The 121,896-nt window shown below is 35.7% G+C and overlaps 16 protein-coding genes across 21 annotated transcripts in view; 7 read left to right on the forward strand and 9 right to left on the reverse strand.

Moving 5' to 3' along the window:
• LOC141596155 (general transcription and DNA repair factor IIH helicase/translocase subunit XPB1-like) overlaps nt 1-4,273 on the reverse strand; it is a 9,721-nt gene extending 5,448 nt beyond the window's left edge. Inside the window, exons 1-9 of the mRNA XM_074416241.1 lie at nt 4,085-4,273; nt 3,937-3,980; nt 3,689-3,761; nt 2,903-3,065; nt 2,554-2,776; nt 2,419-2,475; nt 1,988-2,131; nt 615-695; nt 389-476 (exon numbers count right to left, since the gene is read on the reverse strand). Of these exons, the coding sequence (XP_074272342.1) occupies nt 389-476; nt 615-695; nt 1,988-2,131; nt 2,419-2,475; nt 2,554-2,776; nt 2,903-3,065; nt 3,689-3,761; nt 3,937-3,980; nt 4,085-4,097 (886 nt within the window). The 5' untranslated portion in view covers nt 4,098-4,273. The remainder of the gene's footprint in view (nt 1-388; nt 477-614; nt 696-1,987; nt 2,132-2,418; nt 2,476-2,553; nt 2,777-2,902; nt 3,066-3,688; nt 3,762-3,936; nt 3,981-4,084) is intronic.
• A 20,295-nt stretch (nt 4,274-24,568) lies between these two features.
• LOC141594020 (senescence-specific cysteine protease SAG12-like) lies at nt 24,569-27,489 on the reverse strand. The gene is made up of 2 exons (XM_074414238.1): nt 26,947-27,489; nt 24,569-25,249 (listed from the first exon to the last, which is right to left on the reverse strand). The coding sequence occupies exons 1-2, from the start codon at nt 27,401-27,403 to the stop codon at nt 24,657-24,659; spliced, it is 1,050 nt and encodes a 349-aa protein (XP_074270339.1). The 5' UTR covers nt 27,404-27,489; the 3' UTR covers nt 24,569-24,656.
• Nucleotides 27,490-44,800: 17,311 nt separating this feature from the next.
• LOC141596156 (pentatricopeptide repeat-containing protein At1g71490) lies at nt 44,801-59,161 on the forward strand. 6 transcript variants are annotated; one of them, XM_074416245.1, is made up of 7 exons: nt 44,801-47,804; nt 48,329-48,395; nt 48,774-48,864; nt 55,003-55,162; nt 55,538-55,983; nt 56,325-56,488; nt 57,295-59,161. In XM_074416245.1, the coding sequence occupies exon 1, from the start codon at nt 45,668-45,670 to the stop codon at nt 47,717-47,719; it is 2,052 nt and encodes a 683-aa protein (XP_074272346.1). In that variant the 5' UTR covers nt 44,801-45,667; the 3' UTR covers nt 47,720-47,804; nt 48,329-48,395; nt 48,774-48,864; nt 55,003-55,162; nt 55,538-55,983; nt 56,325-56,488; nt 57,295-59,161. The 6 variants fall into 6 exon arrangements, with proteins under 6 accessions (XP_074272346.1, XP_074272344.1, XP_074272345.1 ...); XM_074416243.1 differs by lacking the exon at nt 48,774-48,864 and having other exon boundaries at nt 44,801-45,170; nt 45,318-47,804; XM_074416244.1 differs by lacking the exon at nt 48,774-48,864 and having other exon boundaries at nt 55,538-55,945.
• Nucleotides 57,337-58,617, forward strand: LOC141594493 (F-box/kelch-repeat protein At3g23880-like). The gene has a single exon (XM_074414509.1). It carries the CDS (start codon nt 57,337-57,339, stop codon nt 58,615-58,617), a length of 1,281 nt encoding a protein of 426 aa, XP_074270610.1.
• Nucleotides 59,162-64,536: 5,375 nt separating the features above from the next.
• Nucleotides 64,537-65,268, reverse strand: LOC141594494 (NDR1/HIN1-like protein 13). Its single transcript, XM_074414510.1, has one exon. It carries the CDS (start codon nt 65,266-65,268, stop codon nt 64,537-64,539), a length of 732 nt encoding a protein of 243 aa, XP_074270611.1.
• A 6,176-nt stretch (nt 65,269-71,444) lies between these two features.
• On the forward strand, nt 71,445-72,548 carry LOC141594495 (F-box protein At4g11590-like). The gene has a single exon (XM_074414511.1). It carries the CDS (start codon nt 71,445-71,447, stop codon nt 72,546-72,548), a length of 1,104 nt encoding a protein of 367 aa, XP_074270612.1.
• A 1,263-nt stretch (nt 72,549-73,811) lies between these two features.
• On the forward strand, nt 73,812-74,942 carry LOC141594496 (putative F-box protein At1g32420). The gene has a single exon (XM_074414512.1). It carries the CDS (start codon nt 73,812-73,814, stop codon nt 74,940-74,942), a length of 1,131 nt encoding a protein of 376 aa, XP_074270613.1.
• Nucleotides 74,943-76,087: 1,145 nt separating this feature from the next.
• LOC141594497 (putative F-box protein At1g53550) lies at nt 76,088-77,260 on the forward strand. The gene has a single exon (XM_074414513.1). The coding sequence runs from the start codon at nt 76,088-76,090 to the stop codon at nt 77,258-77,260; it is 1,173 nt and encodes a 390-aa protein (XP_074270614.1).
• Nucleotides 77,261-83,743: 6,483 nt separating this feature from the next.
• Nucleotides 83,744-84,907, reverse strand: LOC141594498 (putative F-box protein At3g52320). The gene has a single exon (XM_074414514.1). It carries the CDS (start codon nt 84,905-84,907, stop codon nt 83,744-83,746), a length of 1,164 nt encoding a protein of 387 aa, XP_074270615.1.
• A 7,162-nt stretch (nt 84,908-92,069) lies between these two features.
• LOC141594499 (putative F-box protein At1g32420) lies at nt 92,070-93,245 on the reverse strand. Its single transcript, XM_074414515.1, has one exon. The coding sequence runs from the start codon at nt 93,243-93,245 to the stop codon at nt 92,070-92,072; it is 1,176 nt and encodes a 391-aa protein (XP_074270616.1).
• Nucleotides 93,246-95,044: 1,799 nt separating this feature from the next.
• LOC141594501 (putative F-box protein At2g02030) lies at nt 95,045-96,256 on the reverse strand. Its single transcript, XM_074414516.1, has one exon. It carries the CDS (start codon nt 96,254-96,256, stop codon nt 95,045-95,047), a length of 1,212 nt encoding a protein of 403 aa, XP_074270617.1.
• Nucleotides 96,257-99,030: 2,774 nt separating this feature from the next.
• LOC141594502 (putative F-box protein At1g53550) lies at nt 99,031-100,203 on the reverse strand. The gene has a single exon (XM_074414517.1). It carries the CDS (start codon nt 100,201-100,203, stop codon nt 99,031-99,033), a length of 1,173 nt encoding a protein of 390 aa, XP_074270618.1.
• Nucleotides 100,204-101,613: 1,410 nt separating this feature from the next.
• On the reverse strand, nt 101,614-102,750 carry LOC141594503 (F-box/kelch-repeat protein At3g04660-like). The gene has a single exon (XM_074414518.1). It carries the CDS (start codon nt 102,748-102,750, stop codon nt 101,614-101,616), a length of 1,137 nt encoding a protein of 378 aa, XP_074270619.1.
• Nucleotides 102,751-104,782: 2,032 nt separating this feature from the next.
• Nucleotides 104,783-105,775, reverse strand: LOC141594504 (putative F-box protein At1g30930). Its single transcript, XM_074414520.1, has one exon. It carries the CDS (start codon nt 105,773-105,775, stop codon nt 104,783-104,785), a length of 993 nt encoding a protein of 330 aa, XP_074270621.1.
• A 5,662-nt stretch (nt 105,776-111,437) lies between these two features.
• LOC141594505 (uncharacterized) lies at nt 111,438-112,727 on the forward strand. The gene has a single exon (XM_074414521.1). The coding sequence runs from the start codon at nt 111,438-111,440 to the stop codon at nt 112,725-112,727; it is 1,290 nt and encodes a 429-aa protein (XP_074270622.1).
• A 3,891-nt stretch (nt 112,728-116,618) lies between these two features.
• On the forward strand, nt 116,619-120,960 carry LOC141594507 (uncharacterized). The gene is made up of 5 exons (XM_074414522.1): nt 116,619-117,741; nt 117,856-117,932; nt 118,038-118,455; nt 119,063-119,841; nt 120,061-120,960. The coding sequence occupies exons 1-5, from the start codon at nt 116,619-116,621 to the stop codon at nt 120,958-120,960; spliced, it is 3,297 nt and encodes a 1,098-aa protein (XP_074270623.1).
• Nucleotides 120,961-121,896: the final 936 nt, after the last annotated feature.

Below are 121,896 nucleotides of genomic sequence, written 5' to 3' on the forward strand. Positions count from 1 at the left end.
AAAAAAATGCTAAAAAGGTGCTAATTTTAATTAAAACTAAAAGGTAAGAAGTTACAGGAGTTACAAATACACGGTACAAGTAGAAATTAAAAAACTTTCCTAAAAATTATGCATCTTTAGGAGGACCTCATCATCAATTTCTTTAGTACAAGCATAAGAATCACAAGAGCTTTACCATCTCAAAACATTTCACAAATAATCTTTTCATGGTATAATAAAAAAAATGCTAAAAAGGTGGTAATTTTTGATAAAAATTAAAAGGTAAGAAACAGGAATTAGATATACAAGGTACAAGTAGCAATTAACAAATTTCCTAAAATTATGCATCTTTAAGAGGACATCATCATCAATTTCTACATTACAGGCATAAGAATCACTAGAGCTTTACCATTTCCAAACATTTTACTAAGACTCTTTTCCTGGTACGGTCGTGGTTGCGCATGAGGCTTCAACTCCATATCAAGATCGGGATTGACCTGAAATATCAAAACAGCATCATTTAGTTGTCCCAAAATAAGTTAGAATCTCTGAACCAGCATAACATGCCAATGTTTTCCGTGAATGCTTATTAACTTTTCAGCAGAAACATTTTGCATATGTCATAAATGACTCACTGTATCATTTCTGAAATCATATTCCTCCAACATAGGATAATTTAAAGCATTTGGTAAACACCGTTGTTTTACATTCTCAACCTGCAAAAATGCAAAATACAGAGATAAGATAACCCCGAGAACCAAAGATATCAAGATAGCTACATATTAATGCTTGTGCAATTAACAAATAGGAGCATGTATAACAAACACAGTATCGCTAGTCATAGGAGTTTTGCTAACTTGGCTTGATATTAAGCACGAACAAATTTGCAACCCGTAGGGGGCGTAAGCGTATCTAGTGATCCGGATTATCACGTGCACAAGGGAATAAACTTTACTGGAGGCAACATACGAGAGGCTAAAGACAGCCAAGTAATCTTGCATACGTTGGCCTATGAGAGCTCCTCTAAAGGGGAAGGGGATATCACATACATGTATTCTCTAATCAAGTTAAAGAAAAATAGCCTCTGCCTCTTTCTTCAGCATCACAAGACTCATCAGTTATAACAACAGTGTCTTGCACATTTACACTTTATCCATTTTAAAATATTTCCACCATCGATACAAAACAAACTGGAACAGTTATAGCAATCATCTGCAGAATAACACCAGGCTCATACATTGGCTTTAACTCTTTAAGGCACTACACAGATTTATCAATACCATTTCACCGTGAAATGAAAAGAGCAAATAAATCAGGTTCAAGCATAAATTTTCATATCAGAATGCCTCATGCAATTTAAAAAAATTATCCTTTCAAAGTTCTAGCATTATCCAATAATAAAAGTTCTTGTTCAACAGTTCACAGTCCAAGATGAAAAACTTCAAAGCATACTTGCTGTACATCGCATACATATCAACATATGTCTACTCATCTTGCTGTCTTATTTATATTTGTCATTCTCCCTGGTCCCCCCAATATAGTGGCAATATGTATTCAACCCACATATTAATCTTCCACATGTATCAACTAACACCTAGAAAAATTAAAATGGAACCTTCTGGACCAAGACCAATTTGACTTGATTTTTAATGGCAACATCATATTTCTTTTGTTTTAAAAAACTAGAAGAGTTACGATGCACAAGACATGAAAATAAACTAAATAAACACAAAGTGAAAGTAATGGTGTACAATGAAATGATGATAAACCTCCTTCCTCTACACAAAAGGTATAGAATTAGGGCTCGCTTAGGATGGGGATAACTATTACTAGAGTAATACAGGGTTAAGAGAGAAAACACCGAACGAGATTGGTGGTATCGGAGGGTTGCAATAGGAAGTGGGGGGCTAGTAACAATTCCTACCATCCCAAGTACTCTAAAGTGAGACAATATTTCAAGCACTAGCTTTACCACAACACATGAATCAAACAAGGACAACAAACAAACCTGGGCGGGATCAATTTCAAATGCATGAGTTTCTTTCTCCTCGGCTATGGCAGCCAATTCAGCTTCACTAAGCAAATCACCATGGCCACTCGTCATCTCACCCAACCCTTTGCTAATGACAAATCCATCTGCTCCATGAGCAGTCTGCAAATGAAAAACCGTTGAAGAGGGCAACTGAGTGAAGCAGAACATTAATAAAGAAAGACAGTGTTTGCCACAAGTTCATCTCTTGAAAATAGATTTCAATGGAAAACATTGGATTGGAGTAAGTTATTATAATACATAATGCGCGCACTTCAGCCAGAACAGTCAGGATAACCATCACCAACGTTAACCATAAGATTCATAAAAATTAATTAAATCAAGAATCTAAATGAATTTTGACCTAAATCCTACTAACTACATGAAGTCATGAAGCATGAATTTCATACCTCCTGGGCAATCCTGGCCTTGCCGATTACATCATCTCTAAGTAGCTTTTGTAAGACCTACATAAACCGTAAAAGCAATATAAGAAATCATTAAAGAAATCATTTAATAAATAGTGAATTTGTTGAAAGTATCACCTCTGGGAAAGGAGATTCAATGTAATACCGGTTCTTCTTAAGCACAAGCTTCACTTTACCATAATTTGCAGTTGACGCATAAATAAACTCGATCATTTCTTTCGGGAGTTTTGTCTTGGATAACTTATTTAAGACGCTTATGATCGTTTCTGTGTCGAGCCCAACAGACACAGCAGCATATAGCGAGTGCGGGGTCAGGTTATACTCGTGCATTGACTCCGGCCTTACAACAATCAAAATCAGTAACAGGTCAGATCACACAGTTGCCTATCTCAAGGAATATCATTCAAAACCATAAATAATTACTGTAAATATTATGCTAATAATCGCCGAATGAACAGATGGGTACCTGCAAACAGGTTCTGCAATTGCTATGAGAAAGTCATAAGCTTGCTTGTATAAAGGAGAGAAAGTCTCGAGAAATATCCGACCATCCGCGCAAGCCCACAAAGGACGATTTGCGTGATCCTCCTTAAGTTCCAACTTGGTGAAATCTCTCTTTTTAGTTTCACCTTCATGGAAATTTAATCAAAGATCACAACTTTCAGTCAAAATCAGAACACGGCCCCTAATGGACACAAAACTCAGTAAAATCACTACCCAACACCAAAGGTAATATTAATTTCAACTTGCTCAAATCTTCCACATAACAACGTAATATTGGCGCGGCCAAGAAACTTGGGGAGTGGGATCGCAATGGAAAATCCAAATACCTTACCACCCATAAAAACTAGTAGGGTTATATATAACAAAATCCATCAAAATTTATACATGTTCAAATCTTACGCGGTAAAACTGCTAAAACCTGTGGTGGGGATTGAGATTTAAGACCCCATCACCCAAAACCCCCTACCTCGCAACAACATTACCCCGGTAACCCAATTCATCAAGGGCTCCAGCAAATGACGGACGGAGTAAGCAAGATTCACATGTACACAGCCTACCCCACCCCATTATCAGCATAAAGAGGCGGTTTCCAAATGACCCAAAACGCCCTCAAACCCAAATCATACAATCACTCCACAATCAAATCAAACCCTACAATACCCTCCTAAACTAAACAAGCAGTAGGGAAATTAAATTGAAACCCATATCATTAATCCTAAAATCATTCCAAAATAATCAAAACACACACCTTCACGATTACTATCATCGAAATCTTCGGGCCGATAATAAGCTTCATCTTCATTCACATTATGATGATCATCCTAATCCACCAAAAAAAAAACCCCCATTTTCAATCTCAGCAAAATTCCTTCAGTCCCATTCATTTATTTACCTCCGATTAAAATACCCGTCACAAAGATATAAAAGGTAAACAAATGAACAAGACGGAAACTAAACTTACAATCAAAAACATAAAATTAAGTGTAAAGATGATACCTTTGATGATTTAAACTTCTTGTTAGGTCGATTACTTTTATCACCTGGGAAAAAACACACAAAATTGGATGAAATAATTAATTGTCAATTAAAATCAGGAAATTAATTGTAATTGTTTAAAATGATTGTGTTTAACTAATATAATTACCATGGATTCCCATATTTGTTAATCAAAATTAGGAAATGAAAGGGAGGTTAATGGAGGGTGCAAGAAGAACAACAAAAGTGTAGAACTGTAGATGAACAAATTGTAGTTAGAGACGGTGCACAGGTTTCCTAATAACGGGGTTTGAATCTTCGAGACTTTGTGTAATTGTGTCACGGTGTTTTTTGAGTTGGACATTTTGTTGAAATACCCAATTATTTTATTTGAAAAATTTTAAGAGGCCGTAACTCACATTTACGAGTTCAAAAAGTGATAATTTCTTTTTTTTCTTTAAATTGATTATCTTTCCGAAAATTACGATTTGAAAAAAAAAATCTCGTATTTGGGTCCCATGGCTAGAAGTTTTTATATATCGGTTTTTTTCACCCAACAAACTTTAATTGACCATGTCTCTTGGTCATGAATTCCAAAGTCGTCAATTCCAAAATCGTCAGTTTTTTTCACCCCCAGAGTAAAACTGAAAGTCAAACCCGCTTTCCTCAATCCCCACCGATACATGTTGGTTAGTCGCGACCTTGAGGAGGGCGTCCTCGTCGTTCTGATGGACGTCCTCCTACTTGAAATCGAGGACACGGGGTCAAATGCTTGGTTTTTGCTACATGTGTCATCGGCTACCTTGTAGAGGTAATTGGACTCGGTGGTTAGGCCGTCGTTTTGGTGGATGAAGTTGAAGGCGAAGTCCATTAGACCGCCTTCACAACTTGTGTCGTATTCTGTGTCGCAGCCGACGAATTCTTGCTCGGAGAGTGAGATTAATGCGGAAGAGGTGGCGAAGGTAGATTGTTTCCAGGTTGCAAACGGCCGCAAAGGTAAAATTCCTGCTTGTAGGAAGGAGAACAAGAGGTTTCTCTCCTAAATCAACTAACGTCATTGACTAGCCGGGTTTAGGCTGTACATGGTGCATTGGCCGTGATAGTGAGTTAGGGTGAGGACCGCATGCTAACTCGGGGTGTGCAGCTGGTAATTTTATAAGGCCAATGGTTGATTCCTCGTTTATGTTTTCTTGTGTTGGATGGGGGATTTGTTGGGTGAAAACTTCCACCACAAGATATTAAAGTCGCTAAATGTTACATGTACAATATTGATGATGTACATGTAACTTTAGGTGTTAAATGAATGAAACATTTATTTGTTTTTACAAGTACGTAAAACATATATATGAATGTGATTAATTCTCTCATGGATAACATGGGAATTTATTTTATTATTATAAAATCTAACGTATTTTTCATGGCTATATAAAGGATGTAATTCCTTTGGAAAAAATATCTCACAACAAATATCAAACAAGGTGTAGTTTGGTAAATAGCAAGTCGAGGTTTGAAGGTGAGAGGCAGTATGACGGGGTGATAATACAATAATTTATGAGATTACTCTAGGCGTGATATTAGTGACATTTGCCAGTATTACTGGAGGTCTAGAGGGTTGTTATCTTATATTATTGTGGGTGTAATACTACGGATTTTATAGGCTGGTACTCGACCGAGTATGACCTACTCGGTCGAGTAGAGTGTGTCGTGTAGCCTGTTTGGCTATTGCCAAGGAACACTCGGCCGAGTATGCTGAATACTCGACCGAGTAGAGGGTACTCGGCCGAGTATACTCTATACTCGACTGAGTATCCGGTCTGACGGGTAATATTTCAGCGGTTTGATTTGAGAATGATTAGGGCGTTATATATTTCATTAATCAGTTTCTAATTACGTTTTACAAAACCTAAAACATCATACGACGCTCTAATAACCTCTGAATATCTCCTCTGTGTGTGGGCAATCATAAGCAATCGTATTCATTCCTTTAATTCTTCGTCGGTAAGTCCTTATTCTCATGTTTAATGGTTGATGTTTCTAGGGTTTGTCTTTAATTATGAATTGGGGGAAATGAGGTTTTGCAATTAGTGATTGTGTTATGTGATTGTTGTTTAGGCGGAGACTTCGTAGAGGATCCGTTCTAGTTTGCTTACTCTCATTCCTTGCTGTTGTGCTAAGGTAGGGTTTCCCTACTCAGTTTACTATTAATTGATTTAAGATTGTGATTGTATTGTGTATGATTGTTGTCTGCTGATCATCGGAGTGTTGGTGTGGTGGTGGTTGTTGTGATGTTGTGATGGTTGTGGTGGAGTCACTTGCGGGAGTGGCTTCACGCCCTAGTTCGCCCTCCGTGGAACCCGTCACGATAGGGGATGTGCACATTAAGGGACATGGTTGTCGCTCATTGATGAGCAGGATTTTGGTAGGGATTGGCTGCGGTCCCCCACTGGCGGCGTGGGCAACCTGTTGCGATGGGTAGTTTGGCAGGGCTACACACCTCGGTCTGTAGTCGGTTACTGTGTGAGATCGGGAGACCGGGGATGGAGGATGATCAACTGGTTACTTGATGCACTTGTTTTACTTTAATTATGTAGTAACTGACCCCGTGTTGTGTTTTGTAAAATCTGTGGTGATCCATTCGGGGATGGTGAGCAGATTGTGACAGGTGATGCGCTTATTGAGCTTGGGGCAGTCATGGGAGAGTCACCACGCTCGATTAGTTGTCACCATCACGAGTCTTAGTAGTTGTTTGGTAGTTGTTAGCATTTGGATAATTCTTTTATTGGTTTTTGGAGACAATGTAACTTTTATAATTACCGTACCTTAATAAATGTGTTTGGACTGTTGCTTTTGATATGTACTAACCTCGGGCAACCGAGATGGTAACAGCCTTTCATGTTGGGGTAGTCCTGGTAAGGTACCTTGGTATGAGGGGGTGTTACAAAGTGGTATCAGAGCTGACGATTCCGGCACCTAAAACTAATGAACCCAATGAACTTAGGGAGTATAAATAAAATGAACCCGGGGAGAGTTGTTTGGAGCTACCACAAGGACTTAGGAAACGTCCCGAAGTCGCACTATGGCCCTCACAATCTCAAGCCGGTCACCGGAGGGAATTTATTGTGTGTTTATTCGATGCATGTGTGTGGTATGTAGAAATTGAGTGGTTGGAACATGTGGTAGAAGGTGTAAAGTGTGGAAATATGTGTAAGACATGGTGAAATTGGTTGAAACGGATTTGACATGAAAATTATTGGCATGTTACGTGTTTACTATGTGGCTTTAAAATTTGTGACGTAATATGCTTAACTTTGGGTAGAAAGGCATGATAGGATCTATCCTTGTACTGTTTTTAGCTCGTTTTTGCATGACTCAGCCGAGCAGGGCAGGTACTCGATCGAGTAGGGGGTACTCGGCCGAGTAACCAAGCACTCCACCGAGTGTTGTTTGGCAGTGAGTAGCAGTAGCTACTGAAAGTGTTTACTCGACCGAGTATTTAGGTATACTCGATCGAGTAGGACATACTCGACCGAGTATGGTTTATACTCGACCGAGTATGTTTCTTGTGATTTTGACGTTGGATACTGGAGTGGATTACTCGACCGAGTATCAGTGATGCTCGACCGAGTAGTCCTTACTCGACCGAGTATTGCTGTATACTCGGCCGAGTGCTTCTTTGGCGGAGGGTCGTTTACATTTTGAGCTGTAGGCTTTTGTGCTTACATTTCTTTACTTCTTATCAGCTCAAAATGCCGTCAAAGAGGACCGCCGCGCAAATTCAAGCATCCGAGATGACTATCGATGAGATAGCTCGCATGATCGAGCAACAGGAGGCTCTTCTTGAGGCTCTTAAGAACGTGGGTAAGGGTGCGGAGAAACCTATGGATGCTACCCAACTTAGCATCATCATCGCTCTCTTTAACCCACCTACTTATGAGGGCGTCGGGGAACCCAAGTTGCTCGAGAACTGGCATCGTGAGATGGAAAGTCTCATGGAGATTGTTAAGTGTCCACCAGAGATGATAGTTGAGCAGGTAGTGTACTACCTGAGGGGCGAGGCCGTTGTATGGTGGCAGAACGTCAAGGAGGACGTCGGAGCTTACTACCAGGCTGAAGGTCTTGGGGCTATACCATGGTCGGGTTTGAAGAGTGCTATGAGGGAGCAGTTTGTGCCGGAGCATATCCGTCACAAGTTGAGATCTGAGTTCGATTCCTTCACTATGACCGATGATATGGCAGTCACCGAGTACTATCACCGGTTTCTTGAGTTGTCTCGCTATGCAGAGGACATGCAGCTAGGGCAGAGGGGTTTGGCTCTTCGCTTTGAGAGGGGTTTGTCAGCTAAGATCATGAACCGTTTACCAGTTGGAGTCATCACTGATCTCAAGGATGTGTATCTGAGGGCCGGTCAAGATGAGAGGATGGTAGACCTCTCAAAGGAAGCTACCGAGAGAACTGCTGCTGAGAAGAGAAAAACTGATAGTGTGAACAACAATCAGTCGGGTAACAAGAAGGGCAACTTCAATCAGGTCAAGGCTTTTTCCGGGGGAGCTGGTTTCTATGGAGGATCTCGAGGATGGGGTAGAGGTGGTGGTCGGAGTGTGAGTGACAACTCCAACCTGTCATGCTACAACCGTGGTGGCATAGGCCACAAGAGACGTGACTGCACGAGTGCCAGGACTGGAGTTGGCTCGGGAAGTTTTCAGGGAAACTTCTCACAGGGTCCGAGTCAGAGCTTTGCTAGCAACCGGCAAGGTGGGTAATGGGGTAACCGTGGTGGACATAGCAACAATGGTGGTTTTAACCGCAACAGTGGAGGATCTTACCAGCGCCAGAACAACAGTGCTACCCAAGATTCGGCAGCTAAGCCGAGTACTTCTAATGCCTCAGTCCAGGGAGGAGGTCATAAAAGCAGTGGGAAGCTCTTTTTGATGGACAAGCAAGAAGCTCAGAACGATGCACATGTAGTTACCGATACCTTTCTTGTTCATAATACACCGTCTTTTGTTTTGTTTGACTCGGGGGCAACACACTCTTTTATGTCTAGGAGTCATGCTTTGTCTATGGGCTTGGGGGAGTTTGAACTTGTAAAGGATGATGTATTTATACCTTTTGGGGAGTTAGTGTCATGTGTTAAGTTGTATAGGGGAGTGTCTATGTTGGTTGGAGGGGTAGATTTACCGGTAGACTTGCTAGAGTTTCCTATGGATGGGTTTGAGGTTATTGTCGGGATGGATTGGTTGGGTAAGTATGATGCCAATATAGATTGTCGGCAAAAGAAAGTGTCTTTAAAGGGTACCAAGGGTATAAGGGTTTCTTATAAGGGGTTTGTTGTGAGACCTAAGTGTAAGTTCATTGCGGTAATGATCTTAAAGTCGCGCTTGAGGAAGAAGTGTCCCTTGATTCTTTGTCAAGTGAGGGATCTTCGAGTAGAGCCGCATATAGCTTCTGATATACCTGTGGTGGGAGAGTTTGAGGATGTCTTTCCTGAGGAGATACCGGGGTTGCCGCCAAAGAGAGATGTTGACTTCAACGTGGAGCTTAAACCGGGAATATGTCCTATATCTAAAGCACCATACCGTATGGCACCTAAGGAGTACTTAGCAGAGTTGAATAAACAGTTACATGAGCTGCTTGAGAAGGGGTACATCCGGCCATGTGTGTCACCGTAGGGAGCTCTAGTTTTGTTTGTAAAGAAGAAAGATGGGAGTATGAGGCTATGTATCGACTACGGAGAGCTTAACCGTGTTATAGTTAAGAATAAGTATTCGTTGCCAAGGATTGACGACTTGTTTGATCAGCTTACTGGAGCAGGTGTGTTCTCTAAGATCGATTTGAGGTCAGGTTATCATCAGTTGAGGATAGCAGATGAGGATATTCCAAAGACAGCTTTCCGATCCCGTTATGGTCATTATGAGTATGTGGTGATGCCTTTTGGTTTGACCAATGCACCAGCAACTTTCATGGATTTGATGAATCAGATCTTTACTCTGTTCTTGGATAGGTTTGTGTTTGTTTTCATCGACGACATCTTAGTCTACTGATGTATCACTTTTATATATACTTTTATAACTCCTTTTATACCATTTTATATACTGTTTTCGTGCCTTTATATCACCTATATGCCTTATTTCAATGAATTGTCGATACTGCCGCTATTTTGTTTTTCAATGCAGAAATGACGCATTACGAGGATAATCAAGCTAAGATGAGCGTAGCGGAGATGGTATAGTAGAATACACGAAGCATGGCACGAGGAACGGGGTAGCATGAAGGCTAGAAGTGAAAGAAATGAAGAAACCGTATGTGAAGTTGGTTCCTCGATCGAGCAATCGTCCTCGATCGAGTCACCTCAGGCTCGATCGAGGAACCTCTCTGGCAGATGACTTTCTGGATTTTCCTAAAACAGTTATTTGTATTATAAATTAGAAACTCGTACGTTTTTATTGGGTTACGCTTTATTTTACTTTCATACGGCTGAATTCTCTCTCTGGCTTTAATCTTTCCTTGCTACGGTACTAATCTTTCTTTAATAATTAATCATTCAAGTTTATGTTATTCAATTATTGTTCTTATTTCATGTTCTTAATTATGTCTTCAATTATCGTTATTGTTGTTATTGCTTTAGTCATGAGTAGCTAATTTCCTCATCTGGGATGAAGGGGATCTAGGTTAATTGAAAAGGGGAAATTGATTAATTGCTAGTGAAATCGTATAAGTTGTCGTTTGATTATTGTTCTTATTCTAGTTAATTAACTTAGGCCTGAGTTGTTAATTAGTGTAGCGAATTAATCCTTTCACCGACCGGGTTAGAATTAATATAGGCTGCGATAATCAAATAGATTGTATCTAATTATAGCGACCGCATGTTAGAATCGATCTAAAGGGCATAATAGAGTCGACCGATCTTATGATCTTAGACAATTTGGTAGATTTAGCAATTGATTAATAGACCACATATAATTGACCTAGTGAACCGAAAATCCTAGACTTTTAATATCATTGTTATTTGTCTTTTTATTACTCGCAATTAGTTGGTTAGATAACAAACAAAACAAACCCCCAGAAAACGGTTACTTTTAGACAATTTAAATATTTACAGACTTAACCTTTACCGCCTCCATGTGGATTCGATACCTGTCTTACTGCTAGCTATTCTTGTTAGTCTTGAGATAGTTTTACTTTGATTTGGTGATACGACTTTAGCCTTATCAAATTTGGCGCCGTTGCCGGGGAGGCAACAATTGTTTAAGTTTGTTTCTGTTTATTTTGTCTCTTTGTCTCAGGGAACCTAGTTCCTTGAGACCGTTCTCACACTTTTCTTGTTAGTTCCGTGTATGCCCAGGTCTAATAGGTCCGAGATTATTCCTTTTGATCCTGAACCAGAGAAGACTTTTCGCTATAGACGGAAATTTAATCAAGAAGTGGGTCAAGTAGAAGACTCGAGTATACTTGACATCGAGACGGAGAGCCTAGAACATTCGGCCGATCAGTCCTACACAGAGGACGAAAATTCCGAGGCCGAAATCCCAGTCGAAACTCCTATTCCCGAGACTACCATCATGCATACTCTAGCCAGTCACTCCGAACCAACCTTAGCTTCTATCCCACAAGGATTTAAGCTGCCCAGTACTGACAATGGAACTTTCGAGATTCGGCCATCTTACATCAATTTGGTGGAATGAAACTTATTTGGAGGGGCAGCTGCTGAGGATCCTGCGACACATATGGAGAAATTTGTCTCCTATTGCTGTTCTATTCCTTTAACAGCTGGGGTGACACAAGATCAGATAAAAGCAGGTGCTTTTTCCTTTCTCTCTGAAAGATGGAGCAGCTGAGTGGCTGAGAGACTTGGATATGGAGGGTGAAGGAATTACAGACTGGAACACCCTTGCTCTTGCTTTCTACAAGAGGTACTTCCCGCCTCAAAAGACTAATGTACTACGAAGTCAGATTACTAGTTTCAAGCAAGGAGCTACTGAAGATTTGAATGAATCTTGGATTCGCTTCAAACGTTTGGTCCGATTAGTCCCCCATCACGGTTTCCCTAAGTGGTTTCTTTGCAACCAGTTTTATAACGGGTTGTACGACGATCATCGTGCCCTTTTGGATTCTTCTGCTAATGGGAGGTTTCAGGACAACACCAATGATGATACCGCGTGGAAATTAACTGATCAGATTGCCACCCATACTGCCAAGTATGGAAATCCTAGGGGAAGCACGCGAGGAACCGGTGTTGATAGTGCTCTTGCGGCACAATTAGAGGCTATTAATGCCCAACTTACTGAGATGAAGACTACCCAATCATTGGGTAATAAAGAAAGAGTTCATGCTATGAGTCAGCAAGTAGAGGAGTCTTGTGCTAGATGTGGTTTAGACGGTCACTGTGCAGCTGATTGCTTGAGCACATTGGAGCAGGTTAATGCCTTTCAGGCCTACGGATATTTTTTGTGGTAAATATTTTTTTGCCACGATTTATGTTATGTCCATGCCAACATTTTTTCTTAGTCGCGAATTAATGGACACCCATGACTATGATTTCCTAAATTACAATATGTCGAATATCTCGACAATATTCCGACAAATCCTGTAACAATTAACAACCAAAAAGAAAGTCTCTATGGGTTGTTTTTAATAACCACAGGCTCGGTTGGATCGAATATAATTGTTATGAGGGCAATGCAGCTAAAAACAAAGGAGAATATGAGGAAAATGATAAGGGGATACCACATAAGCAGAAACAGCAGTAGGCAATCATGTAAAGACAAACATAAAGAGAAAAATAACTGGAATGAGAGGAACTAGAAGTAACCTCAAATGAAAACGAATTAGCATGAACCCTAACCAGCAACCAAGTAACGAGTAGAACTATAATCAGAACCGAGGCCATTTCGATCGCGACACCCAACTTCCGTGGCGACAAAGGTTTTGGAGAGCGACTCGATTCCGAATCCAAGTCAAAATCATAGACTAGAATAGAAGAAACTTCAGTCTCCGTCTCCGAAGCCTGCGCCTGCGGTGTCTCTGACTCGGATTGTTCGTCTTCCAAAGAACCACGATTCTTCTCCCCGAGGAGTTCCTTCATCGTAGTTTCGATTATCTTGAGCTTCTCTACTGCCTCCTCACTCCAGCCTCCTTTCTTCGCCTCTTGTCACCATTCCTTATTCCTTAAGTTCATCCTGCCAGAGTTTTAACTCCGAATTCCATTTATCTAACTGTTCAGGAATCTTCAACATCGCTTCCCCAGTTTTCTCCATATAAAACTTCTCAACCTCGTCTTTTGCTACCTTCGCTAATTCCCCCAGCTCTTCCTTAGCTATCTTAGACAACTTCTCTAATTCTTCCTTTCTTAAATTTTCCAAAGGATTTCTTCAACTCCGGATGATTACGAACTTCATTGTATACATGTTCGACTCCCTTAATCAGTAAATTTTTTCTTATCCCCATTTTATTGATTTCTGCACTCTGTCGGAGGTTTCGAAGAAAGAGGAGAGAGAATGTGACTGATTTATCGCTTATTCTTTAAATCTTGAATCTCCGGCGAATTTGCGTAATTTTCCGGCAAGTCGCTGGGTTTTCTAATATTTTCCCCAAATAGTTGAGCGATAATTTTAATTCGTCAAATATTTCAATTTTTTTTTGTTGTATTTTTATTGTCTTTTATACTACCTCCATTCAACTCTACTCTCCACTTTACTTTATCACATTTGTCAACACGTGTTTTACGCGGTAAATATCGTTGGTTACCTATTTGTACAAATTATAAAAGTTAGATATTTTTAATGTATTCGTAAAGACGAATTAAACAAGATCTCACATAAATATAATGTTTATTTGTGAATAGTGTAGAAAACTGAAGGTGGTAGAGTGAGGTTGAATGAATGAAGTATTAAATTATTAGTGTAACTACTTTTGTTGTCTTTTGATGGTTTGTTTTTTTGAAATAATCCCGAAAGGTTTAATTAATTAAGTATCAGTAACTCTCTTATAAGATCATCGGACCCAAAATAGGAAATTTGCCCACTAAAGAAAAGAGAGTGTTAACAGGAAGCCTATAACTCTCCCAGGAACAAAAACTACCTTCTATGTCTTCTATTAGCCTTTACCACGAAGCCACAATCCTTGTTTCTGCCACCTCCATAGTCCCCTTATCAACACTTTGCAACCAACAAATACACCATCTCTACGGCCAATCAATTCCCAAATCGAAGAAGAACATGGACAATCACAATGATCGACAACAAGAAGGTTTGGATTCGATTTTAGAATTGCCAACTTTTTAGATGAAAATTCAGTTTTATAACTTTTAATAACTCATTATTTTAATTTGAGTATTCAATTTTGTACTTTTAAATTGAAAATTTTGAGCTTCTAAGTTAAAGTTATGAGATTTAAATTAAAATGAAGTATTCAACATATACCTTGTGATTTGTATTTTCAACCTAGTTTGATAAATTTTAGTTATATTTTCAAAACTTGCAATTTTAATTTGAAAACTCCCTATATTGTGATGAAAAATTCGAAAAATATTTTTGCAAAGTAGGATTTTTAATTTGACGACTACTTATTTTAGTTTGACAAAGTGATGTTTTAAAAGTTTCACTTAAGTCGAAATTCTTATTTATGATAGGTAGTTTATTGGAAGGTGTTTTTATAATTTAGAGTTTTAAGTTCAAAACTCACGAGTTTAAGATAAATATACGTTATTATTTGACATGTTGAATAATATAACATTACCCTAGAACCTCACAAAGGTCTGCAAGAATCTGAGTGTAGAATAGCGGCCAAAAGTTGACCAACCAGCAAACTATCCACACCGAACCCTTATAGTTATAGCCATTAACTTCAATTCACTACATTTGCTTTTGGAACAAAGTTTTGTAGTAACAACCAAAAAGAAAGTCTCTTTGGGTTATTTTTAATAACTACAGGCTCGGTTGGATCGAAAATAATTGTTATGAGGGCAATACAGCTAAAAACAAAGGAGAATATGAGGAAAATGATAAGGGGATACCACAGATGCAGTAACAGCAGTAGCCAATCATGTAAAGACAAACATAAAGAGAAAGAGCGGGGGATCCGGGAAGTAAAAATGAGAGGAACTAGAAGTAACTTGCCTTCTTCTCCAGGTCACCCAAAAGGCTTGTCAGTGTTTCAATCTCCGCGGACTTGCCAACCCTAATGTCAGTTGCAGTGGCTCCTGTATATTTGATACACGTTCAATGAGCTATAAAGTATTAAAGATTTCAAATAAAAAAAACAAGAGAACAAACTTTTCACAGTCTAGTTAGTACAGCATTGTCAGCTCAAATGTTGAACCTAAAAAAGAGAAACAATCCGCTTAAACAGTTCCAATAAATATAGCACCTCTAGTTCTATAAAATAATATACCGTACTTAACAAAAGTAAGACGGGTAAAATCCTTTTTCAAGAACCAAATGACGACAAAAAATACATTAACCAAATGACGACAGAAAATACATTAACCAAATAATATACAGTACTTGCGAAAAGTGAGAAGTTATCATTGAATGCATCCATAAGTTCATCCCTTGCTCTCTCTTGCAGATTAACGACTCCAGCTTCCAAAAAGTCGTTGAATTTCTTCAAAGGAGTGCGGAATAGCATCTTAGAGCCGATCAGAGACTTGATAATGTTAGTTAGTCAAAGATTGTATATATTAGTTACCTTAGTTAGCTCCTAGAATCTCTCTATATTAGTTGACAATATCTTGTAAATATGAGAAAGATATGATGTACATGATATATATACGTAGACAATATGAATCTCCCATTTAAGGGATTATAATTACTGACATGGTATCAGTAACTAGGGTAGGATCTCGATCTATCCTCGTATCCTGACCTATGCCCCCCTTTTGCACGATTTTTCGAAATCTGTATCGTCTTTGCCTGCCTCACGCACCAAAGCCTCACGCACAAAATTCACCATGACAAAAGACTCTGAAAGCTCCTCCAAAACCGGCCTGCATCCCGTGTTCACTGTTTCCAACATTCAACACAAAGTGCGTGTCCTAGATGGCACGAAAGTCACTTACGCATCGTGGGTTCGCCTTTTTCAACTCCATGCTCGTGGTCACAAGGTCTTGTCTCACATAGACGGCACTCCTGCCCCTGCCAAGACCGACGCGACATACGAGTCGTGGTCTGAAACGATGCTCATGTGTTGCAATGGATTTATGGGACACTTAGCGACGAACTTCTTCCCCGTGTTTTTGAAGATGAATCCACAGCCCGTCAAGCATGGGTTCGTGTCGAAAACATATTCAACAACAATAAGGGAGCCCGTACCGCTGCTCTCGAGCAGGAATTTAATACCCTTCGTCTCGCTAATATGCCCTCCCTCGAGGCGTACTGCCAACGTCTCCGTGAACTCGCCGGTATGCTTAAGGATGTCGACGCCGCCGTCACTGACCGCCGTCTCGATTATTCAATTGGTTCGTGGCCTTCCAAAAGAATACGACACCGTTACTTCCTACATCAATCAAACTACTCCCAATTTTGAGACCGCTCGTAGTATGATCGAGCTTGAACTCCATCGCCAATCTGCCAGCGATAATGCTGCCACTGCTTTGGCGGCTCCGGCCGCACCTCCCGCTGACACTTGGGCTGACTAGAATCTCAAGGCCACCCCCTCTGGCCCCCCTCGTCAGTCGAACAATCGTTCTTATCGTCGAAACAACAACAACAACACCAATAATAATAATAACCGCACCCAACAATCCTCTCGCCATTCCAACCATAATCAACAATCTGCCAATCCACCTACCACTCAACCCATGGCTCAATGGGGCCCACCCCCAGCCTGGCCCTCGCCTTGGACGCCACCACCATGCCCTTACCCAACGTATCCAGGATGGGCTCAACCCTGGCCGACTCAACCCTATCCTCAACGTCCTTTCTACCGTGGTGGTCAACAGTCCCGTGCTCAAGGACAAGCGTTCGTCATGGATAACGAACCACCTTAACCAACTGATTTGAGCCAACAATTTCAAGCCCTCTCTCTTCAAGCTTCCGACGACCCGTGGTATATGGATACGGGTGCATCCTCCCACCTCACCTCCGACCCAGGTATGATTACTGCCCCGTTTAATACGAGTAATATTCGTTCTATCTATGTTAGAAACGGTAGTAGTATTCCAGTTACGAGTTCAGGCACGTCCATTATTCCCACCAATTCCCGATCCTTACACCTCCGTCATGTCCTTCACACGCCTAAACTTAAACACAACTAATGTTAAAAATTTAAAATATACACAAGTATTATTTATTAAAAAAAAAGAATTTTATTTCGTTTAATTCATGGTTAGCCAAAAAAAAGCAACAACTATCCTGAGAACAAAGATATTAAAAAAAACACCACATTTACAACATTATTTTAAGATCACAAAATCTCATTTGTGACGGCACGTATCCGTCACTTTGGAGTGACGGATACCATTTTCTCTCACAAATGACCCAAATAGAGGAGAGAGGGAAGCACATGGGGGTGCCCTCACCTTGTCCCCTTATTCGTTTTGTGAGTGGCATTACCCGTCACTTGTTCCGACCCGTCTTCAGCAAGACTAATTGTTTTAAAATACAAACATTTATTAATTGTAATTAAAAAAACTCATTAGATCTCTAAAATTCAATAATTTTCTAAAATAATAACAATAACGTGAGATTAAGGGTATTTATTTATACTAGTTTTAATCCCGTGCAAAAAAAATGCACGGAGTTAATTTTTTACTATGACATAAGAAATATGTTAGTTAGTACGATAATTAGACGTATTTAAAATTTCATTTTCATTAATTTTAAGCAAAATACTACGTATTATAAATGTATTATTATTTTGAGATTATGTTAGACCCGTGCATGCAATTTGCACGGGTTTCTTTATTAAATTTGTTATAATAAAAAAAAAAGGCATAAACTGTTTACTTTCTAATTCTAAACAATATAAATCGATCAACAAAATTAGAAAATTATGAATAATAAAAAAATATCTAATATAATTATAAATATTTGAAATAAAAAAAGTCATACATACATATACATAAAGTCAAATAACATGAAATCATTCGCTCAATAATACACTCATTGGACCATGCAAAACGGTCGACAAAACTTTTCTCATAAGGTTGAATCCACAACTCATACAATTGATCTTAATTAAAATCGTCTTAACTTAAAACGTCTTGCATAGGTTGTTTTATTTAAATTAGTTGTAATATAGTCCCGCCCACCCTCGTAAACTGAATGTCCATCCTAATCTTATTTCTCATCAATCCATATATTTTTCATGTCCTCAAATTTGAATTGTGGTCAACTTGTTAATTTGTCCACCCCACCCCGAAAGCCCAAATATTCATGATCAAATATGGGTTATCCAAATATTTAGTTACCCATATATATAAATAACAACCTTAACCCTATTTTTATTTTTATTATCCACCTCTCAACCCCAGGCTCTCACCCACCCACTCTATTACTCTTATTTTTGTTAGTCGGACGCCTCACATCTCAACTCATAGCCACCAAAAAAAATCATCTCAACTCATCATCTCTTTTTAAAATTCTTCATTTTCACTCCTGCCTTTCCTTAATAACAAAAAGAGAATATGAAAAGTTATGAAAATTAGGAGATCGTAAGTGTTGAAAATGAAGCGATTGAAAGATGAAGGCAAAAGAGTGAGAGCGGTAAAATTGGGAATTTAATTTATTTTTTTCTTGTATTATAAATGTATTTATTCAATTATTTGACTCATTATTGTTTTTGTTGCATACGAAGTAGTATTATATTTTTCTTTCACAATATTATATTTTTCTCATATTTTTAAATATTTTACTGTATTTTATTTTTTTTGGGGTATAACAATGATATTTTTGTAGAAAGTGTGTAATTAATTGCTATTCATAGAACGTGGGATCTCTTTGAAATAAAAGAATTTTTCATCCCTAAAAATCAGGGACCAATAGGAGCATTCTAAATGCTTCAGCTTTTATAATAAGGGGATTCAAAAAAATATTTAGGAAACATAGCAGAATTGATGAATGATGTTAAAGAAACCGAGATTTTCAAATGCATGGAAGAAATTTGAAGAGAAAATTCAAAAATAAAAATAAAAACATAAACATAAACTAAACCACATATTACATGTAAAACTAGTTTTAAACCTGTGTAAAAATGCATGGATTGTAATAACATATGCTATTATTGGATACATGAACATATAAATGAGTGTTATTAAATGTGCAATGATATGAGTTTGTGACATTATAAAATAAGTCTATAATTGAAGATTCAACGTACATATAATGTAAGTAATGATTTTCATTCTGATGACATAATACAGTCATTACGGGCTGCTCTTTAAATTTTGATATTCAAAACTATGTAACTCCGCCACTTCACTTAGTTGTCGTGTCGCGTGTCTGACACGATACAGAATTAAAAAATTCGCACAAAATAGTCATATCCACCACTCGACAGTCGACAATAACCCTCACAACGCCCGTGCCAGAGACTCAGGGTAACCCAAATTATAAAGATGTTAATTAATACTAATATAATTAGACGAGCGAACTATTCTCAAGTAACAAAATAATACGATATTTATTTTTATAAATTAAATAATGTCGGGTGACTTTAAGAAATGTTAACAAAATTGAAAAGACAATTGATTCGTAATGTAAATACTTACCAAATTTTAAAAGTAGACAATTATTATGGGATAAATTTTATAGTAAAGCGGACAATAAAATTGAAATGGGGGGAGTAATTGAGTATTACCCCCCCAAAAAAAATTGGGCTAAGCCTCACTAAACTAATCAGCCCGGGACCCAGGTGTATCAAATTAATTTGACTTTCCATATATTTCAACCCTAATTTTATTAAATGCACCTCACCCTCTTCCTAAAATCTTTCACTCTTCTACTTCCTTCAAGCTCTATTGCTCTCCCTCACTGTAACAGTGTAAAGTGTAAATCTCAAATTATTTACATGATTATTTTAATCAACTTGTCATGACTCTCCAATCTCCATTTTATTATCCCTCCTAATCTCATGCTCTCCCTCAACGGAAAAATAAGGCCAAGAACAATGAGATTCCGTTTATCTTTTCTCTACCTTCTCAGTCTTATTCAACTTGAACTAAAATTTTGGATTTCAATTCATCCTTCTTGAAATACTTTTCACGTGTTTTGTGTGTGATATGATAAATCTTAACCACCCGCATCTATCTTATGAGGTTTGATTATATTATCAATTTTCTAATCATTTTTGGCAGTTTTGTACCCTTTTAGGCGTCTTTTTTCTGCACTTAATACAAAAATATGAATTTCTTAATCACTCAGATTAATTTATTTTCTTAATTATGATTGTTTTTTACATTAATTAAATAGCTTTTGAATACTTTTATTATGGGAATATTCTTATACCTTAATTAAATGAACCATGAATAAAATCTGAATGAAATCATGAAATGAATGAGATGGAAGGGGCTCTCATCGATTATCAATCGATCAATGGTAAGCCCTAAAATTATTTTAAATTTCAATCAATAGTATGCATATCTATTTTCTATTCAATAAAAGTCTCCCTTTTGGTGAGAATCGTTTTTCCGTCCCTTATTTCGGGGTTTTTCCATTTATTCATGGGGTTAGTTTCATTAGTAATATAGTCAAGAGTAGTTCCTTGATGGTTTGCAGCGTGTTCTTTCAAAGGGTAAAAGTAATTTGTCAACGATCTTTGGAACCAGTCAGAGGTAAATTTTATCTCATAAATCAAACGTAGGATCCCCTCAAAAGCTACATGAAGATAGCGATAATAGGACGAGCCGAATTGTCAAATGCTGTTTTGAGATCCCTAGTTTATAAGAAAATTATTTTTCTTTGGTTTCCATTAGATTTGTTTCCGATTATAATTATTCTTTGTAAGTGCCGTATGACTTTCTATTAATGAATTGTTCTTTTCTCTAAAAAAAAAAATTAAGTGAGAGAGTAATTAAATCAGTGGAATGTACATGGGGTCCCTACCAAAAGAATATTTGTTTTCAATCCTAAAATCTAGGGACCAATAAAATTTCTTGAAAAAAACCTATCTTTTATACTATGTAGACATGAAAGTAAAATAAAAACAGAAACAAGAATAAATGTTGGGTATATACCCGTGTAAATTCCTCCATATGTATGCAATATATGCATAACTGATGTAGATATATAAACGGAAAAGAAAAACACGATTCACACATTCAGGATAAAGAAGGAGTTTGAGATTAAGTTAGAAAGAAGATTAACGCATGGGGGATGACTTTATACTTTGTAGTGAAAGCCTATTATTTACATGTTGACTCTAAATTACTGATAAGTAAGAGTAGAAAAGTGAATGAATGCACTGAGGTGAGATAAACAATTGTACAGTCTTGATGAATACGGAGTAATCCGTATAATATAAGGATTTTTCTATCATGTGCCCAATGCCAATATCTCATGATATTTTGAATTATGATGTGATAATTACCACATCCCCCTACTACTAAAAGAATAAAAATTTTGCTTAATTTTCCCTCCAAAAAACATCTAACTAAATAAGGTAATAAATAAAATTTTCTTTCATTACATTATTATCTTTTCATTGAATATATTCTTATAAATAAACTCTAAATTTTTAAATAAATTTATAATTATGAATTTTTCATTAAAATAAAATAAAAATTGATATTAAATTATAAAATAGAAGTTGCTAAATTTTTCAGTAATGCGATAATTATTACGATAGGGAATAACTTGACACATGCTTACTATTAGTTTCGTGACAAAAAATATTCACTAAAAAAAATTCACAGCTTAAATAATTTTTTTTATTAGTTTTCCATTTCATTTTTTTTGTTTCATATCAAAATACAATTGAGTGAACTGATAAATAATTAATAAGGTTCAAATTTAAAAAGTATATAAATCCTCCTATATACTAAAATAATACAACTTCTCTAAAAATTTTCCTCCAAAGTGCTCAAACTTATGTATGGAAACAAATTAGGTTTTTATTTATTAAACTAATTTTCCATTTAAAATAATATATACATAAAAACTATATCTCCTATTATTAACTTAGTGACGAAAAAATATTTTTTTTAAAATAAGTTGATGTAATTAAAATATTTTCATAAAAAACACAATTCATGGAATTATTCAATTCTTTTGATTAATTTTAGTATTAGCTACTTTATATAAAAATTTATGAGATCTAAATCTAAAATCTATAACTAATACACTAAAAATTAAAAGGCCTATATTTACCGCGCATTTGCGCGGGATCTACACTAGTTTAGAGGATTAATGGTGTAATTCTTTCCTTAAATGACTCCTTAACATGTGTCCATTGGGCACATGATAGAAAAACCCATAATATAATGGTGTAGTTAAGGTTTAGTTTGTTAGAAATTAGAGGAGTAGGAGACTAGGAGATGTCAATTTGAAGTTCAATCCTAGTAAAATTCTAAAAACAGAGATTTTTTTTTCTTACTAGATTTATGGAGATGTCATATAAATAGTGTTAACTAATTAGGAAATGAATATGTTCACAATATATTTTTATAAATGTGCATTTTACATATATGTTCGGCTCACAGTTCGTTTGATATGGTTTAATATCGAACCAAAGTAGAATAAATAGATGGACCATGGGTATGGTCCGCTCCTGTTCGAGCCAAATTGCACTTTGTGGTCCGGTTTTCGCTTCAGATCATTAAATGAATGCCCCTAGATAATTGTAATGAGAGTGTAGGGTGTGAGTATATATTGTATTATGGTTCTTATGAGATGGATTAATTAAGAACGAAATAAAAAATGAGTCCGGGAATAAGCGTTCGGACCAACCCATAAAAGAGGGTAACTGGGTGAGGGAGAGTATTTATATAAGCTTGCATGACTAAATAAAAAAGGGGTCAATGATGAGTCTATTAAATCGGACAATAATATAATATTTTATTTATTGCTTGCATGACAATTTATATAATTTCAGCAATGAGCGTCTTGGTGAATTGTTATCTATTTTTATTTTAAGGCGTACTATATATTATTCATTTGTTATCTATTTTTCATTTTGTGCAAGTATTAGTGAGTGGTTAATGTGTGCAAGTGAATAAAGTGATCATTACATTCTTATTTTAATGGTTTATTTCACAAATGTTTGTTACATTAAATTTATTAATAACTCTATTAGAATTTATAAACACACACATTATTATATTACCTTTAATTTTATTACTTTATTTTCGAGTATTTGTAACGTTCTAAATTACTTTTACACTTGGTACCATTGTTTGCATCAGATGATATTGATTAGTAACTTAAATTATTTTGGTACATTGAATATCCTATTATAAACTTACTTAAATTTTCATGACATTGAAATTTAGTAACACTCATTTATATGCTCATGTATCCAATAAAAGCGCATATTATTACGACCCGTGCATTTTTTTGCACGGGTTTAAAACTAGTTTTTTGTAAGGATGCCCTTTCTTGCTTGTATTTGTCGGGTTTATGCCCTTTGTTTTCGGGGTCTCATTGTATCACCCCATGATTCTTTTGGGTTGACATTTTTTTGTCTCCCTTGTTTGATTTCGGGTTAGCCTCATGTGCTACCCTCCCTGGTTTAATTTCGGGTTAGCCTCTTGTGCTACCCTTCTTTTTTTACGTGCTGAGAAGAGTATTGTTTGATGTGTGGGAAGCAAATAATTTTTTTGTGTGTGATTTTTTTTCCATGGGAGGAGATAGGATTAATTTGTTATTTGTTATTTTGATGTAATAGCATTGCCCAGATTTAACAGCCATGAGCTCTGATACCATTTGTTGGTGTATGAGAGAGTATAAGAAATAAAGTGGAGATTAGTTGTTATTTTGTTTAGTTGAAGGAATTTGTTGTGTATTGATTGTTTGTAAAAAATTTGGATACTTTAAGGTACGTAGGAGGGGAGGTCCTCTATTTATAGAGCTCATCCTCCTTCTCTTACATCCTAAGAATTCTCTAGATTAGGATATTCTAGAATGACCTAGACTGGGTTTTTCTAACCTATGCCCACTAGGCATAGGATAAGAAACTAAAATAGGAAAGAATTAAATGTTATTTTTATGGGAAATTGCAATATCGGGGGGAGTGGAGCATCCCATGGATAGTGTCAGTGTCACTTGCATATTGTGAGAGATGTACTATCCGTCTTCAGCTTTTATGTACTAATAAAAAGAAATTAATCCATTCACACAGGCCCTAAGGGCACACATTAAAAAGCCATAAAAGGATAGATTCTCAGGATAATTTCATTAAAAATGGTAACAATGAGTTCATCTCTAAATTTATCATGAAATTATATTGAGAATCTTTCCTTTTATGACTTCTTAATGTGTGAGGCACACGTTAGAAAAACCCTAATATTATAAAAACAAAGGTGAATTTAGTAGAAACAAATAAAAATACATAATTCTTCAAAAACATAAACTATATTTGTACACAATTAAAGTATCAATTGTACTTATGTACATCTTTCATTCTTTCCAGACATAAATATGTACGTACATGAATATCTTATATTCCTATGTACAAGAACTAATAAGAACACAATAACACAATTGACACATACGATACCAATTAAACAAGACCACATCCAAGCATTATATACAATTTAATGACCTAAGTATGTATATCAATAATTCACGGGGAGCAAAGGGAGTATGTGATCAAGCAATTGGATAAGAAGGCATCATAGCAATCCCACATAAACCTTCACTTTTACCCTTAACACCCCTCATAATCCTCATGTACCCTTTCTCACCCCACATAGTTCCCCATGAATTTTTCACTAACCAATAATTACTCCCATCCTGAGCGACCCCGTATCCAATAACCGTCACAGCATGATCTAACTCGTTTCCACACTCGCCCTTAAAAACACCCCCAGAGTAAAATTGAAAGTCAAACCCGCTTCCCTCAATCCCAACAGATATAGGTTGGTTAGTCGCGGCCTTGAGGAGGGCGTCCTCGTCGTTCTGAGGGACGTCCTCGTATCCGGAAATCGAGGCCACAGGGTCAGATGCTTGGTTTTTGTTACATGTGCCATCGGCTGCCTTGTAGGGGTAGTTGGACTCGGTGGTTAGGCCGCCGTTTTGGTGGATGAAGTCAAAAGCGAAGTCCATTAGACCGCCTTCACAACCTGTGTCGTATTCCGTGTCGCAGTCGACGAGCTCTTGCTCGGAGAGTGAGATTAACGCGCCTGTTTTTAGCTTGTGTAGGCTCTCTGTTGCTGCCACTGCTGAAAATGCCCAGCAACAACCTGTGGCATTAAGCAAGCATGCATACACCTCAGTCATTTATTTACTTTAGATATTCACTATGAGGAATTGTTACTTAAAGAGTTAAAGGTAAACAAATAATTAAAACGGAGGAAGGAATTAACTAGTAACTACGTAAAATCTAAATAATGTTCTTACTACAGTTGACTTGCCAAATAAATTTTCACGATTAAATATTCTTACTACCATCTCCCTTAAGACAAAGATATCCATCTTAACTAGTTTTATACCCGTGCAAAAAATGCACGGGTCGTAATAGCAGGCGTTTTCATTAGATACACGAACATATAATTGAGCGTGATTAAGTGGTCAATACCGTGACAATATAAATAGTCCATATTTGGAGATTCGAATATTTGATAAATATTATATTAATTAGATTTGAATATTAGATAATGTACAACCGTATTTTATTAGAATTAAATTAAAGGTATTTGACATGTTAGACCCGTTGAATGTATGTAATTGCAATATTTTATGTAAATTGTGACATTTTAACCTATGTTTTAACATAAGTAATTAAAATAAGAATAAGAGATATGAATAAGAATTGTGTTGAGAAAGAGGGTAATTAAATAAAATAAGAAAATATGGGGGACCCACATGTAAAAACTCAGCAGCCAATCAGAAGTCAAGAAAAAACTCAGCTTTTATACTATGTAGATGTTAAAACAACTTAAATATCACCTTTTATGAGCATACAAAGCCCTTTGCTTTACTCTATGCCGCTAGCTATGCGTTCTGTTTTGTGTTTTTCATTCCACATAGACATATTTAACGCATCTTAAACTTAAATCGTATCATTATATCCGTTTTGAATAAGAATTCCCGTTCTGAAAAAAATTCTGTCCTAAGAGATATATTTGACTTTGGTCTTTTACGGATATAAATCTGTCCTAACCATATATGCTTTTGGTATTAAATATAAAATAAAATAATAAAAGATAGAATTACTGCTCCCTCTTCGTCAGTGAATAGTTTACACTTGCTTACTTACTTTATTTTGGGAGGGAAAATAAAGTAAGTGTAAACTATAACTGTTCATGGGTCATCCCGCCCATTAGGCCCGCCCGTCCAGCCCGCTTATTACGTGGGCTTGGACAAGTATTTTTTACCCGAAAAATTAACAGGGCGGGCCAAGCCCAGCCCACCAAGTTAAATGGGCGAGTATGGACAACAAGAAAATCCCGTGGGTCGGCCCATTAGGCCCGTTTATTATTTAAATCCTTTACTTTTACTCTTAAAAAAAGACATTTTCAAAGAAAATTGTATCAATTTTATATGGATGTGGAACGCTAAAATAATAGGTAAACTATAACGGTTCAAATATAACGAAAATATTTATATATTGGGTAGCCTTATATATTTTAATTAATAAAACATCTAAATTGAAGTTTCGTGGTACGGCCCATTAGCCCATGGGCCGCCCGACTTTTGACTAAAGGGCGGGCAAGGGCAAGAATATTTGGCCCATAATTAAGGTCCGACCCGCCCACTAAGGTCTTAGGGCAACTTTTTCCTTCATAGCCCGGCCCATATCCGGCCCAAGCCTGCATTTGAACAGCTCTAGACTGTACTATTACCTAGGTCGGACGGAGCATAAGAGTGTTAGTACTAAATATCGTCTGAAAATAACGGTCGATGATTAAGGAAGGGGTTAGCACGTAGTAATTCTTACCGCATTGGCCTTGGTCTTTTACGGGAGTAACAACACCTTCCATCCTCCAATCCATTGTTGATGAACTAACGGTAAAATTTTCGTATTTAAATGACTTGGATTTTGATTTTGACATAATTTGTTTAGATAATAAGTCTTTATTAAAACCGGTACGAGAAGCTTTAAACTCCTCGTTGGTTAAATCAGCAAATGCATTAACCCCTAGGGTAAAACCTCTATTGAGGCTATTCAATTCCTCGATACGTTTCACATTTTCACTGAAAATTGTGAAACGGTTCGATTTCTCGACAACATCTTTATAAACACGTCCATGGAGGGTCATCCATTGTTCGTGTCTCTCAATCATGGACCGAGTCTCGTCGTTTAGGACACGAGACTCGGCTATTTGAGAAACCGAAAGAACTACCATAATCGTGAAAGCAACTAAAAACCATGATTTTTGATGTAGAAAAGCCATTAATGGATTACTAATTTACTAATTGAACTTAAATTGTTGTTATTAGTAAATGTTACGTATGTTGTTGCATGCATGCATAAATTTGGTACAAAGTAGTGAGGTTTTTATATGCAAAGTTTGATGTTACCGTTGATTAATAAAACAAATTAGTTAAGCTTGATATACTTAGTAGTTCACAAATTATACTCCACGGCCGTCGTACAATACGACTGTAAATACAAAAGTGATCATTTTATGATAAAAGATAACCACTATACATTTTTATAACATACTCCCTCACATCCACTCTTTTCTTCCTCTTTAAAGGGGCACGGAGATTAAGGGTGAGGAGTATAATATTGATAAAGATATGAGTGAGGTTTGGTAATTGGAGAGAGTTATGAATAATTAGGATTAAATATTAATAAAGGAGATGTGTGGGGTTTGATTATTGGAGAGAGGTATGAATAATTAGAATTAAATATTAATAATGGTTATGGTGGGGTTTGATGAGTGGAGAGAGGTAGGAGTATAATATTAATAAAAAATTTCTCAAAAAAGAAAGAAGAAGAAAACCTGAATAATCCGTTTTAGGAAATAGGGAAGAAAAGAGTGGATGGGAGGGAGTATGATACTATTGGTCAAAATGGTTACAAAGTACTTCTCCCCACAAAATGATCAGATTTTGTCGTAAAATGATCACTTTTCATCGGTCGCATACTGTTAGTAGTTTTCCTGAATCTACATGCCTTATAGAACTCTCTGACTTAGAGACTTGACCTTTTACGTAAGTTGATTATTCCATTAGGGTATTTTTCATGCAAATAGAGAATGATGGATTGTATAAATGTACTGTATATAATATGTAGAATGTCGTACAAGTAACTAATTAATTAGGACTTATATATAAGGTCTAATCACTAATGTGTCAATAAAATGAATGCGTTTTGTTTACTCAAACTTTTTTGATTATTGAGATCGAATTCGCTGTATGTTAGCCTTCAAATGATACACGCTATTGCTTGATGAGGCGTGGCCTTGATCACATGTATCTTTTTTTTTTTTTTTTTTTTTTTGGCAAATGATAATAAAGGGGTCCTACATTCTCATGGCCTGACGAGCGAGGCCATGAGCTATTCTATTTAACCCTCTAGGTACATAACAAAAACATAAACAATGAAAACATGCAAATAAAGGATAGATATCTTCAAGTATCCCTTTGATGAGGTGGTGTTTGCGTTCTATTCCTGCAAGTTGATATACCACTTGAAGACAGTCAGACGAGATATCCAAATGCAGAATACCCCGATCACGTGCCCATGTTGAAGGAATATGTCCTAAGACATTTCTGGCAATTACTAACTATAATATAGGATATTTTATAGAGATAATTATTATGTTATTTTAGTAAATCAGAATTGTTTGCTAGAGAACACTTATGGTAATTAATCACAATAAGATTGGATTAATGACTAAAATAATACAGTATAATCTTATGAGGTCACACATATAAGCACAATCGGGAAATATTAGTCACAGATATGAGGCATCGATTTTAGAAAAGGAATAAGAGTTCTTTCCTTATTCTACCTAAACTATATTATGGTATGCGATACTATATATAAAGGGTTCTAAGGTGATGGAAAAAGATGATGAAGTTTTTCCATAAAAACCACAAGGGAGAAAACATATTGTTCTTCCTATATATCGCTTGCCTCAAGCACCCATAAAAGTAAGAGAGTGATATTGATCCTTCTCTTCCATTCTAGTAGACGTGGGTTTCTGGGTTGTGCTTGTGGACCGAGTAGAGGGCCAACTAGTAGGGCTCTCCGATCTCTCCTATTTATGAGCTATTTGTAGAATTTATGCTTCAAGAGGTAAGTATTCCTTTCGTCTTATATTATGATTCATATTATCATTATGCATGTCATTCTAGGATAGATGTTAGGAAATAATCTCCTGAAATTCCGCTTTCACATCTATATACACATGTCAAAACCTTCATAATGCGTAGTGCCTCAGCTTGTAAAGCGAACTCCGCTCTTGTCTTGGAGCCCCCTTTTAATAAAGTATTGATGGGTGGTTTGATTTAGGTCGTCACGAAATCCTATCAAACAATATTTAACACTCAACAAACAATTTAGCAAGTAGTAACTAGAGGTCGAATCCAAAGGATGGTTAACTTTCAAGTTGAGTAAATTGCAATGTTTAACAAGGTGCTTGTAATAGTGTCAACGGTGTCACAATTGATTGGTATGAGATGAGTGGAACAACTATAACTAAAATAATTGAAATGTAAATTATTGAAAGTAAGAGCAAGTAAAGTAAATAAGGATCGATGAAATCAATAAGAGAAAAGTACTAGGGTGTCATGGGTTCATAGGGATGATCAAATGGTAAATCCAAAGGGTTTGAGTTGGTTTGGTCAGGTCATGGTATAGTAGAGGAGGGACTTTTTGTAATACTCCGTATTTTAGCTGGAGTACTCGGTCGAGTACTTGGTGTAAGGATTATGAAAGATTGAATTTTATTGCATAATTACAATGAATACAAGAGGACCTTATATAGGATTACAATACATTGGAGAACAAGAAAACTATCAACTAATATTTACCCTAAAACTAACCAAAGAAATAAGGTAAGTACAAATATATGGAAAATACAATAAAACGAATATTGGCAATAATTACGAATGCGAATTTACGGAAATATTCCTAATAGGCTCCCGCAAGATGGACGACCCAAAGGCGAGACCGATCTTGGACAGCAAATAAGAAAAGCGCGGTTTTGGAAGAGGTTTGGTGAGAGCATCAGCAAGTTGATCATCACCGGAAATATGTTGAACGCGAAGCTGACCTTGTTGGACCTGTTCACGAACAAAGTGAAATGCAAGAGCCAAGTGTTTCATCCGAGAATGAAATACAGGATTAGCAGAATAATGAGTAGCACTGAGATTATCACAGTAGATAACCGTTGGTGTAGAAAATGGAACACGGAGTTCAGTAAGTAGAGAACGTAACCAAGTGAGTTCAGCGAAAGTAGTAGCAACAGCCCGGAATTCGGCCTCAGTAGAAGAGCAAGCTGTTTCTTGGATGCGCAAGAGATAGCATTGCGACCCAGATAAGTGACGAAACCAGCCGTAGAAACAAGAGAGTCACGGTCACCAGCAAAATCAGCATCACAATAAGCATGAAGACGAGGAGGAGAGGAGCGATATAGTTGAAGGCCAACATGAAACGTGCCATTCAAGTAGCGAAGTAAGCGTTTCAAAGAACCCCAATGGAGCTCGGTTGGTCGTTGCATGTATTGCGCAAGCTTATTAACAGAGAAAGCAATATCGGGACGAGTAAATGAGAGATATTGAAGACTGCCCAATAGAGCTCGGTACTTAGTAACATCAGACAGTGCAGGACTCCCATCGTGGTGAAGGGGGGGGTACGGCCAGTGGTGTAGAAGCCGACTTTGACTCAAGCATATTGTGAGCGTGCAATAAGTCGTGTATATATTTTGATTGTGTCAGAAGGAGACCCGTGGGGTTGGGAGTGACTTCGACGCCTAAAAATACGACAAGGTGCCCAAATCTTTGAGTGAAAACCGTGTAGCGAGAGACGCAATGAAGGACGACACATGTGTCGGGTTGGAGCCAGTGACATAATGTCATCGACATACACAAGAAGATAAATGGTGTGCAACGGCGTCGTGTATATAAATAAGGACGGGTCAGCGAGTGATGTCGTGAACCCGAGACCCAGCAAGTGTTGTTTAAGTGTCGTGTACCAGGCATGTGGGGTCTGTTTAAAACCGTATATGGCTTTAGTGAGCTTACATACGTAGGTGGGGTGTTCAGGATTTATAAAACCCGGTGGTTGTGACATGTAAACATGATCAGAAAGAGCACCTTGTAAAAAAGCATTATTAATGTCGAGTTGGCGTAAACACCAACCCTTTGTAAGAGCAATGGCCAGTAAAGTGCATACCGTGGCGGGTTTTACAACGGGGCTAAACGTTTCTGAGTAATCAACGCCCGGACGCTGCAAAAAACCTTTCGCAACTAAGCGAGCTTTGTATTTGTCAATGGAGTTATCGGGTTTGTACTTGATACGATAAATCCATTTACAACCAATAGTATTGTAGGATGGGTGAGGTCGGACAAGGGTCCATATTTTGTTGGTTTGTAAGGCATTGTATTCCGCAATCATAGCATCACGCCACAAAGTATCGACCAAGGCTTGCTTGGTGGTATTAGGTAAACGAGATGGGGGAAGCATGGTGGCGAGTTTTGCATACTTTGGATTGGGTTTTCGGATGTTGTTAGATAGGCGAGTGACAACTCGCGGAGGAGGATGAGGTGGTAGGGGGTGGTGTCGTTTGTGGTGTGGTAGGGGTGGTATGGACAGGGGTTGAGGCTGTCGAGGGGGTGGTAGGGGTAGTAGTGGGAGGAGAGGAAACAGAGGAAGGAGATGCGGGAGGTGATGGTGTCTTGTGTCGAGGAGAGGTGGGGTTCGATGGAGGTGTGGATTCAGGGTGTGGGGGTTAGGTGGCAGCGGAGGGTTCGTGGAGTTGTTCATGGAACCAGGAGGAGGTGGTGAGGGACACGGTGGAGGTGGGGTCGATTCATTGTGAAAGGTCAGGGTAAGGGTAGCAGTTTTCGACAAATTTGACATGACGAGACACACAAAAGTTTTGTTGAATTGGTTGTGGGATCGAGACAATAAAAGGCACTTTGTGTGGGTGAATATCCAACAAACACACATGGTTTTGAGCGAGGTTCTAATTTATGAGATGTGTAAGGACGAAGCCACGGATAACATAAGCATCCGAAGCTACGTAGTTTGGCATAGTTAGGGTGATGACTGAATAAATTGAAGTATGGAGTCGAATTGTTTAACGTAGCCGTGGGTAGACGGTTGATGAGATAGATGCCAGTGGAGAACGCATGAGGCCAAAAAGTGGGTGGAAGCCGAGAGTGTGTCAGGAGGGACATACCGGTTTCTACAATGTGACTGTGATGGCGGTCGGCGAACCCATTTAATTCGGGTGTATGTGGCAGGGTGGTGAGATGACCAATACCTTGGTTATTAAGAGTATGTGCCATTTTGATATACTCACCGCCATTGTCAGAGAAAATTTGCAAAATAGGTCGTTTGAAATATTTTTCAACGAGTTTTTGAAAATGAATGAAAATGGTGGTTGCATCGGATTTCTTTTTAAGAGGATATAACCAAATATACTTGGTAAAGTGATCAACAAAGATAATGTAATACTTGAAATTATCATAAGAAATAATAGGAGATGACCATACATCGGTGAAAAGCAAATCTAAAGGGGCCTTAGATACTAAAGTAGAAGTAGAAAAATCTAGTTTATTGCTCTTGTGAACATGACAAGAGTTACAAAAATCAATTAACGAGCTAGGAGTAGTAATAGATAGTTTAGATATTAAAAAACGTAATATTTTAGCTGAAGGGTGTCCAAGGCGATGATGCCATCCACAGTCCTTGGAAATTCGGCTAGTGTACGCGGTTGGTTGAGGAGGGTGTCATTCATAGACTCCACCATTAGACGTTCCGCTTAAGAGAATCCGATGCGTTTGAAGTTCCTTTAAAGAAAAAGAGTTTTGTGAAAATTCAAAATAAGCATTATTATCTTGGCAAAAACGAGATACAGACAATATGTTGCGAGAAATTGCAGGAACGAATAAAACATTTTTAAAAGCAAGAGTAGAATTAGATGTAATTGAGACATGGAACGAACCTATTTGCGAGATGGGTAAGGAGGAGCCGTCACCTATCACGAGTTCATCACTACAATCATAGGGAGCGTGTAAGGCAAGGGTATCTAGATCGTTGGTGATGTGGTGAGTGGCACCACTGTCAACAAGCCACGGTCGATGAGCCGAGGCTATGAGAGAGGGAGTATTGGTGGTGGCGGTGTGAGCTTAGGGTTGTGAGCGAGGCTGACGAGCGGGTGTGAAAGCATGCGAGGGTGGAAACACTACATCCGGATAGTCTCTTTTGAATTTGAAACAATTCGAGATAACATGACTTATAGCTCGACAGTATTGACACTTACCTTTGAAGAGGGCAGGTGTATAGGCTTCGGCCGAGGGTGGTGGGGCAGCGGAGGTGGAGGCACGGTTGGTGTTTGGAGTGTAGGGTCGGGTGGTTGCTCGATTGGCTTGAGCAAGGTGGGCCGATCAGGAAGGGAAAGGTGCGGGTTTGGTGTGTTGTTTTTAAGTGAGGTCAAAATTGATAAGTTTTTCGTGTAAGGCATCAAAGGTTATGGGATCATCGCGAGCATTGATGGCATCGATGATGGGTTTGTAGGTTTCATAGTCAAGGCCACGAATGACCTTGGCGATTATGTCATCAGAATCCATAGGTTTTCCAAGGATGACGAGTTTGTCGGTGCAAGATTTGATAGTGTGCATGTAGTCAGTGACGGTTTGGGTAGAGTTGATGCGTGTATTTTATATAAGGTTTTTACCTCATTTTTACACGCATTTATGTACTATTTACGTGGCATCTAGCTACAAATACCCCTAATATTCTACTTTGGTTCGTTTTATGTAAATTGCAGGAATAAACCAAAGAGGAGCTAAATCGAGCCTAAACTCGTCCCATTTGCATGCATTATTGGAGAACAAGGAGCCGGAGATTGGAATCTATCACTTTGAGGACGCGTGAGCTGGTTTCGGAAGGTGTCATAGTGTCTAACGTGCCAAAACAGCTCGATCGACTACTTTTCTAGTCGATCGAATGCTTTATATACTGAAGGTTACTCGATCGAGCAGCTCGAGTATTCAATCGAGAAGACATTGCAAGGAGTTACTCGATCGAGTGGTTTATTTCCACTCGATCGAAAGGTTTGACGCTTAGTTGCTCGATCGAGTGGTTTATTTCCACTCGATCGAGTGGTTTTACCCGGATAGGAGTTGTTCCGCCCAATTTCGTATGGGCTTTTGTAATTAAGCTATGGATTAGGTTTAGAGGAGGATTTTCGTATACTATTAATACAGTAGACTGCGTAACTCTTCCTCAGGCTATTCACTTCTACTTGATCGACTTCTACTGCTTATTGATTTTTACCTTTCTTCTATACTTTGCTATTGAGATTCGGATTTGTAATTGGTATTATTTCTCCTTTTATTTCTTAATCGTATTTATCATTTTATTTCTATCATCTTCTCACTGCTTCCGTTATTGTTTTATTTAGTCTTTCATTCTTATTATCATTATGTTTAATTCTTATTATCTATATATTGTTATTGTTGATTCGGTAGTAATGTGTAGCTAATTTCCCTCGCTGAGACTAGGGGATCCATGATTATGAAGGGATAATAATTGCAATTTTAGGGTTTGTGCGTGTGTGGTCTTTGCTGTTAATCGCTACATTTAACTGTTTCTGCCTAATTGAATCGACGCAATTAGCCGTTTTATCGTAGTAAACCTTGACCTAGACCGAAAGGTTGGAAAGGGTGAGGCTCGTAGCGAACTTTAGGGCACCGTAGTGAGGGCGAAAGTTAAGCTACTTGTGCTTTAGGGCGAATTGAGACCGAAAGGAGATATTCACTGCTCCTTAGACCATACTTGCATTGACCTGAGACCTAAATTACTTGACCGTATGATCATGGTGAACTGTCTGTCTTAGTTGTTTTCTTTATCTGCTTGATCCATTTCTCTGCCTTTTTCTCTTTCTCATTCTCATTAGTTTAGAACAACAACCCAATTAAAACCCCCATTTTGATTACAGTGACGAACTTAGACAAAGCTGACATTTTCCCATCTCCCTGTGGAGATCGACCCGACTTCCCTAGCTATATTAGTTAGAGCCAGTTGGTTATTTTTGATAGGTATACGACTGCCCTGACAAGAGTCTTTGGAAAGGGATTCAAGGCGGTCCTTGACTTGGAGTATGTGACCGCGGGTTGATTTGGCATATGTGTTTGAAAGGATGGTCCAAACGGCATGAGAGGTGGGAGCACGCATGACTAGAGCGTGGGTTTCAGGGGTTAAGGTACCCAAAAGAGCACCTTTAATGAGTTGGTCTTGTCGGGTCCAAGTTTGGAAGGTCGGGTTGGGTGTGGTCTTAGTTTTGTCAGTGTCGGTGGAGGCGTCTAGGGTGGCGGCCGGGCAGGGGTAAGTACCATCGAGGTACTTGAGAAGGTCGTAACCAATGAGAAACGATGCTACTTGATCTTGCCCTTGCATAAAGGTTAAATGTTGTAGTTTATTAACCATGGATAAGTTGATAAGGTAGAGCGGAACGCTCGGTTCATGAGGGTTTTTGATGGTGTTGCTCGACATTGTTTCGAGTTGTGTGAGGATTTAGGATCGATGGACTATTGATACCATGTAATGATTATAAAATATTGAATTTTATTGCATAATTACAATGAATACAAGAGGACCTTATATAGAATTACAATGCATTGGAGAACAAGAAAACTATCAACTAATATTTACCCTAAAACTAACCAAGGAAATAAGGTAAGTACAAATATATGGAAAATACAATAAAACGAATATTGGCAGTAATTACGAATGCGAATTTACGGAAATATTCCTAATACTTGGTTGGTACTCGGGCGAGTGTGTGTTACTCGGTCGAGTGCACTTTGCCGAGTAAACCCGTTCAGCAAGATTGACGATTTCTTTTATGTTTTGACCAGGGGTTTTGTTTATAACGCTTAAGTCATTTCTAACGAGAGAAAGAAGAGATGAACGAGCCTTTCATTTGATTGGAGATTTCTCACCTTTTTCAACCTAATTTGATTCTCTTGTTTGTAAGTCGATTTCATTCAATTGTTTATATTGCTTTAAAGTCTTCTTCTTCGAAAAGTTTGAAAATAGAGTCCTGTTTATTTGAAGTCTAGTTTATGCATATCAAATTTCGTAACCAAATTCGCACAATGGTGCAAAAAAAAAATCGTAGCCTAATTCCTTATGGTTTGTTCTATGTGATTTATTTATGAACCTATCGCTGAAAAGTCCGCGAATCTAATTTAGTTGTGAAAAATGGTTTGAAACCCTAATTTATATGTCGATTCAGTTTTAGGGCTTTTTCATATATCATCTTTGTAAAGTCTAAATGACAATAGGATTTGCAATTACCGGAAAATGATGTTTTAAACTTGTTTTATGAAGCGGTACTTTTTATGCGACAGATTCTATCAGCTTTTGGAAATCAGTCTGAAAACCCTTGATAAGTTTGGAATTTGAGAAAACTTTGTTAGATAAAAGTTGTAGCTAAGACTCATGGGGTTCCAGTCCAATTGGCCTTGTATCTATTCGATTTTTCGGGAATTAGTTATGCATTTTATACCGAGTCTGTCATGTGCTGGAAAATCAGGAAAAGTCGTGTTTGTTCTTTAAGTTGAGATTCCTATTAAGTTATGATGAGTCTAGGTTATGTGCATGATTAATTGATTGAGTAGGTGGTAATTATACATAATTATGTTATATAGGTGTTGGATATGTGAAGGATCACAATTGTTTGCTTGTGATCGGAGTATTGCTAAAAGGTAGGGTTTCCTTACTCGGTTTACTGTTTAATTGATTTAAAATTGTATGGTAATTATTTGTACGATTGATATTGTGGTTATCTGCTGTTGTTGGATTGGAGTTTGGTGTTTGCGTTGTTATGGTTGTTGGTGATGTGCACGAGGCGCGTCCTCGGCTGAGTGGAGTCACTTGCGGGAGTGACTTCACACCCTAGTTTCGCCCTCTGTGGAACCCGCCACAGGAGGGGATGTGCATATTAATGAACAGGGTTATCCCTCGTTGATGACCGGGGATTTGGTGGGCAAGGCTGCGGTCCCCCACTGGCAGGGCTACACACTTTAGTGTGTAGTCAGTTACATGATGTGATTGGGAGTTGGAGGTGGATTGTGAACAACTGTTTATCTTTATTGTACTTTGTCTTATTTTGATTATGCAGTGAACTGACCCCGTTATTGTTTTGTAAAATATGTGGTGATCCATTCGGGGATGGTGAGCAGATTGTGACAGGTGATGATGGTATTTAGCTATGGGGACGAGATGGGGAGTCATCACTTCGAGTCTAGTTTCCGCTGTCATGAGATTAACTGTTTTAGATTTCAGTTGTTTTAAGTAGTAGAAAACATTTCTTTGGTTTGGTTTCTGGAACTATGTAAACATTAACTTATATACTTAATTAAACATTTTGGAATGGTAACTTTAATATACTAGTCTCGGGAAACCGAGATGGTAGCAGTCTCACATGCTAGGGTGGTCTTAGTAAGACACCTTGGTATGTGAGGGTGTTACACTTTTGGTCCTGCGGCTCATAGGTCGAATCGGGTTAGCTTTCGGCGTACACCCGGTCTTCCTACTAAATTATTGCATGGTCTAACAATTCCCGAGGCTTCTGATCTTACAGGTTTTGTTGAATAGATCTTACAGGTTCTGGTCTTACAGGGCCAAAGAGATAATAAAAAGAGATCCACCACTTCTGGATCCTGATTTTGATTATCTAAATCAGATTCCACGATTTCCACCACTACTGGATCCTGTTCTTGACTGCCAGAATCAGATTTCACTATTTCCATCACTTTTGAATCTTGATCTACACTAACCTAAACTCTTTATCTTTGTTCTTCGGGTATTCTATTGCATGACACAGTGTTACCTCCACACTCAACCAGCCGACTTATTGGAGGATTCTCTAAAAGCAAAGGCAGAGGTAAAAGTAAATTCTCTTTTTTTCATTTTTTTTTTTTTGGTAAAAGCAACCACTTGTTACGAGTCATTCACAACTCAAATTCTCTCTTTTTCTCTCGGTCACGAAATTACTCAAAACATCTCCCAGACCTTTTACTACAAGTCAAATTCAAGATATAATAAATCGAATAATTCAAAACAACTCTTAAAATTAACGGGCGACTGAACATGAGAATTAATATGCTTGCAGTGAGGGATGACTATAACTTTAACTTGACGGGCGGGGCAAAGGAGTATGGTGTTAACGAACGAGCGGACCTGCCTCGTTAAGGGTTGTTCTCGACCAGCCCAATAACTTAGCCCTAACCCGTAACTTAAACATCATGTGATTGAATCTCTATTTATCAGGATTTAGAAAAACTTGTCAAGAGCATGACCCTTCAACATTGCATTTTTCAGGAGGAAATGCGTCTTATGAAGTTTTTTTATACAAGTTATCAGAGGATCTTGAACCCTGAGGTGCCTAACTTATTTCTGAATGTCAGTTGTGATCAAAACTAATGCAATCCAACTGTTGGGTAAGAAATATTTGATAAGCATCTTGAATATCTGGAACATGGATATAAATTAGGCCTTCCAGATAACAACAATACCTTGTGGGAAACAGCTGCTATACGAGCCTGTTTATTGCTTCTAGCGGATACAATTGACAAAGTTCGGGTCTTTTCCAACTCTAAACATGCCGTCAGTTTTTTTTTCGACGGTTCCGACAAAACACCTGGGACATCAGATTTCACTTATTACAATGAAGCATTGACGGATTTTAATGAATTGAAAGACAATGTGGAGATTATTTTTTGGATCGATAGGTCATCGAACACCATTGGATGAGGAGAATAGAAGGTTGATATTAGATATAAAACAGGCAAGAAATGGCTAAAATGAGAGAAAATTATGTGGCCTAGAATAAATCTTTAAAAGAAAAAAAAAACATCCATTTCTACATTAATATTTTATTACAAAAAATTTTTAAATTGATGTAATATATACAAATTCAGATCCAAAATTTATAGTAAAATTAATATTTTATTTGAAGGTTTTGTAATAAAATATGATAATGAATTGATTAAATTTCTTTATACTTATTTTTAAATTTATAAATAAGATTAAATGTTGGTTGAAAATATTAGTATATTTTTTCCCCGTAAGTTGTTAAACTTGTATATATTAAAAAGACATGATAAATATTACATGTTATCATTTCTTTTTTGAGAGAATTTTAGCAAGTTATATGATTGTGTATTTATAAAAAAAATAGAAGAAATATTGAAAACATTTGTATCATTAAATACAATCATAAAATTTTGGTTTTTCATTCGAATTTGGCTTTTCACTCTGAAAGTAAATTAAACATAAAAACAAATACTAAGTAAATTGTTGATTTTATTGTTAGAATAGATTTTACGGACAAATCATTATTTATTTCTTAAGTGGTTCTTTTAGGTTGAATTAATTATGTAGTTAAAAAAAAATCGAAGACAATAATAATAACAATAATCGTAATAAAACACTAATAAATGTAACAATATTCGTGGCAAAATACACTTTGACGATATATTATGGCAATTTAGGTAGTATTTAATAAAAAAAAAAATCTTACGAGTCTCTTTTATCATCCGGACTCGGTGCGACCGCGAATCCGTATTTGCGGTAACCACGTGAATTGAATTTCGCGGATAATAGAACTAGTTCTTTTAGTAAATAGAGGATGTTTATTAAGTTAAGACGGATATTATTTTCCCCCGTATCTCTTTAACCAGTTGACCCTATCAGACATGCTACATAGCTCTTCGTTCCCTTCCCATTTCCCCCACACCTCCTTGACCTTAATCGCAATTGACGATTATATTTTTGCATAACAGGTAAATTAATTTTTACTATTCCCTCCGTCCCATTCATTTGTTTACTAGTCCTTCGGTCTCATTCATTAAAAATAAACAAATGATGGAAATGGAGAAACTATTCTGTATTAGATAGGTAATCTACATAGTATAAAAGCCAAGTTTTTTCTTAGTTTTGATTGGCTGCTCAATTTTAGGGATAAAAAAATAAATGAACCCCACCATCATTTCTATTGATTAATTACCCTCTCTCCTCTTTCCTTATTCTAATCTGCTTTCTTATTTTTTTTTTTCATCTACATATTCCAATTTTATAGGATATGATTATACACATTTTTATAACCTAAATTATATAAAGTACAAATTAAATTTTACATAGACATAAATTAAATAGCCTAAAAATAAATAAAGAAACAAATAGAAAATTAAAAATAAATTTGGCGGATGATTAGTCATATTTTTTTTTACTGATTTAATTCTGCGATGAATTTTATGAGATTTTTAAAAATTCTTTATAACTACATAAAACTAGAGAATAATTTCAAAGCCATTTACATAGTATAAGAGCCAAGTTTTTTCTTGGTTTTTGATTGGCTGCTCAATTTTAGAGATAAAAAAATAAATGGACCACATCATCATTTATATTGATTAATTACCCTCTCTCCTCCTTCCTTATTCTAATCTGCTTTCTTATTTTTTTTTCATCTACATATTCCATTTTTATAGGATATGATAATACACATTTATATAACCTAAATTATATAAAGTACAAATTAAATTTTACATAGACATAAATTAAATAGCCTAAAAATAAATAAATAAATAAATAAATAGAAAATTAAAAATAAATTTGGTGGATGATTAGTCATATATTTTTATTACTGATTTAATTCTGCGATGAATTTTATGAGATTTTTAAAAATTCTTTATAACTACATTAAACTAGAGAATAATTTCAAAACCATTAAAAATAATATTGAAGACATCAAATTAAATTTAAGACAATAAAAAATTATAAATGATAAAACAAAGAAAAATAAATACAAACAGAACAAAGGTTTTCTACAATTAAACAAAGAAAAACATATTTTTTAACAATATAACTAAACCTCATTATTTTTAAAATAAACCACATATTATTTTTTCATATATTGTTGAATGTGGATGCTTTTGACATATTTCATGGCTACCCAACAATAGTAGTTTGGTAGCATGCCTAAATAGTAAGACACCTTTTGAATATGTGAATAAAAAAGGGGATAATTATAGAAGTGGGGGATGGAGATAAGTTTAAAAGAGAGAAATCTTACGTAGAGTAAATCGAGAGAGTGGAGGAAAGACACTAGAATAGTAGATGGAGATGGATACAAAAAATTGATTAGCTAGAGAAACATATTAGGGTTTGGCAATTGGAAGCAACCGAACATATTATATTTACATAGTCTTTGGGTCAGAATTAATGGAATATATTTAGGGCTCATTGAAATGCAACTAAACATGATGCGAGGTGGTTATGTCGCTGTGATGATATGCAGAGGACGGGTCATGTTGATTGTTGTCGAATTGATGTCGAGGTTGTGTTAACCTTTTGAATTGGGTAATTAATTGGTCTCACTCTTATGCATATGAAGTGCTATCTTGGTGCATTATGCTATTGGATGGTTTTAGAAATGTTTAATGAGTTGCTTAAATGAAAGTTGGAGCCTTTCTTAGACATGCAAATTTTTTTGATATTTTTGAAAATTTTCAATTTTTAGGGATTTTTGTAATTTTCTCAAATTAACAAGCAAGTATATACAAATATAAACAATATGCACAAAGTGGATATTTCCCACAAGTTGACCTTAAAAGAAAATTAGGAATCCTTGATTTAACGGCTCGACATGGGTCGATAAGGTCTCGAAATGGATCATTTTGGGCTTGGGTCAATTCTAAATCACATATTATAATGTATACTTTTTAAAAAACACTACCAATACAATATGAGCAACTAAAAATTACAAATTAAATAATTAAATAAATAAATAAGTATTTCATAATTAGCCTTTAAGATGAATAAAGTACTATGTTTTTTGTTTTTGTTAAACGAATCACGCACTTAATCGTATTGCACTAGAGTCTAGAGGGGAGGGGGAAAATCGAACCTGAGACCTACTGTCAAGGATAGTTTTGTCTTAACCATTATACTATGTACTTAATGAATAAAACAATAATACATATAGCTAAAATAAAATTTTCAAAACCAATAAATCATAAGCACAAAATCTAATCTCAAATTATTATACATTAATGAATTATACAGAAGGAAAATAAGATGGCGTATAACTTAAACCTATATCATCTGCCATTAAAAAACTACATCAGATGGCTTATAACCTAAATCTATGTCATCTGCCATTAAACAACTACACGGTAATAAAAATCAAATTACAAAAATCATATTATCAAAATTTACGGTATACAAGGCTAATATTATTTTGTCTTGAGTTATGCAATTATTTATTATGATATAAAGATGATCATAAGCCGTATGGTCCAATATTTGTAATTTTATTATATTATTTATGTTTTATACCTTGACGTACATTAGATGATTGATTAGTATTTAAAGTTAAAATATGTGGAATTGTGTTTTTAATTTTTATCCGTATTTAGTGTAATCGCTAAATATTCAATCCCGTGCAATTTTTTTGCACAGGTTTAAAACTAGTGGTCGTTAATTACTCTGTAGTCATAAACATGATTATATATACAATTACAGTTTGTATCCGATGTTTGGTGTTTGGTAATTATGGTTTATATTTCATAATTTAATGTTAATGAATTGTTTTATTGATAAGATACATTAATTCGAATTGATAAGATACATTGATTGGAGTTGATACGAGTAGGGCTGAGAATTGGTCCAAGACCGGACCGAACCGGACCAAACCGGACCGGACCAAAGACCGAAATTAAAAATTTAGTGGACCAAAGACCGGACCTAAAACTTTCGGTCTTGGACCGGACCAAACCCGAAATATTTGGTCCGGTCCGGTTTTGGACCGAAATGGACCTAAAATTAGTTTTTTCACTATTTCGTATACGATAATTACATTTTAAATCCGCTAAATAAAATACATTTAAATAATTAGACGACTCTTTTTATGAAAATCATTAAAAAAATAATTTATAATGTCGTTTGAAGATAAAATATTAATTTGATTCATAATATTTTAATATTGCGTCACTAAAAACATGAAATTTGGTCCATTCGGTCCGGACCTAAATTAACCGGTCTTGGACCGGACCGGACCAAAGACCAAACCTTGAAAAAATGAGGACCGAGGACCGGACCAAAATAATTCGGTCCGGGTTTGGTCCAGACCAAATGGTCCGGTCCGGTCCAATTTTCCGGTCCGGACCTAAATTTGCTCACCCCTAGATACGAGTACTAAGCAACAATCAATTGTTTCACACATCCTCAATTCTTTATATATTTTTTATGAAAGACAAAATTTATAAGCCAAAAATTTTCTTATCTCTATCGTCAGTATAACTAAATGTATCATTTTTCCTATTATTCTATTAACATCAAGCCAAGTGTATTAAGGTTTTAAAATTATTAACTAATTTGTTTACTTTTCATGTAAGTTCCATTGGGTTATGAAATGTTCATCACATTTTCAATTTCATCGTTTGTGTTTGTTTTGTTCTCATTTAGGGGATATCAAGATTTGTGGTGTTGAGCTATTCAAAGGTAATATACCTACTCTCTACGACTTCATTCTCATTCCCTTTTTCTTTCACTACTTAAGAGGAAACTTAAGTTAACAACGATAATATTGTATAAAACAAATTTCACTATTTTGTTGATTAATTCAGACTAATTATTGAGTTACTTTTTTTATTATAGGGTCGATTCGTTGGAAAAAGAAGACTATATGAAGAAGTAAAATACTAGGATAGCTTAAATAACTATATATTGGAGACTAACTACAAGATTGACGACACCAACGTGAATGATTAATAGTTTTTTTTTTCTTTTTTTTTCAAATGTATATTTTTATTTTGGTATTTGTTTGTTTTTTTCTCATCATTTTACCTTCGAAAAAATAGCAATATTCACCTACTTTGGCTTATTTAATTTATCAATTTTGATCTTTATGTTAACATGTAAATGCCCGTAATCTTAGTACGCAATCAATGATGAATTATTCATAAGGTGAACTTACTATATGTTTTGATATTTTTATAAAATTTCAATTAATAAACACTAGAAACATCACACTCAAAACAAAACATCCCGTGAATTTCACGGGCTACAAAACTAGTTAAAATGTAAAATGCCTTTCAAAGGAAAAAAAATCAAATTAAGTATTTTTTTTAACTCTCCTATAGGACCGTCCTATAGCATAGGACTGACCCAAAAGGAGAGAAGCCCAAAAATAACACCTAAGTTAATTAGTATTCTATTTTTATTTTAACAACACAATATTTTATGATAAAAACTAACATATTTAAATATACAATTTATTAATATAAAATTTTAGGTTATCAAAATAAATTTTTTTTTTACAAGTATATTAAGGACTTTTGGTTATTTGATTAAAAAAAGGGAGCTTTAAGTAATTGTTTGGGCTTTTGGATTATGGGCTGATCTTATGCTATAAGACAGTCTCATACAATAATTTGTGTTTTTTTATTTTATGAAATGTAAGAATATGTTAAATAAAAAACCCGTCCCAAGTACATGGAAAAGACCAACCGGTGAATTGGGCCAACTGCACGCTAAACATAGGCCTAGCCCAATACAAAAACACAACCAATAAAAAAACAACACCCACAAATAGAGGTGAACCCTTTTTCATTCAACAAAACCAAAATCTCGCTTTTGTTACTGCAGCATTGCCGCTTCATTCTTTCATCATCGGCTAATTGACAAATTGCTAATGCTTACTCATTAATTTTCCATACTTAATTTGGCTAATTGCTTACAATCACTCAACCATCAAACCATTTCAATAATTCTAATTTTCTATCAATCTATTATCCTATGAAGAAAATATCATATTCATTATTCATATTCATATAGTCTAAATCCTCAAAAATTATCAGTATAAAGCATACTTTTTGGAGACGGAAAATTTGAGACGCTGATGACTGATTATTTCTTCTACTCTGCTGCCGCTTGATTGCTTGAAGCTTTGAAATATTGGAAATTAGGTATTACGAATTTTGATAAAATTGAAATAGTGAAAGATATGGGGTTTTAATTTGGTTGCTCTGTAGTCCGGATGTGAGTATCTGTATATTATGTTTTGCAAGTTTTTTTTTTTTTTTTTTTTTTTTTTTTTTTCTGAAAAATAATAGGGTCAGGATTGGAACCGAGTAGCATTGGAACCGGGTAAAACATTGTCTGCTTCTGAAGCGGTTTGTTTTAAAAGTAGCATTGGAATTAATGGTACATCCTTTACTTGTGTGGTTTAAAGGTAGCATTGGAAGCGAGTGAATCTTAGGATAAATTGATGGTATATCCTTTACTTGTGTGGTTTAAAGGTAGCATTGGAAGCGAGTAAATCTTAGGATAAATTGATGGTATATCCTTTACTTGATGGTTTAAAAGTAGCATTGGAAGCGAGTAAATCTTAGGATAAATTGATGGTATATCCTTGTGTGGTTTAAAAGTAGCATTGGAAGCGAGTGAATCTTAGGATAAATTGATGGTATATCCTTTACTTGCATCTTTGAAGGCATTCATTGGCCAAGGTAATCTCCGCAAAGCATTTGAAGCTTTTTCTTCCATCCAGTTTTACTTTACCTCTTTTAGTTATTATGATAGAGTTCTGGAGCCTATCTCTTGTCTACTATTTGGTTGTTCTAAGTTGAAGTTGTTCTCGCAAGGTAAACAGCTTCACGCACAAATTATACACTTGGGTTTGGATCACCATAGTCTTTTGCTTCCAAAGCTTGTTACTTTATACTCTACTTTTAATCAGCTTCCTGAAGCACATTTCATAGTCGCGAATTCAAGTTTTCAGTACCCTTTGCTTTGGAATATCTTATTATCTGCGTATGTTAGAAATGGGTTTTCCGGGAAGGCTTTATCGACTTATAAACAAATGTTGGAGTTTCACGTTATGCCGGATGAATTTACGTATCCATCTATACTTAAGGCTTGTGGTGAGGTGGGAAATCTTGCTTTTGGGAAAGAGATTCATACGCGCATCTTATCTAGCTCTTGTGGAAGGTCGTTGTGTGTGAGTAATGCATTGATTTCCATGTATGGAAAATGTGGGGAAATTGAGGTTGCGAGTGACTTGTTCAACAAGTTGCCTTGTAGAGATTCATTTTCATGGAACTCAATGATTTCTATATATGCTTCAAATGGTCTGTGGAAGGAAGCATTCGTGTTGTTTGACCAGATGCAAATTGAAGGTGCGGAGTTGAATATCATTACATGGAACACGATAATTGGTGGGTGCTTGCATACGGGAAACTATGAAAGAGCATTACATTTGTTGTCTCAAATGAGAGGATTTGCAGTTAAATTGGATCCTGTTTCTGTGGCTAGTGGCCTGAGTGCTTGTTCACATGTTAGGGCTCCGATGGTTGGGAAGGAGATTCATGCTTTTGCTGTGCGTAATGGTTATGAAAAGGTGAATAATGTTCCAAATGCATTGATTACTATGTATGCTAGGTGCGAGGACCTTAGACATGCATACATTGTGTTTCAGCTCATGGAGGAAAAGGACACTGTGTCTTGGAATTCGATCATTTCAGGTTATGCTAATTTTGATAGATACGAAGAATCATCCTTTTTATTTAGAGAGATGTTACTTTGTGGACTCAAACCAAATTATGTGACTGTAATGAGCTTTCTTTCCCTGTGTGCACGCGTAACTAATCTTCAACATGGTAAAGAACTGCATTGCTACATTATCAAGCATCATGGGTTCTTTGAGTATGTGTCATTGTGGAATGCCCTTGTTGATATGTATGCAAGAGTAGGAAATGTTTCAAAAGCCCAAAGTATATTCGATTCATTGATTTCTAAAAATGTGGTGACGTATACTTCCATGATAAGTGGCTATGGGATAATAGGAGAAGGAGAAATTGCTTTGAAACTGTTTGAGGAGATGGAGAGTTTGGGTGTCAAACCCGATCATATAACTATGGTTGCTGTTCTATCAGCATGTAGTCACTCCGGTCTTGTAAGTAAGGGTGAGTTGATCTTTGAAAAGATGTGGTCTGCGTACGGGATAAGACCCTGTTTGGAGCACTATGCTTGCATGGTTGATCTTTTTGGAAGAGCTGGGTTGCTCAAGAAAGCTGAAGATGTTATAAGAAGGATGCCTTATGAACCAAGTGCTGATATGTGGGCTACTTTACTCGGAGCGTGTCAAATCCACCGAAACACAGATCTAGGAGAAGTGGCAGCTGAGAATTTATTGGCAATGAAGCCCGTAAATTCAGGGTACTATGTGTTGATTGCTAACATGTATGCCGCTATAGGTTCATGGAGCAAGCTGGCTGAAGTTAGGAAATCTATGAGGAAGATAGGCATCCTAAAGCCTCCAGGTTGTGCGTGGGTTGACATAGGAAGTGGGTTTGAACCTTTTCTTGTGGGGGATGGATCAAGTGAAGTGTCACATGAGATATATTCCGTGTTAGATGGTCTCACTGAGCAGATGAAAGATGTTGGCTATGCTCCTGAAGATGTCATAGTTTGTGAATATTTTGAGAACTATGGTTTTAACAGAACGGTCACTTAGCTGCAATTTCGTGGCCTACCTTTTGAGGATTCGTAGTCCTTTTCATTCTTGAGGCTGGGGAAAGACGTGAAGTAATTTATCAAAGGTAACTTTATTCACTCTCTGTCTTTGTGTCTTTGCTTTAGCACCCTACTTACTCCAGCCCTCACGAAACAATTCTTACTCCAATACACTAATTTTGTTATGGAAATAAGTAAGTATTATATGAATTGATTAGGTGGGAAATTATAATGACCAAATATTGTGAAATATGTGTAAGTGGGGGCTGTTTGGAGGCATCTTTATGTACAGCATGTATATTTTTAGTTTTCGGAACCACTCATCATGGCCTAATCTCAGTCAATGCAGCATAAATGTTGCTGATATTGCCTTGAGATGCGGTCTTGATAACCTTCAAATCTTTGTTAACTCGACCGGATAAAGGTTGTTGGCCGATATTTTCCATTTTTCATGCCAGGGAAAGACATGCTTATCATCAAAAGACGTGTAATTGTTGTGTATTCCTCATCCTTCCATCTTCAGGATAGTGTATTACACCATGAATTGTAGCCTTTTCAGTCATCATGGTTTTCGTCTTGAAACCGATCAGTAAACTTGCATCTTATGTAGGGGTGCGGCAGATATGATGCTTCTTTCAAAGGTGGACTTACGGCATTCATAATGATCCAACGCTATGGTGAGTGGATATATTAATTCTTGCTTTAGTTGTTTGTAATTTTGTATTATACTTATTCTCCTCTTCCCCTCCCAGTTTTATACTTCGTTTGGTTGCAAATAAAAATATAAATTTTAGCCCGGTGCATGATAGCCTCCCCGCAAGGCGAGAGTCCGGGGAAGGGTCCCACCATAAAAGGTTGATAGGGACAAGCCTTCCCTTGCCTTTTTTAGTATTCAAATAGTTCGAGAAAAATGCACGTCGACCAGAACAAGCAAGAAATTTGTAAAAATAAGCAGAAAAGCAGGTCCTTATCATAGATTTCTATGTTGTATATAAGTAGTGTGGACAGTGAAGCCAGAAGATGGTTTTACAAACACAATAATTACTTACCTGCAGAGACTGCGCCTACTTTGACCATGTTGCTGGATTTGGACTGTTCTGCTAGCACGGTTATGAGCAGTCAGTGGCAGTTTGGAAATTGTTGAGGGTTTGATTTATACTTTCCTTGGATGTGGATGTTTATGTTTGGTATCTATATTGATTTATATGAGTATATTTGAACCATACGAATGCATCACATCCAGTACGTACTACGCTTTTATAAAGTGTGTTATATAGATGTTAAGTTGCCATAACAGAGTATCCTTGAACAGTTGAACTGTTTCGCGATATGCAATTTGCGTTGGCTGAGTGAATCTGACGACTAAATATGTAGCGGGACAGTCAAATAGGGGTTTCTAATAGGTTCTTATATCAGGTTACCCAGATTTTGCCCTGTTGTTATATTTAGCTTTTGTGTGTGTAAAAATCTAGTCTATATATATTTATAAAAGAGGCTTTTTTCGAGCGATTCTAGAGCGTCCACATCATCAAAAATCAATTTAGGAAAGTATCATAAATAATAATTTTTGATATAAAAAATAAAGTGCAAAATCTTTTAATTATTATAATATATATATTTCCTAAATTATATTCAAGTGATATTTTCAATTTGTATATAAAAACTTTTTTATTTCATTTGACAACAAAGTATTGTTAATATCATTTGCACATACTAAAAATAATATAATTAGATTCGTGATAAAAAATGTTATCATTAGAGTATAAATTTTATATCATTTGCACATACTAAAGATAGTGTACCTCTTAGTTCTTAATATATTATATGTCCCACATTGAAAAATAATGTAGATGTGGAGAATATACTACGTATAATTAATAGAATTGTCCCACATCGAAAGATTAACAAAGTGGGTTAATCCTATGATTATAAATAGGAGGCATCCTTGAAACTTAGGTATTAACCCAAATCTTTTGAGTCTCTGAAGTATTGTCTTAAAGAGCTCTTAAAAGTTTGTATCATATCTTCACAATATGATATAAAAAATAAAGTGGATATTTTTTAATTATTATAATATATATTTCCTATATTATATATCCAAGTCATGTTTATAATTTTTATATAAAAATATTTTACATTTCATTTGATAAAAAACTATCGTAAAAAAATTATATAATTAGATTTGGGATAAAAAAAAATGAAATTATTAGAGTATGAATTTCATATCATTTGCACAAAAAAAAAAAAGAAAAAAAAAGTACGATTATTAATAGACAATACAGAATGTCGAACTAGGTGAGAAAAAGAAGACGTTCTTCTTAGTATATTATATGTCACACATTGTAAAATAATAAGATGTGGTGAACATACTACGTATAAATAGTAGAATTGTTCCTACATCAGAAAATTACCATAAGGTGAGGTCATCCTATTATAAATAGTAGAATTGTCCCACATCGAAAGATTAACATAAGGTGTGCTGATCCTATTATTATAAATAGTAGAATTGTCTCACATCGAAAGATTAACATAATGTGGGGTGATTCTATGATTATAAATATGAGTCATCCTTGGAACTTAAATATCAACCTAAAATCTTTTGGGTCTCTTAAATATTGTCTTAGATAGCTCTTATAAGAGTTTGTATTATTACCTCCACAATAGTGAAATTTATTTGTATTATACTTTTGATTTTGGTGGTTTCACATTTATATAATTATATATTGTTATATCATCTCTTTTTCTACTCAAATTTTGTAGCTTAGCAATAAGTTATTTATTTTTTAATTTTTAAGCTAAATTTTTAAATAACGGACATACATCAGTAGTATTCTTATTATATAAGAGACTTTAAAACGTTAGATAATGTTAATTTTTCAAGTTTTAACATTTTTTTTTCATCTAGAGAGTCCAATCCTTAAAAACTACTTAATATTTATAAGAAAAAAATGTTAATTTTATACGTAAGAAAAACTTTGGACTTTAGATAAGATTAGTTTGTTAGCAATAAGATAAAATTGCACAAATGTTACCTATATATGTGCGAAAAAATTTAGACTCTAGATAAGATTAGTTTGTTAGCATTTGCTCATTATTAAATATTAAATATAACTATTAGATATAATGATAGAGCACGATATGAGATTTCTGTGGCTTGAGGAGAGTATGGTGATGGAGAGGGCACAATGGAGGGAAAAGATACATGTGAATTTTTAGTATTTGATGGTTTTTTTGACATATTTAGTGTTTTTATTTAATTTTAAAAAAAAAAATTATCTATTATTCTCTCCTTTATTACACTTTTTACCAACCATTTTCTTATATATTTTACTTAGATTACTTTTAAGGCATTCCGGATCCTTAATTCTATTTCGATTTTCAAAATCGCTTTAATCTTTTCTCTCGATTTAAATTTTAAGTTTTTATAAAAAAAATCCGGAATTCGATTTTAAAACCTCTAAGTTTACCTTGACTTTTCATTATATTTTCGCTATCCCTTTTGTTTTTCATTTTCTCTTTTTTATTCGCATTTTGAGATGTGCGTTTACCCATGAACGGTTCTAACTGATGATTCATGTCAGCCGACCCTGAATCATTTTGGGATTAAGGCTCTGATGTTGTTGTTGTTGTTGTATTAGATATAATGAGTAGGAATTGTCCGTATTTTGGTATTCGGGTTGGATGTCGAGCTAGGTGTGAAAAAGATGGTGTATTTATTAGTATGTTATGTGTCCCACATTGAAAAATAATTGAGGTGTTGTGAATATACTACGTATAAATAGTAGATTTATCCCACATTGAAAGATTAACATGCAAAGGTAGAGTGATCTTATGATTATAAATAGAAGTCATCCTTGAAACTTGGGAATCAACCCAAAATCTTTTGAGTCACTTAACTATTGTGAAAGAGAGCTCTTAAGGGTTTTTATTATTAACGGTTAAAATAATAATTTAACAAACTATAATTTTGTTGTCACTAAATTGTATGTTTGCTTATACTGGCCAAAAACATAGACGGATTTATTTTTTACGCCTTTACGGTGGAATGATAGCAATAAGATGATCATAGGAGTATACATTGCAAGTGCATTGTGAAAGAAAGAACATAAAAATGAACTCTATATATCAGTAATTAAAAGATTAATTATTATTATGTAAGACGGTCATTAATTGAACAAAAAAATTTGAAATGACTAGCTAACTTATAAGAATGACATGTGTAAGTAAATTATCCATATTTGAAAGGTAGGTATATGGTTCAAACAAAATATATACTCCCTCCGTCCAAGTCAATAGTTTACATTTGCTTTATTCTCCCTACTAAAATATAGCAAATGTAAACTATTCATTAATTTCACATCCGTCTTTGTATTAATCATAAGGGTTATCAAAGCGCTCCCATTGGCTTACACTTATGATGATTAGTACTTAATAAATTTTGCTATAATTCGAGATAACAAAGCTTTAGAGGCTACTTAATGCTCAAAATCAAGTACGTATCAAGAGACCATAAGGATTAGGATATTTCATTTTTTTTAGAATTATGTGACACCCGGATTTGAACTTCGAAACACGTATCTTTATATTAATCATAAGGGCTACCAAAGCGTCCCGATTGATTTACACTTATGATGATTAGTATTTAATAATTTTTGTTAGAATTCGAGATAACAAAGCTTTAGAGGCTACTTAATGCTTAGAATCAAGTACGTATCAAGATACCATAAGGGATTAGGATATTTCTTTTTTTATAGAATTATGTGACACCCGGATTTGAACTTCGAAACACCTATTCGATAAAGTTCTAAAACTTAGTTTTAAAATAATCAAGGTCATTAACCCGTACGAAGTACGGGCTTTCAAACTAGTATATCACTATAGCATACTTCATTCTAGTGAAGGCTGTCGTACATTTCAGTGAAATTAAATGCCACATTGAATCCTCTACCTATTGTTTTAGGCAACTATATTAAGACTATTTACGCCGCCTCTATTTTAACTTGTGCACATTACTCCTCAGAGTGACAAGACGGCTTTAGTTTAGAGGAACTAATTTGTAAAAGCCTTCTATAGGTGCTTGTTTCCATTCACTTGGATTCACTATTTGTTTAGATCATTCATATCAATTCAGTACTTTTTCATTTTTTGGTAATTTGTTTACTTGTAAAAAGATAAAAAGTACTCTATACATAGTTTGTTTAGTGGGTTGTATCATCATCCCATTTTCCTCCCCCTCCATTACCTAATGAATGGCTAGGAACTATTTGGCGGAAAAATTAGAGGCTTAGATTTGACTAGATGGTGCAAAAATTGAAGTGGAGATTGTATTGTCAGATGCTCGGACTCTTCACCTGACCCTGAGGATCCGGTGGACAAGATCTGGTCACGGATGCGGACATGGATCCTTGACGGATCCTTCTATGAGAAATCGGTGTGAGAGTGTTTTGTTCTTGCCCTCTGTTTTGTAAAACAGCCCTATATCAGGAGTGATCTTGACATGAATTTAATGCTCTAATAAAGTCTTCATTCATGGTAAACATGAAGAAACTACTTTTCCTTTCTTTTATTTGATTTTTTAACTAATAATCAATTTTTTCAGAAAAAAATAAAAAAATCAAAAATAGCCGAGTCCAAATTTAAATTTGGATTCTCGTATCCGAGTCCTTGTTTTTGAGATTTCAAGGATCCGACACTCGGATCCGTACCCGTGTTGGATCCTCGTATCCAAGTCCGAGCATCACACGACTTCACTATTGTGTGTAACACATATGAATCCCTTTGATAGATAACGGAGTGGGAGAAGGTAGAGAGAATTTTGACTCACCCCTTTCTTAAGACTTTTGCCACTTGATATGTACTGAATCCAATGGAGAGATATTTGCAAGTTTAGGCATTGTATCAATATGGTCGTTGCATGTAACCAAAGTTAAGATTAGAGTGTTGTGTTGGAAGGAGTGTTATCTTGGCATGCTATGTTTACGAAAGTTAAGTGTATTAAGTAACTTGTAACATATTATAAAGGAACAAATCTTAAAGATATTGAATTGAAAAACCTACACTTAGGGATCTCGATTATATTTTAGTATGAATTGTTCTCTCATAATTAGCTGGAGAATAGTAGTGAGAGCTACATTCAGTGAAGTATCAAACTCACTTTTAATCAATGGATGTGTCTCCCCAAAGTACCTGGTTGTAGACGACCACCTGTTGACGACACTAGTCCTACTCTTAAGGATTTCTTTCATAAGTGTTCCATTGCTTTTCTGAACAATTTTTCACTAGTACATAACCATGAGTCCATGACAGTGTACCTTGGCTGGGTTCAAGAGAATGAGTGGTACGAACGCAAAAATCTGAGGTCAGAATTGGTGAAATATTCGCATTTGCCATATTTGGTTCTGATTACTATACTAAACACTAATTTGGAAAGGTTCCACATTCGGTGCTTGATGCATAGAGCCTTTATGCTCTAGGATAATGTCATTGCTTTTGAATTCTATTTCAAGGGGCTTTCCATTAAGTAATGGTTGAGTGAAGTTAACTTGGTAAAATTGTGTAATTATAAAATGCTTATACTTTTATAGTTTTATTTATGGACTCAGGCTTCACGCCTTTGTCGAAACGGTGTTTGGATAGCCTTGTTTAATACTCAGTGATTGTTAACAGATGACGTACTGGAAATTGTGTGGAAAAATGTTCTACTCATATTTTTTCTGAAAAGTAAAGCCTTTGGACATGGAATTTGACCTGTTCAAGTTAAATATTTGGCTCAAGTTAAAGTTGATACGGAATCCACGGAGTAGACAAAGAGGTTATTTCATAGGATTTCTAATGAAAATTTTGGTTGCGCGATGCTTAATTCATACCACTATTTTCTTGCTTGACATGAAAATTTGGCCTCATTGAAGCTGTTGCTAATTTTGGCATTAACCCAGTATTTTTATGGAGAGATTTAGAAGGAAAGTGAGGGGAGTCGGGGGATAATGAAAGGAAGACAATTTTCCTTGTTTTGTTAGCATTTTGGGTTGGAGGGATCGGAAATGAAGGACCTCGTATTTCCCATCTTCAATCCAAATCAAAATCTTCTAATAAAAGAAAGATTTGGACCATTGCTTCATTTCCCCACCTTTCCCCTCCTAATACTTAGTTCTTGCCCCACTTTACACAAGCATGCACACCACTGCTCAAGTATTCTTATGTTCTGCATTCTTTCTACCTATCTCTCAATGCTCTGCCCTCTCTTCTTTGTATTTGTCAAGTTGCTGAAGTTATTGCCATATGCAGGGTGAAGATTTGGTGATCCACTGGGTAATGAATACACAACTTTGGAGAATATTGACTGCTGCATACTCAGATAAGTGAGCACTCTGGAAGCAGTCAGAAATTGTGTCTGTTAGCTCCAAGTTATGCTTGTGTTGGGATCTATGTATGAATTAGCTTACCCGTAAGTTGGACTCTCTTAGTATCATTCTCAATTTTTGTGGTGTACTGTATGATCAGTAGGCCTCCCTGGGTTTAGTAGTATGTGACTGCGTACAATTGTCATAAACGCGACTTGCTAATTATTCTTTTGGTTGTATATGTACAATCGTCTCTCTCACTCGTTATAAATTTTGAGTGAATTAGTGAAACGGGTTTGCTCTGAAGTTGTTCTGTTTATTTCTACTACATGCTCTCTGTCATAGCTATGGACAGTTCTTTTGGTAAGCTGAGGAGTTTTGCTGTACAGTTTGTTACAGTATAAGTTTAATACCATTGCTTTTTCTTATACTACATAACCCTTTTGTATTGCTAATATTACCTCGTCATTTGTGAAAAGCGTTCCGGCAACCGGGAGTAAAGTGTCAACGATTGCAACGCAGCGTATTCTGCGATTTTCAGGAATAACAGGGTGACCGGCGATTGTTACCCTTGATAACGTAGATGCTGATATGGCTGGTGATGTAGTATCGGTCAGAGTGCCTGTGAAACAGATTTCTCCAGCTAATAAAGGAGGAGAAGCAGAGGGAAGGATTTCTTCATGTTCATACTGGTGATTACTAATCACACCCAGACACTGTTCTGGCTTTAAACAACGTCCAGGAATATGATTCTGTTTCCATCCAAACTCCAAAGCCTTATGGGAGTAGAAGAAAATATCATTATGATGGAAAACAAGCACGTGGATGCTCTTATGGCTTGTGCTGAATCTCAGGCTAAAAGGACGAACGTCCAAATCATGCTAATGGTATTGCCTATGGACCTAAAAAGGCATATTTTGTTAAGGTTGGTCTTCATTTGTGCCCCAATTTTTTTTTTTTTTTTTTTTTTTTTCATGTGGTGACCTAGTAGAGGTGAGTCTGCGTACATTTTTGGACATCCTAGATCTTCCTCGAAGTGGTCTTCTTACAGTAGGTTAGGGTGAGGCTGTAAGGTTCCAAACTTACTAGTTGAAAACTTGCCTATCCTACCATTGGGATCGTCTAATCCAAATTATTACCTTGTGCGGAGTTGTGCCCTATTGTTTGTTGCTTTCAGACAGGCTTGCCTATCCTACCATTGGGATCGTCTAATCTTTGGTTTGTACTTCCCTCAATTTCTTACATGTGGAATCCTTAAATTTTCAGATGAAGTACCCTTTATTTTAGAAGATGAGGAGTACCCAACAAAATTCAGAGTTGATTTATAATCCCCGAGGTTTGCTTGATGGTTACAGTATCTGCCTTACAACTCAGGTCCATCATTAAAATGCTATCCGCCATCGTCAGATCTGCTGGTGGCGTTGTAACTTGTAAGTATATTCCTGATTTGATGTTATTTACTCGGTTTTTGTGTGAGCCTTCCGAATTTTGAACGAAAATGCCCCCCTCTCAGTAACTCACTATAAGATCTAGAGTCGTAAAATAAAAATCTTAAAGGCTGTTTGCAATGCGCACTCCAAACTCAGATGTCAGTATATCAGAGCTTTGGAGCTTGGCGTATGGATCTCTTGCTTTATGTATTTCATTAACATGAGATTATATTTTTCGAAAGCTTTTATAATTTAGTATGCTAATCATCAATATATAAGGGCTAGTTTTAACTGATAATTCTCCTGCATCCCAATTTCCCATTTCCCAACACTGCTAACAGTAGGATTTTGTTCGTGTTTGTAGAATCCCTTCTGTCATCCTCTTGTCATTTCCGAATACCGCTTGTAACTTTGTGATGAGAGGTATCGGCTTCACTTCGTATAAATAATGCTTCTTGGCTGCTTGACCCACCCGACTTGCCTTCCTGCCCTACCAATTAGTTTGTTCCCATTACAGTACTTAATGTTGCTACAAAATGAAAATAATTATACTCCTATTATTTTTAAGTATGGTTTTCTTCCTAGACTTAAATTAATTCGAGTATTATCTTTTTTGATATAAAGGTGAGACCAACCCTCTGTTTCAGTCCAAAAGAATAGGTAGGACCTTAGTTGTTTTTATTTCCTAATTTGAGTAATTAATTAGTTTTTTCTTTCTTAGCTGTTTTGGTTTCCAAATTACAGTAGGATATTTATATTTTTTGATATTATAAATAGAGATATAACTACGTTTTTTTTTCTTTCAGTTCGAGAAGCGACACATATTTTCTCTTACAAAGTGAAAAACAATGCATCTCCTACCTCAAGATATAAAATTCGAGATCTTGGCGAGACTCCCTGTCAAGTTACTCCTTAGTTTAAAATCCGTCAACAAAGAATGGTACGCTCTTATCTCCGATCCGGATTTTGCCAAACTCCATCTACAATACCAAAATACTACAAGGAATCCCAATAGCATGTTACAATTGTATATCTCTTCTGAAAACAAACTCGCCACGCTGGAATTTCAACGTGGCAATGTTGATATCATATACAAGGAATGGTTGTCACCTGGAGGTATACACTTGGAAACGACAGTGAAAATGTGGGATAGTGAGTTGGATGTCGAAAGCTACCCAATAGCAGGCTCGTCAAATGGATTGATCTGCTACATTAGCGGGACACAGCAAAAACACTTATGTCTGTGTAACCCTGCAACACGGCAACAACGCCTCATTGCAGGGCCCATCAACGATACGAGTTACATCGCCTTACGATGGGGGTTTGGGTATGACTCCTCTTCTGATGACTATAAGACTGTACTCGTAGGTAAATTTGGCTCCGAGACTCAGAAAGTGGTAGCCCACGTTTTTTCACTCCAAACCAATTGCTGGAGGGAGTTGGATTTGAACAACTTGCCTCCATGCCAGGAAGATATTGGTAATGATAATAATAAAAAGACCCCTCCGGTTCAGGTCGGTAACACTTTGAACTGGCTGGTGGACCCAAAGGGTCGAGTTCCGAGCATATTAGCATTTGACTTGACCAGTGAGCGATTCAACATAGTCCCACCCCCACCCCCGCCTAAGAGCCTTAGCACAGGGGCAAGTGCTGAAAAACCAACCTATTATTTTCTTTCTGAATTCAAGCAATGCTTGTGCGTTTGTTTGTATTACGAAGGAGATTCCGCCTTCTCTATTAAGGGTTGGATGCTGCAAGACCAAGCTGGTGATCAACAAACGTGGAAAACATTCTTAAACCTTAGAGGTTTGACGAGGTACTTCTCTGGAGCTGATCGTGTGTATCCAAAATTGTTCGAGTTGAAAGATGGTAGCAACAAGGTGTTAATCTTCGAAACGTCTGTCTGGTCAGTCCTTGCGGCTGACCCACGAGGAGAAATCTATCTTCCACCAAGACAAGTTTTTCTGAACTTTCGGAGGAGAGCATCTTTCCCGGACTATCTACCAGACTATCTCCTTAGCTATACTGAAAGCCTGGTCTCGCTTTCATTGTGGAAGGAGTGGACAACGGTGAAGAAAGACGCACCCCTGAAACTAGAAAGCAACTGTAAGAAAGCCCGCTACAGGTAAAATGAAAAAACAGCATACATTGGTGTTTCGGCTTTGGAATATCCGGAATTTGGGTTAGTTGTCAGGAATTTAGATGTTCTACTGTAAGTTTGTGTAATCCCATGAATTGTACTATTAGCACATTGGTGTTTTGGCTCATGAAGGTTAATAATGCTGAAAATGTATCGATTACTATGTATGCTAGGCGCGAGGACCCTAGACATGCACACATTGTGTTTTGTCTCATGGAGGAAAAGGACGGCATACCTTGTCTAAGGTAGTGTGTTTTTAGCTTTGCTTATGTGGAGACGAACGCAGGAATCTGAGGTCAGAATTGGTTGAAAAACCTCAAAACCACATGAAACATCAGTTTGGTAGCAAATTCTATTATGCGACGGTCTTGCGAATGGTAAGTGTACGACAGGTCATAATACCCGGTACTTTTTAGTAACACAAATTCTATTATGTGACGGTCTTACGAATAGCAAGTGTAACATAGATACCCGGTACTTTCTAGTTTTACAGCATAGTGATTTTAATTTTACCCAGGTCATAGTTAATTGAAGATTTTAATTTTATAGCATTGTGATTCGTGCCAATATTGATTTAATTTGTATTCCATTTGTGAGTTCAATGATTTGGCTTAGGGATTTGCTTGCGATTTTTTAAAATTAAGCTAGTGGCTAAATCAGTGTAGTTGTCCATGTGCGATGACTTGCTTTATGCAACTAGTTTTATTATGCTAGTAGCGTAAATGAGCCTACCATAAAGAAACAACCAAAAGAATGTTAGTAGCTTGAAATGTGGGTGTAATCAAGTTAGTGAAAAATTAAGTTAAACCATTTGAGTACTTTACTAACTTAAAAATATTATAGCTTAAAATTTGATTTGGCCAACTAGCTTATCATTAGACTTGCTCAGTAGCAAGTTGTAGCTTGAGTTGCCACATCCTTTTCTTAAGCCATAAAACTTTCAACCCTTCAATGGTAAACTACAATACTTTGTAGCTTAAAAAGGTCTGACATAACAATACATCTGAGTTTATTTTCTCTTTTGAGAGTCAAACTCAGGATCCATCGATGGATTTCACAAAAAGGTCCGACATAACAATCTAGGTAGCACCAAAACGGACACGGACACGGGACACGGACACGACACGGACACGTGACACGGCATCCCTTGATATTTAGGACACGGGACACGTTATTTAAATTTAATAAAATATATATTTTATAATTATAAACGGTTGATTTTATTTTTATAAAAGAATTTGATATTAAATTTAAATAAGTGAAGTTAAAATTTGCCCTTGATTATAACTCGTTTTCATTTACCATCCAAACGAATCTTTTAATCAATCTCTTTTGACAGCTCACTTCACGCTTAAAGAACATCATTCAGCCCAAATGATGTCCAAATGTCATGGACACGCGTCGGACACGGCCGAAATACCATGGACACGCGTCGGACACGTGTTCGAATAAATGTAGAAAGTTAGACACGGCTTTGTAGGTGTCCGACACGTTTCGACGTGTGTCCGAGGAGTGTCGGTGTCGGACACGGTGTCGGACACGGGACGGCTGATTAGGAGAAGTGTCCGTGCTACCTAGATAACAATAATAACAATGACCGAGACAGGGAAAATCAGAGCTAAATATTCATAATTAAAAAAAATCACAAATTCTTATTGAAGACGGACACTAAATAATCTGTTCAAAAGCAATTGTTCTAAAGACCGTAGACACAAAGAAGGTGAGTAAACTAATAAATGATCATTGGAAATAACTTGTCTTCTTGTTAAATTAATTATTCGAATATTTATTCTAATTGTCCGGCAATGAGGAATTGTACCATAGAACTTCCGGCCACGGGATATGTTCCTGAGGAAGACGATAGTGGGGATAAGTATACCCGTTGGTTTTGCAGATGGAAGAGCCATAGCGTGTCCTGCGGCCGTCACAGACGAGATTAAAAGTCTCCAGTCCCGTAGCCGCAAGGGCACCGAGTAAGGCGGAACGAAGACCATAATGGGCAAACCCAACGGCTCCACCTATGGCTGCACAATTAAGGGTGTTCATTGGTCCAGGACTAGACCGGACCAAACTCTCTGGACCGAAGACCAAAGAAGGGTTAAGAGGTGGATCGAGGACCGGACCATATTAATATTGGTCCGGTCCAGTCTGGACCATAAAAACGCGTGGACCGGACCGGACTGGACCGGACCGGACCAAATATTATTGTAATTGACATGTTTTAGCATATAAAACTAGAACTCGTAACGATCAAAATAAACAACATTATTTTCTTACTAGATTTAACTACATAATTACACATCTTATAATACGTGTAAACAAAGTAGAAAATAAAATCAATAATATTACAATTTAAAAAATTCTTTTCTTACATAACTTCGGTCCACGGTCCGGTCCGCGGTCTATTCGGTTTGGTCCAGGACCGGACCGAAGACCAAAGTAGAGTAAATAGGTGGACCGTGGACCGGACCAAATAAAATTCGGTCCGGTCTGGTCCGGACCAAATGGCCCGGTCCGGTCTGGTCTTTGGTCCGGACCACTGAGTGAACAGCCCTATGCACAATGGATTTGATACAGAATCATATCCCCGTGATGAGGCTCTCCACTATATTTAAAATAAGCAGCCCGTGAAAGAATGTGGCCTAAAGATAGCAACGCCAAATTCCCACCTAAACAGAGAGATTTGGCGAGGGCATTGCGCAATCTAGACTTGAACCCGCCGCAACTATGATTGCCTTTGATGAAATTGTAGAAAAATCCTATTGTAGTACCTGCTATAACTCCAGTCCCTATATCTTCTACTATCCAAGATATATTATACGGACATTTTATTGTACCATAGGCATCACTATCTGGAGGCCCTCCGTCAAGAACTAGCTTTTCCATGACGCTCTTCAATACTATATATTAAATCCAGAAACCAAGGGACTTCAATGTAAATAAAGAAAGTTATAAATACTATATAGTTTTAAATTAATAGCACCGTGTGATGGACCCGATTAAGGGATCTCAATGCAAATATTATATAGTTTGGGTTAAAATTAAATTATATAGAAGCATGGTGATTTTCCTAAACATTTGTAAGAGACTAAAACATGGTCAATTTCCTTAAAATAAAATAATTAATTAAGATGGTCAATTTCCTTAAAATAAAATAATTAATTAAGATGGTCAATTTTAAGGAGACTAAAAGAAAGAAGATGTTTGGTAATTTTCCTAAATATTTATAGAAGACTAGAAGATGATCAATTTTCTTAAAATAAAATAATTAATTAGTATAAACATGCACACTTATGGTATTAATTATTATCATCATAAAATTATATATTAAAATTAAAATCTATGCAATTTTATTAAACTTTATAGTTTATTAGATGTATAGAGATGTTAATTATTTAACATACGAAAATATAATATAAGTAGGTTATAAATAATTCAAGTTAGATTCCATAATCAATACTATATATTAAATCCAGAAACCAAGGGACTTCAATGTAATTAAAGAAAGTTATACAAATTAATTATACTATATAGTTTTAAATCACTAGCACCGTGTGATGGACCCGATTAAGGGATCACAATGCAAATATTATATAGTTTGGGTTAAAATTAAATTATATAGAAGCTTGGTAATTTTCCTAAATATTTGTAAGAGACTAAAATATGGTCAATTTCCTTAAAATAAAACAATTAATTAAGATGGTCAATTTCCTTAAAATAAAATAATTAATTAAGATGGTCAATTTCAAGGAGACTAAAAGAAAGAACATGTTTGGTAATTTTCCTAAATATTTATAGAATACTAGGAGATGGTTAATTTCCTTAAAATAAAATAATTAATTAGTATAAACATGCACACTTATGGTATTAATTATTATCATCATAAAATTATATATTAAATTTAAAATCTATGCAATTTTATTAAACTTAATAGTTTATTAGATGTAAAGATATGTTAATTATTTAACATACAAAAATATAATATAAGTAGGTTATAAATAATTCAAGTTAGATTCCATAATCAATACTATATATTAAATCCAGAAACCAAGGGACTTCAATGTAATTAAAGAAAGTTATACAAATTAATTATACTATATAGTTTTAAATCACTAGCACCGTGTGATGGACCCGATTAAGGGATCACAATGCAAATATTATATAGTTTGGGTTAAAATTAAATTATATAGAAGCATGGTAATTTTCCTAAACATTTGTAAGAGACTAAAACATGGTCAATTTCCTTAAAATAAAATAATTAATTAAGATGGTCAATTTCCTTAAAATAAAATAATTAATTAAGATGGTCAATTTTAAGGAGACTAAAAGAAAGAAGATGTTTGGTAATTTTCCTAAATATTTATAGAAGACTAGAAGATGATCAATTTTCTTAAAATAAAATAATTAATTAGTATAAACATGCACACTTATGGTATTAATTATTATCATCATAAAATTATATATTAAAATTAAAATCTATGCAATTTTATTAAAACTTTATAGTTTATTAGATGTATAGAGATGTTAATTATTTAACATACGAAAATATAATATAAGTAGGTTATAAATAATTCAAGTTAGATTCCCAATACTATATATTAAATCCAGAAACTAAGGGACTTCAATGTAATTAAAGAAAGTTATACAAATTAATTATACTATATAGTTTTAAATCACTAGCACCGTGTGATGGACCCGATTAAGGGATCACAATGCAAATATTATATAGTTTGGGTTAAACTTAAATTATATAGAAGCTTGGTAATTTTCCTAAATATTTGTAAGAGACTAAAATATGGTCAATTTCCTTAAAATAAAACAATTAATTAAGATGGTCAATTTCTTAAAATAAAATAATTAATTAAGATGGTCAATTTCAAGGAGACTAATAGAAAGAACATGTTTGGTAATTTTCCTAAATATTTATAGAATACTAGGAGATGGTTAATTTCCTTAAAATAAAATAATTAATTAGTATAAACATGCACACTTATGGTATTAATTATTATCATCATAAAATTATATATTAAAATTAAAATCTATGCAATTTTATTAAACTTAATAGTTTATTAGATGTATAGATATGTTAATTATTTAACATACAAAAATATAATATAAGTAGGTTATAAATAGTTCAAGTTAGATTCCATAATATATAATATTGCATAATTCTTTCGATTTGATTTATTGCATATATGTAATATATTTATAAATATATAATCCTCTTAAAATTGCATGCCTAAGTGGTAAAAGTAATTTCTTCAATAAAGAAAAGAATTGTAGTAACATTGGATATAGTTATATGATAGTAATCACTCATTTGAATAGTAAAAGTAACAATATTATCAGCGAGATTAGTGAAAGTGGTAGAAACAACAACGGGAGTAGTGAAATAATCAATATTAATGTGGCAATAGTGAAAGTAACAATAATTACGGCGGGAGTAGTAAAATTATCAATATTAACGCGACAATAGTGACAGTAACAATAACTACGGCGGGAGTAGTGAAAGTAACAATGATTACGGGCAAGTAATGAAATGTTATTACTATTGTTTCATTAATAAGAGTAAAATATTAATAGCGGGAGTAGTGAATTTGTCTCAAAATTTATTTAATCGTAATTTTAGGATATGCCATAGAAAAATATATTAATGATAAATTTATGAGTTATGCAACTTTAAGTAGTTTTATTTAATGAAAAAAAAATTTAATGGTAAGTAGAGGTAGCCCGGGCGAAGCCGGGCACCAATACTAGTATGATACAAAAAGCTTGGCAATCTATTAAAGCTCTTCCTTTAAGCCTACAAATCAACTACAAAAAAGAAACTCTAAATCTAACTTCTATATACATGTTCAAAACACTAAAAAAAAAGAAGCATGGAGCAGAAAACAACAATTCTCATAAGTCATAACCCAAAAGAAAATGTATAATCTGTGGAAATGATTTTAGGTTTCTTGTCAGGTCTTAAGTCATCAACAGTCATACGACAATCAACACGAAATATGAATTGTCTCAAAGGAATGTTATCCAACACAAATGTAACAGGGACCTTAACTTGAACAAGTAATGGAATATTACCCATGTGTTCTCTATCTATAAAATCACTATATACATTTGACCCAACGTCTGTTTTTCCTGTTAATGGGATCTTAATTGATGTTATATTAAGATGTTCTTGATGAAATTCGGGCATTTTTCCACTAGACACTATTTTACCTTGGAATGAAATTGTGATCGAGTTATCAGAGCCATATATGAAACCGATTTTGGTATTCGGGTTCTCGGCATGGATTGTCACTTGAAATTCTGTCTTGAGTGACATATCTGGCTGAAAATTAAATGTTGTAACACTGAAGTCTTCGATTTTGTAATATGGAATTCGTGGCTGGTAGAACGTAAATACAAGAAAGAGAGATGCAAGTAATATAAATATTAACATGAACATGAGGAAATAGATGCAACAAATGCACCGAATGCAACAGTCGAACCCTGATCGACGTCTTTGGTATTGAGGGATGGCACGATGTTGGTGGTAATAAGGTTGTTGCGGATGGTAATATGGTTGTGGGGGTACGCCATATGGGTTTTGTGCCATTGCATAGTTTGGTGGTGGTGCCATATGTTGCCCTGAATACATTATTGCGTGAACAATTCTTGACTTTCTTTATATGTAAAAGTCCTTTTGTTTTTTTTTACAAAATTTTAATTTTGCATTTTTTCAAAGAATTTGTCGATTATGTGGAAATATTGAATTGAAAAATGAAAAAGAAGAAGTTTGATCATTATTCTTCTAACATTCAAGTTTTAGTTTGCCAAAATGATTGGGTAATAAGGTGAAAAAAAATTGAGGCAAATCAACCAACCTTTTTGAAAGGCTATGCAAAAAATGTGCTTGACTTATACGAAAAACTATATTCTTGGTGATGATGTATCTTTTTAGATTCTTGTTCACATTTTTCGGAAAAGTGCTATTTATTCTAAACATCAATACTATATATTAATTCCAGAAATCAAGGGACTTCAATGTAACTAAAGAAATCTATAAAAATTAATTATACTATATAGTTTTAAATCGATAGCACCGTGTGATAGACCTGATAAAGGGACCTCAATGTAAATATTATATATAGTTTTGGTTAAAAGTATAATATAAAGATGCCTTGATGAAGAATATTTATGAAAATTACATTAAATTAAAGTAATTAAATTTAGAAAACACAAGAATATAGTGGTTTTCCTTAAAATTAACAAGCCCCACTTATGTAACTAATTAGTATCATTATAGAATTATAGTATTGTAACACCCCTGATTTTCGGCTAAATTAAAAATTTATAATTATATACAATATTGAGCCAAAATAGAGAGGTATTATAATCAATATACAAAGTCCATCTTACAAATTACAAATTCTTTATACAAAATGAAATGAAACTTTTATAAATCTTTAAATAAAATCTTGTCTTGAAATAAAATCCTTTTGAATAGCCATCAGAAGCAACCTGAAAATAAACCGTCACCATGACAGGTAGCCCAAATGGGACAAACACGAGCTGAGTAAAAGACACTACCTCATTAGTTTACAAATTTAAATATTAGAACTAAATGAAATAAAAACGAGAATTCATTAGTATAATATTTCCAATGATAAAAACACATGAACTAACTTTGTCTCTACAAAATGGTTTATAAAAAGACAATTCGAGTTCTAGCACATGAGAGACTTTTACTTCATCGAGACTAAGAAATTAACAAGATTGGTCATAGCCTTAATGTCCACACCTCTATATCATATTTATATCAGGTCGGCGCCTAATGATTCGCTTAGGTAAGATTCACTTTACCTCATACATCTAGTAAAGGCATTTTTGAATGGCGGCTCGCCACTGCGGGTTATGAGCCGACTATAATTCTTGGCATTTTTGTATGACCGGCTCACCACTGAGGGTTATGAGCCAACTATAATTCTCGGCATTTTAATATGCCCAGCTCGCCACTGCGGGTTAAGAGCCAAACTATAATTCTCCCCGGCTCGCCACTGCGGGTTATGAGCCAACTATAATTTTCTAATGCCATGACTTTGAATTTTAGCAGATTAGCTAAATAAATTGTAAAATTCCGAAACAAGTTGAGTTGTCATATTACGAAGAAAATAGTATAATTACTTAAAAATATCCAAACTACATATTCTCGCACAAATCATGCAGTTTTATTAACATTAATTTAAAATAAAGAATTATCTCCTTATAATAAAGGGAAATGCATCCTTTCTTATCGGGATATACGTCCGTTGTACTGCTTACCCACAAGTGAAAGCCAAATGGAAATGACAATGTGCACACAATACCAAAAATTAAACTACATGTACAATAAAACTTTGGTTAACTATTCCTAAGTGAAAATATAGTCACCATGCCAACAAAACCACCAATAACGGGTATAGCCATATAGGCACCATTCTTTATGCATACTTTGATATACTGTAATTACCATGATTGAAATATAACTCAGAACTGGGATAATTAAACCACTAAATCAAACTTAGTCATAAACTCCATCAATTAATAACTCAACCTACAACTCTCATCCATATACTTCCTTCAGCTAGTCTTGCTTAAGACGATACTATCTGTCTCAACAAGACTTTGTATACTTCCTTAATATATATTCAATTCTTACCCCTTAAATCATTAATCCCATCATACCAAAATGGATATAATAAGAACAACTAAATGAATAACTATTGTTGCTACTATATGTATAACGATATCGGAATTCATAATATAGCAAACTTTTCCCCACATAATCATATAATTAGCACTTAAACAAACAACTTCAATTAATAAATAGGGTCAAATTGTCTTAAGGTCGAGATGAAATCATCTTTCAATTTTCAAACTAAAAATCTTAATCCCTTGAATTAGTCTCCAATAAATAATGATAAATCAAAATCACTAATAAACTAATTTGATTATGGATTCCTTTACAAACCAATTCATTCTTCCCACCATTATTCTAATCGTATACGAACAAATAATATCTTCCATGAGAAGACCTTATCACGCCCCTCAAATAGAATCATGTACTAATATCGTCATTGACTACTCTGTAAAATATCCAACAACCTTCATCTACTCAAAGATAAATAAAAATTAACTCTTGAAATTAATTTGTAACTAGTTGTTAAGATCTCTTTTTGTTGGAGTTAAATCCACTTGTGAGTCCCACATTCAGTGAAAAAGAGAGATTGTCTATCTTATAAGGCCTAGGGGTGTTTCTCCCATAGCCAATTGGTTTTAGAGTGGAACCATCTTGGGCCTACGTTGTGGACTCTTTCTCCTCAGTTTGGGTGCGGCACAGGCCCGTTGTTGAATTTAACATGGTATCAGAGCCCAAGGCAAAAAAAAAAAAAGACCTGGGTCTCGTGTTTAAAACTGAGCCTTTATGTGCACCGACCCGCCGTGAGGATGTCCAGTCCCTCCGGTTTCAGCATGAGGAAGTCCAGTCCCTCGGGTCGAGTGAGCACTGTGACGGCTGTGAGGATGTCCAGTCCCTCCAGACCGATCTTTAAGTGGGCTCACAAGTGAGGGGGTGTGTTGGAGTTAAATCCACTTGTGAGTCCCACATTCAGTGAAAAAGAGAGATTGTCTATCTTATAAGGCCTAGGGGTGTTTCTCCCATAGCCAATTGGTTTTAGAGTGGAACCATCTTGGGCCTACGTTGTGGACTCTTTCTCCTCAGTTTGGGTGCGGCACAGGCCCGTTGTTGAATTTAACACTTTTCTTTATACCTTTGTCTAATCCTCCCTTTTTAGGTTAAATTCCCCTTATGTTAACCTAATAAGCTCTAATTTGTAAAGATTAAACAAAGATATTAAGATTAGATTAAAAGTTTAAGGTTTACTTACAGAAATTTGATGAATTATGGTGGTGGATTAGGATGAATAAGCTGGATTTTCCTCTTGTTTCTTCTTCTTTCTATCCTGCCGTTTCCTCTGCTTCCACACCCTTCTTTTCCTTTTTGTTTCTTTTTCTTTTTTTTCTTTTTGAGGTCAATCCCACGGGGAAAATAAAAACAAAGGTTGAAAAGGAGAGTTTGGGTATGTATAATAAGTTAGGTTTAATTGTATTCGGGCCAGTTTTAGTTACGATACGATACTAACGTTAAATTAGTATAACTTAATTCCCGAGTACTTTATCTTGACGTAATGTTTTAAATACGGTTTAGTATGTGCTTTTAACTATAGTTATCGCACGCCCTTTCCTTTTCTTTCCCTTAAACCAAATCGATGCACGATTTTCTTTACTATTCAAATTTAAATTTTGCATTACAAATATTTTTTTTTTCTTTTCTAAAATTCTATTCTAGCGAAAATATTTTCAACGTATTTCTAAACTGACTCAAATTTTTGGGGTGTTACAAGTATAGTATTGCTTAAATGTAGTAAAAGTAATAGTAGCAGCAACGAGATCAATAAAATTAACGGTATTAATGTGGGAGTAGTGACAGTTATAGTAATGATAGTGGGAATAGTGAAAGTAACTACGAATGTAGTGAAAGTAATAGTGGTAATAATGAGAAAAAGTATGAACAATTAAATAACCAATCGACTCAAGGAAATATTTTATTTATTTAAATATAGGCTGGATAAAATTAACGGGAATAATGAATTTAACAGAAAAAAATAGAGGAATTAGTAAAAGAAACAACAGTAACCACGGGAGTAGTGAACGTAATGATATTAAGAAAGAATGTCGTGAAAGTAATAATATTAATAGCGGGGTAGTGTGTCTCATAATTTGAAAATAAAATTTACATTTCATCATAATTACAAGATATGCCGTAGAAAAATATATTACAAATAGTAAACGTGTGGGTTAGACAACTCCAACATAGTTTATTTCATTGAAAATAAAATTTAACGGTAAATAGAGGTAGCCCGGGCGAAGCCAGGCACCAAACCTAGTTTAGTCGTAAAGCGATATCTATGTATATGCTCCCCCCAAAGCTCTTGCGACCTGAATCAATCAATATGAGGATGGTAAGATTCGTGTTTCATTGATTGATATTGATATGATGCCTTATATATATATATATATATATATATATATATATATATATATATAAAAGATTAGGAAATACAATATCGAGTTACCTAATCTTATTCTGTATGTCTTTTTTTTTTTTGGATCAAAAGAACATTAATTAAAGAGAAGTCCAGTTCAAGAAAAATACATCAAGGGGGCGGGTCGGGGGGAAGCGGCTCAATGGCCGAAACAAAGTCTATAGTACACAAATTACTAACAAAAGAAGGGGCTAGGTCCCAAATAAAACATCCATTACAAGAGGTGGTATCATTTAAAGAAAACTTGGCAAGAGAATCCGCAACTTCATTAGCCGACCTCTTCTCAAACATTAGCTTCAAATGGGGAGAGCCTTCCAAAAGATCCCTACACTCAAGGACAATGTTAGTAAAAGGACCACACGGAGGGGTACTACTCAAGATGTTAGTGACCGCAATAAGACAATCAGAGGCAATAATACACTTATCCAAAGATTGAGCGCAAAACCGGAGTCCCTCCCGAATGGCAAGGATCTCACAAACAAAAGGGTTAGGGCCAAACAAACGAGACGACCAACCCTTAACCCAAGACCCAAAATCATTCCTAACAACACACCCAATACCAGCTAAGGAAGAGGAAGGGGAGAAGGCCGCATCCACGTTGACCTTAAGCCAACTATGCGGAGGGAGAGCCCAGCTACACGGGTAGCAAAAGGCGGAAGGGGGGGCACAAACAGGGACAGGCGGGCCAGAGTTGGCCACGGTCCAGGCAGCAGATAGGGCGGAAGTGGATCCACAGAAAACGTGGCAAGGGGTGGGCGAGGGGGTCGAGAACAGGAAATCACATCTTCTGGTCCAAAGACGCCAAAGAAGGAAAGAAAAGTTTGTGGGCCAGGAGGGGTTAGAAGAAGTACAGTTCGAATGAATCCAAGGCTGGAGGTCAAGGGAGAAGAAGGAGGGTAAGACATCAAACTGAGCCCAAACTACAATCTTATTCTGTATGTCAATACCTAATCTTATTTGTATGTCAATACCAAAATAAATACTCCCTCTTCTTCTACATAACCTTTCCCTTTCCAAAAGTTTGGACTACACCCGCTTGAGAGAGCTACATATTTTGTACACCAATGGTGAGAACATAGCGTTTGACAATTTACACTAATTGCAAGCAGATACCTAAATACAAGCATTGGAGTTGTATTGCACTTCTTCTGTCATTCAATTTTCATTATGTTTAATTCAAAAACCGAGTGGCTTGTTAACACATAGAAAAGTGTGTACATCCGATTCCCTACTTCACAATTGCTCGTAAATTGATGTTAATCTACCTCCTCCATCAATGTCATCCATTATCTGAACATGTAAAAATGTTTTATCGTGCCCTAATAATATTTTGTTTGTTCGGACAAAGTAGGCACCAACACTATAGTAATAATAACAATAACAATAACAATAACAATAACAAGAAAATAATAATAATAATAATAATTATTGATTTGACCTCAATAAAAATTTTGGTTTAAAAAAGAATAAAAAATAAAAATAATATTAGATAACCCTAAATTGTGTTTTGTGCCCATACGGCCATACCATACCCAGTACAAATACCCTTTCTGGCTTTGGCTTAATTGTTTGAGTATGTTTCTACATATTTCAAAAAGGTTTGAGTATTGTCCCTTTCATCTTCTTTCGCCGTCTTGATCTTAATAGCACCCGTCTTAGTCGGGTAGCCTTGCGAGTTTTAACGTTCAATATGAGCGATGCATCATTCGAAGACATTCCTAAAGAAATTCAGATCGAAATCCTATCAAGGCTGCCGCCATTCAAGTCATTGTCAAGATGCAAGCGTGTTTCGAAACACTGGAATGATACATTAACTATACAAGCATTCTTGGTTAGCCACTCTCGTTCATATTATAAACATTCAAAACTTGGGTTTGCGTTACTCTCGAGTATTTGGGGAGAAAAATCGGTTATCTCATTCGAGCTCAATGACGACAATACCCCCAAAACGGAGACGACTTCGTCTCTGATCAGAGGGGAGGATGTGTATTTCACTGATTTTCCTAAGAGTAATTCTTTTCACATGTCGAATATATGCAACGACCTAATTTGTCTCTTTAATCCATCTTCAACGAGTGTTGGTCTTTTAAACTTAAAAACCCGGGATTTTATCCAACTTCCTGCAATAACTAAGAATTGTATAAGTGCTTTCATATTATCTTGGTATGCATTAGGGTTTGATCCTGTACATAAGGTATTCAAAGTTCTGAGTATTTGTTTCCGAAGCTCAAGCAAAGAGCGTACAACTAATTCCAAGGTTGCGATATTGACTGTTGGATCAAAATATTGGAGACCGATAGACAATAAAAGTTTACCGCTTTCAGTGGCCGAGAAGCTGCCTTCATCGGTTACCACCAATAGCCTTTGTCTCGATGGGGTGATTTATTACGTCCATAAAAATATGATAAATACTAAGGTTTGTGTGCTAATCGTTTTTGCTTTTGATTTGAATCGAGAGGCGTTCAGATATAACAAGCTTGTCACGTCACCCATGAAAGACGGGACATTCAGATACTATTTGACATCTTTGAAAGAGTGCCCAATTACTTTGTTGATTTGGAAGACGAAAAGTGATGACACAGAAGAGTTAGAACGATGGACATTATTTAACCATAAAAATCCGAATGCCACTTGGAAGAGGAGGAATTTTACTAATCGTAATTTTCCCGTAACGGTACCTCATAGCTCGTATGGGATACCTGTTGCGGGAGGTAGCACTCTTCTACATTATTCGGAATGGATTAATTCTCATTGCGATTACTTATCGTATGATCTTGAGAATTTCGTCATATAGTGTAAGTGTGTAACATGTTATAGTTTTCATGTATACGGACTATCGATGATTTTATAGTGTTCCCGTTTTTATCTTGTGAGAATTTAAATTTTGCACTCATAATGCTCAGATAACAATTGCTGGTTAATTTAAAGAATCAGATCGAAGTTTTTAATTTGATAGAATCGTGATTTGTGCCAGTAATGATTTACGGAGTATCTTATTAGATTGAACTGTGTTACACACTTAGTGCTCTTCTTTTTAATGTGAGACAACAATCATTCAATGCAATTCTCGATTCAACTCTCGTTATCTTTTATTCAGAAATCGGTTGTTTGTGTCCTTGACACACGGGAAAGGTGTGTACATCCGATTCCTTACCTCACACTTGCTCGTAAATTAATGTTAATCTACCTCTTTTTAATATTTGAGGTGTGATGTGTCCAGATATTAAGGCGATGAAGAATAAGATGAGACATAAAAGTGAAACAGATGATCTCAACTCGTTTTACTATCCCTATTAGAGTAGGCTAATCGAGCTAGTGACTGGCTGGCTAATCAAGGCGTTAATTCATCTACCGATTCCATTATTTTGGATCCTCCTCAATCGATCCTAGGATTATCTTAACTCTTAAGGGAAGACATTCAAACGGTTTCTATCTCTCGTTCTTCAGCTACCTAGTTATTTATTCGGGGTTCGTCCCCTCTATTGCACCAAATAAAATAAAATAAAATATTTAGTTCTCTATTAATTACTCCCTCCGTCCCGATCAATTGGTGTCCTTTCGTTTTGGCACAAAGACCAAGGAAAGAGAATAAAGCCAATAACAAAATGACAAGTGGAACAAATTGAATGAGAATGATCAAATTACTCATCAAGTTCATTCTTAAAATAGAAAGGACAACAAATGACTGAGACACCCTAAAATAGAAAAGGACAACAAATGACCGGGACGGAGGGAGTACTTCATAAGAAAGTATACTACTATTATTTTGCGATATATAGGATAAAAACAGAAATATCGGTTTCCGAGTTGTGATAAAAACAGAATTATCGGTTTCCGAGTTGTAGTAGTATAAAGAAGGGAAGTGGAATAGAATCCTTATAGGACTAGGACAGGGCATTAGGAATTATATTCAATTACTTGTTGCGTTTTCTTCCAATTACGTTCCCTGTTCTTTTTTGTGTTTCGTCGCGGTTTTGATCGAATAAGAACCGTCTTAGTTAAGTGATCTTGTCATCTTGTGAGTTTAATTGTGGGTACTTGCATAATTGATAGTTCCATGGAGATGAATGTCGAGCAAAAGATTGAAGGCAGAGTTAAAAGACGAAACTGCAATGCGAGCAATGCATCAAATGCAGACGTTCCTGAAGAAATACAGATTGAAATCCTGTCGAGGCTGCCACCGAAGTCATTGTCAAGATGCAAGTGTGTTTCGAAACACTGGAATGATACATTAACCATACAAGCATTCTGGCTTAGATACTCTCGTTCATATGATAAACATCCAAAACTTGCGTTTGTGCTACATTCGAGTGTTTGGGGAAAAGAATCGGTTATCTCATTCGAGCTCAATGATGACAACACCCCCAAAGCGGAGACTACTTCCTCTCTGATCAGAGGGAAGGATGAATATTTCACTGATTTTATTCCCCTAAGTAATTATTTTTACATGTCGAATATATGCAACGACCTAATTTGTCTCTTTATTCCATCTTCAACGTGTGTCGGTCTTTTAAACATAAAAACCCGAGATTTTATCCGTCTTCCTGCTATAACTATCAAGCCAGTGAATCAGTTATTTTGGTATGCATTAGGGTTTGATCCTGTACAGCAAGTATTCAAAGTTCTGAATATTAGTTACAAAAGCGGAAACAAAGAGTGTTCTACTGCTACTACCAAAGCCGCGATATTGACGGTTGGATCGAAATATTGGAACTCGATAGACTATGAAAGTTTACCTAGTTCAGTACCTGGGTGGAGTACCAATAGCCTTTGTCTTGATGGAGTCATTTATTACGTCCATCAAAATACAATCGATAATGTTACTGTGATCACTGTTGTTGCTTTTGATTTGAATCGCGAGGCGTTCAGAGATAACTTGTTTGTCAAGACACCCACGAGACATATACCATCCAAATACTATTTGACATCGTTGAAAGAGTGCCCGACTCTGTTTATTTGGAAGATGCGAAGTGAAGTAGAACAATGGACATTATTTAACCATAAAAATCCGAATGCAGCTTGGAAGAGGAGGAATTTTACTCATAATTTTCCCATGATGGTACCTTACGACGGTCGTAATATCCCTGTTGCAGGTGGTAGTACCCTGCTACATCATCGTAAATCAATTGATTCCGAGTGTTCTTGGTATTCATTATTGTATGATCTTGAGAATTTCGCCATAGAGTAACATGTTATAGTTTTCATGTACATCGTTTATAGTGTTTCCATTTGCCCAAGTGAATATTAAGCTTTGAGATTTTGATACGTAACGGGTGTCGTATTATACTACTAGTTTAGATCGCACGCACCAATGCACGTTATTTATATAGTTTTTTTTATTTTTGAATTACTTAATCATGCTAAATTAACACCTCATTAATTTTTCATATTTTACGTCATTATATTTTGATATGAGAAAAAAAATTGAGCTGTAAAATTATTCAAGAAAACTGAGTAAATTTGAACTGTAAAATAATAGTGGTATCTCATTAATTGTTCATTTTTCTCGTTATTATATTTTGTTTCGAGCAAAAAAAATTAAAATTAAAAATTAATCAAAAAAATTGAGTAATGTGATGAAATGTATTTTTTTAAAAACTATTTTTTATACCAAATAGCTAATGATTTCAATTTATAATTTCTCTCATTTTTTGTTGTTGTGAAAGTAATCAATTTTTTTTTTTATAGTTTTGTTTATATATAGTATGAATTAGTATGAGTCAAGTCCTTCCCAAATAATAGCATCAATAAATAATTTAATAGTTTATATTTTTATATTATTTATACTTTAATTAAAATATTATAGTTTATTGTTTAGTAAAAATTATATAATTTGATGAAAAGATTAAAATTAATAAAAAGAATTATATTATGAAATATCTTATAATTATTAATTTTCTTATTTAATAAATACAATTAAATTATTAATAACTTCCTTATTTAAAAAGATGTTTTTGAAGAGAAAATTTGTGAGTTCACCTATTCTTTTAGTAGATATGTGATTATTGATATAGTACAGTTCGTTGATTTTTATTGGGTTAGTTTTTGACAGGTCTAACTAGCCTAAATTTTACTAATATTATGGAAAGATTGCTTTGCATTAAGATACTATCAAACCTAATAGTTTCCGAATTGTTATTATGGAAAACTGTTTGTGTTTTCTTGCCTATAAACTAGTATAAATACCCTTTGTAGCCGCCTTAATGTTTTCAACCCAATTACTTTGATCATAACAAGTTTATTGTTATTTCTTTCATAATATTTTAATTTTGATCGAAAAAATTAATATCCGTCTTAGTTAAGTGATCTTGCGAGTATTATTGTTCAGTTGGGATGAATGTTGAGCAAACGATTCAAGGTGAAGTTAGAAGACAGAAGAGCGATACGAGCGATGTATCATTTGCAGACATTCCTGAAGAAGTTCAGATTGATATCCTATCAAGGTTGTCACCCACGTCATTGTCGAGATGCAAGTGTGTTTCGAAACACTGGAATGATTCATTAACTATACAAGCATTCTTGCTTAAACGCTCGATTGCATATAATAAACATCCAAAACGTGCTTTTGTGGCTCGGTCGATTAGTTATCGAGAAGGCTCCGTTGTCTCATTCGAGCTCAATGATGACAACACCCCAAAAACGATGATGAGGACTGTAGAAACGGCAACAACAACAACAACAACTACCCCTATGATCAGAGGGCGGCATGTATATTTCAATTATTTTCTTATGAATAATTCTTTTGACATGTCCGATATATGCAACGACCTAATTTGTCTCTTTCAACAATCTTCAACTCTTGTCGGTCTCTTAAACATAAGAACCGGGGATTTTATCCAGCTTCCTGCAATAACAAGCATCAAGTCGGACGGGTATGTTTCCAGGTCTTGGTACGCATTAGGGTTTGATCCTGTACATAACGTTTTCAAAGTTCTTAGTATTATTTACAAAAGAACAAGCAAAGAGTGTACTAAAAAGGCCGCGATATTAACTGTTGGATCGAAATATTGGAACCCAATAGATTACAAATGTTTACCTAGTTCAGTGACTAAGAGCTTTCCGTGGCAAAGTACGACCAATAGCCTTTGTCTTGACGGAATGATATATTGGGTCCACGTTAATAATGTCGGTGGGCTAACCGTTACTGCTTTTGATTTGAATCGTGAGACATTCAGAGATCACGAGCTTGTCATGACATCTACCAGAGATGGGGCATTCAGGTACTATTTGACATCGTTGAAAGAGCGCCCAACTCTGTTCGTTTGGAAGGTGTACGGTGAAGAAGTAGAACAGTGGACATTATTTAACCATAAAAATCCGAATGCAGCTTGGAAGAGCAGGAATCTTACTAAACATAATTTTCCCAAAATGACACTTTACGGCTTTCCTGGGGTAATTGTTGCAGGAAGTAGCACCCTGCTACACTATTCGGATCAATTGGATGGGATTAATCTCGAGTATTGGTGGTATTCATGGTATGATCTTGAGAATTTCGCATTAGAGTAACATAACATTTTATCTTATGAGAATTTAAATTTTGTACGGATAATGCTTAGATAACTGTTGCTTGTTAATTTAAAGAATCAGATCTCGATGTTTTTAATTAGACAGCATCGTGATTCGTACCTGTAAGAACTCCAGTCCTTTGATGAAAGAAAGTATTCACTTTCCACGAGCGACTTAGCTTCAGTTTCTCTCCTTCATTGACCAGTTTCCGGTCAGGAGCCTGCAGAAAACAGCGAACAGGTAAATACGGACCAAATGTGGAAAATATATTGTCTAGGAAACATCGGCAAAGAAATGAAAGATTTGTACTCCCTATTTGAAATATTGTAACTATTTGTTCAAAGACTTACGCGGGCCAAAAAAGCGACAGAACGGAGAGCACTCAGCTATGATACATCATTACATCCTGTGAATTGCCAGGATTATCTCAGAATTATCAGTCCTTTTAAATGATTCAAGACGAGTTCACGGGGCTGCGTACACGTAACCTAAATCATGTGTAAATAACATTAAGAAGCTATTTCCAATGACCCAAGATGAAAATTGTGTTGAAAACCGCACCAAATGGCCACTAATTAAAATACCGTCTGAGAGTGGCGTGATCTGACTACAAAGACATATGCTTTTCCTTATTCTTAAAAACTGATATCGGAAATCATATCATTATTGAGCTCCACTATTACCGCGCTCCACAATTGCTATCATACAATCGTTTGTAAATATTTTTTTCACAAATTCTATGTTCCAGTAATACAATCTCAGTAATAGCAGAGCTCGATAAAAGTGCGATACCGCACTTTCACACATCAATACAATCTCGCCAAGGTGCGATACGGATGATCAACAAAAGTAGAAACCTATTTATTTATATTCTTTGCGGGAAGTATTTTAATCACACATTTAAGCATTAGCATTACCCGTCCCAGTCAATTGTTTATGGAATATTTATTTATATTCTTTGCGGGAAGTATTTTAATCGAAGGTACACAAATGATTGGGACGGACGGAGTAATTTTATTCGACAATTAGAAACAAGCCGAAAGTTAAGACATGGGTTCATATGTAAATCAAGAGGAAAATAAACCCCAAATATTAAAAAAAATAAAAAAATAATACCATCCATGTTCAGGCGTTCAGCATAGAGATGGAAACAATGGAGAAAATTGAGCCTACAAAAAACCCAATTAAGAATTAAAATTAAATACAGTAATTAAAAAAACAATTCAAAAGAGAGAAAGAAGAAAGATGAGTACTTGAGATTTGGAGAGATGAAGAGGACGAAGTGATGGCAGTATGAGGCAGTGCCAGTATACCCAGTAAACAGTCAATCGAGTCGGTTTGAGGTCGGGTTAATTGCCGGTCGGAATTTTTCAAGTACTTTTACCAGGTCGTTTTGGACCAGAATTAGTTTAGGTGTGTTTTTAGGGCTCGCTTGGAATGAGAGTAATTATTAAGGGAGTAATAGAGCTAAAATGAACTAAAAAATGGAGGGAAGGGATGAGGATGAAAGATAGAAATGGATAGAAATGGGGAAATATAGTGTAATAGTTCCTCCATTAGGGGAGTAATAATTACTTGAGGGGGAGGTAGGTAACAATTACTCCCCTAATGGAGGAACTATTACACTATATTTCCCCATTTCTATCTATTCCTATCTCTCATCCTCATCCCTTCCTTCCATTTTTTAGTTCATTTTAGCTCTATTACTCCCGTAATAATTACTCCCATTCCAAGCGTTAGAGTAGAGTAAACAGATCAATTGAGTCAGTTTCAGGTTGGGTTGTTTTAGGTCGGAATATTTTCAAGCGACTTTAACGCGTCGTTGTGATTATAGAGCTAGCAAAAACTGACCCGACCCGACTCACCAAAACCCAACTCGATACAACCCGGCCCGAGACTTACCCGCTAATGACCCGACCCGACTTGCCACCCGTTGGTAACCCGACCCAAAGATGACCCAACATGAACTGAACCGACCCAAACCCGTCACTGCCCCGACTCACCCGAAACCCAACTAGATACAACCCGGCCCAAGACTTACCCGCTAATGACCCGACATGACTTGTCACCCGTTGATGACCCGACCCGACGACGACCCGACATGAACTAAACCGACCCAAACCCGTCACTGACCCGGCCCGTAACCGATCCGAGTGACCCATACGAATTATTGTATTCTGTGAACACCTCCCAATCTCGACGCCACCCATGAAATAAGTGGGGATCCACATAATAACGGGTGTACCCATTAATATTAAGTGGGGACCTCAATAATAAAGGTGAGAGAAGGTGGCGCCGGGATTGAACGCCATCAGGTGGCGCCGTATCTTAGGAGAAAAATAGGAAAGATAATAATAGGAATTTTTAAGGGTGCTGCTAAAAATCCTCGACACATAATTTTAAATCGTCGCATATTTAATAAACTTCTAACTTAGCGCCTTTCATAATTTTCACTTAGGGCATGTTTGGTTCACTCATTCTAGGTCGCAAACTCGGAACCGAAGTACAATAAATCCTTGGCTCCATTTGAAGAGGAACACCGGCAAGCATACACGAGAACAAACTACTAAATTAAATCACCCCCAAAATGTAAACAACTCTTTTGGTAATTACAACATCCAAATCGAACAAGATAAATCATAATTGTCACGATACCGTCGATATAAAATCGTCAATCAAAGCTGCCGTGAAGTACCGGGGAGGATCCAACCTCCTCGTCATCAAAAAAAAAAAAAAAAAAAAAAAGAAGTACCATCATATAAAATCTCGAACCTTAACTGCATGCTAATATTTAGATACGACAAAACAATATGACGTTATTATTAAACTATAATATGTTGTTACTCTATGGCAAATAACTTCTCAAGATCGTAAAAAAAGTACACACAATAGTCGGAATAATCAATCGGATGCGAATATCGTAGCAAGGTGCTACCTCCTGCAACAGTATCCCCATGAGCGTCGGAAGGTACCATCATATTAGTAAAATTCCTCCTCTTCCAAGCTGCATTCGGATTTTTATGGTTAAATAACGTCCATTGTTCGACTTCTTCAGTGTGATCACTATTCATCTTCCAAATGAACAGAGTTGGGCACTCTTTCAGAGACGTCAAATAGTGTCGCGTGTACGTCGTTCTCATGGGTGTCACGACAAGCTCGTTATCTGTGATGAACGCTTCGTGATTCAAATCAAATGCAACAACGGTTAGCTCAATAAAATTATCGATTTTGTTTTTGTGGACCCAATAAATCACTCCATTAAGACAAATGCTATTGTTGATACTCCGCCAATGTAAATATTTACAGTCTAATGGGTTCCAATATTTCAATCCAACTGTCAGTATGGCGGCCTTGGCAGGAGTACACTTTTTTTTACTGCATGGGTAAATACTAATCAGAACTTTGAATACTTGCTGTGCATGATCAAACCCTAATGCATACCAAAATCTGAAAGGATCCACAGACTTGATAGTTATAGCAGGAAGACGGATAAAATCCTGGGTTTTTATGTTTAAAAGATGGACACACGTTGAAAATGGATCAAAGAGACCCTTAATTATATATGAGGTAGTTTCTAACCAAAAAAAACCCTTAATTATATATGAAAGGAACAGAATTTAATGATAAAAATCACATGAAATTCTGTCATATTCCGTATCTTTTTTTATAGTTATTGTGTTTATAATTATTCCTTTCCTAGTTTCATTAGTATACAAATATACAATCTCTTGAGATTTTGTGCAATTAGATCGTTGTATAAATTGATAAGCATAATCGTATTAGCTATTTTTATTCCATAATATCTTTTCATTATCTTGCTAGCTGTATAATATTATTAGGGAGCTGCTTTTTGTCGCCCGTGTTTTACTGATATCGCCCGAAATATGACATTGACTTTCCAATTCTACCCTTAGGGCTTAGTCTATCTCATTTTTTACTTTCCAATTATATCTCCTCTCTTATTTATCTCCAACTTAATAACTCAATTACAGAAGTAAAATTTTCAATCACGAACGATAACGATTCACAAGCTAGAAACGAGGTACATTAATCGGATTCGATCGTACAATTTCTTCAATTTTTGTTTCCGATCTTCATTAGCAGATTTATTATTTATGTGTATGTGTATGGACTATAGTGGACGTAGAATTATGCACCGTAGTTGAACATCAGACTGTCATTGCACTTTTCCGGTGACCGGTAAGGGTTGAAGGTGGGTGTTCGTGCGTGACTCCTAACGTGAAGGTCGTTCGTGGCCCAATCAGGACACAACCGTCGTGGGATCGTGTAGACCAAACGACATATCCACGGTGTCGTCGTGTAATTTACATGACATGACCACAAACTCGTCATCTGCTTTGCACGACATGACCACGGCTTCGTCGTCTGATTTACACGACACATCCATAGTTCTTTCGTCTTATTTACACGATATCCTTGCGTCTCATTTTTTTGTTTGAAACGTTAATTTTCTTTTTTTTTTTATGCTGGATTAGAAGACTCAACCGGGTATGGAATTTACTTACTCAATTGCGAATTAATTGATTATTCGACTATTTGAGTATGGAATTTACACACTCAATCAGAAGTTATACAACCAAATATCCAGATTTTGCAATTAAATTACCCGACTCTATTAATTTTACTACAATTCAACTAAATGAATTAAAATTAAATAAAGTAAATTGCCTTTGGTGTTGTTGTTGTTGTTGCCGCCACTGCCGCTGTCGTTAACCATCATCGTCGTCAAATGGTTAAAAGGTTCTCAAATCAAGTAGTCTGGTGGGGAGGAGTGTAAACGACTAAACGTACTAATTTGGTAGTAATAGAGTGTTGACTTTAGAGGGTAATTTTGTAAGGATCTAATTGTATAGGGGTAATTTAGTAATTCACACGGGCGATATTAGTAATTTTCGAGCGACAAAAAGAAAAAGTGTATTATTATGATTATGATTCTTGTATATTTCTAGAATATCATATATATCTTGTAGTTATTGTTAACTTGTAATCTTAGTTACCTAGGATGTTAGGGCTAGCATTCGTTTACTCTATGGCTATGTTTGGCAAGGCATTTCAGGTAACTGATTTGACCAAGCAACCTGATTTGACTAATATTTCAGGTAGTTATTTTACCTAGTGTTGTTTGGTAAAGTCATTTCAGGTACCTGAAATGACTTTTCAGGTACCTGAAATGAAAAGCTACTCCAGGTAGCTTTTTAAAGTTTCAGGTAGCTGAAATGTTCTACTTTACATATTCACCCTTTATTTAAATTAATTTATTATAATTATTAATGTCCTTTTATGTCATTTTACAAAAAATCAGTTACCTTTTCAGTTAGTTTTACCAAACACTTTACAATTAATCGGCCTACCTTATCGGTTTCCAATTTTCACTAGCTTTTCAGGTACCTTTTTAATTTCAGTCACCTTATCAGGTTTCAGGTACCTTTTCAGGTTTCAGATACCTTTTCAGTCAGTTTTACCAAACAGAGCCTATGTATAAATACTTTGGTATACTGTTAAGGGGGTGTTTGGTTCACGCGTGGGTATGGGTTTGGAATCGGGAATCATACCTGTGTGGTATCGGGTTGGAACTTTTGGTTCAATTTGGGGGTATGAGGTTAAAAATCAATCAAAGCTAAAAAATCTTCAAAATACAATATTTTTAATAATAATATTTATACTATTAAATCATGTAGATAAAATTTAACCAAATAAATATATAAAAAAAAAATTTACAATTGTTTTTATCACTTTTTAATATTTCTAATTTGATACTATGAATATCAATCTCATACCCACCCCCCTCCCTGTGTATAAGAAACTCATACCTCAAGTTGGGTTTGAGGTATGAATATGAAACCTTCATTTTTGTCAAACAAATACATGGTATGAGTTTGGTTCATTCCAAACCCATACCTTATACCTATATTAAGTACCCGAAAAAACTAAGTGAAATTAACCCAGACGCCAACAAAAATATCATCTGATTAAATTAGAGACCTGATATATGGATCCAAAAAAGACAAAATTGACTCAAAACGACCCGAATGATCGACTTAAGTCTAAAATAACCGTACTAATTTATGTATTGAAAGTGATCCGTTAAAAGGACAGCACCATAGAAAATGTTCTGATGCGAACTAACAAATTATGGGAAACGGTTACATGATGATCACGAAGAGTCATAGCCCAATGCCAAACAGTCAAACAGACCATAAGAGTTACATACTTCAGGCATCAACTGCTGATATTAGATAGTTCGCAAAAGCAGGATGATCGCTTTGATCGATGGGAAACGCCAAACGGTTTTCAGAACTCGTAGTCAATAATTATGGACAATCAAAAGTTTTTTGCACTAAAAGAAAGGTACAAGTGAGAAAATCCCTAAAAATAACATCTAATCTAATCTAATCTAATATTCTAATATACTGATGTTTTTATTTATTGTCTCGTAAATTAACAAGGTGTACGGAGTATAATTTACTCGACTGCTAAATTCTCGGGATTATAGAAGAAATACAAATCCTGTTCTCGAGGTTTCACAAAATCACCATTGATTGACATCGATATCACAGGATCTAGCAGGATGCTAGATCCTGCACGAAATTTCCCATAAAAGCAAAGATATAAAAGGCTGGGAAAATCATCTGAAGCAAGAATCCTCCGGCTCCAAGCCGCATTCAGATTTTTATTTTTAAACAACGTCAACTGTTGTATTTCATTTCTTTCCCTATTCAATAGGAAAAGAGTTGGGCGGCCTTTCAAGGATGTCAAATAGTATCCAAATGTCGTATCCCCGTCGATTGTCACGACAATCTCATAATCTCTGAACGCCTCACGATTCAAATAAAATTCAACAAAGGTTAACACACATTTACCACGACGAGTTCTCACATCATGTGCCCAATATATTACTCCGTCGAGATAAAGGCTATTATTGGTGGTATTCAATTCAGGCTTTTTCTTAGTCAGTGAACTAGGTAAACATTCATACTCAATTGTTTTCCAATATTTCGATCCAACAGTTAATATCGCGGCTTTGGTAGCACATCCTTCGCACGAATCGACTCTGTAAATAATACTCAGAACTTTAAATACCTTATTTACAGGATCGAACCCTAATGCACACCATAATCTGAAATCATACATTGGGTTCGTTATTGCAGGAAGATGGATAAAATCCCGGGTTTTTAAATTTAAGAGAACAACACTCGTTGAAGATGGATCAAAGAGACAAATTAGGTCATTGCATATATTCGACATGGAAGGATTAATAGTACTCGGTAAAAATTCTCCGAAATATATCTTCTCCCCTCTTATTATCTTCTCACTACTTAGCACAATCGTTTGCTCAGCATCCGCAAAATGATGATGTACCGTGTTTGGGTTTATATAATTATCATCGTTGAGCTCGAATGAGACAATGAAATTATATCCCGAAATATTATGGCGTTGTCCGACAAAAGCAAGTTTTGAGTGTTTATCGAATGAACGAGAGTGGCTAACAAAGAATGCTTGGATGGTTAAAGTATCATTCCAATGTTTCGAAACACAATTGAATCTTGCCAATGATTTTGGTGGTAACCTTGACAAGATTTCAATCTGAATTTCTTCAGGAAAGTGTAAAATTATTGCATTGCTCATATTGCACTTCCTTCTTTTCGGAAGATTAAAGCATGCAAATCGCGATTAATTACTCAACCTCGATCACAAGCCGAATGGAACGGGAGAACTCCGAGTTTTTGTTAACTCTCAAAGCAATTGTGTATATATGAAATTATGATTATGAATGCATAAAAAAGAACCGTCTATACTCTATATATATATAGAACGTTCCTAAAAGGAGAAAAGTCCAAAGTTTACCCTATTAGAACACATGTATATTATATTATTTTCTATGCAATATTTTGTTAATTGTCTATCGATATTATCTCCTTGATTGTAGGCTTGTGTTATGGAAATAGGTTAGTCTAGAGAATATTTATAAACAATTAACAAAATATTGTATAGAAAATACTTGAATATACATGTGGTATAATATACCCGATATTTTAGGCTGAATAATGACATATTTAAATATGCAATTTATTAATAGATTATGTTACCGAAATAAAATATGAGTTTTCCTAACATGTGCAACATGTGCCCTTAGGGCACATGATAATAAGCTGAAAGATTTTCAAGATTATTTAACTAATTATGTTAAATATGAGTTTCAACTCTAATCTATCATGAAATATTCTCAACAATATTTCCTAAATAAAATTATTATCATGTGTCCTAAAGGCACATGTTAGAAAATCCAATAAAGTATTTTATATACAAGTACAAGTTTATTAAATTATTTAGTTGGGTTTTGTGTTATTTGACTAGTTGGCTGATTCCCTTTCCTAATCCTACTAGAATTCTAACATTTTTCACTAAACCCACCACTTTTCGGAAACCAATAAATCCATTGTAATTGTCGGATTCTCTAACGTACGCCCACGAGTCATGCTACATATCACAAAATCATATATTCCTAACATAATTCGAAATTCAACACACATTGCCGACATTAGTAGTAGCTCTATATGAGCAAACAACATTTAGTTCCTAAGATTAAAAAAAAAGCTTATAACTTTGTAGTCAGATCGTGCCACTCTAAACAGAATTTTATTATTCGCCATTTATCACAAATCTCGACTCAGTTTTCATCGTCCGTCATTGAAAATAGCCTCTTACAGTGTTAGTGTTATTAACACATGAGTAACTTCCGTGCATCAGCTCATTAATTCGTATTATAATCAAAAGTGATAATCTTTAAGGCGGGCTAATGTTGTTTTATACTTTACATATGATTATTATTTTTAGAGCGCGCGCGCTACACGCCTACACAGCTACACCCTTTACTGAATCTTTAAGGCGGGCTAATGTTGTTTTTTTCATTGTATAACAATATTTCAATTTAAGAAGATACGCAGTAAAACATCATTGTAACGTCGTTTAAATAATACTCTGTACAACACTTGCTCGGGTTTGCCCAAGATCGAGATCCTACAAAATAAGCCAACATTCCTCCTTCCAATTGAACCCAGTCGGGCATGCACCCTTTCAAAGATGTCAAATCGCGTATTTTTCAAGGTCATACAATATATACCAAGAAGACTTTGTATCATCCTGCTCTTCTGATTCCACGCTACCTTGAATCGACTCAACATATTGTACGAGGATGCTACCACCTGCAACGCGTACACACATTCTATGTTTGCTACAATAGAACATCATAGGAAAACTCTGTGAAATAAAACTCCTCTTAGTCCAAGACGCATTCGGATTTTTATGGTTAAACAATGTCAACTGTTGTATCTCATGATTCTCATCACTTTTTATATTCCAACTAAAGAGAGTTGGGCAACCTTTCAATGATGTCAAATAGTATCCGAATGTCTCATCTTCGATGGGTGTCACAACAAGCTCGTAATCTCTGAACACCTCCCGATTCAAATCAAAAGCAACCACAGTTATTACAAAAACATTATCGATCTTATTTTGATGGACCCAATAAATCACTCCATCAAGACAGAAATTATTGGCACCATGCGAATAAGACGAGTCATAGTACTCAACCGGGTTCCAATTTTTCGATCCAACAGTCAATGTCGCCGCCTTGGTATTAAATCCCTTGTTTATTATTTCAGTATAAATACACAGAACCTTGAATACCTTATTTACAGGATCAAACCCTAACGCATACCAAAATCCGACAGCAAATTCAGACTTCGTTACTGCAGGAAGATGGATAAAATCCAGGGTTCTTATATTTAAAAGACCGACTCGCTTTGAAGAATCGATGAGACAAATAAGGTCATTGCATATATTGGACATACAAGAATATTTACTTGTATGAAAATCAGTTAAATATACATCTTTCGCTCTTATTATCTCCTTAGTATTTTCCGTTCCCCCGGTTTTCATAGAACAATAACTCCCAACAAATATACTCGTAAGTTCTTCTGCTGGCCTTATTACAGTCAAGGTTGTCGTTTTAGGGGTGTTGTCATCGTTGAGCTTTAATGAGAGAATCGTGTTTTCCCCTGAATACCTCGAGCATGCCACAAAGCCAAGTTTTGGATGTTTATCGTATGAAGCAAAGTGTCGAAGCAAGAATGCTTTTATGGTTAACGTAGTATTCCAGTGTTTCGATACACACTTGCATCTTGACAGTGGTTTCGGTGGCAACCGTGACAAAATATCAATCTGAAGTTCTTCATGAATGTCTGCAAATGATGCACCAATACTCGTACTGCACTTCCGTCTTTTGAATATGCCTTTAATCTTTTACATTACATTCAATCCCATGGAACTATCAACTATGCAAATAACCATATACTCCGTAACTCGCAAGCTCAAAAGAACACGAAATAAACAACAAACTCGCAAGGTAAAAAGAATGAACCTCAAAGGGTAATTGTGATACTTATAGGCCTCGAAACGCAACACAGCTAGGGTTTAGGAAACTTATCCGAATTCAATTATGAAATGGTTACCTGATCGTCTAATAGAATAGAATATGTAAATATTCAACCCGAATTTCCAAACCCATATCTAGTAGAATAGAATATGTAAATATTCGTTTTAGGATATATTTTCTATATCTTGTAATTATTCTGTTAGGTTTCCTTAATTTGGTAGATTACGAATTACATTACATTGAAATTGTACTTGTAAATACTCTGTTCATATGGATGATAACGCAAGCGATTACATTCATTTATGTTACAAGTGTATTCTAAAATGAATATTTACATATTATATTCTATTAAGTATCCAAAATGGACCAGAAAAAAGTAAAGCATTACGTTAAAGGTTGTAATTGACTCAAATTAAAATTATTGAACTAATTTGTATCCCAAACGACCGACTAAAACCAATTGAAAATTATCCGACCAGATGCAACCTTACCCAAAACGGGCTCTAGTGACTTGTTTACGAGACTCTAAAACAAACCTAAGTAAAATACTTCTCGCAAAGAATAGAATAAAGTACACAAATACATAGTACATACAATGCACTACTAAAATTAACATAAGCATGAATGACTCGATAGGCCATCCAAAACACGCTTTCCTGTCTACATCGGAAGTGATTAACAAATTATGAATTCAGGCTCTCTCGATCTGTGTTTGTTCGTCTCAGAAAATAAATCACTATCGCAGCAATGTTTATAAAATAAATGATTAAAAAGTTTTAACCGATCATCAAAGGGAAATGTAGTATATGTTACTCTATCGCCAAATTCTCAAGATCATACCATGTATACCAAGACACAAATGGATTATCCTGCTCTTCGGGTTTGACGGAACTTTTCTTGAGCAGGATGCTACCTCCTGCAACCCAATCCCAGTGGCCTAATGAGAAATTTTTGAGAAAATCATTTGCAATGAAGCTCCTTCTATTCCAAGCCACCTTCGGATTTTTATGGTTAAACAACGTCAACTGTTGTATCTCATTACTGTACTTCTTCCAAATGAACAAAGTTGGATACCCTTTCAAGGATGTCAAATAATATGTGATGGTCTTTGCGTCTTCGATGGGCATCGTATCAATCTTGTAATCTGTAAACACCTCGCGATTCAGATCAAAAGCAACCACGGTTAACACGCTAGCATCAGAATATTTATTATCGTTGACCCAATAAATCACTCCATCGAGACAAAACATATTGTTTATTCTCCAAAAACACCGGTACATGGTCACGGGAGAACGTAGAAATTTATATTCTACTGGTTTCCAGTGTTTCGATCCAAAAGTCAATATCGCGGCCCTGGTACCACACTCTTTGAATCCACCGTAAATATTTAGAACCTTGTATACCTTACTTACCGGATCAAAACCTAAGGCAAACCAAAATCTCATAGGAGCCCGATCACCCTCTCTAGTTACTCCAGGAAGATGGATAAAATCCCGGGTCTTTATGTTTAAAAGACCGAGATGCCTTGACTTATGATTAAAGTGACAAATTAGGCCGTTGCATATATTGGACATCTGCCCGCTCGAAAGAGCATCGGCTATATGTTCTTCATGCCCTTTTATTACTTCCAATGTACTTTTCCACGTCATCCTTATTTTTGTTGTCTTTGGAACAGCCATTCTCGTGTTATCCGAGAGCTCGTATGAGAGAATCGAATTTCCATTACTTGTAATGCGTGCCACAAAAACAAGTTTGGAATGTTTATCATATGAACGAGAGTGTTTAAACATGAAAGCCTGTAGGGTTAAAGTAGTATTCCAGTGTTTCGAAACACACTTACATCTTGACAGTTGTTTCGATCGCATCCGTGACAAAATATAAATCTGAAGTTCTTTCGGAAAGTCTTCAAATTTAAATCCCGTATTATTCATATTGAAAGTTAAAACTCGCAAGATCACTTGATTAAGACGACTGTAATTACGAAATCAAGATCTTCAAAGAACACAAAAGAAACAACCTTGTAAGATAAAAGAACGAACCTTACATTTGAACAATCGGCAATTCCCTGAGAATCGGAGAGTTATGGACCAGGAAACGCAACGCAGCTAGGGTTTAGGAAACTATACACTTGACTGTTTCCTAATTAACCTGATTCAACTCTGAAAAAGTCACGACCTCATCCCACTGATTAAAAGTTTAAAACTAAACCTAATAAAACTAATCCGACCCGAATTTCCAAACCTATATCCAAAGCGGAACCAAAAAAATAGTTTGTATTACCTAAAAGTGACTGGAAATTTAGGGCTGAGCATCGGTCCAAGATCGGGCTGAACCGAACTGAAGACCGAAACTAAATTTTTCGTGGACCGAAACCGGACATAAAACTTTCGGTCTTGGGCCAGACCAAATCCGAGATATTTGGTCTGATCCTGTCTTAAATCGAAATTGATGTAAAACTAATTTATTCACTATTTCGAATATGATAAATATATTTATATTTCATTATATCAATTGCATTGAATGATTTAGACGATTTCTTTTTATGAAAATAATTGTTAATATTAATTGGAATTTAAAGATAAAAGTATGATCGATTTATGATATTTTAATGATTAGTCTTTAAAAGTAGAAAATTTTGTCTGCGCCTAAAACCGGTCTTGGACTAGACCAGACTGAAGACCGACACCTGAAAAAATGTGGACCTAGGACCGGACCTAAAAAATTTGGTCCAGCAAATTCTTATACCTTGGTTGTACCATGCTTATGGTACAACTGGATGTATAATCCTATTTGTGTACATAATGCCACGACCCAAAAGTTTAGGGGCAATTTACTACTTTCTCTTTGTAGATAATTACTACAGTAGTTGCTAACTTAGTAGTTAGTCAATTCGGACCGTATTGGATTAAATCACATCGCATATGTATTTTTTCTGAGCTAATTTAAAGTTCATGTTTTTAATGTGTAAATAGATGAACTGAATACTTTCTAATAAAGCTCATATTCTTTAACATAAAGCTCAGATACTTTATTACAAAGCTCAGATTCTACGCCGTACAACATATACAACTGGTTGTATAGTCCATGAATTGCATTATGTATGGGTTTTAAATACTATAGCTACCTTTGACAAGACATTTTAGCTACCTAATTTGGTCAAAGTAGTTTATTTGACCAAAATTTCAGGTACCTTATTTTTTTGTAAGTGTTTGGCAAGTAGCATATTTAACCAAATAAGCTACCTGAAATGAAATGCTACCTAGAGAAGCATTTGAGATTTCAGGTACCTTATTTGATATAATTTTCCGTTTTTACCCCTTAAATTTATACTGTTAAATAATTATAATATCATTTTACGTCATTTCATCAAAATCAGTTAACTTTTCAGTTATTTTGCCAAACACTTTTTTATATAATCAGCTACCTTGTTAGTTCTTAATTTTCAGCTACCTTATCAACAGTTACCTTTTCAGGTTTCAGGTTTCAGCTACCTTTTCAATTAGTTTTACCAAACAGAGTCTATATGTAGTCGTGTAGATAAGGGAAAGTAACTAGTTTTAACGGGTTTTTTAATGGGTTATTTTTTTGGGTATAAAGTGAGCCACACGAGAAATTTTGATACTGACGAGTGAGATTTAAACCCAGATCATGAACACCGACTTTCCTGACTTTACCAACCACGAAGTAAATATTTTTTTTTTGGAGTTGGAATGATACTCACATATTGTAGCAGGTGGGTATCATTATAATATTCGTCGTGGCTTAGTTCATTTATTTTTGAGTTGTCGAATTAAATTATCTCCTATGTCCCAATCGTTCATTTGTGTAGATTCGATTAAAATACTTCTCATAAAAAATAAAATTAAGTACACAGCTACGCGTTTACTGTATCTGACCATGCCAAACAGACCATAAGAGTAGGATTATTCGGGAATCAATTGCTGATATTAGATACAGAGCAGCTAGCTAGGCGTTGCACACTTGTGTAAGTGCACGTTTTTGCTTCGGCACAGCTGAAGCTTTAGTAATCTTCAGACTTGGTAACTGACCAACAATTTTTCCATATAATGATGGCTATTTATTAGTAACTGATCAATAGCATGCTATAAATTTTAAATAATCGGCCGAGACAATCGATGAAACCTGACCTGCTAATATAATCAGTACAGACAATGCACTACTGAAATTTAACATAGGCATGAATGACCCATCTGGCCTTCCAAATTAAAAACCGCTTTCTATTGTATAAACATATTTCAATCTCGGAAAATAAATCATTATCGTAACAATGTTTATAAACTAAAATCTTCGAAGTAATTAATCAGCACTACTGATAACAGTAACAAGTTAACTTTAGACTGAATGATCCGATTTCTCTACTGCGAAATTCTCAAGATCATACCATATATACCAAGACATTGATAGATCAAGCTGCTCTTCGGCATTGACGTAACTTTTTAACGGCTTCAGCAGGATGCTATCTCCTGCAACACAAGTACAACTGCTGCCATATGGGAATTGTTTAGGAAAATCACGTGCAATAAAACTACTTCTATTCCAAGCCGCCTTCGGATTTTTATGGTCAAACAATGTCAACTGTTGTATCATATCACTTTCCTCTTTCCAGATAAACACAGTTGGGCGCCCTTTCAAGGATGTCAAATAGTATCTGACTGTCTCAACGTCTTTGATGGGTATCGTATCAAGCGTGTAATCTGTGAACAACTCGCGATTCAGATCAAAAGCAACCACGGTTAGCACGCTAGTATCATCAATTTTATTGTCATTGACCCAATAAATCACTCCATCGAGACAAAACCTATTATGGTTTCTCCAATAACGCGAGTTCATGGATACTTCAAAATGTAAATATTTATACTCAACCGGTTTCCAATGTTTCGATCCAATTGTTAATATCATTGCCTTGGTACAACACTCTTCGCTTCCACCATAAATACTTAGAACCTTGTATACCTTATTTACTGGATCAAAACCTAATGCATACCAAAGTGTGATACGACCTGCAGTACCTACTGTAGGTACTGCAGGAAGAGTAATAAATTCCCTCGTCCTTAAGCTTAAAAGACCGACACGCTTTGGAAAACTAGTAAAGAGACAAATAAGGTCATTGCAGATATTGGACATCATATTACAATTGTACTTGCGCCAGAGAGTATCCGTAAAACCTTCATGATGTCCTATTATTATCTCCGTTGTCCTGTTATTCTCCGTGAAAATTACTTTTGTTGTTTTTGGTACGGTCATATTCAACCTATCGGGATCTTTATTATCAGAAAGCTCGAATGAGAGTACCGTGTCATATCCCCCAATCAGCTTGTGTGTTACAAAAGCAAGTTTTGAATGTTTATCATATGAACGAGAGTGTCTAAGCACGAACGCGTGTTTGGTTAAAATAGTATTCCAGCGTTTGGAAACACAATTGAATATTGACAGTGTTTTCGGTGGCAGCCATGACAAGATATCAATCTGAAGCTCTTTCGGAATGTCACCAAATGATGGATATTTCATATTGAACGTGAAAACTCGTAAGATCACTTGACTAAGACAGTAAGACGGTTGAATATATTTCGATCTAGACCTTGACAGAACCGAAAAATAACAACGTTAATGTTTGTTAATGATTAATGATCAAAAAATTGTCGTCTACAAAAGGTATTGTATGAGACGACGACCTATGAACAACTTTCCTTAATTATCCTTATTAGGAAACTTCAACATATTCGGTCATGGACAAAACTCTTTAACAATTTTCCTTAATTATCTGAATTCAATTCGGAAACTAATAACCTTTTCTATATGCGAATATTGACCACTGAAGATCCTCTGTCCCATATGGTGTCCCATCTCCTGTCCCATGCTACTCTTTGATTGACACATCAACCTAGGAAATAATAATAAATATATATGTCATATATGTGGTTTTTATGTCTATGTGTCAAAAGGAGAGAGCATGGGACAGGAGATGGGACACAAAAATGGGACAGAGGATCCTCTATCCCATTTTCGTGTCCCATCTTGTGTCCCGCTATCTCTCCATTTGACACATAAGCAACAAACATTAAAATCAAGTATTTAGATAATATCAAAGGATGAGGTGTCAGAATATTAACGCAGTGGGACACAAGATGGGACACGAAACGAAAAGGGTATTTATTTATACTAACAAAAGCAGATTTCGGAAACCATGCTACAACTTTCCTAATTACAATACTTTCCTAAAAGAAATAGACAAAACCACCTCTGGCTTTTCCTAAAAAAGTAGACCTGATGGGATCCCGAAATTGCCACATAACAACGACCTGAATGCCACTCTCGACCTAATATTCATTATTGACATACCAGTTTGAATGCCCGTGCGTTGCAACGGGGTAATTAACTTATTTATAATGCGAAAAAAAAAAGTTATAAGGGTTTGATGTGATAGTCTCGTGGTGTTGTGAACACATGAATGAGTAAGGTTACGTGCATTTGGCCCATTCACTCGTCTTATAGTGGAAGCCTACATTTTCTTGCTTATTACTCGTACAAGGAAAATATGATTCTCGTGTGACAGCTCATCGTTCTTTTGAAGGGAAAATCGGAATTCAATTGGAGTATTTCAATGAACTTAATCGACAAAATTCATTACTTCTACTTTAGAAGTGGCCTTATACCAAACAGACGATCATTTGTTGTCCTTTGGTTTTGGTACAAAGATCAAGGAAAGAGGAGAGGGTCAATTGCTAAATGACAAGTGGAACAAATTGAGTGTGAATGATCAAATTACTCATCAACTTCATTCTTAATATAGAAAAGACAACAAATAACTGAGACACCCAAAATGGAAAAGGACAACAAATGACCGGGACATAGGAAGTAATACATCATGTATAATCTGTTCCAGGTAGCATGAAATTAAAATGAATAACCAAAGTTTTAATTACCTTGGTGACCATCAAAGTCAAAAAGGGCAATATAAGTGTATATTATACTCCCTCCTATTTTAGATAAACCTCCCTATTCATGGGGGCACTAGAATTAAGGAGAGGGATTAAAATAAGGTAAAGTATTGTAGTGGGGTTTGATAATTGGAGAGAGGGAAGGTATTGTGGGATATTATTGTGGGTGGGGTGATTAAAATATGTATTGTTGTGGGGTAAGTTGATTAAAATAAGTATTGTTGTGAGGTGAGGGGGGATATTGTTGTGGGGTAAGATGATTAAAATAAGTATAAAACTTTACTAAATAAGGAAATAAGGAAGGTATTGTGAATAGATGAAAAAGGAAAGAGAGAAGTTTATGTAGAATAGGAGGGAGTATTAATATTACTATTTCACGGCGAAATTTTCAAGGTCATACAATATATACCGAGAAGACTTTGTATCATCCTGCTCTTCGGATATCACTGTACTTTGAATCGACTCTGCATATTGTAGGAGGATGTTACCTCCTACAACATATACACTCGTTTCATTAATTCTGTAAGAGAACATCATAGGAAAATCCTGTGAAATAAAGCTTCTTGCAGTCCAAGACGCATTCGGATTTTTATGGTTATACAATGTCAACTGTTGTATCTCATGATTCTCATCACTTTTTATCTTCCAACTGAAGAGAGTTGGGCAACCTTTCAAGGATGTCAAATAAAATCCGTAAGTCTCAACGTCTTCGATGGGTGTCACAACAAGGTCACGATATTCACTGAACGCCTCATGATTCAAATCAAAAGCAACAACATTCAGCCTCATAGTCATATGATTCATATCATCCTGAATGTCATGTTCATGGACCCAATAAATCACTCCGTCAAGGCAGAAAGGATGGGTGGTATACAAAGAACACATCAGTGAATATGGTAAACAGTCATACTCAATTCGGTTCCAATATTTGGATCCAACAGTTAATATTGCGGCTTTGGTATTATATCCCATGTTTATTTCGGAATAAATACACAGAACCTTGAATACCTTAGATACAGGATCAAACCCTAATGCATACCAAAATCCAAGAGCAATCTCAGATTCAGTTACTTCAGGAAGATGGATAAAATCCAGGGTTCTTATGTTTAGAAGACCGACTCGCTTTGAAGAATCAATAGAGAGACAAATGAGGTCATTGCATATATTGGACATACAAGTATATTTAATTTTATGAAAATCAGTTAAATATACGTCTTGCGCTCTTATTATCTCCTCAGTACTTTCCGTTCCCCCGGTTGGCGTAAAAAAACAATTCACAACCATTACACATACGTTTGGTGGCTTCGCTACAGTGACAGCCGTCGTTTTGGGAGTGTTGTCATCGTTGATCTTTATTGAGAGAACCTTGTTTTTCACCTCAACAGTCGAGCATGCCACAAAAGCAAGTTTTGGATGTTTACCATATGAAACGGAGTGTCGAAGCCAGAATGCTTTTACGGTTAACGCGGTATACCAGTGTTTCGATACACATTTGCATCTTGACAGTGACTTGGGGGGCAGCCGTGACAAGATATAAATTTGAAGTTCTTCCGGAATGCCGACAAATGATGCATCATTCATATTGAAATTTAAAACTCGCAAGATCACTCGACTAAGACGGTGGTTACTTTGATCGTCAAGACCGCAAAAGAATAAGAAAGAAACAACAATCAACCTTGCATGGTAGAAAGAATGAATTAGAGAAGTCTGAATTTTAATAGATGATCAAAGTATTTTATGCATATAGGTGAAACATCATAATTACTGCGGCAGGTCAGCACGGGTAGGTTTAGTAAATTTAAGAGTAAATTAACAATTACTTCCTTTTATAAACCACTTTTCTAAAATAACTCCCTTATGAAAACTTTTTAATTATTTACTCCCATAAAATGTTCTCAGTTCAAAAGTTGCACCCATTTCGTCTTTCCGGTGACATATTCCGTCAGTTTTCAAATTTTCAGGTTAGAAACCCAATTTAATGACGAAAATGCCCTTATGTTGTTATATACTTCAAGGTTTTAACTCTCTTTCCTCTCCATTGTACAGCCCACCACCACCCACCACAACCAACACCGACTACCACCACCGCGCACATTTGAGTAGCCACCCACGACGTCCTGCACACCGACCCCAAGACTCCCACTACTACAACGCCCAGATCTACAACCAACACATTCAATCTTGCACGCCGTACCAGCCTCCTTCCTCATACAAACTCTAACAGTTGCTCCATAATCTTTGCTTTTTACTCACTAGAGTTATGAATTTGATAATGGGTAGGATTATGGGCAAAATAGGGAAAATCACATCCAATGATTTATTTGCTTTTTGACCAAAAACAATTGGGAAATGAAAAATTGCGGTTAATTTCTGGGTTATAAGAACCCAATTGTTTCGCATTCAATAATTTTTTCTGGATACTTGATCTCGTTTGAACGAGATGGATGTGATTTGGGCTTATATATTTTTTCTTTGTCATGTTCATAGTAAATAAATGAAGGTGGAGGTGAGGTGAGGTGGAGTGTTTGAGTTTTGTTTTCATTGTATTTGTCTACAGGAAGAACGGGGGAGAAGAAGAGCACAATCCTTGTTTTTATTTTAATTGTTTGTAAATAAATGGGGATAAGTAGTGATGGACACTAAAATAAAACAACCGAAGAAATGAGAAATTGGGAAATGAAAAAATTGATCAAACCCAGAAAGTTATTCCCCACAATTTTTCTGGGTTAAGATTGAATGATGTCGAGTGGCAGAGTAGATGGTGATGGTAGTTGATGATGTTGAGTGGCAGAAGAAGAATGTTGGACATGCATGTGAGCGAAATTAAGTGACGAAAATGGTGGTCCGATGTCGAGAGTGGTGTTGCTGGGGAGAGTAGATGTCGTGATTTGAGGAGGAAGGTCGAAGGAGGTGATGAAAATGGTGGTCCAATGAATAAGAGGAATGGTTGAATGAAGATGATGACATAACAAAAGAACAAAGAATACACCAGGGGCAAAACGGTCATAAAAAAATATTTTTCACCTGAAAGTATAAATGGGTGCAATTTTTGACCTGAGACTATTTTATGAGAGTAAATTATTAAAAAGTTTTCATAAGGGAGTTATTTTAGAAAAGTGGTTTATAGAAGGGAGTAATTGTTAATTTACTCTAAATTTAATTTAAAAATTGATCCAATCCAAATAACCATATTGAACCCTGATGTAGAAAATGTTTACCTAAAAGACCCCGTTTTACAATAAAATTAAGAGTTCTACAACAGCCTTATACAAATATCGTTGTTTTTTTTTGGTACACAAATTGTAAGTGGTCAGAAAAATGGACCGGACCGGATTATTTGTTCTGGACCAAACCCGGACCGAATTATTTTGGTCCGGTCCTCGATCCTCATTTTTTCAAGTTTCGGTCTTTGGTCTGGTCCGGTCCAAGACCGGTTAATCTAGGTCCGGACCGAATGGACCAAATTCCATATTTGTAAAGAGTAATCATTAAAATATTATCCATTTAATTATTTAAATGCATTTTATTTAACAGAATAAAAATGTAATTATCATAGAGTACGAAATAGTGAAAAAACTAGTTTTAGGTCCATTTCGTCCTAAGACCGGACCGGACCGGACCAAATATTTCGGGTTTGATCCGGTCCAAGACCAAATTTTTTTGGTACGGTTCGGTCCGGTCTTGGACCGATACTCAGCCTTATGTGCATACACACGGCCCAACTAGCAAGCATGTTACTCCGTCCCGAGTAGTCGCATACACCCGGCCCATTTTTTTACCCAGAACCTGACTCGAAATCGAAATAGATTTGACCTGAAATACACCCGACCCATATTTTATTCGAACCCAAAATTACCTGACCCGTAACCCGCTCGTTCGACTGGTTTGACAGGTCTACGAGTAACGAATCCATACATTGGAGTAGAGCTGATGGTAAAGGAACTTTTGTTTTAGTTTGACTAATTATTTCATCGGCGTTAGAATAAAACTTGTGTGCATCGTGGTTTTGGGGGTTGTTTTACTTTGCCCCAGTGACATCAAGGTCGGTCTTGACGACATGTTTTGTGACCGCATGTTGTGCACACGCTTGGAGCGTCTGTCGAACCACATAGTTTGTCTGTCCGTTCTTCGCTATCGATCCGTAAGAAAGAAATTGACAAGAGAATTAAAATTGGTGTAACAAAAAACATGTTATGCTATTACAGTAACAACTTAACCTGACAGTTAATGATCTGATTTCTATAGAAGATCGACTTTCGATCAAATTTCAAAAACCAAAGAAACTTATGTTTAAAACAGATAAATAATTGATCAAAGTTTTACCAACTATCATAGTCAAATGGAGCATGTATATGTTAGTCTATGGCAAAATTCTCAAGATCGTACCATCTACACCAAGACAACCGTGAATTATCCTGTTCTTGGGTTTCCGCGGAATTTTTAAACGGCCTCACTTGGTGTAGCAGGATGCTACCTCCTGCAACATAATCCCCCCAACGGCCGTAGGGAAAGTTTTTGGGAAAATCATGTGCAGTAAAAATCCTTCTCTTCCAAGCCGCCTTCGGATTTTTATGGTCAAAGAATGTCAACTGTTGTATCTCATCACTACCCATTTTCCAAATGAACAGAGTTGGGTTGCCTTTCAAGGATGTCAAATAGTATCTGATTGTCTCAGCGTCTTGGATGGGTATCAGAACAAGCTTGTAATCCCTAAACACCTCGCGATTCAGATCAAAAGCAACCACAGTTAACACGATATCACCAAGAAGTTCATTGTTGTCGACCCGATAAATCACCCCATCGAGACAAAACATATTTTTGAGTCTCCAATAATTGCCACTCATGGTCACTGTAGGACGTACAACGTCGTACTCAATTGGTTTCCAATGGTTCGATAATCCAAGAGTGAATAACGCGGCCGTGGTATGACACTCTCTGATTCCACCATAAATACTCAGAATCTTGTATACCTTACTTACTGGATCAAAACCTAATGCATACCAATATCTAATCCAAGGCGCGCTATTTCTATTTATAGTTGGTACATGAAGCTGGATAAAATCCTGGGTCTTTAAGTTAAAAATACGAAAACACGGTGAATACGAATCAAAGAAGCAAATGAGGTCATTGCATATATTTGACATGAGACTATCTCCATGGTACCGGAGAGAATTAGAAAAACATTCATGATTCCCTATTATTACCTCCTCTGTGCTTACCTCATCCGTTCTCCGGCTATTCTTTATTATTACACTCATTTTTGTTGTCTTTGGGGTGTTGTTATCGGAGAGCTCGAATGAGAGAACCGAGCTGGATCCATCAATCATCCTGTGTGCCACAAAAACAAGTTTTGAATGTTTATCATATGAAAGATTGTGCCTAAACAGGAAAGCCTGAATGGTTAAAGTAGTATTCCAGTATTTCGAAACACGCTTGCATCTTGATAGTTGTTTCGGCGGCAATAGTGACAAAATATAAATCTGAATCTCTTCAGGAAAGTTTTCAAATTTAAAGCCTTTATCTTTCATATTGAAAGTAAAAACTTGCAAAATCACTCGACTGAGACGGCTGTAATACCGAAATCTAGACCTTGAAAGAACACAAAAGAAACAACCTTGCAAGGTCAAAGAATGGACCTAGCAAATTTTGAACAATTGGGTAATTCCTAAAAATCGGAGAGTAGTATAAATAAAGGTAGCCACTAAGGGTAATTGTCACAGCTAGGGTTTAGGAACAAAATTGCTATATTTCGCGGCTTCTGCCCTTATATTACTCATTTCGCCCCTATTTTTCATTTTAAATTTCCAACTTTGCCCTTCTCTCTCCATAATATATTTCTAACATTATTTTGTATCGATTAATCGAAAATAAGTGACGGAACTTAAATTAGATATGAATTATCGTATTAATTATCGATGAATTATCAAAAAACTAATATTGAACTAACGAATTAATGAACTTTTTACCTCTGTTAGATGACGATTGATAACATAAACGATAAATAACGACGATTTAAATTGGGATAAAAATTGACTATTAAGAACGAAAAACTTTAGCGGCCATAACTTTGTACTCGAGTGTCCGTTTTCGACGAGTTTTTTTTTCAAATCGCTTATTTCGACAAGACAAACGCAATAGTTGTTTCCTAATTATTATCCTAATTCAATCCTCGGCCCACGAAATAAAAAGTAAACCTAAAACAGCTAATCAGGCACGAATTCCCGAACCCATTCCCAAAGCGGACCCAAGAAATAGTAAAGTTGTATAATAATTATGTATACAAATAACTCGACTCAAAAATAATTAAACTATCCCATATCCAAAATAATCCATTAAATCCGTTTGAAAATAACTCAACCTGAAACAAACCTGACCCGAACAGACTTAATTGACCTGTTTACTGGACTCGAAAATATTTGAACTAATCTGGGCTAAATATGGCATGTTAAAAAGACTTGAAAAATAGTTTGATTTGAATAACCCGACCCAAACCAACTCGATTGACCTGTTTACTGCGTGAACTAATCTGAGCTAACAAAGCATGTATAATGATTAAGGTTGCATCCCTCTTTGGACGTAATATATAATGATGATCACGAAAAGAGTCCGAACCGTTGTTCGTAAAATTTAATGATGTGTTGGAACGGAAATAAAGAAGAAAATCGTTAAATGGTTATCACAGTCGAGACAATCCATGAACCTGATGGATTAATCAATTTTTTCCATTGTATAAAAATATTTTAATCTAAGAAAATAAATCATTATCGTAACAATGTTTATAAACTAAAATCTTCGATAATTCAACCTTCTCATCTATGCAGGTATCCTATTACAGTAACAAGTTAACCTGACACTTAATGATATGATTTCTATCCCGAAGCCTAAGAAACTTACAAAAAAATAAAAAGAGAAATAAATGAGCAAAGTTGTAGCGAACATTAGTCTATATCGAAATTCTCAAGATCAGACCATTTATACCAAGACTGCTCTTCGGGTTCCACGGAACTTTCAATCGGCTTCACAGATTGTAGCAGGATGCTACCTCCTGCAACAAAAGTCCCAGGACGGCCATAAGGGAAGTTTTTAGGAAAATCGTTTGCAGTAAAACTCCTTCTATACCAAGTCACCTTCGGATACGTATGGTTAAACAATGTCAACTGTTGTATCTCATCACTTTCCTTCTTCCAGATAAACAAAGACGGGTGCCCTTTCAAGGATGTCAAATAATAGTATCTGATTGTCTCACCGTCTTTGATGGGTATCGTATCAAACTTGTATTCTGTGAACACCTCACTATTCAGATCAAACGCAACCACGGTTAGCACTCTAGTACCATGAATTTCATAATCATTAACCCAATAAATCACTCCGTCGAGACAAAACATATTGTTGTTTTTCCAATCATCCCACTTCATGGTCACGGCACAACGTAGAAATTTGAACTCAACCGGTTTCCAATGTTTAGATCGTCCAAGAGTGAATATCGCGGCCTTGGAATTGGAACACACTTTACCTCCACCATAGATACTCAGGACCTTGTATACCTTATTTACTGGATCAAAACCTAATGCACACCAATATCTGGTACGACCCAAATTCTGTGTAGGTACTGCAGGAAGATTGATAAAATCATGGGTCCTTAAGTTCAAAAGACCGACAAGCGGTGAAAACCGACCAACGAGACAAACGAGGTCATTGCATATATTGGACATGTGCCTGCAGAAGAGACGTTGATGATGCCCTTTTATTAACTCCTCTATTGTCCCGCTATTCTCTAGTCTCATTTTTGTAGTCTTCGGTACAGTCATAGTCTTTCTCTTGGTGGTGGTGTTATCGCAGAGCTCGAATGAGATAACCGATTCATATCCCTGTGTCGTCGAGTATTTCACAAAAGCAAGTTTCGAATGTTTATCATATGAAATAGAGTGTCTAAGCAGGAAAACCTGAATGGTTAATGTATTCCAGTGTTCGGAAACACGCTTGCATATTGACAATGATTTCGGTGGCAGCCGTGACAAAATATAAATCTGAAGCTCTTCAGGTAAGTCTTCAAATTTAATCCCGGTATCATTCATATTGATAGTATAAAATCGCAAAATCACTCGACTAAGACGGTTGTAATAACGAAATCAAGACCTTGAAAGAACACAAAAGAAACAACCTCGCAGATTTTTGAACAATTGGGCAATTCCTAAAAATCCGAGAGGCCGAGAATAAATAAAAGCTGCCACAAACTGTAATTGTCATAGCAATGGGCTAGGGTTTAGGAAAACCATATAAAGTACTCCGTATATGTATACAACATTACCTAAAATTGACTAGAATGGCTACCCGAGAGGCCGAGAATGATCAGATCTCAGACGATATAATTGATGGGGCATATTTTGCACCCGCTGACCGAGTCAACATATTGAGCAAGGTCAAAGATATCCAAAGCAAGTCAACACCTTGGACAGCCTAGCCGACGCAACCTGTCGGCCTGTCACCTGGGTCCCGGCCAGGCAACCAGCCAGCCGGGGCACATATCCGCGTACTCATATCCAAGACCCCTCGGCCGGCCTGCCATGGGTTCATCGGCCGAGGGTAGAATGGTCTTTCCGCCTGCTAGCCACTTGGCCACTTGGCCACTACGTGACAAAAGGTGAAAGTCTATAAATACTCCTCAACCCTCATTGAGGAAAGGATCCACAATTTAACCTAAGAATCACTATTCATCTGGTAATATCTTCCTTATCTCTCTACAAAATATACTTCGCCAAGTAACAACAACTTATCTCTTTAAGTTTACTGACTTGAGCGTCGGAGTGAGTTCGCTCGGTCCAAAGCCGAGCCCTCAGTTTGTTCACTGTTTCAGGAGACCGAAAGGAGGATTCAACCAAAGACGTCATTCTACAAGCACGGGTGGTAACAAATAACTGCTCTGGAATTACACCCGGAACAATAATATAATCCAAAAAGCTTTATAATTCGTATGAGTTATGACACTAATAAATTGACTGAAAATTTGGGAGGTGTTCACACAGAATACAATAATTCGTATGGGTCGCTCGGGTCGGTTATGGACCGGGTCAAAGCGGGTCGGGTCGGTGACGGGTTTGGTTCGGTTAAGTTCATGTCGGGTCAACTTTGGGCCGATAATCAACGGTTGACAAGTCGGGTCGGGTAATGTTTACTCTACTCTAAAACACACCTAAACTAATTCTGGTCCAAAACGACCTGGTAAAAGTACTTGAAATATTCCGACCCGCAATTAACCCGACCCCAAACCGACTCGATTGACTGTTTACTGGGTATACTGGCACTCCCCCACCGAACAGACTCCTTACAAATTGTTTTTTTCTTCTTTCTCTCTTTTCTTTTGAATTGTTTTTTTAATTATTTAATTTTATTTCTTAATTGGGTTTGTTGCAGGCTCAATTTTCCCCATTGTTTCATCTCTTTGCTGAGCATGGATGGTATTATAATTTTTTTTTTTTTTTTTTTGTATTTGGGTTTTATTTTTCTCTTGATTTACATATGAACCCATGTCTTAACTTTCGGGTTGTTTCTAATTGTCCAATAAAACTACTCATCCATCCCAATCATTTGTGTACCTTCGATTAAAATACTTTCCACAAAGAATATAAATATTCCGTAAACAATTAACTGAGACGGGTAATGTGTACATGTATGATTAAAATACTTCCCGCAAAGAATATAAATAAATAGGTTTCTACTTTTGTTGATCATCCATATCGCACCTTGACGAGATTGTATTGAGATTGTATTGATGTGTGTAAAGTGTTCAGGAACATAGAATTTGTGATATTTGCAATCGGTATCACACTTTTATCGAGATCTGCTATTACTGAGATTCTATTACTGGAACATAAAATTTGTGATATCTACAAACGATTGTATGATAGCAATAGTTTACAAAATTTAAATTCTCATAAGATAAAATGATAACTCCGTATAGATGAGAACTATATAACATGTTACTATAATGCGAAATTCTGTAACAATTACCCCAGGAAGGTCGTAAGGTGACATTTCGGGAAAATTATGTTTAGTTAAATTCCTGCTCTTCCAAGCTGCATTCGGATTTTTATGATTAAATAATGTCCACTATTCTACTTCTTCACCGTAGTACGGACTCCAAACGAACAGAGTTGGGCGCTCTTTCAACGATGTCAAATAGTACCTGAATACCCCATTTCTGGTAGATGTCGTGGCAAGCTCGTGATCTCTGAATGTCTCCCGATTCAAATCAAAAGCAGTAATGGTTAGCCCACCGACATTATTAACGTGGACCCAATATATCATTCCGTCAAGACAAAGGCTATTGGTCGTACTCAGCCACGGAAAGCTCTTAGTCACTGAACTAGGTAAACAATTGCAGTCGATTGGATTCCAATATTTCGATCCAACAGTTAATATCGCGGCCTTTTTAGTACACACTTTGCTTGTTCTTTTGTAAATAATACTAAGAACTTTGAAAACGTTATGTACAGGATCAAACCCTAATGCGTACCAAGAGCTGAAAACATACACGTCCGACTTGATGCTTGTTATTGCAGGAAGCTGGATAAAATCCCCGGTTCTTATGTTTAAGAGACCGACAAGCGTTGAAGATTGTTGAAAGAGACAAATGAGGTCGTTGCATATATCGGACATGTCAAAAGAATTTTTCATAAGAAAATAATTGAAATATACATGCCGCCCTCTGATCATAGGGGTAGTTGTTGTTGTTGTTGCCGTTTCTACAGTCCTAATCGTCGTTTTTGGGGTGTTGTCATCGTTGAGCTCAAATGAGACAACGGAGCCCTCTTGATAACTAGTCGAGTGTGCCACAAAAGCGCGTTTAGGATGTTTATTATATGAAATCGAGCGTTTAAGCAAGAATGCTTGTATAGTTAATGAATCATTCCAGTGTTTTGCAACACACTTGCATCTCGACAGTGACGTGGATGACAACCTTGATAGGATATCAATCTGAACTTCTTCAGGAATGTCTGCAAATGATACATCGCTCGTATCGCTCTTCTGTCTTCTAACTTGGCCTTCAATCTTTTGCTCAACATTCATCCCAATGGAACTATCGACCATGCAAGTATTCATAACTGAACAATAAAACTCGCAAGATCACTTAATTAAGACAGCTATTAATTTTTTCAATCAAAATTAAAAATTATATGAAAGAAACAACACTAAACTTCTTATGATCAAAGTAATTGTGTTGAAAACATAGTAATTAAGGCGGCTACAAAGGGTATTTATACTATTTTATGGGCAAGAAAACACAAACAGTTTTCCAAATAACCAGATAACACAATTCGGAAACTATTAGGTTTGATAGTATTTCTTTCCTTAAAGGAAAATGAGATGGCGCCACCCGGTGACGCTCAATTTGAGCGCCACCGGGGATATTATCGTAAATTTATTACTTATTTGGCTTTCCCTCCATCTAAATTTGAAATTTAAATTAAATAATATAAAAGGGTAATATAGGAAGTTAACATTATTAATTAATTATAACAATAATAATTATAAATATTAAAAAAAAAATCTGCAAAATCACGTTTTTTGTGGAATCAGTTTAGCTCGTTTGTTGTACCAAAGAGTAGCAACAATTAATAAATAATACCGAATGCCCTATAGAAACCAATTAAAGGCTTTGGCGGGATGGTTTGTTACTGCAACAAGGGTAAGGACTACACAAGTTCGAACCCTTATACAGTTTTTGTTAATTTTTTTTATATTTGTTTAAGTTGAATTTGAATATTAAATGTCATTTTGCGAATTAATGTGGTTGAAACAGATATTTTTATTGGACCGTCATGTTATATTATAAATTAAGACGATAAACATGGTAAAGTATACTCATCTTGCTTTCTCTTGCTCCCTTTATGTAGGCAATGTCCGTCACAAATGAAAATTTGTGTTATGTAGGTGATTTGCTTGCATTTTTTTATTATTCGTGAATGGTATTTAAATCAAAGGTAAACAAAGTACTAACGGAGGGATTATATAATATGTTAAAATTGTATCGCGACATTTAATATTTCATAATTTTTATTGATGACAAAATTATATGTTGAAATATATTTATGAAATATTATATTGTCAAATTAAAGTTATATTTAAAATACACAAGTGTTAATGAATTGAATTGAACTGAACTTAGCCAGTCAAAATAGCGGTACTGAACTGAATTGTATGGCGACATTTAATATTTCATAATTTTTATTGATGACAAATTTATATGTTGGAATATATTTATAAAATATTATATTGTCAAAATAAAGTTATATCTAAAATACACAAGTGTTAATGAATTGAATTGAACTGAACATAGGCAGTCAAAATAGTGGTACTGAACTGAATTGTATCGCGACATTTAATATTTCATAATTTTTATTGATGTCAAAACTATATGTTGGAATATAGTTATAAAATATTATATTGTCAAAATAAAGTTATATCTAAAATACACAAGTGTTATATCTAAAATAAAGTTATATCTAAAATAGCGGTACTGAACTAAATTGAGCTAAGTTAAGCTAAACAAAATGATTTCGAAGGATGGTGAACCAAGTTAAACTTAACTAAATTGAATAACCGAGCTAAATTGAGCTTAACTAAATTAAACTAAGTTGCGCATAACTCAAATACGTAAAGTTTAGTTCGAAACTCGTCAAGTCATTATTATTATTTTTTTACTATTGGTCCAATACTTTATTGTTCGCATTTTAAAATTAACATTTTATTTTTTTTCTTTTCTTTTTTTTAGTTAAGGTGGCGCCGAGATTCAGCGCCACCGGGTGGCGTCCTATCGCCATCCTTCCTTAAATGAGATGGAGAACTAAATATTACACCCTCCAATTCGCTATAATGTTCTCTCTTTTCCGAAACGGATTATTCAACTAATGTTCTCCTTTCCTTTTTTGGTAACTTTTACCCTTATTTTTTCTATCTCTCTCTCCTATTACCAAACCCACACAATTTTTTTACTCTTATTTTATTACTAGTTGGAAAGCCCGTGCGATGCACGGGGCTCCCATTAGAATTATCTGTAAAAATATACTTTTAAGTTTGATTAAAAAAAAGTCCAACAATGAATCATTAATGAAAAAAAAATTGTAGTTGGTGTACGTAGTTGTCTGGTTAATCACCGATAAATTATTAGTACTTTTAGCAGAAAAGTTTTGTCCTTCATAGGTATAACATCAAGAGTACTATTTAACTTTTTCATTGTCACATGCACATCCGGTTTTAGTTAAATACAAAACACTATGTCCATAACACATGCTGCAGCACACCATAATGAACCTTAATAACGAAGACATGCCTTATGAGTTTTACAAATTATTTTCACCAACAACAACTAAGCAATACATAATGATGTTACGTAAAACAACATGTGTCATAATTATATAAATTTAGTGTATTCAGAGAAAATTCTAGATCTCTAACAATATAATTCTACCTTGACTATCTACGTACAACTAAGAGTATTTAATCCTTATAAACTTCTCGCAAAATCAATCCAAACTAAATTCTAATATAATTAGTAGTCTAAACAATAATCAGTCAAAAATATATGTGATTCTATTACATAAAATGCAAGGGGCACCTAGTAGTATCATATTGACAATATCGTTTAATAGTTTATGGCATCAACAAAATCGTTGGGTTACCAAATTAGTATTTTAGGGCATCGCTGAAAACGGTGTACGTTACCATGGTCTGGCATAACCGGCATAGTTCTCTTACGGAGTTAATGTTCTTACAGAGTTAATGTTCCTCAACAACATAATCGACACGCGGACACTGCATGCTTTGTGATAGAGCTTACCATTATGAGTTATATTTAAAAATGTATTATGTATACTCCCCTCCCTTCTTAAACATCTTCCACCTTTCTTCTTAAGGGGCCAAACTTTTATAATTTTGACCACTAAAGTGTCGAAAATCATGGTCAAACTACCGCATTGACAACTGTGTAAAAGCAATACAAAAGATAATTGAGAAGAGAATCAAGTACATTTAGTGTGAGAAATTCCTAAAAGATAATGAATTTTGCTCCTTAAGGGTGTGTTTGGATAGCAAAAGTGGAAGAGAAAAGGAGGGAAGGGAAGGGGAGGGGTAGTGGGGTGTGGGTGTTTGGATACAATTTCCTTCCAAATTTTGCCTATTGTAGAGAGATTTTGATTTGCCTTAGAGGATGGAAAATGGATCCCTTCAAATCCCTCCCCCTTCATTTCCCTCCACCCTTATTTGATATCCAAACAAGAGATTTTAAATCTCATACTCTCCCTCCCTTTCTTTTCCCTCCAAATCCCTCAATCCAAACACACCCTAAGTCTAACCCTACTAAAGTATTCTGCCAAATCTTGCATAACGAAAACTAAAATTACATGCTCCCTAATTGTCATAATTTCTGTCGCGGGTAAAAAGTTTCCAAACTATAACCGACTCAACTTGTGGAGATCTTTACTCGTTTATTCTATAACTTTCTCAAATAATTCTCATAATATTTTTACCCATGTCTAACACTCATGGTTGTCATCATTTAAAATTCAGTTTGAGTCTAAAACTTTATTTATATTCGCTGCATCCAAGACAAATGCGACATAATTGGACACTTGTGATAGATTTTCCCTTTTTATCAAATTTGCTTCTTCTTATTGTAGAGCTAACAATTTTTTTTCTCATGTAAAAAGCTAACGTTTATTTATTTTGAACCAATTGCTTATGATCTTATTCCTCGTGATTATTATAGAGTATATTTGTAATTTGTGTTATAATGTCTAATTGCTAATATTTATTCTGAACCAATAGTTATTTATTTATCAATCAAGTTTATAAAATTAAAAGGAACTTGAGATCAACTTCTAATAATAGGCTAAAAAGCAAGTAAACATGGGCAGACATAAATAAGAAATTAATTTGACATGAGTAAGGTCGGAAGATTATGAGAAATCTCATATTTAAGCTATGTTTCTAAGAAATAAGCTTAAGCTTATTTGACCAAAATTTCATTTATCTTAATTTGTTATAAGAATTTGGTAGATAAATTATTTACCAAAATAAGAGTAGCTTGTGAGTAATAAGTTACTTGTTTCTTATTTTTAATCCTTCAATTTAAAATATTAAATATGGAGTACTTACTAAGTCCTTTTATGTCATTTTACTAAAAACTAACTACCTTTCGGCTAGTTTTCCAAACACTTTTTATTTAATTAGTTAACTTATCAACTCCTACTTTTCAGTTACCTTTTAAGATATTTTTTTTAGCTTTCAGTTAACTTTTCAATTTTACGATGACTAATGAAATCTGAGATATAGTATATGAATAAGTACTTTGTATGTTATTAATATACCATATAATTAGTTACATTGTGTATTTAGAGTACCACTTACTATTATTCTTTTAATCTTTCCAAATTTCCATGAGTCCAACACTCAAATTCTAAATGGTTAAAAACTGTTTCGATTTTACGCATTGTAATGGTTAGATTACAATTGATCATCGATTCATCATATATGAATAATACTATGAGTTGCTGCAAGCTTTAAGTTGTTCAAACCACAAAATTTTACTTCGGTTATTCTCGGTTTTGTTCCTCTACGATCTAATGATCTACACATTCTTATTTAGTATAAATTAATGAAACAAAATAGTACTCTCTCTAACCCGATCAATAGTTTACACTTTCCTATTTAAGGTGAATAAGTCAAATAGTTTACACTTTTCTTTTCTAGTAAATAAACAAACTCATGTGGGTGGGGACCATTTTATTTCCTCCTCATTTCGTGTTTCTTTTGTTTTTTTAATAATTATAAACTCATTCCTCTTTCATTACCTTAATAATCGTGTATAAAGTAATTATAAACTATTGACCGGGAGGGAGTAACGTATATAGATCAGTGAATTATTTTATATGTATTGATCACTTGAATGCATGTGTATCGAGGCATGTATGATTTATATACACACTCCAATAATTATTTTGTGATTATATTTTGATGAAGTAACCGTAGTTTATACTTCTTGTAACTACGAACTACATATCTTACCATAACACTTTAATCAAATAAATTCATTATTTATCCATCAGCTTCTTGAATTTTGATGCGGGAATACAAACTAAAAATGTATGAGACCATAAGTGTGAGAAAAATAAAAATGATAACTTGGCCTATTATAATTGTTTGTTATCTGTTTGATAATTGTAATCTACTTATATTAGGATAATTTTACTAAAATATATTTGATCTACTTATATTAGGATAATTTTATTAAATTTTGTTTTTAAATATTAAGAAATCTACTTGTATTAGGATAATTGTTGGAATATAATAAGAACCAACTAACTAAGTTGGTTACTAGTTAGTTAGAAACTAACCAAGTCGGTTAGAAGTTTGTTATTACTTATTTGTAAGTCCTATATAAGGACACAAAACACATGTTTGTAAGACACAATTCATTCAATACAATTCACAGATTACTCTTTTACAATTCTCTCTCAAGCTCTCCTTCTCTTTCATTCTTTCTCTCAATCTCTCTCGAATTCTTACTCACATCTTCATCTTCATCAACGTCTGATCACCATGAACTTCTTCATAGTTCTTCATGGTATCAGAGCAGGATCACAGTTTTGATCCTGTTTCTGCTTATTTTCGTTTATAAATCTTGTTCTTTTCATTTTTCCGCTGCAATTTCAAGTTTTCCCTTAATTCAGTTCATCTTTTCTTCATCAAATTAATTCTCACAAAAATGACAAATCAAGAAAACATAGAAAATTCTGAGATTGATGTAAACAATCCTCATTACATTCACTCCACTGATCTCACAGGAGTAAAGCTTGTTAATACACCCTTTGATGGAACGAATTTTGCAAACTGGAGAAGATCAATGCTCATCGCGCTTTCTGCCAAGAATAAGATCGGGTTCATTGATGGCAGCATTACCAGACCTGCTGCAGCTGCTGCAACAGCTAGAAATTGGCAACGTTGTAATGACATAGTATTTTCTTGGATCATTAATTCAGTTTCTCCAGAAATTGGGGATTCTATTCTCTATAGTGCTACTGCTCAAGATGCTTGGGAAGAACTTGAAGAAAGATTCAGTCAATCCAATGGTGCACAGCTCTATGGGGTTCATAAGAAGTTATCTGACTTTTCACAAGGAAATGACAGTATTGGTACTTATTATACCAAGCTCAAATCTATTTGGGATGAGATTAATGGCATTGGAATGAATCCTAAATGCAGCTGCAACTGTAATTGTGGGGCAAAAGAAAGGCAGGTCAAGTTTCAGGAAGACAAGAAAGCTGTTGAGTTTCTGATGGGTTTAAACGAGTCCTATGCTGTGGTTAGAGGCACAATCTTGATGCAAAATCCTCTTCCTAAGGTGGCAGTCATCTATAATAACTTGTTGCAAGAAGAAAGACAAAGGGAGATACATAATACAGTCAATGTTCAAGCAGATTCTGCAGCCATGATGAGCAAGAATGTAGGATACAAAGGAAATTCTTACAACAACAATAACAAGCCATTTTATAATTCTGGTAACAACAACAATCGTGGCAACAACAATTTCAGAAGCAACAACAACAATTATAGGGGCAATAATTCTCATATCCCAGGGAATAATTTCACTCATAATACCAACAATTTCCATTCTGCTGGCAGAGGTCAGGGGAATTACAAAGGGAAAGCACCTGTGGAGAATGAGCCTGAGAAGCCTAAGTTTTGTGTTTACTGCAAGAGGAATAATCACAACGTGGACAGTTGCTTTCACTTGATAAACAGGAACAGAAGAATTGCTGGTAATGTGTTCAACAATCAGGATCTTGGTACTTCTTCTGCAGCTGGTGGTATTTCAGAAGAGCAGCTGAATGATGATGGTTTTGATGCTGCTGAAATTCAGGCCACTGCTGCGAATTTTGCTGGTAATATCCATTCTAAACCTCAAACCTCTATTTATCTCAATTCTTGGATTTTAGATAGTGGTGCTAGTGATCACTTCTGTTCTAATAGGAAACTTTTCTGTGAATTGTATTGAATGAATTGTGTCTTACAAACATGTGTTTTGTGTCCTTATATAGGACTTACAAATAAGTAATAACAAACTTCTAACCGACTTGGTTAGTTTCTAACAAATGTTTATGTTTTCTTTCTACAACCCCATTCTGTTGAGGGGTGTGTATGCATGATGTTTGATGAACTATTCCATTATCAACAAAATATTGAGCAATGAGAGTGCTACTCCCTAATTCAAGGGCATTATCAGATCTGATTATTTTAACTCTCTTATTAAACTGTACTTCAACCATTTTTAGGAAGGCTTTAATTAAAGAGAAGGCATTACTCTTGCAAGTTAACAGATGTGTCCAAGTACACCTTGTAAAGTCATCAACAATGGTCAAAAAATACTTGTATCCATTGTAAGTCTGGGTGTGATATGGTCCCCAGAGGTCAATGTGAATCAATTCAAAAGCAACTAAAGAAAATGAAGTACTAAGAGGAAAGGACATTCTGTGTTGTCTTGCTTTAGCACATGGAAGAGAAAAGGAGGGAAGGGAAGGGGAGGGGTAGTGGGGTGTGGGTGTTTGGATACAATTTCCTTCCAAATTTTGCCTATTGTAGAGAGATTTTGATTTGCCTTAGAGGATGGAAAATGGATCCCTTCAAATCCCTCCCCCTTCATTTCCCTCCACCCTTATTTGATATCAAAACAAGAGATTTTAAATCTCATACTCTCCCTCCCTTTCTTTTCCCTCCAAATCCCTCAATCCAAACACACCCTAAGTCTAACCCTACTAAAGTATTCTGCCAAATCTTGCATAACGAAAACTAAAATTACATGCTCCCTAATTGTCATAATTTCTGTCGCGGGTAAAAAGTTTCCAAACTATAACCGACTCAACTTGTGGAGATCTTTACTCGTTTATTCTATAACTTTCTCAAATAATTCTCATAATATTTTTACCCATGTCTAACACTCATGGTTGTCATCATTTAAAATTCAGTTTGAGTCTAAAACTTTATTTATATTCGCTGCATCCAAGACAAATGCGACATAATTGGACACTTGTGATAGATTTTCCCTTTTTATCAAATTTGCTTCTTCTTATTGTAGAGCTAACAATTTTTTTTCTCATGTAAAAAGCTAACGTTTATTTATTTTGAACCAATTGCTTATGATCTTATTCCTCGTGATTATTATAGAGTATATTTGTAATTTGTGTTATAATGTCTAATTGCTAATATTTATTCTGAACCAATAGTTATTTATTCTATCAATCAAGTTTATAAAATTAAAAGGAACTTGAGATCAACTTCTAATAATAGGCTAAAAAGCAAGTAAACATGGGCAGACATAAATAAGAAATTAATTTGACATGAGTAAGGTCGGAAGATTATGAGAAATCTCATATTTAAGCTATGTTTCTAAGAAATAAGCTTAAGCTTATTTGACCAAAATTTCATTTATCTTAATTTGTTATAAGAATTTGGTAGATAAATTATTTACAAAAATAAGAGTAGCTTGTGAGTAATAAGTTACTTGTTTCTTATTTTTAATCCTTCAATTTAAAATATTAAATATGGAGTACTTACTAAGTCCTTTTATGTCATTTTACTAAAAACTAACTACCTTTCGGCTAGTTTTCCAAACACTTTTTATTTAATTAGTTAACTTATCAACTCCTACTTTTCAGTTACCTTTTAAGATATTTTTTTTAGCTTTCAGTTAACTTTTCAATTTTACGATGACTAATGAAATCTGAGATATAGTATATGAATAAGTACTTTGTATGTTATTAATATACCATATAATTAGTTACATTGTGTATTTAGAGTACCACTTACTATTATTCTTTTAATCTTTCCAAATTTCCATGAGTCCAACACTCAAACTCTAAATGGTTAAAAACTGTTTCGATTTTCTGCATTGTAATGGTTAGATTACAATTGATCATCAGTTCATCATATATGAATAATACTATGAGTTGTTGCAAGCTTTAAGTTGTTCAAACCACAAAATTTTACTTCGGTTATTCTCGGTTTTGTTCCTCTACGATCTAATGATCTACACATTCTTATTTAGTATAAATTAATGAAACAAAATAGTACTCTCTCTAACCCGATCAATAGTTTACACTTTCCTATTTAAGGTGAATAAGTCAAATAGTTTACACTTTTCTTTTCTAGTAAATAAACAAACTCATGTGGGTGGGGACCATTTTATTTCCTCCTCATTTCGTGTTTCTTTTGTTTTTTTAATAATTATAAACTCATTCCTCTTTCATTACCTTAATAATCGTGTATAAAGTAATTATAAACTATTGACCGGGAGGGAGTAACGTATATAGATCAGTGAATTATTTTATATGTATTGATCACTTGAATGCATGTGTATCGAGGCATGTATGATTTATATACACACTCCAATAATTATTTTGTGATTATATTTTGATGAAGTAACCGTAGTTTATACTTCGTGTAACTACGAACTACATATCTTACCATAACACTTTAATTAAATAAATTCATTATTTATCCATCAGCTTCTTGAATTTTGATGCGGGAATACAAACTAAAAATGTATGAGACCATAAGTGTGAGAAAAATAAAAATGATAACTTGGCCTATTATAATTGTTTGTTATCTGTTTGATAATTGTAATCTACTTATATTAGGATAATTTTACTAAAATATATTTGATCTACTTATATTAGGATAATTTTATTAAATTTTGTTTTTAAATATTAAGAAATCTACTTGTATTAGGATAATTTTAGTAAATTTGTTTCGAAATCTACTATTGTTAGGATTTCTAAAAAAGTTGGACTCTCTAATATCGCTTGAAAAGTTTCTGCTTTATATATGTGTATTGATTTTTCTTAATGTTTTGGCTTCACAACTCCTTATTTAACTCCTAAGACTAAGTTTATCCTCATACCAATACAAACTATTTTTTGGTTCCGCTTTGGATATAGGTTTGGAAATTCGGGTCGGATTAGTTTTATTAGGTTTAGTTTTAAACTTTTAATCAGTGGGACGACTTTTTCAGAGTTGAATCAGGATACTTTTTTTTTTTTTTGGTAAAAAGTTGAATCAGGATAATTAGGAAACAGTCAAGCGTATGGTTTCCTAAACCCTAGCTGCGTCGTTGCAGTTCCTGGCCCATAACCTTCAATTATACTACTCCCGATTCTTAGGAATTGCCCATTGTTCAAAATTTGTGAGGTTCGTTCTATTATCTTGCAAAGTTATTTCTTTTGTCTTCTTTCAAGATCTTATTTCATAATTGTTAGGAGAGTACGGTATATTATAATAGTCTTCTATAGTAATTACAGTCGCTTAATCGAGTGATCTTGCGAGTTTTAACTTTCAATATGAATAATACGGGATTTAAATTTGAAGACTTTCCGAAAGAACTTCAGATTTATATTTTGTCACGGATGCGATCGAAACAACTGTCAAGATGTAAGTGTGTTTCGAAACACTGGAATACTACTTTAACCCTACAGGCTTTCATGTTTAAACACTCTCGTTTATATGATAAGCATTCCAAACTTGTTTTTGTGGCACGCAAGACAACTTATGGATATAATTCGATTCTCTCATACGAGCTCTCGGATAACACGAGAATGGCTGTTCCAAAGACAACAAAAATAAGGATGACGTGGAAAAGTTATAGAAATAGTATCATAATATATTTGGTGTATATTGAAGATATGAAAAGATATCATGTAATTTATATTGTTGCTAGTTTTAGGGAGATTTAGTAGGAGCATATATATTTGTGTATATATGTAATTAGTTATTCTGATGAATGCAATCAACGAAAACCTTTCATCAAAACTCTTGCCTCTCACGTTTCTCATGGTATCTTGAGCTAGGTTAATTATCAAAATCCAAAATAAAAATTATCAAACAACAAAGAGCCATGCCAGGAGACGACGGCAAGGGCTCGAAAAACAAAATCATTCCCAACACTTCTCCTCTTTACCTTCATCAATCAGATAGTACCAGTCTTATGTTAACCCAGATCATCTTCAATGGTGACAATTATGATTTATGGGCACCGGCCGTAAAGAATGGTTTGGATGCGAAAAACAAACTGGGATTCATCGAAGGAAAGGTCAAAAAGCCAATCGTGGACAACGAAGAGGACGATATCGAGTCCGTGGCTTGGAGGCAGTGTAATGCCATGTTGAAAGCATGGTTGCGGAATGTAATTGACATCAAATTACATCCAAGTATTGCTTTTGAGCAGCCTATTTCAGAGGTATGGGAGGAACTCAAGAGTAGATACTCTGCCGGAAACGCACTAAGGGTGCATCAATTGAAAGGAGATCTAGCCGAGTGCAAGCAAGGACGGTTACCTGTGGTTGAATACTACACAAAGTTGAAGACAATTTGGGATGAACTTGCAAATTACAGCAAGATTCCGAATTGCACTTGCGGAGCGGCAGTCGCCATTGCTAAGGATCGAGAAGAAGAGAAAGTCCATCAATTTTTGATGGGACTTGATAATAATCGATACGGACACATCCGTAGCAACTTGTTGATGGAAGACCCCATCACAACTTTACCTCGTGCATATGCGTTGGTATTGCGCGAGGAAAGACACTCAAGTATAACGAAGGAGAAAGAAGAAAACTTGAATGAAGCTGCGATGGCAATTAAATCTTATGGAGCAGCGAAGGGAAAAGGGAGCTATTCGAGAAAGGATGAAGAAGACGAATCAGAATACTCACCCCCGTATTGCAGCCACTGTAACAAGTATTACCACGCGGAGGAAAATTGTTATGACAAGCACGGGTATGAAACCGTGAAAGCAAGAGAAAGAGGAAGAGGCAGACGCGGGGGATATGGCAGAGGACGTGGTCGAGGGAGGTCACAAGGCCGAGGACAGCGAGACAATTACCAAGCAAATGCAATGAGTAATCTGTCGAACTCGAAGGAAGCAGAGACATCCAAGAAAAATTTATCTCTGACCAATGATGAAATAGAAAGGGTTCGGATCTTGTTGAATGTCAGTCCCGAAGGTAGTGAAAAATTGACAGGTATGCATACTAAAATCGATCGCGAATGGTTAATTGATAGCGGTGCATCACACCACATGACAGGGAGGCGAAGTTGTCTGACGAATATTTGGATCGATGAACCGTCAAATGTAGGACTACCAGATGGGCGAAAAATTAAGGCACAGGAACATGGCAAAATAATATTGAGTGATGATTTTGTTTTAAAGGACGTACTATATGTCCCTACTTTGACATGTGACTTAATTTCCGTGCAACAATTGATTCGTGAAAACAATTGTGTCGTAACATTTTTTCCCGACTATTGTATAATGCAGGATCCGGTTTCGAGGAAGGAGATTGGACGGGGTGAGCATCATGATGGGGTTTACACATTCAAGTCGAGCAAGGAAGAGGTTGCTAGCAAGGTGACTATGTCGAAGGATGGAGAGCTTTGGCATAAGAGACTTGGACACCCATCGAGGAGTAAATCGCTTTCCTTTTCTGCATTAGTTAATTATAATTTGAATTGGAACTCTAGCCAAATTTGCGATTCTTGTTGTAGAGCTAAACAAACTCGTAATTCGTTCAGCTTAAATAATAAACGGTGTGATGAATTGTTTGGGTTAATTCATGTGGACATTTGGGGAAAGTATCCTATTGCTAGTTTATCTCGTGCTCATTACTTCTTGACTATAGTAGACGACCATAGTCGAGGTGTATGGATTTATTTGATGCAAGATAAGAGTGAGGCGAGTAAGTACATAAAGATTTTTTGCCAAATGGTTAAAACTCAATTCAATAAAATTGTTAAGATCATCCAAAGTGATAACGGAAGTGAGTTTTTATCCGGTGCAATGAAATATTATTATGAAGAAAATGGGATATTGTTTCGGTCTAGTAATGTTGATACCCCACAACAAAATGGGAGAGTTGAGAGAAAACACCGTCACATTCTAGAAAAGGCTAGAGCTTTACGATTTGCAAGTCATTTACCTATCGAGTTTTGGGGGGAGTGTGTTTTAACAGCTGCTTATCTCATAAATCGCACACCGACACCCATACTCAAAGATAAAACCCCATTCGAGATTTTATATCAAAATAAACCAAATTTGACCAACCTAAAAGTCCTTGGTTGTTTATGTTATGCCCACAACAAAGACAAACCACGGGACAAATTTGGGGAACGGGGAAAGCGATGTCTATTTTTAGGCTATCCACATGGAAAGAAAGGGTGGAAGGTATATGATTTGAATACCCGTCAAGTTTTTCGTTTCGCGTGACGTAATATTTTTTGAGCATGTGTTCCCTTATTATAAACCAACGGACTCAAATGACCAACCAAATCATACCAATGAACAAGTGGAATATGTTGAGGACGATTTGGAGGGTGTTGAGCGTGAGGATTTTCATGGTGAGGAGGAAGTTGAAACAGAAAACTTGAATGAAGGGGATTCTGCCGTGAGCACAGAAACAGCACCCCCATCAACACAAATTGAAAACAGTGAGCAGCTTGGTCGTGGAGCAAGAGAAAGAAAGGAACCATATTGGGCGAAAGATTACGTATGCAAGTCGACTCGAATTGTAAAACCCATTGTCAATGCTCATCCGGACCAGTTGAATTCCAAGAAATCAGGTACTCGTTATCCCTTAGTTAATTATGTCGACACAAATTGTTTTACCAATTCCCATAAAGCGTTTCTAACCAATATTGACAAGGTGCGAGAACCAGTCTATTATCATGAAGCCGCAGGAAATGCAAAATGGAGGGAAGCAATGAATAAAGAAATAGAAGCGCTGGAAAATAATGGGACTTGGCAAATTGTACAATTACCAAATGGGAAGAAACCTATCGGTTGTAAATGGGTGTACAAGGTGAAGTATAAAGCGGATGGGTCGATTGAAAGATATAAAGCACGATTGGTGGCGCAAGGTTTTACTCAAGTCGAGGGAATTGACTATCATGAGACGTATGCACCAGTGGCAAAAATGACTAGTGTCCGTTGTCTATTGACCGTGGCTTTGGCGAAGAAGTGGAGCATTGAACAGTTGGATGTCAACAATGCCTTTATACACGGAGATTTGGAAGAGGAAGTGTATATGAGGATTCCACAAGGATTTGAACGAAAGGGGCAGAATCGGGTTTGCAAGTTATTAAAATCAATTTACGGGTTAAAACAAGCATCCCGTAATTGGTTTGCAAAGCTCACGCAATTCCTAGTAAGGTATGGTTTCGTTCAATCCTTGGCCGATTATTCTCTCTTTACATATAACAACGGAGTAATTTTCATTGGTGTCTTGGTTTATGTCGACGACATGATAATTGTGAGTAATAATTAAGAGGCAAATCAAAAATTTAAGTCGACTCTTGACAAGCATTTCGGGATAAAAGACTTGGGCCGACTCAAATACTTCTTGGGTATTGAAGTAGCACATGGGACGGAAGGTCTATTTTTGAATCAAAGGAAGTATGCACTTGGAATAATAGAAGAGGCAGGAATGAGTGGCGCCAAACCAGTGAATACACCAATGTTGCAACATCACCAATTAGAACTTGCAAAGAGTGATTTATTGAAAGATGCAATGAAATATCGACGATTAGTTGGAAGATTGGTTTATTTAACAATCACACGACCAGACCTCGTTTATTCAGTCCATATGTTGTCCCGTTTTGTTAGTGAACCTAGAAAGGAGCATTGGGATGCAGCCTTAAGGGTGGTGCGATATGTGAAAATGAACCCGAGCAAGGGAATTAGTCTAAGTAGAGGGTCGAACTTGGAGCTGCGAGGGTACTGCGATTCCGATTATGGTCGATGTCCTTTAACGAGGCGTTCATTGAGTGGTTATTTCGTTTCACTTGGGTCGTCACCCGTGTCATGGAGAGCAAAGAAACAAGCAACGGTCTCGAAATCTACGGCGGAAGCAGAGTACCGTGCAATGGGAAGCGCGACGAGTGAATTAATTTGGGTAAAATCGTTCTTAGCCTCATTGGGAGTGTTTCATACGAAACCCATGGAGTTATGTTGCGAAAATCAGGCGGCGATTCATATAGCGAAGAATCCGGTGTTTCATGATAGAACAAAGCACATAGAAATCGATTGTCATTTCGTTAGACAGCATCTTGTGGAAAACACAATAAAAATGGTACATGTACGAAGCAAGGAACAAGTCGCGGACCTGTTCACCAAAGCCTTAGGAGGAGAAGCGTTCGATTATTTGCAAGGCAAGTTGGGTCTCGGTTTACCCGGAGCTCCAACTTGAGGGGGAGTATGGAAATAGTATCATAATATATTTGGTGTATATTGAAGATAGGAAAAGATATCATGTAATTTATATTGTTGCTAGTTTTAGGGAGATTTAGTAGGAGCATATTTGTGTATATATGTAATTAGTTATTCTGATGAATGCAATCAACGAAAACCTTTCATCAAAACTCTTGCCTCTCACGTTTCTCAAAAGTACATTGGAGGTAATAAAAGGGCATGAAGAACATATAGCCGATGCTCTTTCGAGCGGGCAGATGTCCAATATATGCAACGGCCTAATTTGTCACTTTAATCATAAGTCAAGGCATCTCGGTCTTTTAAACATAAAGACCCGGGATTTTATCCATCTTCCTGCAGTAACTAGAGAGGGTGATCGGGCTCGTATGAGATTTTGGTTTGCATTAGGGTTTGATCCGGTAAGTAAGGTATACAAGGTTCTAAATATTTACGGTGGATACAAAGAGTGTGGTACCAAGGCCGCGATATTGACTTTTGGATCGAAACATTGGAAACCAGTAGAATATAAATTTCTACGTTCTCCCGTGACCATGTACCGGTGTTTTTGGAGAATAAACAATATGTTTTGTCTCGATGGAGTGATTTATTGGGTCAACGATAATAAATATTCTGGTGGTAGCGTGTTAACCGTGGTTGCTTTTGATCTGAATCGCGAGGTGTTTACAGATTACAAGATTGATACGATGCCCATCGAAGACGCAAAGACCATCACATATTATTTGACATCCTTGAAAGGGTATCCAACTTTGTTCATTTGGAAGAAGTATAGTAATGAGATACAACAGTTGACGTTGTTTAACCATAAAAATTCGAAGGTGGCTTGGAATAGAAGGAGCTTCATTGCAAATGATTTTCTCAAAAATTTCTCATTAGGCCACTGGGATTGGGTTGCAGGAGGTAGCATCTTGCTCAA

Source organism: Silene latifolia, chromosome 8, assembly GCF_048544455.1.
Source record: "Silene latifolia isolate original U9 population chromosome 8, ASM4854445v1, whole genome shotgun sequence".
In the NCBI taxonomy this organism is placed as follows: Eukaryota; Viridiplantae; Streptophyta; class Magnoliopsida; order Caryophyllales; family Caryophyllaceae; genus Silene; species Silene latifolia.

Coding starts and splice junctions, on each gene's coding strand:
- LOC141594495 (XM_074414511.1), top strand. CDS start 71,445: ATGAGCGATGCATCATTCGAAGACATTCCTAAAGAAATTCAGATCGAA.
- LOC141594499 (XM_074414515.1), bottom strand. CDS start 93,245: ATGAAATATCCATCATTTGGTGACATTCCGAAAGAGCTTCAGATTGAT.
- LOC141594020 (XM_074414238.1), bottom strand. CDS start 27,403: ATGGCTTTTCTACATCAAAAATCATGGTTTTTAGTTGCTTTCACGATT. Junction 25,250..26,946: donor AAAAGACCAAGGCCAATGCG/GTAAGAATTACT, acceptor TTAATGCCACAG/GTTGTTGCTGGGCATTTTCA.
- LOC141594493 (XM_074414509.1), top strand. CDS start 57,337: ATGCATCTCCTACCTCAAGATATAAAATTCGAGATCTTGGCGAGACTC.
- LOC141594502 (XM_074414517.1), bottom strand. CDS start 100,203: ATGAAAGATAAAGGCTTTAAATTTGAAAACTTTCCTGAAGAGATTCAG.
- LOC141594497 (XM_074414513.1), top strand. CDS start 76,088: ATGAATGTTGAGCAAACGATTCAAGGTGAAGTTAGAAGACAGAAGAGC.
- LOC141594498 (XM_074414514.1), bottom strand. CDS start 84,907: ATGAGCAATGCAATAATTTTACACTTTCCTGAAGAAATTCAGATTGAA.
- LOC141594503 (XM_074414518.1), bottom strand. CDS start 102,750: ATGAATGATACCGGGATTAAATTTGAAGACTTACCTGAAGAGCTTCAG.
- LOC141594496 (XM_074414512.1), top strand. CDS start 73,812: ATGGAGATGAATGTCGAGCAAAAGATTGAAGGCAGAGTTAAAAGACGA.
- LOC141594494 (XM_074414510.1), bottom strand. CDS start 65,268: ATGTATTCAGGGCAACATATGGCACCACCACCAAACTATGCAATGGCA.
- LOC141594505 (XM_074414521.1), top strand. CDS start 111,438: ATGACAAATCAAGAAAACATAGAAAATTCTGAGATTGATGTAAACAAT.
- LOC141594504 (XM_074414520.1), bottom strand. CDS start 105,775: ATGAATACTTGCATGGTCGATAGTTCCATTGGGATGAATGTTGAGCAA.
- LOC141594507 (XM_074414522.1), top strand. CDS start 116,619: ATGCCAGGAGACGACGGCAAGGGCTCGAAAAACAAAATCATTCCCAAC. Junction 117,742..117,855: donor AGGTAGTGAAAAATTGACAG/GTATGCATACTA, acceptor CGTCAAATGTAG/GACTACCAGATGGGCGAAAA. Junction 118,456..119,062: donor GCAAGATAAGAGTGAGGCGA/GTAAGTACATAA, acceptor CCAATGAACAAG/TGGAATATGTTGAGGACGAT.
- LOC141596156 (XM_074416245.1), top strand. CDS start 45,668: ATGGTATATCCTTTACTTGCATCTTTGAAGGCATTCATTGGCCAAGGT.
- LOC141594501 (XM_074414516.1), bottom strand. CDS start 96,256: ATGAATGATGCATCATTTGTCGGCATTCCGGAAGAACTTCAAATTTAT.